This window comes from Silurus meridionalis, chromosome 3 (assembly GCF_014805685.1).
Source record: "Silurus meridionalis isolate SWU-2019-XX chromosome 3, ASM1480568v1, whole genome shotgun sequence".
Lineage (NCBI taxonomy): Eukaryota > Metazoa > Chordata > Actinopteri > Siluriformes > Siluridae > Silurus > Silurus meridionalis.
In genome coordinates, this window is record NC_060886.1 from 3,904,505 (window position 1) to 4,048,683 (window position 144,179).

At 38.1% G+C, this 144,179-nt stretch overlaps 2 protein-coding genes and 1 long non-coding RNA gene across 10 annotated transcripts in view; all 3 read left to right on the plus strand.

Annotated features, from left to right (window-relative positions):
• The first annotated feature begins 14,611 nt into the window (after positions 1 to 14,611).
• Positions 14,612 to 73,908, plus strand: ikzf2 (IKAROS family zinc finger 2). 8 transcript variants are annotated; one of them, XM_046845313.1, is made up of 8 exons: positions 14,612 to 14,722; positions 22,485 to 22,533; positions 35,814 to 35,918; positions 49,383 to 49,574; positions 56,209 to 56,376; positions 68,154 to 68,291; positions 70,432 to 70,563; positions 72,700 to 73,908. In XM_046845313.1, the coding sequence occupies exons 2-8, from the start codon at positions 22,506 to 22,508 to the stop codon at positions 73,419 to 73,421; spliced, it is 1,485 nt and encodes a 494-aa protein (XP_046701269.1). In that variant the 5' UTR covers positions 14,612 to 14,722; positions 22,485 to 22,505; the 3' UTR covers positions 73,422 to 73,908. The 8 variants fall into 8 exon arrangements, with proteins under 8 accessions (XP_046701269.1, XP_046701270.1, XP_046701268.1 ...); XM_046845314.1 differs by lacking the exon at positions 14,612 to 14,722 and adding an exon at positions 16,151 to 16,243; XM_046845312.1 differs by lacking the exon at positions 14,612 to 14,722 and adding an exon at positions 16,616 to 16,829.
• A 41,045-nt stretch (positions 73,909 to 114,953) lies between these two features.
• On the plus strand, positions 114,954 to 116,452 carry LOC124383313. The gene is made up of 3 exons (XR_006925259.1): positions 114,954 to 115,063; positions 115,757 to 115,874; positions 116,069 to 116,452. It is a non-coding gene; the product is annotated as an uncharacterized LOC124383313 (long non-coding RNA).
• Positions 116,453 to 123,936: 7,484 nt separating this feature from the next.
• Positions 123,937 to 144,179, plus strand: part of LOC124383122 (receptor tyrosine-protein kinase erbB-4-like) — a 415,468-nt gene continuing 395,225 nt past the window's right edge. The window contains exon 1 of the mRNA XM_046845511.1: positions 123,937 to 124,423. Within this exon, the coding sequence (XP_046701467.1) occupies positions 124,345 to 124,423 (79 nt within the window). The 5' untranslated portion in view covers positions 123,937 to 124,344. The remainder of the gene's footprint in view (positions 124,424 to 144,179) is intronic.

Below are 144,179 nucleotides of genomic sequence, written 5' to 3' on the forward strand. Positions count from 1 at the left end.
CCACTCATAATGTTATAATGTCAAAATATTATGGTCGGTGTGTATATATTTGGAAAATTGTGAAATCTCTGAACTGGCCAACAAGACAAGTTCTATATTATATTATAAAACCAGCCCCATTAATATTATTATTTTTGTCATCACTAGTGTATGAAAATCCTGCCAAAATCATAGTTTTCTGAGAAAGACGTAGTATCACTTTCTCTATCCACTTCAGTGGTTAACAACTTATATTTTACTAAAGCCGGTTTCATTAACAGTCATCAGATTTTAAAAAAAGGCCATGTCCATCATGTTTATTCTCAGTCTGAGTCATTGCGATAAAAAAGGCATTGAGCCGCTCACTGAGTTTGCTGCAGAGAACTGATTGCAGATTAGGTGGAGATGACTGGGGGCTGTATCTTGCATCTGAGGTACAGATAAAACGGACTGAGTTTCGTCGAGTGCAGACAGTGGGCTGGTAGTTCATATGATCAAGGAGAAACCATTAGAGTGGGGGTGTACACAACTAAAGAGCATAGTATGATTATAAAGAAAAATAAATAGAGATCTAAGAAGATTGGAAGGTGTAGAGGTGGTGTGGTGAAAAGATCAAGCAAGATGGAGCTGAAAGTCACAGGAGATTTTGATCTGGAGGCAAAATGGACAGTACAGACCTTCTGAACAGGAATTGTATACTAATTTACTAATGTGTATCATACTCAACAATGGAGGACATAATTCCTTTTTTATATTTTTAGTAAGAAATTAAATACAGCTTGAAAAAAGCTATACTAGGAAAAAAAATATGGCATTGGTCTGGTTTGATGAAGGTTTTACAGTTACATTGACCAGCTCAAAGTTGATTATAATCCTGTAAGAGATATTTCCTATAATGACAATCTGTATAATTTGTATTATTCAAATTATACTTTTATTCTTCTAAGTATATTCTATATACACTACATGTGATTCTTCCCTAAACTGTTGTAAAAGAGAAGGAGTAGCTCAGTTGCTAAGATGTTGGACTTCTGTTATGTTGGATTTCAAGGCCCTCAGCTGCTGAGATGATTGTAAGTCGTTTTGGATTAGAGCATCTCCCAAATACCATAATTTAAATGCACACAATTGTATAGGATACATTTGAATCAGTAAACTCAGATCTCATCCAGCATAACAGTGTCATGGTGCACAAAACCAGCTCCATGAAGATATGGTTTACATGGACTGGAGTGAAAGATCTTGATTAGCCTGCTATAGAGCTCTGACCTCAACCCTATGGAGAAGATGTGCCTCCTCACCTCACCTACATCAATACCTGACTTTACTAACACTCTTGTAGCTAAATTAGCATAAATCTCCACAAAATCTAGTGGAACATCTTCCCAGAAGAGTGGAAGTTTTATAACAGTAAATGGGGACTACATTTGGAATGGGATGTTCAGAAAATTGCATATCAATCTGTTTTACTGTTTATTCTCACATATATCTTTATATATTTAATATTTTAATTAATAGTTTATACTCTTTATTTATCTGTCGTACTCTGTATGTATGTGTATGTGACAAATAAAATTTGATTTGATTGATTTGATTTGATTTTGATTTGTTGGTCAGGTGCCCACAGACTTTTGTCCATACTTTTTACTTCTTTATTACACATCATATATTTTTCCTGCTCTTAATTGTGTCAGCTATAAACAGTTATTCTTTCACCAACCTGTATTTTTTCTCTTTCTATCAAACTGTTAAAATCTGATGATTTGTTATGAAGAAAAAGAAAAGCAGCTCGTAATTGTGAAAGAAAAAAATTCTTTCAGACAGATTACTGAGAAAAATGACATCTACAGCAGTTACAGCTGACACTGGAGACTCCTTCCATTAATCTTATATAAAATATATAATAAATAAAAAAAAATATATATATAAATATAAGTGATTAACACATCTTTGTAGAGTGTATGCCTTATAGACGTCCCTGTGTTAGTTGTCTGATTTATATCTCTGATCTTTAGAAAAGACAAAAGTCTGAGGGGCATAGAAAAGGGCACATCATCATCTTTTAGTGCAGGCGTCTAATAACAAGGCAAGAGATTTCTGATTTAGAAAAAGAAATCTTCCTACTAACAATAAGATGTCTGTTTTTTCTGACCACAAATCAAATGCACAAATGTTTGTTCATAAATGACTAGGTGAAGGTTTGCTCTTTACACCTGCATCAAACTGCAACCACTGTTTTATACAGTATGCCATGTTTCAATCAGTGAAAAGATTGAATATTACTTCATGACAAATCCATACAGTGGTGCACTAAGGAGGTGAAATTGTTCACATTTATCTAGTAAAGTTTGTTGTGTCCAATACCAATGTCCTTTATAATTGGATTTAATAAATAGCCACTAAACTATAATATAGCCACTATTATACACTCGTGTATTGCTTTTTAAAACAAATATATATATATATATATATATATATATATATATATATATATATATATATATATATATATATATATATATATAATATGCATTCCACATTTAGACCCTATTTTCTCTCTCCACTCTTCTGGGAAGACGTTCCAGTAGATTTTGGTGTGCGCTTGTGGAGATTTGAGCGTGTCTAGTTAACCTAAGCCACAAAAAGCAGTGTTACACAGATAAAGTGGTAATAAAGAATTTATGTGTATAATAAAATATACAAATATAAAAACCTTTACTGATTTACTTTAAATTAAATAAGAATATGATTTATTTTAATTGTCATTGTGCAGGGTACAAGTACAGAGCCAGTGAAATGCAGTTAGCATCTATTCAAAAGAACAGTTTGCCCTTATATATATATATATATATATATATATATATATATATATATATATATATATATATATATATATATATATATAGGCAAAAACTCAATTCTCAAAAACTAAGCTCAATTTTATTTTTATTTTATTTATATTTTTAATTCTTTTTTACAATGGACATTGTCTCAAAGTATCTTTACGTAGATAAAAGGTTAAAACATTTATATAAAAGAATGTAAATGATAAAAGTTACACAAGAATATTGCCTATAACTGAATTCCTTATAATTGTAAGTTTGTCCCTAATTATCAAACCAGTGGTGACTGTGGCAATGGAAAACTCTGAGAGGGCATGAGGAAGAAATGGAGTGGAATCAGAATTAAAAGTGAACCCGTCCTCATCTGGGTGGCACCGAATGTCCATTTATTACAGTTTATCGTTGTTGAGGTGTGCAGTTATAGGTGATTAAATGCAACTTGTGGTAGTGAGCCATTGTAGCAGATGGCTATATCTATTTTTCAATAATATTCAGCGTTCTACTTTGTGGTTTAGGACTCTACACTTTTATGATGTAGTTCATCCCTAATGAACTCCGATCATATTACATTCCATGTTACATGAACACAATCAACAAGGATTACTACATTGCAACTATGATCCTTGGACTTATTCAGAAAAAATGATTATTGCTCACTTTACATCCCCTGCACAAACTGTATAGTTAATGTCTTTATCGTTATTTTTAATTTTATTATTATTATTTTTTTTTTTTCAAATGTTTAATGTACTGTCACACCATCACAAATTCCTCACATGCAACCCACGAGATGATTCTAATCTGATTCTATTAAACAGGACATTTTGCAAATACAGTGTAGAGCCACAGTTCTCAAACGGAGGTCTTTGATGTTATTTTTTGTTGCATTGTTGATGCAAATGCCACCCCACCTTTAGTATATACACTTCATTATTCTGTAGAGCAGTGGTCCCCAACCCCAGTGGTTAACCCCTCAGTAGTTAAGGTTCTGTGTTACTGGTCAGCAGGTCAGGGGTTCAAGCCCCAGCATCCCCAAATTGCCACATTTGGGGCCCTTGAGCAAGGCCCTTAACCCTCTGGGCTCCAAGGCTGCTGTATCATGGCTGTATCATGCGCTCCAACCCCAGCTTCCTAACATTGTTGGGATATGCAAAGAAAGTATTTCATGATGCTGTGAAGTACATGGTACAAGTATAAAGCACCTTTTTTTTCTTTATAATACAAGTGTGCGAGTGATGAATAAATAAAATAAGTGTAATAATAAGTAATAGGATACTAAAACAAGTGTCGCCCTTACTAAAGCATAACATGTACTATATATATATATATCACATGCCAGATCCGAGTGATCACACCCAGAGTGCAGAAACCTTGTAAAGTTTCACGTGAGAACCCAGAGATCCTAGCTAGCACTACAGTGGAATAGAGACAGTAAAGAGAGAAGCTCAGAAAGAGGAGAGGTGATGGTTGTGGTGGTGGTGGTGGAGGGGGTGTGTAACGGTTTCCCTTCGACTTCAAACGCATCTCTTGACACTGTGGAAATGTAACCAACGTTTAGAGCGCGTAGAGGCAAAAAGTTATCTAAAGGGACGCCTCTGCAAACCAGGGGGCTGATGGAGAAAGTAAACAAGTATACACACACACACACAAACACACACAAACACACACACACAAACATTGCACGCACATGCATTGGGTCAAATGTAAATATTTCTTGTTTTTGTTGATGAAAGAAAACACCGTGTAGTGTATGTTGTACAATAGAATGAAGACTAAATCTGAAAATGTATTTAATCCTCGAGCAGCTTTTGGAGCGACGTATAAAAAATTGTAAAGTGTGGTTTTCAGTCAAAGTGACTCAAAATGTTGGAACTTTTCACACTCAAATTACTCAAAACAGAAGTGTACAAATTTTTTAAACGAATCTGTATTTATCTCATGCCAGAGTCACTTACAGTAACAGTGCAAATCTTCACGCTCACATGACTAATATTTGCTGCTCCAGATGTTCAGCGCTTGAGCGAACATCCTCGCCGAAAAAGGTCAGAGCTCTCACATGCTACTATGCAGTGGGTTCAGATGATGAGGAAGTTACAGGGATTGCACATGATCAAAAAAACATGTCTGTGGGGACTCTATGGGGGTTATTGTGTGTTTATGTGCACTAAGTATATTAATTACATCTGTGTAGGCATGAGCATGAGGAGGGTATGGAATGTATGTATGTATCGTTATGATGCAAATATATATATATTTGACTATATTACTAGAGCTAGTGATGGTACATATTTATTTTTATTTATTGCAATTTTTTATTATTTTATTTAGTGCCCTAATATTCATTTCACTTACACAACAGCACTTGAATGGCAGAGACTGCATAACTACCTGCACATTGGTTGTTATTCATGGATAATCTGTTTACTGTTGTATATGCAATGTACATACATTTTTGTGCATATTTTATTGACTAATACGTACATCAATAGTATTACTTATATACTTACTAACATTTTTCTATTATAGCATGCTGTAATTTACTATTAATAATTGTATCTACTTAATAGCTACTGCCCATATATAAATTATATGGACAAAGGCATATCTACACTTTTCCCTAAACACAATGCCGGAAGCACACAATTGTTTAGGGTGTCTTTGGATGCAGTAGCATGACATTTTCTCTTCACTTGATCTACGAGACCCAAACCTTTTCCAGCATGACCAGCCAGCTCTATGAAGATATGCTTTATATGAGTTGGAGTGGAAGATCTCCTCAGCTCCAAACCTATTGGACATTTTTTTGGGATGAATTGAAATGCTGAGTGCACCACAGGCTTCTTCACCTCACCTACATCAATTTATTCAAGATTTATAATGCTTCATTGCATTATAAATCTGCTTATATGCTTATTTATAATGCTTTATTTATATGTACACCAGTGGTGGGCGGTCAGGGCCTGCAAAGCCTTCTCTGCTGGACTAAACACTATCAGAAACACTGACCTACATTTACAACCTAAATTATAATATTTGTTCCATGAAATTGTATTCATTTATTCCCAACAGTTTATTCTCTTCATTTCGTAGAGTTTCTTGTGGCTGCACTGCATTTTTTTGGCTAATCAGATTTCAGCCTTTATGTGCTGCCATATTAATCTAATCTTCCCAGGGCCTTCAAAGTCAGTACTGCTGGCCTTTTTACCTCAGTCTCTATTAGCAATGTCTCTGTTTATTAAACCAATCAGATTTTATATTCTCTTCACAAGGCAGCTAGCTGGCCCAGAATAGCAGCAGCATTTTTTTGTCCTCTGATTGGTTGGTCAGAGGGAAACTGTTACAGCCAGGTTCAATTGTTAAAACACGTGTGAAGCTCTGCACACATTAAAACATCTGAGGTAGACTCATTTATGCCTACGGAAGAAGATAAATTAATTTGGTCGCAGACATACTTTAAAATCCATTTTCCAGAAAAGCTAAACATCGTGTGGAGGTTGGCCAACCCGAAACTAGCTAGCGTGTCTCAGCCCGGGAAAGGGTTTGTTCTCCACTTCCAGACCGGTGAATACAAGCAGTACCACTGGATTACAGCCTCGGAGGAGCGATGCACATTATAAGTCTTAATTTCTGGTGAATAGGTTTTATTTTATTTATAATTTTAGGTTTTTGTCACTTTATTAGACAAATATTGATTCTGAACTGCTCCAGATGATGTAGGTGCACAGTTGTGGTTGTAGTGTAGAGGTTTGGAGTCTTAACTGGGGTTCTTGCTTTAGTAAAATGGTTTTCACCTCCATATGTGAAATGTCTCTCTCTCTGTAATGCCACACATTGTTATATTGCGTTTTTGTATTGTAATACAATATAATTGCGACGTGATAGTGGTGGTATTAAGAGGTGTTTTAAATCAGGTAAGTCCTCACTGAAGGCCCAAATACCAAATGCACAGCCCGCCACTGATATGCATACATATTACATATATAATACATATTAACAGACGACAGAGAAAAAAGGCTGATATAAAATTGTATTGTGATTCATACCCAGAAACTTGTTTTACCCAGAATGTGTTATTTTATTATATGTCTTTTTAGAGAGATAGAAATTACCAATGATAAAAAAAAAAAATTTACCTGATGCCTTTGCTTTCAGCAAGTCTACTTGTTATTAATATGTGTGCCTCAAATACAAGTAAAACCAATTTTATGCAGAAAGAAAGCTTTATAAAACAAGTCAATCTTGCCGCTGCATCAACTAGGATGCACTTGTCAACACCAAATCTAATCTAATCTAATCTAATCTTCATGTTTCTCATTTCTGTGCCAGATCTACCGTTTAAATATATTTAAGTAAGGACATTTTTTTCAGGCATTTGACCTGCAGTAGCAAATGACCGAGCCCATTCAGATTCATTACAAAATCTTAAATAAATCTTACTTACATTTATTTACTTGTTCACATACTGTAACAACAAAATCCTTGGACAGTAGGGCAAATACCAATGATACATAGCGAGGAAAATGGGTCATAAATGTGTAAGTAGCATATGTGTATGATAAAATTTAAAAAAAGCTACTCAACCTTGATTTAGATTGAATCCATTCCAAAAATGTGATCAGTTCATCTTATGATTCATATGATTATTTCCTTTAAATACTACACACATTCAAACATTTAGAATCCTAGACAGTCACAAACAAAATAAATAAAAAACTAAATAAATAAATTAAATTAATTAAATAAATAAATTGTATATATACTGTATATATATATATATATATATATATATATATATATATATATATATATATATATATATATATATATATATTTATATGTTTTTTTGTTTATTTTTTTTATATGATTTTATAAATAGTAATCCCACCCCTTTACCGCTGTTCGATTCTCACGCCCCGGTTTATCGCGGAATTGAATTTGCCACATAACTAATTAGTTTGGCAGATTTTCCCGTTCTCTCGCAGATAGTACGATAGACCAAAAAACTTTTTTTTTTTTTTTTGTTTTTATGGAGTTTTATGTTAAAATAATGGAATATAATAATACAAATATAATTATTTATTATAAAATGAAGTCAAATGTTAACAGTACAGTATACATAAAATACCATTTTTGGGGTGGTCTATTTATTTTTTATATATATATAAAATATGTGTGTGTGTGTGTGTGTGTGTGTGTGTGTGTGTGTGTCAGTAATCTCATACTTGTTCCAAAGAGAAGAGACAGATAAAAAACTAATCGTGATCCTACAAATCCTGATAAAAGAATCTTCTGAAGCTGGCCCAGGTGCTTCCAGAGGCAAATTCCTGGTGATCTAATCGACCACACAACCTGTTGTGGTCTCACTACTTGTAAGATAAAGGACAGATCACATGTGTAATGTCGGTCAGGTGGTAAGGAAGGTTGCTCATTGTTTACCTCTAACCAGGGCATCATCTATTTTGTGTTTTGTGTATTTGTCTTGCCTGTATTTTCTTACACTTCTTGTGTTGTCTTGCACTGACTTGTGTTGTCTTGCACTGTCTTGTGTTGTCTTGCACTGTCTTGTGTTGTCTTGCACTGTCTTGTGTTGTCTTGCACTGTTTGCACCAGGTTGCACACGATGCACTTTATGTGGTGAGGACACTTACTAGTCCTTCGCCCTGTGTTTTCTGTGATTGTTGTAGGTAGCACCAGGGTTCAGGAGGAACGTTGTTTCATTTCACTGTGTAATGCGTCAGATATATTTGGTTGAAATGACCAATAAAAGCTTCTTGACTTGACTTGGCTTCAGTCATCGATTTTGTGATTGTGTAAACAACAAATGGAGGAACTTGGAAATGTTGGAAATTCAGGTAAAGAAAGCAAATATTTTTTCATTTATTATCGTTATCAAAACCTGATGTGTTGCGTTAATCAGTTTAAATAAGACAAAAATTAGTACACCAAATACTTTCCATTTGATTGGTAGCATCGGGAAGAATCCTAGATGAGAGACGGATTGCAAGGATTTTCCCAGGTAAGTTTGTTGAGTCTAGAATTGTGTCTATAAAGACAATGTTCAACCAAAGACAGATACCGGAAATTGTGGCCAGAAGGATGTCAGTGCCTGTTATAGTAAGAACCACAGGAGATGTTTGTAGACACCAGTTCTGTGGAATGGAGGTCAAGTTGATGGCGATAGTTCCAAATAAACAATGTGAAGATCCATAAAAGCAACTCAAGGACTTTGAAATTGGACTGGAATTAATATCAACAGTTCACTACAATGGCTCACAACCACAGGTTGCATTTAATCGCCTTTTACTGCACAAGGATGGAACTGAATGAATGGACATTCGGAGCCACCCAGGTGAGTACAGGTTCCCTTTTGAGTCTGGTTCCTCTCAAGTTTCTTCCTCATGCCATCACAGAGAATGTTTCCTCACACAGTCAAGACTGGCTCAAGAGGCTCGCTTATTAGGGGTCAACTGAAAATTATAAGGAAAATTATAAATTATAATTCCCTGGTGGTCTAGTGGTTAGGATGCGGCGCTCTCAACGCTGCGGCCCAGGTTCGAACCCCGGTCAGGGAACCAACTTCAGCCATTAGGGTTGCACAAGCCTTAGTGCTGGTCCCAATGGGGAGGGTTGCGTTAGGAAGGGCATCCAGCCTAAAAACATGTGCCAAATCAAGCATGCGGGTGGTCCGCTGTGGCGACCCCTAATGGGAGAAGCTGAAAGAAAAAAAAAAGAATAAATTATAAGGAAAAAACGTATACATTCTTTTTGAGCAATTTATCTCTGTAAAATGCTGCTTTGAGACCATGTAAAGGTGCAAAACAAATTAAAAATGAATTGAATTGAAGTTGAAGAAAGAGGCTTTCCAAGTAATTCTTAACTAACTTTGTTCAGCAAATCAAGAAGGTGAGATTTGCAGGAAAGAGACCACACACGGTGTCTGGTAAGTACCTGAGGTGTGTTGACTTCTATCTGAAGTATTGTTGGAACTTCTTAGCCCAGTAAGCATACCCCTCGTTCAGATGGTAGTACTATTTATTTCTGGTGATTTAAGAGCCCAGTGATTAATATAGTGGTTTGAGACCTCTAATAGCACCAAGGCTGCAAGTGTGGATGAGATTCATACAGGAAAGTTAAAGGACATGGTTGTGGTCATATAGTTATGAATTGAGAGCTGTCTAATAAGGTGTACTATTGGAAACATTATTGGCAAAAACTATAATGGAAGCTCTAATGATCAAACAAGCCATGATGAGGTGGTAGCTCTGTGGTTAAGGCATTCAATTCTTGACTGGAAGGTTGTAAGTTCAAATCCAAATTACACCAATTTCCCACCCTTGGAAAGCTGCCAAATGTAAATGATGGTTTTGATCTCTTCATAACCAAATAATGTATTTTCTTGCCTTTGTGTGTTTTAATGTGAGGTAGGCCCATAAGAAACATTTGGCTGACTTACAAACTGTTACACTGACGCTAGAATGTCTATTGTTTCAGCACCTCTAAGCATTAGATACCCAGCATAGGACCAAACCATATCTGGGTGACAATATAATTGAAATTGCCTTCTATAGCTGTAATGAATATTTAGTCCAAAAGCAGAACAGGAGCTTCTGTTTTAGCTGGTAATTGCCGAAGCCAGGCTGAGAATGAAGATCCCACAGTCAGCAGAAATTAGGGTCTTATTCAGGTTGCTGTGCTACATAACCTCTCCAAATCCATACCAAGATGAGTCTAAGAGGCATTTGGGCTTCTAGCACATTCCACTGGACTAATACTGTGTGGCAGAGCCAGGACCTGTTGGAGAAGTTCTATCTACCTGAATATTTGAGGAATCTGTGCTTGGAGATATTCTGGGTTTTCTGATTCTGATCACTTTATAAGATTAGCCAGTAAAATAATTTGTGATTTATGTTGTCTTTCGACTGCTAATGTCTGAAAACATGATTTAACCAAGCAAAGACTGTTTTATACCATAACGAGACCTACATAAATGATCTGCTCAGACACCTTTAGGCATGCTTATCACAAAAAAAGAGCTGGCAAGGATTCAGATGCTGTAACTGTACTGCTGTAAAGTTTTTGCTTAAACGTTGCACTTAGCTCTATGTAAATGATCCGTTCAGCTGACCTCTTTACATAGGAAATGAGACACACCACATTTCGCATATGTAGTATTGTATGGAAAAATCTCGGAGACCAATTTAACGGTGCTTTCTCCTATCAATAACAGCTGTCACTGCATATCTTTAGCAAACGATCAATATTTATGCATATAGAATGGCGTGCTCCTCGGTGCTGATTACGACACTTTTCTACTCTATTGTATGCGAGTGAAATTGTAATGAACTGTATTTTGAATTTGTGTGACAATGAAATGCAAATAGGATTGCTTGTATATTGTGCTCTTTGTGGAAAAAATAAAGAAAGAAAAAAGAAAAAATAAAGGTTTTGATTAAACTATGTGACACAATAAGAAAATTTCTTTTCATTGTATCTGATATTTATTTTGTAATATATTTTCTATAAAAAAAAAACATATTGTATTGACAATTTGCTTTTATTAATTGTTTTAATGGTTTAATTACACACAATACTGTTTGACTACCGGTTAATGGAGTGCCGTGGAATTTAGGCATCTTTTCATGTCTAACAAATGAGAACGATGCAACAGGGTTTTACTATATTCAGCTCTATCATCTGTACAGTCTGCTCCAACTCGAACATTTTGCATTTAAATAACAATCACTTAACAAATAATGCTTTCAGTTCAATACAATTAACTTTTGGTAATTTTTTTTTATTTAATTAAACTATAAAAGACTGTAAAACGATAATTAGGTTTTAATGTCAACCAGATGTGGATGGGTTGCTATTCTCATTCCATCCAGGTGGTAACAGGGTCTTATCCTTTCCATGGAGGGTTGCTTTCATGATGTCCTTTTGGTGACACTGCTTTGTTAGAACGTCCAAACAATTTGAATTGAATTGGATTCAATGTTATTTCTATTGCGTTTTAAACAATTGGAATTGTTTCAAAGCAGCATAACAGAAAGAAATAGCTTGCAATTTTAAATTTTACCATCACAAATGAGTTGTAATTTGTTGTACTAATTTTTTTTTTTTTTTTTTTAGGATAAAGCCAGTGGTGAAACTGGCAAGGAAAAACTTCATGGGATGATATGAGGAAGAAACCTTAGGAGGAGTCAGATTCAAAAGCGAAAGTGTCCTTATCAAAATCAAGGTCAAAGTCAAGTCAAATTAAATCAAATCAAATCAAGTCAAGTCAAGTCAAGTCAAGTCAAGTCAAGTCAAGTCAAATTAAATTAAATTAAATTAAATTAAATTAAATTAAATTAAATTAAATTAAATTAAATAAAGTCAAGTAGTCAAGTCAAGTAAAATGAAGTAAAGTCAAATCAAATCAAGTCAAATCAAGTAGTCAAATCAAATCAAATCAAGTCAAGTCAAGTCAAGTCAAGTCGAGTCAAATCAAGTCAAGTCAAGTCAAGTCAAGTCACGTCAAGTCAAGTCGTCAAGTCAAGTCATCAAGTAAAATCAAGTAAAGTCAAATCAAATCAAATCAAGTCAAGTCAAGTCAAGGTGGCTTTAAAGTTTCCCCAAGACCAAGGTGCTCCATCAAACAACAAAAGGATTAACAAAAGGAACACAGAACTACACAGAACTCTAAACTAACAACACACAAAACTTAGTACAAGAAAACAAAAGACAACAAACAAGAGACAACATGAGGCAAAGAAAAAAAGTAGCACCAACCAGTACAGTACAGAAGCTTTACAAAAGAATTGTCTGTATAAAATAAATACTGTATATGTAAACGTTTGTTTGTATGTAAACATTTAGTTAAACTAAAAGTGTGCAAACAGCAGTTTTGTTCAAACTGAGTTTTGTTTTTTTTACACAGATTTGTAAAACATTTGTGACGTGTCTGAAATTCCTACGTAGTTCCTATTATATATAGTGCATTCTATCAAGGGTCAGAAATTGAAGTTTAACTTGATTTGCTCACTTGTTTGTACCCACAATGCACTTTAATTTCAGTGTTCATCCAATGTAATATCAGTGTACATCCAATGTACAGATTAGTTAACAAAATCTTTTCTCATACCGCAACACAACAAAGGAAAAGAAGTTTCACTAAAACTTTGCTAATTAACAAGAAGTTTACATCTGCAGTCAGGTCAAGGACACTAAGAGGAAACCCCAGTGTAATGTTTTGTACATAATATATGTTTATTTACTTGTTTATAATGGTTGATTTTTATTTTATGTTATTAAATAAATAAAATGAATGTGAGGGACAGTAGTGTGTGTGCTTTTTTTCCATATTTATATTCAATTAATTTTTTATATAATAACCCTAATTGTGAACAAACATCATAGACACAATCTGATACACCACAGATGTTAACAGAGCGGCAGGGGTAACATTTATGACCAAATCCAATATTTAACTCAGTGTCCAAATTCACTTATTAATTGTATTCCCTTTTTCCCATAAATTTGTTTTTATGGGAACTGCCATGCACTATATAGGGATTAGTAAATAAATGAAACGAGTCAGCAATTCCAGATGCGAATTTAAGGTTATCAACTGTTTACTGGACACCCGAATGCAAAACTGTTCAAACTTCCCTGAAATGGAAATTCAATTCACTTATATTATCCTATTATGCTTTATATCATTATTATATTATGTGTGTAATATAATAAAACCCTACATATAAACACTAATTCCTTTCAAAGATAATAAAAACATACTGTAACATACAGACCAATTATCATTAAACACATCTGTATATTAATATACACTATTAACATATCATATCATATCAACAATTTACGATCCTAAAAAAAAAGAAGTGTATTGATCATCTAGTTCAAGCAAATAGAAAATCAACCCATTTACCAATACGAATAGCTAGTTATCATATTAACAGCTATTGTTATCCAGCTTGGCTTCTGTTCTATTTATATACTAAAATATAGATATTTTTATGGTAAAAAGTGTAACTGCGTTACTTTCCGCACCTTGAAACATGTTCTGAAATGTTTTAATTCTCATATATTCCAGGGATTTTTCAACAATTATAGCTGTCAGCTTTTAACATAAATGACATCAATGTATTTTTTTTATCCATTTATAATTACACTTGATATTGTGGGACATCAAGGGATGCAAGGAATCTCTCCTCATGTCTAATAATGCAGCGATAAATAGTCACCAGCTTGTTAATAATTCCATTTTATAATGCTGTTTTATTAGCATAATTATTAGGTATTTTAGATTTCTTTTTTTTATATAAAACAGTTTAATTATTAGTATTTTTATGGCTCATTATTAAAAAAATCCTTGGACAAAAACAAACAAACAAAAAAAAAAGACCACTCCATATTCATGTATTCTGAATGGTTCCATGTAAAATGTACAAAACGCTTATAAAATGTATCTTGCATAATAGTTTACAGAATTAAAGATTTTAATTTGTTTTGAATTAATAAATATAGATAGATTTATACTTTTGAGAGTCACCAACAGCTGGAACCAAATTCATTTGTGTGGGCAATAAACCTGATTCTGATTTAACTTTATTCTTTAAACAATTTTCTGATATAAATCCTAATGTTAGTGTATGAAAAAAAAAAGGAAAAAAAAGATCCCAATCAAAATATATATATTTTTTCATTCTAGAAAAGGAGTGATGAAGTTTAAAAAGTGACAATCTGGCAACCCTGTATCGGTGTAACTCTGCCTTGTTGGATGTGTTTCTCTGGGTTTTGATCGGCTCCCTCTCCACTCTGATTCATATCTCTTCACTTCTCATGACCTGCTGCTGCTTTCTCGGTGGAGGAGGTGGCACTAATCCTTCCTCTACACCGCTCAGGTATCTACTCCGCTCCAGCCGCAGGGATTTTCCTTTCAGATGCGTTTTATTCGGCTTTATTACAGACATCAGGGTCTCTATAACGCGTTTCTGCTCTGCGCAGCAGGGTTGCCAGGTGTTTACCAACTCCTGTTTGTTTTATATCAATGAATTAATGATACACAACAAGATTTGGTTTCTCTCGAAAAAAAAATACAAGTTTAGAAATATAATCTCTCCCGTGTTTAGGATTCGGCGAAGTTTAATTTATGAAAACATCCCTGCAATCTGGCAACCGTGCAGGATCTAGTGATACCGACCTGGCAACCCGGACAGTGCGGTTATCGGATCACCTGTTGCAATAGGAGCGCAGAATAGAGGGATTTTTACACACTTAATATTTCAGCAATGTCTCTTTTATTGTGTTGAACGGTGGTGCAGGGGGATGCAGGGAAGATCAAACATCCTGTAGACTCACGTGATATAAATAAAAATATTCATTTAGATTTTTTTAATAGATCATTTTTTAATGTTAAACTTCCGGGTTATAATAAAGCTTATAATAAAACTTAGAACTTTCTTCTTCTTATTATAATAATTATTTAGTAATGAAACATAGAGGGAAGAGAGAAAAAGACTGACAACAGAAAGAGAGAGAGAGAGAGAGAGAGAGAGAGAGAGAAAACCCCTGATAAATTCCAAAATGCGCCTAATCATCTAATATTAATGTATTTAAAAGCTCATTGAAATCTCATGCGTGAAATCTCGCGATATTATGATATTATTCACCACGTTTTATTTCATGTCATTTATATCTTATTATATGAATTATACACATATATATATATATATATATATATATATATATATATATATATATATATATATATATATATTCACATTTCACCTTGAACGTTTGCCACGCAAAGCTCATCAATTTTACAAATTCAGCATATATACTTAATATTATATATACATAAAAGATATTACTATTTTAATTTGTATTATTTCATTATTTATTTAAACACAGCAGGAGCCGAAAGTTGTTGCCATAGTGACCAAAACCTATCAAAGAGGGGGGGAATAAAAGAAGAAGAAAAAAAAAAAAAGAAAAAAACGGAGGTCATCAACCCACGCTGTCTTTATTTTTTTTACATTTTTATTTATTTATTAAAATCAATATTAATAATAGTAATAATAATAATAATAATAATAATAATAAAAGTATAATAATAATAATAATAATTGCAAAACCTTCTTATTTATAACCAATTCCATAGAAAACTGGTGTATCCAGTTCTCTCTCTCTCTCTCTCTCTCTCTCTCTCTCTCTCTCTCTCTCTCTCTCATTCATTCTGTATATTAAGCCCAATTCTTATGTATTGATCAATTTCGAATATAAAAGAAAACCCTAAAGAACTCCTTATTAAAATAATTAACAATAAAAATTAATAATAATAATAATTACCAAAAAAAAAAACAGTGGGACGACGGAAAGGAGACGCGCATGCGCACAGACGGGAAAGTGGAAAAGTTTGACAGGTATTGTTTTTTTTTTTTCTTTTCTTTTAACGAGGAAGTCGGGGGTTGCCAGATCGGGTGCAAACGCCCCATTTGGTTAAATAATATAAACAAACTGTTTTTAAAAATGTCGCTGCTTTAAAAATATTAATCATACACCGGTTTCACGTGTGGACTTCCCTCACAGGGATCATGGGGTCATGTTTAATACTTATTCACCATTGGGAAATATTCTGGATCTGGCAACCGGCACAATAGCGCTCAATGTCTGCGTGTTGGGTAACTTTTTTTTTTTTTTGCGCGCGCGTGCTTGCGTGTGTGCGCGCGCGCGTGTGTGTGTGTGTGTGTGTGTGTGTGTGTAAAGTTTTTTTTTTTTTTTTTTTTTCCCCACTTGTGACCAATGCCGATCTCCTGATGAATGCGTCCCGATCACAGGCTTATCGGATCACCAGAGTCATTTAGGGAGCTGTCTGTCCTCGGAAATTGTCTCTGAGACAGTGTCTTGCTTAATTCGCTCTGCTTTTGGGATTCTTTCCTTTTTATTTTAAGCCGATAAGCTTTCATTTTTTTTGTAAATCATTTTCACAAGGGGGAGAGACCAGACAAGGTAACAACATTTCTACCACTGACACTTTGACACACATGCATTTCTGAACCCTTTCTGAAAAAACCTCACTTGCATCCTGCTACACTTTCAACTAGTTTATTATGATACAATATTGTATCATTTCACCATATACAATATACATGCATGCTTTATTTATATATTATATATAAATAAACAGAGAGCATGTATAATAATAAAAACCCTGAGAGTGTAATAATGGAGGTATCTCACAGTCTTGGTGGTCCTGGGCAGGGCGACAGGTGGAAGGAATCATTTCCCCAACTGTGACTTAGTCCAAATTTGTAGATTTGCCACAGGATTCGATCATAGATCATTAGAATAAAGTAGGTTTAGGCAAATCCTAGGCTTCAGGCAAACATGGTCCCAGTTGGAAGAAGTTCAGCAGAAGGAGAAAGTTTCAGCACTTAAAAGAGTTGGACGTGTTTGTTAATCCGAGTTCAAAATGTAGGAAACAAAAAAGGAAAAAAAAAAAAAAATCATGATCTGGTGCTCTGGCTGGATGTTGGATCGGATTTGTGGTTTTTAAGGAGTGAAATCCACACTGTCAGATCTTTTCGGGGGTCTTCGATGATCATTCGCGTGCTGAAAATGTCTGTTCAGGGCTTTGAAAGTGAATCCAAGCGTATTAGATGTTCATTTAGGGCTCGGGGAGTGCTGAACAGTGTGAGATGGTCGTTCAGGGTGTTAGTGGTTACTTCAACACTGTTAGATGATAATTCAGGGTGTTAGGTGTTTAGATCATATCTATTAGATGTTAATTCTGGGTTTTAGATGATAATTGAACCATATGAGATGTTCGTTCAGGACTTTGGTAATTAATTCAGCACTTCTCGGTGTTGAGTCGAGGCGTTCGGTGTTGATTAAACCCTATTAGATGGTAATACCTTGTTTTCTGGTGGTAATTCAACACTGTTCGATGATAATTCTGGGTTTTTAGAGGAGCTTTACGATGTTTATTTCAGGTTTTGGATGTTAATTCATGATGTTAGGTCTGTTAGGTGATCATTCTGGGTATTTGGATTTGAATTCAACACTGCTCTGTATTACCCAATGGGTTTGTTGGTTAATTCAACACCGTTCGATGTTAACTCTGGGTTTAAGATGATAATTTAACCATATTAGATGTTAATTCAGGGATCTGGGAGTGAAGTATTAACAGTATTAGATCTTTGTTTGGGGTATTCGTTAGTTACTTCAACACTGTTGTATTTTTATTCAGGGTGTTAGACCTATTAGATGATCATTCTGAGTTTTGGGATTTGAATTCAACACTGCTGGAGGTTCACCCAGGTCTGTTAGATATAAAGTCAGGGTGTTTGGTGTTAGTTCAGTGTTTTAGGGTGTTAATTCCAGGGGTTTGGTGTTAGTTCAGTGTTTTACAATGTTAATTCCAGGGGTTTGGTGTTAGTTCAGTGTTTTACGATGTTAATTCCAGGGGTTTGGTGTTAGTGCAGTGTTTTACGATGTTAATTCCAGGGGTTTGGTGTTAGTTCAGTGTTTTAGGGTGTTAATTCCAGGTGTTTGGTGTTAGTTCAGAGTTTTACAATGTTAATTCCAGGGGTTTGGTGTTAGTTCAGTGTTTTAGGGTGTTAATTCCAGGGGTTTGGTGTTAGTTCAGCGTTTTAGGGTGTTCATTCCAGGTGTTGGTGTTAGTTCAGAGTTTTACAATGTTAATTCCGGTGGTTTGGTGTTAGTTCAGCGTTTTACGGTGTTAATTCCAGGGGTTTGGTGTTAGTTCGATGCCATCAGATGTTAATCCGGGACTTTGGCGTCCACTTCACCATCAAAGAAAAAGTTTTAACCCGTCAAATCGGAGTTTATCGAGTTTACGGAAAGCTCGCCGAGCGAGTTATCCAGGTGTTTAATCCTGCGATGCATGAGTTCATTTAACTCTCTGATTATAGAAGCGTTAAACACTGGCAGCATGAGAAATAATCCGGTGCTGCACTGAAACGTTTGGCGCGGTAGTTCAGACGTTAAAGCACCGCTGTGAGAGTAAACCAAACGATGTCGATTATAATCCAAGGCTGAGAGGCCGAGAGTGTCAATCCAGCGATCGAAGAGTGACATCAGATGTTTAGATTATAATCCATTTATGCTTTTATGTGTTGTGAGTGTGAATTTATCCCCCTGTTTTATAATCCAACTCTAATTCTGCTCATTGTAGATTGCAAATCAGAAGAGTTAGGTGTTAACTGTACACATTAAACCTTAAAATCGTGTGTTTCAGGTGTTAATTCTACTCATTATAGACTATAATCTGGTATTTTAGTTGTGAATTCTACACACTGTAGATTATAATCCAGTGTTTTATATGCAAAATATACACGTTATATTTCATAATCTAGTGTTTTATGTCCTAAATCTAAACACTATGTTTAATAATCCAGTGTTGTAGGTGTTAATTCTACACACTGTAGATTATAATCCAGTGTTTTATAGGCTAAAACTACACACTGTATTTTATAATCCAGAGTTTTATGTGCAAAAAGTACACACTATGTTTTAGAGCAATGTGTTTTAGGTGCTACATTTTTACACTATAGATTATAATCCAGTGTTTGGTGTACTAATTCCTCACACTGTAATCTGGAATTGTAGTTGTTAATTCTACACACTATAGGTTATAATCTACTCGTTTAAGTGTTAATTCAATGCACTACAGATAATATGGATGTGTTTTAGTATTAATTCTACACACGACAGATTATAATCCAGTGTTTTAGGTGCTAATTCTACACAAAACAGATTATAATCCAGTGTTTTAGTATTAATTCAACACATGACGGATTATAATCCAGTGTTTTAGGTGCTAATTCTACACAAAACAGATTATAATCCAGTGTTTTAGTATTAATTCTACACACGACAGATTATAATCCAGTGTTTTAGGTGCTAATTCTACACAAAACAGATTATAATCCAGTGTTTTAGTATTAATTCTACACAAGACAGATTATAATCCAGTGTTTTAGGTGCTAATTCTACACAAAACAGATTATAATCCAGTTTTTTTAGTATTAATTCAACACATGACAGATTATAATCCAGTGTTTTAGATGTTTATGCATTATAGATAATATTCATGTGATTTTAGTATTAATTCTACTCCCTGTCAAATTTATTTTGGTGTTTTATGCATTAATTCTACACGCTATATTTTGTACTCCAGGGTTTTATGTGTTTAATTCTACTCGCTATAGATGGTAACCCAGTATTTTAAGTGTGAACTAGGTGTCAAATGATCTTGCATGCCATTAATCAGAAAAAAAAAAAAAAGAAAAGAAAAAAAATGTAAGCACTAGCGTAGACGTGAGGGTAGCACCAGCGAGTAACCTGCAGGGCCGCAACGCGATTGGACGATATTTTACCACATGATGTTTTGAACATCAGGATTTCATCCTTTTCTTATATTCAAAGCATATTTGACATTCTGAATCACAGAATGAGTCGAAGGACCGATGAAAGCGTGAGCTGTTTCTGCGTTTTGAAGCCAGGAGCTCGTCAGAGTTCAGTCCCCCCCCCCCAGCACGGCGAAGTGGATCGAGGGTCGCTGTGCTCCTCGCCCTCGCCTCATTAACGTCCCTCATGCTTTCTATTATATTACAAATGAACCTGCAATTTATTCCCTTCTGATTTCAGTCAGAGTTTTGAAACGCAACTCACAGCAGTGTCCTGCAGAGTTCCTGGATCAGTTGTTGTTGGTGGTGGTGGTGGTGTTTTTGGTTTAGATTAGACGAGGTGTAGCAGTGGGAACTGATCTAAAGAGTTTTTCTTTTTCAAGTTTATTCAGATTATTCATTATGCAGTTTCTTACCTGAAGATCTCGCTTTCTCTTTCTCTCTCTCTCTCTCTCTCTCACACACACACACACACACACACACACACACACACACACACACACACACAGGCCTTTTATAGCAAATTAGAAACCTCTGTTTGAGCACGTGTGTCAGACTAACGCAGTCGCAACCTCTTAGTTTTAATGCTATTGAAAGTGCAGTACGCTGCTCACGCGTCTCGTCCAGCTGCTGAGACGGTGTCCAACCGGTGTCCAAAAATTATTGTCATTTAATTAACGGATTGTCCGATCAGCTGTACAACCCCTGCTATCTTCAGCGATCATGTTCATTTTAATCATGATATAAATTCAAAATATATTTTAAAAACACATTTATTTGTTTGTTTGCTTACTGATAAATATTGAGCAGCAAATATATATATATATATATATATATATATATATATATATATATATATATATATATATATATATTATTATTATTATTATTTTATTTGAATTTTTTTTTTTTTTTTGCTGCTCAATATTTATTTGCTGTTTATCAGCTGTTCATGGGCAGACGAGGGCAGTCTAAATAAAAATCAATAAATAAACAAACAAACAAATAAATAAATAAATAAATAAACAGGGCTTTAAAATGGACTTCGGATGCTACGTATTATTTATTAATTTATTTATTTGTTTGTTTATTTAAAAACTCACTTACGTACCTGCCAACCAACTGACCAATTTATATATTTGTTTGTTTGTTTGTTTGTTTGTTTATTAATGGCAAGCTCTCCATAGATGAGCAGGAGCCGTCCTTCATGAGCTGATACTCATTTTTCCATATTCTTTTGAAAAAAAAATAAAAAGGACACATTTTCATGCAACTCATAACGTCGTTTAAGGTCCGATTTAATGGACGACATCAAGCAGCAATTTAAAATATTGGATTAATTTATTAATCTAAAAAAGCAAGAGAAGCGTACAGCTGGTAAGAACGCGAGGCATCGTTTGTTCTTTAACGGCAAAAAAAAAAGAAAAACAAACATCAAGGGCCGGTTGTTGAGAAAACACGAAAATTTCATATCTCTTGTGCATGATGGGAAGACAAAAAAATCAACAAAAAGAACATCGATTTCGTGCGAAAAGCTGCGTGCACGTCCATTTGAGTTCAAATGAATGGGAATGCACGCCAGCTTTGTGTAGCTCATGATAAAAATAAATAAAGAACGAAAGAGAGAAACTCTAAAGAGTGTGAAGAGAGTGAGATATGACAGTTTGGTCTTCACCTTCCCTAACCTGCACCTCCTCCATTTTCTATTTGTAAGCTGTGAAAACCTTAAAAAAAAAAAAAAAGTGAAAGGTACGCTGGTCTGCTGCTCAATGATCTTCTTTTTTTTTCCTTTCCTCTATGAGTGAAAGACGTGTATACTATATATAGTTCAAGACATGTTTTAGTGTTAATTTGGTAGCAGGAGATATGAGTCATCTGGTTATAGTGAAGTGCTTCATGATGATTCGGTGCATAATATGGATAGTTTTTGTGAATTTTGAGTCCTGGGGTCTACTCATGTCCCTGATAGTGGGATTATATTATAGAATATCATATTAGATTATATTGTAGAAAACAATCCGATCAGTTCGTCATTACGCACGTGACATTAAAGCTCAGCATTGTGTCGGTTAGACAATTTATGTCCTTCTTATGTCCTGTGGTCATTATTGCATCTTCTACGCAGAAACCCAGTGCGTGTGGTCACATTTACACAAAGACGAGCATTTGGTGGCGCGTCCCAGATTCACAGCTCACATCACTTTGACGGTTTCTGTGTTTCTCCTCTCCACAGCTCGGCCCCCGCATCACGGTCATGGAGGCAACCGATGGCTATCTAGCGAGTAAGTTTTTTTTTTTTTTTTTTTTTTGCTTACTGTCCCCCTTTTCTTGTGTCTCACCAATATCTCAAGACCTTTTTTGTAACCTGTAACATTGTGACGTACAACAGCTTTGGATCCTGTTGATGTTTATTTCGATTTGTATTATTTTTTTGGGAGGGGGTGTTTGACGACGGCCGTGACGTATGCATGTTATAACACGCTTGTGCAATCTCAAGAGTTTGTCTTCCGTTGTTATTGGAACAAAAAAATTTAAAAGGGCATCATTGCTGACATTTTTTTTCCAATCATCATTCTTTCCAGTGCATCCTGAAGTTTTAATCGATAATACATCATAGCAGAACATATTTTACAGGCTGTGTGTGTGTGTGTGTGTGTGTGTGTGTGTGTGTGTGTGTGTGTGTGTGTGTGTGAGTGTGTATGTCAGTGTGGTGACACTATCTGCTCCTGTATCTACATGCTTAATATTTAAAAGATCTACATTCTGACATAAATTTTAAGTGGGCGTGGCTTAAACATATAAATATATAGTATATAGTATATAATAGTACATAATTCCAGCTTGAAAATATGTCAATTTGCTTGTGACAATTTCTCACAAATATTTTTTCTGTTTCTATAGAAACTGGATATTTTATATATATATATATTAGGTCTGTCAGTCGATTCAAATAGTTAACTCGTGATTAATTGCAACTAAATCGCAGATTTTCATCTGTTCTAAATGTATCTTAATTTAATATTTTTCAACTTTTTAAAACTTTAATCAACATAGGCATGAACAATAATGGATGTTTTATGCAAATGCATGTTTATTATTATTGAAACCAAATTCAACATAGAGCATTGTAAATGTTTTTAAGTAATTCTGGCGTTTTAAATGACGCAAATCGTCAGGACACCGAAACGAACTTTTGCCATGTTTCCACACGGACGGTTTTATTTGCCGGATTTTGGTGCTTGATTTGAGATTTGTCTGGGGTTGCATCAGTAAAACAAACATTTAATGATTAAAAATGTATTTCTAATTGAGTTGCATCGAAAGTTTTAATTTAACCTTTATATATAAATATAAATATATATATATATATATATATATATATATATATATATATATATATATATATATATATATATATATATATATACAGTATATGCATTCTTAGTGTTTTTTCATTAAAACCTGACATTTGTGCTCGCAGTGTTGTCACCTCCTTTTTTTTATTTATTTTTTTAATGAATTTATTTATACATTTTTTTGTTGCGTTATACCGTAGAGGAATTGCACAAGAGTCTGAAATACCCTATCCGGAGACCCCGCCCTGGTCAGATCACGTTCTGATGTTCGATCTGAAGTCTACTTGAAACACCTGCATGATTCGCGTGCACCGATGTAGGCGTTTCTATCAAAGCGGCCGCCGCAGAGCTTAACTGAATCGGCGCCAAAAAAAGGGGGTAGAATTTTCAGCCTGTTATAACGCATTAAATCCCCTTTCGTTTCTTTTACTCTCGGTCTGAAGTCTCTCCCTCGAGACGTCGACGTCGTCGAATTCTGAAAAGTCGATAAGCTGTGGAAAATATCCCTCTGAACGCCCTCTCTCTATCTCTGTATCTCTTTCTTTCTCTCTCGCTTTCGCTCATGCACTCATTCTGTTCCGTTCTGTTCTTGGCTCCTGGTGCGTTTTATTATCAGCACAAGGTCTTTGGTACCAGGTGCGCAGTGGTACCTTCCCACCTCCCCCTTACAGATTTCCTCAGATGGAATGGTCTGATAAAGTGTCCCTCATCAGAGAATCGGTGCAGGTGTCCTGGAAAACCCAGTCGAGCTCTTACACTCGCAAAAGCAGATCCATTACAACAGGAACGGAATCAATTGCATAAAATCTTTGGCGCCTTTTTGCTTTTTTCTTCTTCACTCGTAGGCGAGTTCGCCATTGTGTCGATCAACGACATGGTGGAATGTGAAAAATGCCCGACCCGAAAGAAGCTCCTTATCCCAGAAACGGTGGAACAATGCGTTTCGAAATCACGCCGTTCTCTCGACTACACCTCGGCGTCTTCAAGGTTCTCGATCGCGCTGCTCCTTCGGGACCTCCCTACTATCACCTGTCCGCATTTTTCTTCTGTTTCTATTTCCAGATCCTAACACACCCGACGCTCAGCATTCTGCAGCTCTTGATTACCTCAAAGCAGGTGTGCAGGCGTGTGGGGAAGTGGAAAAGAGCAAAAATGTGGACGGGCTAGAGGGTTAGGACGACGTTTAAAAAAAAAAAAAAAGAAAAAAAGTCAAACGCATGTTTTTTCAGACAAAAGTTTTGTCTTGAAAGATATTACAACCAAATTTAAACAAGGGATTGGAGTGTCTTCTGGACCGTCTGTGGTGCCTTCGGTGTCTTCAGGCAGAAATTGAGAGACGAACACTTTTGATGAAACAAAACATCCACGTTGGACACGTTTTTTCATCTTACCGAGCGATCTTTATCACTTTTTGCTCTTCATTTCTAGATTCTTGATTAAGCAGCTCGGCTTTAGATCTAAAATTTTAACAACCAAGGACAAGAGTTGTAACAGAAGGAACAATGTACCGAACTACACTATATGGTGTAAAACGTTTGTAGGCACCTCACCGTAAGATTGCTATGTTCTTCTATTTGAACATCCCGTATACCACATTGGTGTGAGGTCAGGTCTACAACGATCCATCTGAGATGAGGAGGCCTGAGGTGCAGTCAGAATTCCAGTTCATATCAGAAGTGCTCAATAGGGTTGAGATCTTCCAGTTCAACCCTTGGAAAGTAGTAAGAAAGAATGTAAGAAAGAAGAAGGAGGCTTGTGACATGTGTATTACAACACAGTGAATTTTATTTGGGTTTAATCGAGTGACACCTTGGCAGTGCTTGGACTTAAACCCTCAACCTTCCAATTAGAAAACCAGAACCTTACTATTGAGGTACATAAAGTATATCTTCATGGAGCATGTTTGGGTCTCCTAGTTTAGGTGAAGGGAAGGTTTCTTGCTCATCCAAAGACGTCCTGTACAATCATGTGAGTTAACAGATTGAGGAGGAACCAAAAATGGGTGGAAAATTCCGGTTTCCCAATAAATCCGTCTGTCAGTGCAGTTTGCATCGTCATGCTAGCTAACATTTTCATTGGGTGACTAAAATCTGTGCGATTCACCATCTTTGCATGCTTTATACTTCTTTTTCTTCTGCTATTTCTCGATCTGTCACACGAGGATTTGCACTTGCGCCGAACACTTCAGCTACATTTATCACATCTGTTCAGATCAAACGTTTTTGTTTTCTTCCTCAAGCTCATTTACCGGTTTGCGCTCAGCCCTGAAAGTGAAATGAATGCAAAATGAGCTGCTACCTTTTTTTTTTTTTTTTTTTTTTTTTTTTTTGCGATATGAACGACGCGAGCGACATGTTTTGTGGTTGTCGAAAAGAAAGCTGAAACATTTTCCAATATTTCTCCCTGAAGGCCAGAGTTCAGCAACTGATCCGCATGTAGGAGCACGCTGGAATTAAAATTTGCGATCGTTTGTGCTTATTTGTAGTCACAGATTAAATTAATTTCATTCAGATTTGAACAAAGGTCCGATAATATGCCTGCTGTCACTCAGTTACTTCATTAGCGTTACTGATCTTGTATTAAGACTGAAATCTTACATTTATATGTGTATGATATTCGATTTCTGCCATTTGGCAGTCGCCCAGCAGCAAGAACTTGGTGGTGTTGGGATTTGAGATTTTTAGAACTCCTAGCCTTGTGCTAAACCCAGTGAATATCCTATTCACACAATTCACAACCTTATATTTTGAAATACCAACGATGAGAATGGCGCTTTATTTCTTATACACTGATGCCAAATCAGCAATTTTTTACTCATTAATAGATATAAAAGACTGGAGCACTAATGCTACTTATAGGGTCTGTAGCTCATTTGCTTGCTTTCTCACACGGTTGCTCATGCTCTCATGCTGTTACCGTTTTAACGCCAGAAGCCCAGCTGCTAGAAGGCTGTTAGCGAACCATGCATTGTCAGCATATCAAATATCAAAATGGTTGTTCGGTGGTTAAGAAGGTTGTGAGTTCAAACCCCAGCCCCATTTCACCTTTGGGTCCTTGAGCAGGACCCTTTCACCTTTCACTTGTACAAAACCTACAGAGTGTAAATATCACATCAGACAGACAGACAGACAGACAGACAGACAGATAGATAGATAGATAGATAGATAGATAGATAGATAGATAGATAGATATGTATGTGTTTGTGTTTATATATGTAGTATATAATACATCAATCTATCTATCTGTCTGTCTGTCTGTCTGTCTGTCTGTCTGTCTGTCTGTCGTTTTTGTTTAGTTGTGCAGCTTGTACAGATTTACTGTCCTCTAAAAATAAATCAACATACAGCAATCATTGTTTAAATAACTGACATCAAATGTAAATACACCCTTAGTGAACATATCAAAACTGTGTCAATATTTAGTGTGAGCACCATCATTATCCTACTTTAATCCTCCTGGGTATAGAATTCACCAGAGCTGCACAGGTTGTTGCTGGGATCCTCTTCCACTCATCCATAATGACATCACAGAGCTGCTGGATGTTAGACACATGGCGCTCCACCTTCCGCTTGATGATGACCCACAGGTGCTCGATAGGGTTCAGGTCTGGAGACAAACTTGGCCACTCTATTACCTTCAGTTTCTTTCTTCCACCATGTTCTGCTTTAGAAAGTCACAGAACATGTTGAAATCCATGTTTCCCTCAATGAACTGCAGCTCCACAGTACCAGCAGCACTCATGCAGCCCCAGACCATGATGCTACCACCACCAAGACACAATTTTCTTGGTACTCATCACCAGAAATTCTGGACATCATCTGAGCCAAACAAGTTTATCTTAATCTCATCAGACCACAGGACATGGTTCCAGAAATCCATGCTCTTGGACAGGTTGTTCTTCAGCAAACGGTTTGCGTGGCCGTCATCCCACTTGTTGCAGCGGTCTGATCACTGAGTCTCTGAAGCAGTGCTGCAGCACTCATGAGGCGCAGTTTCTGTTTAGTTCCTTTGTGAAGCCTGTTTTGTGTTGAACCCACCTTAGAAAACCTCTGTATGACCCTGACCACTGTACTGTAACTCAGTTTCAGGGTGTTCCTGATCTTCTTACAGCTTCGGCATCTTTGTGCTTTGAGAGCAACAATTCAAATCCTCAAATCCTCAGACAAGTTCTAAAATATATCCAAGCTTCATTTCTAAATTCCTTTAGCAACTTTTCCACGACCCAGTGATTTTGCTTGTATCGTGGAGCGATGCGGAAAACCATAAACATTCGGTTAGCATTGGTTTTGTTTAAATTGGACAGAGGAGAACAGGCAAAACTCGTGAAGCTCGAGACTCGAGTGAATTTATTGTGCATGGAGGTGTTTCAGAGTGCCTAAAGTGAGAGATTATATCATTAAATCCTCCTTTTTTTTTTTCTTCATCATTAATAAAAGATTAAGATGGGTTTCTTTTAACCATGTGTCATCTGAGGGAGTTTGTTCTTGTTGGCATTAGCTGTGGCTTTCTAATTAGGATACATTATTAAAAAGAAAAGTATAATAATGTCGACTTTTTGAACAATGTCCATTGTTTAAAGCACCAGACAATTAAAAAACGACTGATTTAAAGTACTTAGGTTTGGTTTCAACTCGTTTCGAACTAACGCCAATAAAAAAGAGAGAATGTCAGGTTCTTCTAGCTTTTTTTTTCCTTCGCAGCCATTTCAAAAGTATCCGAAAGCTTCTCGGCATATCTGCGAGCAGTAAACGACGCTTGTGTACGTTGCCTAACGAAGAGCTGTAAAGCAACAACAAAAAAAAGTGGGAGTGCGGTTCGCTTGTGGCACTTTGATCCAAAAAGACGCAGAGCCCGACAGGAAAAACCAGATCCTGACTCAAAAACCTGCACGGCTACAACATGCCACAACCGAGGCCGGGAGAGGGGATCTTGTGTCTTTCTTTCCTGATCTGAGATTGCAGCCGCTGTTGCTTCGCCCAACCCGAACGGGTTCAATGGCATGATAAACATTCGAACGCCGTCTTTCTAGAGCCGAGGAAGAAAGAAGCGATCCCGATAAAGTCCTGCGCGCTAGTCTTATTGTCATCTTCATCGCGCCAGGCGGCGATTAGCCTCGCGGCTCAACCCTTAACGAAAAAGCAGGCTGGAAGCCAGAAAATATATCTAAAAAAAAAAAACACATCTTGTGTCCCCTTTTATAACATTTCGTTTGAGTTCTTATCAAGTTCTCCATGCAACTGTTTTTAAAAAGCGCACGGAACAATGGCATCGCTCGATTTATATATATATAAAATATATATATATATATATATATATATATATATATATATATATATATATATATATATATATATTTCTTTTTTTCAACTTCTGCATTATGCACTAAGTCAGTGAACGATCTGATTATGACTCAGCATCCCCCACTCACTCCTGTAGTCTCCATCGGGCTTTCCTACAAGCTCTCGACTTGCATCAGCACGGGGGCAGCCGCTCGCCTTTTTTATATAAACGATGCACACTCGGCCCATTGGAGTGAACAAGTCTGGGTGTGAGGGTGGGACTTGGTGTCTGTGCATGTGTGTGTGTGTGTGAGTGTGTGTGTGGAGCGAATGCTCATTTGTAGAGTACAACGAGAAATCGACACAAAGTGGAACAGTAGTAAAACCGTGAAAACCGCATGCTTTCAGAGGACCGAGTGTGTCATCTCTCCTCGGAGCGATAATAGACACAGTGTGCTTGATGGATATCAGATCAGTTTTGCTCCGTGGTTTGCACGCTTTATCTCTGGCCTGGAGTCATCTGGTGTTCAGCTCTCTTTTTTCTCATTCTCTCTCTCTCTTCTTTCTCTGTCTTATGCTCTCTTTCTCTCGCGTTCCTTTTTTATTTTTTTTTGTCCTGGGTTGATGAGTCGCTCGTCTTTGCCAAGCCCGATCTAATTCCCTGAGGAGGCAGACCGGAGTGGGAGGCCACGGCTACCTTGCGCTGCTGTTATGGAAAATCCTCCCCTTCTCCGTCACTCAAATCGGAGCTCTCGCTTGTTTCCCGTTGCCAGGGGACCGACGGTCACCTGAGATTTCCCTCAACCCCGGCGTGGAAACCCGACACGGACTCTGCGATTGGGTCATTGTCTGTCATTGGCATTGACTCTCTCATTCTCTCTCTTTCTCTCTCTCTGTCTCTCTCTCTTTCTCATTCTCCTTCCATTCTCTCTTTGCAGTCTTATAACCTCTAATAACAACCTTCTCAGTATATTATAAATCATTTTGCGTTCTAACCTTTTCCCTCCCTCAAGTGCGTGACTGTAGTCATATTACAGTGCACTGTGTTGTGAACCGATTATATAGGTTATAGCGGCACAAACATCGTTTAAGAGTTATAATGCATCAGAGATGCATTGGAGCAACTTTATGAATAAATTTGAGGGTGCAGTCACAGTCGGTTGTAACGTAGTAAAATAAAAACCATAATGCCATGTACTGTAGATGGATAGTAATACTAGAGGCGTGTCATTTGTGAATAAACTGTAATAGCGCTGTTATAACCTCGCTGGTTGTTTTCTTTTTTATTCGTCCATTAGTCATATGTCAGTTTATAACTATGCTCACTAACGCTATGCCCTAACTGTTTCCTGTCCGCTTTAAATAGCCGTTTCGTAGGAAAAGGCACTGTTACCGCAGATTGGTTATAAGAGAGAGTTGGTAAGTTGTGATGCGCCGTAGATGGAGTTATAATCGACCTTGGGTTTTAGACTGAGTTAGACGTATAAAAAAGTTTACACGCCGCATCATATAACGGTAGTACATAAGGTTAAATAAAGGTATCCTGTAAAGGTTATAACAGGTCATAAAAACTGTACAGGAGTGCAATTGGTTATAACCTGTCTGTTCTATGCTATGAGTGTAACTGTGGTTATATGCTGTATAAATGATTCAGGTACACTCAAAAGTCTATAATGCTGTGTTATAACTATCTGTGCCGTCTCTGTGCTCTAACTGTGGACGATTTGCTAGAAATAAGGTTCCATCAACAGTCAGTTATGAGCACGGGTTATAACAATGTATAGGATTGTAGACAGGTATAACCATCTGTGTTTTATTGAAGCTCACCACCAAAAGTCCTTAGTATGTCTGTGTGTCATATAGTGCAACGATCTGCCCTGACCCTGTGCCCTGTTATAGCTGTCTACAAGTCGTTATGGTGTAATAACTGTTTGATATGAGTTATACCACAACAGTGCAGGTGTCTCTTCTCTGACGTCATCTACCTCAATCTGTTTTATCTGTGTTCTCATTGCTTTATCGATGCTCGTGGTAGTTGCTTTACTGTAATTTTAGTCATCATTATATGTATCTGGCTATTATTGCACAATTTAACTTAAGCTTTATAACTTCTTAAAACAATGACATGCTTATAACAGAGCATGTCATTGCTCTGTTATAACTCTGCATTTGCTTTGTTGATGTTTAGTCTTTGCTCTTCCTTATAACTATTCTTATGCTCGCTATAACTCTTCCTGTTTTCTGTTATAACTCTTCCTATGCTCTCTTATAACACTTCTTATGCTCAGTTATAATTCTTTTTTGCTCTGCCATAACGCTTCCTGTTTTCTGTTATAACTCTTCCTATGCTTTGTTATAACATTTGTTTGCTCTGCCGTAACTCTTCCTGTGCTCTTTTATTACTTTTTATACTCTGCTATAGCTCTTTTATGTTATAACTCTTCAGATGCTCTGTTATAACTATTATTTGCTGTAATGTCTCTTTATGCTCTGCTTTATTACTCTTCCTGTGCTCTGTTATAACTCTACTTTGCTCTGTTATAACGCTTCTAGTGCTATATTCTAACTTTTTATCATTTGCTATAACTCTTCTATGCTCTGTTATAACTCTTCCTGTTCTCTGTTATAACTTTTTATACTCTGCAATAACTCTTTTTATGTGCTGGTATAACTCTCCCTATTCTTGATTGCAATACTTTGTTATAACTCTTTCTGTGCTCTGTTTTAACTTTTCTTATTCTCTGTTATAACTCCTCCTATTCTTGATTGTAATACTTTATGCTCTTTTATAACTCTTCTTATTCCCAGTTGTAATACTTTATGTTCTGTTATAACTCTTTCTGTGCTCCGCTATAACTTGCTCTTTGCTTTTGTATGAGGACGAATCCACAGATACTAATTTATACATCTATCGGTGTCCTGCTACATTCACACCTGCTGCTCTTCTGACATTTCTATGTTATAACCATATCTGCTGTCCCATTTCAAGCTTAATTATTTATTTAATTTTCACATCTATGATCTGTTATAAATCAAGAATAACTTCTGGAGTTCTTTTTTAACGTCCTATTCTACAATCTGTTACAATCTGTTAGGAGTTTTTCTTCTCCAAAACCCTGCTCTGACTGTTATAACTGAAACTGGAGATCATTTTTGACTAAGATCTGCTAATATTATTGCAGATGCTCCATGTATATATACTCTAGAATTGCTACATGTGCTGTTTTACACTAGCTATACTCTAATATATATATATATATATATATATATATATATATATATATATATATATATATATATATATATATATATATATATATATATATATATATACACACTTGTAAATACAACTTAATCTACTTATGTCTATATACAATATAATACTCGGTTTTTTTTTGTATCTATTCTCTGAGATAACTCTATCTATACGCTGTTATACATGTAGAGGTCCCTGTTATAAATTGATCTATTCCTGTTATACATTTTTGTCAGATTATACCTCTGTCTCTACTCTGTCTTTATTTCTTTTTTATTATTTACTATTTAAAATCTATGCTTTGTTATGAATTGATCACTACCGTCTTATTAAAACTGTTATAAAGCTAAACTCTTAAGTTAAACTTTTTTTTTTTTTTTTTTAAATCAAAGCATTTTGAAAGCCGTATGAAAAGAGAACTGATCGTTGTCTTGCCGTACTCTGATCCAGCCGCTCCGACCTGTTTGAAGGAGGGTCCGACTAGACACGCAGGGCTCCATTACAATAGAGACTTTAACACTGATAGAGCAGGTGCTTTCCACTCATTATCAAACATGAGCTAAGCTCCAAGGCTCTCTGCTGTGCAGCAGTGTGTCCTTGTGGAGGATTCTGTGTGTGTGTGTGTGTGTGTGTGTGTGTGTGTGTGTGTGTGTGAGTTGAATGATGCAGCCAGTCGTACAGCGAAACAGTAAGTGGACCTTGAGTGCTTGTAATTCAGTTTTCTTTCATGTGTTTAAACTGTAATGTATAGAGGGAAAAAAGAAACAGTAACTAAAGGAGGGTAGGGATGTATTGTATGGTGGTAAGATATAAACTGGGGAAGCAATTTGTGTGTGTGTGTGTGTGTGTGTGTGTGTGTGTGTGTGTGTGTTTGTATTGTGAGGTTTTCTCTGAAGGGGTCGGGAGGAAAACAGATCAGTCATGAAACAGTCGCTCCCCCTGGGCGAACGCGGGGCTGCGGCGCATAGTCATTTCAAGCCTCGAGTGCAGAGAGACGATGAAATCCAATCTAGATGTCAAGCATGTGGCTGAAAGGTTAACAAGCTCTCCCTGCAGGAGAGGAGAGGACGTCCTGCTGGCACACACACTCCTCTAAACAAAGCGCACGAGCGAGCCCGGGCAACCGGAGAAGGCCTGTAGCGTACACCGCGGCGAGTGTAAGATGTAGTGTACACTGCCGTAGGAGGTCGGAGGATTGGAACACCGCTTTAGATTGGAACGACGTGTCTCGCCATTTGACAAGCGGAACAAAAGCCTCCGCATTATTTTATCCGCATACACTCGCTGATCAAATGTTCCTGATCTAATGTTACGCACTGGGTTTAGTCAGAGGGGCCGCCTACACAATAATCCCATTTTACGTGCATGTGTGTTTATAAGTGTGTAGGCGCTCAAAAGCGAATTACTTCAAGGTGCACTGGGTTAGATTAGTCAAAGCGTTTTTATGATCAGGTCACAAACAAATACGTGGGTGGGTTTGACATTTGAATGATATTTGATATTTGAATGATATTTAATTTTATATACAGTATATATAAATCTGAATATATAAAGCAGAACTTCCTGAACATAGGTAGAAATAGCAACAAAAAAAGTGTATGTTTGTGTCTGTGTGTGTGTGTGTGTGTGTGTGTGTGTGTGTGTGTGTGTGTTTGTTTATGTACGTAAATATATATATAATATATATATAATGTGTGTATATACACATACACATGTAATAGGGCTGTCACTAAACATTTGTTGCACATAAGGTATAGATAGATAGATAGATAGATAGATAGATAGATAGATAGATAGATAGATAGATAGATAGATAGATAGATAGATAGATAGATAGATGGATGGATGGATGGATGGATGGATGGATGGATGGATGGATACATACATACATACATACATACATACATACATACATATACACATATCTATATAAATGAAAGGCATATGTGTCATGATGCATTGCTTGAAATATATTTGCATCGTTAATAAAATATTTATTTATTTATATATAGTTATTACCATAAATGTGCTAAACTTTTTATTATTTAGAAAGTGACCAATAATTTGTGACTAATATTTAATACTTAGACTGATGTTTCTCAAACGCGTTCTCTCAGCACCACCGCTGCTACCTGAATATGACGTATTACAGCACTATAGAGACCGAGGCGTAAAACTCATTAAGTATAGGTCCGAAATGATTCCTAGAGTAATTCAGATAAAAAAAAAATTATCGAGGTAAATTATTTAATTTAATGCATAGTTTAGTCCATTCAACTACACACGGAGCATTACGTTTCCTCACGGATCATTATTACTGACGCACCACCCGCTAAACTCTGGAGCACTCCGGACAAGTAACAAAGAAGATGCTGCAGAATGAAAAAATGGAGAAAAGGGGATAAAAACAGCGAGGTGTGAGGAGAAGATTCAGACCAAAGATCATGAGAGAAAGTTTGGGATAACATAAAGAAAACCCTGTACAGCGCATTTACCTTTTTTTAAAGTAATTTAATTTAGATTTTTATTCATTATTTTTATTGAAATATTTGAATTTGCATTTTGATGTAATATGGCAATTGAATACAGTAAAGGGGTCTTGTTTTCACAGATATTCTTGTTTGCAATTTCGGCAATAAAAATGTAAATTTTTCTAAAGATGGAACAAATTACTTGTTTATTTTAAGAGACTTGAGTTATTTTCTCTTGGATATTTAGTATTGCCGTGTGTGTGTGTGTGTGTGTGTGTGTGTGTGTGTGTGTGTGTGTGTGTGTGTTTGTACATATATATGTGTGTTTGCTGGTATTTGTTGTGTGATGTTGGAGTGTCATTAAGCCACAAGGGTGTTAGTAAAGGCAGGTACTGATGTAGGTGAGGTGAGGAGGTCTGAGGTGCAGTCAGCATTCACATTCATCTCAAAGTTGTTTACTCCATGGCAGGAGATCCTCCACTCCAACCTATGTGAAGCGTATCTTCATAGAGGCCATGTCATGCGGGAAAAGGCTTGGGTCTTCTAGATCAAGTGAAGGGAAAATTTCATTCTACAGCATCCAAAGACAGTGTTTGTTCCACCTGGCTAGAAAAGATGTCGTTTATTATTTACGATACCGTAATATTGCCGAATTCTAGATCTGATTAGTCCGAATTAGAATTCGAGTGCAGCTGCTGGTCACGGGTTTATATTATATGCATTACCGTTTCCATAGTAACAACCTACACAGCTTTTTTTTCCTGTATTCAGATGTTTAACATCTGAGTCTCCAGTTTCAGCACTTCTGTGGCGTATTTCCATCTTAATATATTCGAGAGAGCGAAAAACAAAACCCAATAAAATTTTAAAAATGTTTATAGACATTAAATATAGATAGAACATTAACTGTAACTGAAAATGGATAAAAAAAACGACCATGTCATTCATGATAATGATGATGATGATTATGATGAGGTTTTAAATTAAATAAACAGTGTAAATGTATGTCTGGGTCTACATTGTGTATTTGTGTGTGTGTGTGTGTGTGTGTGTGTGTGTGTGTGTGTGTGCGCACGCAAGCAAGTTGTACGCACACATATGTGCGACCGTCTACAAAGCCATGTCATTCGGTTTTGCCGAGCAAGACAAGGTCCTCACTATACTTATCTTTCTGTGTGTGTGTGTGTGTGTGTCTCTAAGGTAACGGCGAGTGCTCTCCCAGGAAGGAGGGCAGCAGAATGCAGGTGGACCTGTCTCTCCACACACACAACGGGCAACATTCCCAAAGTCCCACATCTCCTGTCGGTGAGTCTCCACCCACTGACACTCCCAGTACACTGTTCCACGGAACACACACACATTCATTCGGCATGCACACACACGTTTTTTTTTTTCTTTCTTCCCTTATTAATTACTTATCACACCGCTCTTCATGTCCACTCTGCTCTGCTCTGCTCTAATTGGCCTAAAGACAATAAAAAGGCCACACACAGTTTTGCACAAATTTCTCTCATGGTAATTAATGCAAGAGGAACCTCATTATTCCCCAAATCGCAATTATAAAACGTTTTAGTGCTTTTGTAATGTACATGCATAGCATATGTATGTGTATACAGTATCTCACAAAAGTGAGTACACCCCTCACATTTTATGTATCTCTTTTCAAGGGACAATACTATAGAAATAAATCTTGGATATATTTTAGAGTATCAATGTGACCAACCCCAGCCATTAGGGTTGCACAAGCCCTCGTGCTGGTCCCAAGCCCGGGTAAATGGGGAGGGTTGCGTTAGGAAGGGCATCCGGCGTGAAAACGTGCCAAATCAAACATGCGGATGGTCCGCTGTGGCGACTCCTAATGGGAGAAGCCGAAAGAAAGAATGTGCACTTTGTCGAGCAGTACAGATTTACTGTCCTCTAAAAATAACTCAACATACAGCCATTATTGTTCAAATAACTGCCAACAAAAGTAAGTACACCCTAAGGGATCACAGCTGTACGTCATGTAACCTCCCTATTAATCATGTTTAAAATGTGGTGCTTTGAGTCCAAATCTCTCATACTGACCACTGGATGTTCAACATGGATCCTCATGGTTAAGACTCTCTGAGGATTTGAGGATTTAAATTGTTGCTCTCCACAAAGATGCTGAGGCTGTAAGAAGATCAGTAACTCCCTGAAACTGAGTTACAGTACAGTGTCAGGGTCATACAGAGGTTTTCTAAGACAGGTTCCCCTCGGAAACAGGCCTCGCAAGGGTCCTTGTCAGGTGCAGAAGCTGCTTCACAGACTGTACGCCGCACACTGCAACAAGTCAGTTTGCAGGCCGTCATCCCAGAAGGAGCCTCTTCTGAAGCTGCTCACAAGAAAGCTTCCAAACAGTTTGCTGAAGAACAACCTGGATCACTGGAGCCATGTCCTGTGGTCTGATGAGACTAAGATTAACTTGTTTGGTTTAGATAATGTCCAGCATGTGTGGCGACTCCCTGGTGAGGAGAACCAAAAATTTTAGTCATTCCTATAGTCAAGCATGGTGGTGGTAGCATCATGGTCTGGGGCTGCATGAGTGCTACAGGTACTGGGGAGCAGCACTCATGCAGCCCCAGACCATGATGCTACCACCACCAAGCAACATAATAACGACCCCAAACAAGCTGAAAGTGAAGGTGAATGAGTGGCCAAGTTTGTCTCCAGACCTGAACCCTATTGAGAACCTGTGGCGCATCCTTAAGCAAACGGTGGAGAAGTGCCATGTGTCTGCATCCAGCAGCTCTGTGATGTCATTATGGAGGAGTGGAAGAGGATCCCAGAAACAACCTGTGCAGCTCTGGTGAATTCCATGCCCAGGAGAATTTAGGCAGTGCTGAATAACAATGTGCTCACACAAAATATTGACACTTTAGACAGGGTTTTCACATGTTCACTAAGGGTGTACTAACTTTTGTTGGCAGTTATTTAGACAATAATGGCTGTATGTTGTTATTTTTAGAGTACAGTAAATCTGTACTATCGATCTATATAAAATGTTAATATATAAAACAAAAATATCATAATAAGAAATAATCTGCCTGATATAATATATATTTTTATGCTACTTTTACGCTTATTGTGTCAGGGTTTACTAAGATTTCATAAATAAATAAATAAAGATAGATAGATAGATAGATAGATAGATAGATAGATAGATAGATAGATAGATAGATAGATAGATAGATAGATAGATAGATAGATAGATAGATAGATAGATAGATACTCATTGACATCATGCTAAAATCAGGTGGGAAGTAATGTGTCGATTGTTGCTGTTATTCCCTCCAACGGTAATAAGGCTACATTTTTTTCCCGTTCTTTTATTATTTCCCAAGAGAGAAATGCCTGTCTTCTTAGTGAGTGTGAATTCAATTCAGATCGTTTCATTTTTATTTGTAACAATGGACATTGTCTCAAAACAGCTTTACAGAGATGCAGTGTGTATATATGTTTCATAAAAGAATGCATAAGTTGAGTGTCTTTAAGTTTGGTACTTAGAATTGTAAGTTTATCAGTAATGATTGAGCCAGTAGTAACCAGGAAAAACTCTCTCAGACTTCATTAGGAAGAAAACTTGAGAGGACCCAGACTCAAAAGGAGCCCAAATGTCCATTCATTACTGTTTCATTGTACAGTGAATGAGTTGTTGATGATGCCCCAGATGCTTTGGGGTCAGATGTTGGATTAAGTTGGTATTACTCGAATGCAGTATCTACGGACTTGATTCTTAACGGCGAAACTGGACATGAATTCGATCAGGTTATATATGTAACTTTCAACATTAACTTGTACGGTGTTTGGTAGACGCTCTTGGCAGAACGTCTTAATCAATAAAGATATTCTGATTGTGTTTAGTATGGAGAGTAGGTACTGCTGGAACAGCTAGATTTTTTAGATATGATTCATAGATTGCTAGAGTCCATCCTACCACCACCACCACCACCACCACCTTGGTGCTGGAGCAGTCTTGAAGAGTCTTGAAGCAGGTCTTCTTAGCACCCTGAGAGACGGTGGGATCGGTCAAGCTGTGGTAGGGAATTGTTTTTGGCTTTGTAGCTGAGCTTTAGTATTTTCAGCAGGAAGCCTGCTGAAGGAACGTAGCAATTGATTGGAGTGAGAGAGCATAGGAAGGTTGTGCAGCTGTACACTGGTTCACTTGTGAAACCAGACGTTGTAGCGCATGCGCAAGTGCGTATTCCAGGTTCAATCTAAATCTTTTGGGTGTCTGATTCATTCAAAAATCATACATGCATGCTCCATACATAAATCTTCCTCCAGGACCTGACTGTTAAACTGCATTGCCAAAGTGGCACAAAAAAAGGAGAACTGAGCAAACACCAGTGTGCAATGGACAGAGGAAGAAACTTTATCTTACCAAGGTTTAAATATATAAAAAAGAAAAAACAACCACTCAGAATAGTGCACATCTTATCTTTCATCTGATGGACCCGGCTTCTGTGTTCCTCAAAACCCTGAGCGTGTGAGAGCCGAGCCGTGTTTTTTGGGGCTCGTCATCGTGAGCTGGTGTACCGAGAAAAGGGAAGCTGTCAGATCGGAGTAATTGACATCGACACCCATACACATAAACATACACATACACAAAACACACCGAGACCACAATCCTGTGTCGAAGCTGTTCTCAGATACACAACTGGTGTTGCACAGGGAGGGGTTGAGAAATTTCTCATTTATATTGAGCAAAGAGAAGTTGCTTCAGCGTCTTGGATCTCTTGCAGCTACACCGACTTCTCATGTGGCGTGCATTGGACTAATGCGACACAATAGAACGGAGTCTCGACTGCAGATTTTTTATCATACGTTTCTAGCAGGAGTCTCCAATATGAATACATTGTCAACCATGAGAAAGTCTTTTTTAATTATATAAGCAACAGATAATGGAAATAGTTTTTCACTGTTAGGACAAGGATTAACATGATTATACACTTTATGGAGTATTGGGACACCTGATACACATATCTTCCAGCCATATGTGGTTCTTCCACCCAATTTTAACCCCAAAGTTGCCACACGATTGTATGCAATGTCTGGGGATGTGGACGCCTAAAATCTTGCCTTCATTTGAACTAGTTCCAGCATGACAATGTCCAATGCATCAAGCCAGCTCCATGAAGATATAAACATGAGTTGAAAGTGTGTGAAAGATCCCCTGCTATAAAGCTCCAACCCTATCGAACACCTTTGGGATGAATGTGAACGCTGACTGAATTAAACATTTGCAAATGAATGGGCAGAATGTTTATTTTGTTTATAACATTATAATAAATGTGTCCCTTCATTTCTTCCCCATGAATATACAGTAGCTGTAATTAATAAACCACGACCCGTGCAGAACTACGTGATGGAGCATTTGATTAACGATAGGATTTTGAGCCCAGTGGAGAAACAGGAAATGCAGCTTAATAATCACACCATGCCCTTCAGCTCCAAATGTCCCTTAACCCTGACCCTTGAACCATGCGATTATAGCCTGTGTCATTTCGTCATTAAACACTGGAATGTTAAGTCATAATGGTGCACTGGACCACTTTTACCCCACCCTGCATTTAACCTTTTAAAACCTTTATAAAGGGTTCATTCCTTTGGTTGAGTAGGAAAAACTATATATATGTAGCATGTTTTATGCAACAAACTCATTATGTAATAGTATAAAGATTGACTTTGACCAAACAAATATATAAAACTCCAGATGTTCCACTGTATTTTCAGTGAGAAATCCTTTCTTAGCATCAATAACAGCTTCACACACTCTCGTCATCCGGACAGTTTTTTCTTCAAACGTTCACTTTGCCATAGAGAACATGTGTGTTCTTCACTTTCCTCACGATCCAGTTCATCCCAGAGAACTTCAAAAACAACCCCAAACCATTAGGCTTCCATATATATATATATATATATATATATATATATATATATATATATATATATATATATATATATATTACTCCAAAGTTATAATTTATATCTGTTTTCTAGGTTTTTCCTTGAAATCCTGAATAAATTGTATTATTATATTAAATGTATAAATGTTTTATATTTATAATGCAGTACTGTACAAATTGTGTCTCTAACTAAGTACTGGTGCTGTAATAATGTGTTACAAACTGTCTATCATAAGTTTTTTACAGATATTGAAGGTTAAATATAAAAAAAAATGCTTTCTAATAAATTATAATTAAAAATCATGAAATAATATTAATTATTTAATGTTTTACTAATATTTTAATATTTATTCATTTAAAACAATTGTTATTTTAGATACATATTGTGTAAACATTATCACTTAAAAAAAAAATACCTTGCATTGTATCTCATATCTTAAATGATTTATTATTTTTAATTTTTTCATGAATACATTTTGAACAAACGAGCACCATAATGCAGGACTGTACACAAAGTGTCGCTCAGTTTCCTGCTGCTATAACGCTCATAATGCATAATAATGACTCGGTTCGAAGCGCAATGCATCGTCCGTTCATGTGGGTTATAGATCTGGCCTCCTTGTGAAGCGTTATAACACTTTGCGTGAGATGAGGATTGAGAGTTACCACCTCGCTCCTTTGAAACCCCTGAGATAAACACACAGATGCTCGAACACAAAGTGCTGTGCTAGATCGCGTGTGTGTGTGTGTGTGTGTGTGTGTGTGTGTGTGTGTGTGTGTGTGTGTGTGTGTGTGAGTGTGTGTGAGGCAGAGACGGCTGAGTGTGGGCGAACTGTCTGTCTCTCTCACTCCATTTGGCCTCTTTGATCGCTAGAGGACGAGGAGGCTGAAGGATTCGGTACGTCGTTGTCCAGGCAACCGTTTCAAGTTCACCCAGCTGCAGCCGCCCCGTGTTTCTGCGTCTCGCTTTTATTTACGCTTCACTACAGACAGAAGTCAGAGTGATGTCTCCATCATCACGACCACGTCTGAAAACTCTCCCAAACGCAACATTTTATCGATATATATTTCTATCGATTTAAATCTGATGCTCTGAGACCATTTAGTTTCGAATCCAGTGGCCATGCAGTGGTTATAATTCATTATTACACATCATTATAACACTCGGTGGTGCAATTCCATTCAAATGATGACACTATGCGCTCAAAAGTTTGTGGACACCTGATCATTAATTTGAAAATAAAGGTTAAACAAAACAAACAAACTCTTGTGATAATCTCCACTCTTCTGGGAAGATGTTTCACTAGATTTTGTGGCGCCTCATTCAGAGATAAGAGACAAGGCAGGTTTGGTCTGGGATGCAGTCACTGTTCACATTCGTCCCAAAGGTGATCAGTATAGCAGGAGATCTTCCTCTCTTTCCCCCATGTAAAGCACATCTTCATGGAGCTGGATTTGTGGAACAGGTTTGGGTCTCCTAGTTGTTCAATTGTGCAATTGTGTGCCTCCAACTTTGTGGTAACAGTTTGGCGAAGTGTCTGGAAGTCGGGTGTCCCAATACTTTTGGTGATGTAGTGTGTTTTATGGAGTTGAAGGTAATGTCTTTATTATTGAATCAGATTTAGTTTAGTTTTAAGGTTTTAGGCTTTGGATCAGAAACGTTCATGCTGTAAGGGGCGTTTGGGACACGAGCGCTGCTGGGGTCGAATGTACGTACGCTTTATCCAGGAAGATTCTTTTTTTTTATTAGTGATGGAAAATTAGCATCTGAAAGATACAAACAAATGAATGAATTGAATCAAATGGAAACCAACTAAATAAAAACCCTGTCTACAGGTCAGATATATATAATATATGCGTTAAAATGATAATATTCTGATTTATGCGTATTTATTTATTAATTTTTAGATTTAGGTGTGTGAATTATGACATCACAACTCTCTTTTAAATATACCGTCACGGTAATACTATAATTTTAGTTTTCTTTCCTTTTTTTTTTACTTTTTTCTTTCTTCTCCTCTTTTCTCTTTTCTTCTTTTTTCTTTCCTTTCTTCTCTTTTCTTCTTTTCTTAGCTTTTTCTGTATTTTCTCTTATCTTCTTTTCTCTTTAGTTTATTTAATTTATCTTCTCTTCTTTTCTCTTCAGTTTATTTCTCTTCTCTTCTCTTCAATTTATTTCTCTTCTCTTCAGTTTATTACTCTTCTCTGCTCTTCTCTTCTCTTCTCTTCTCTTCAGTTTATTTCTCTTCTCTTCTCTCTTCTCTTCTCTTCTCTTCTCTCTTCTCTTCTCTTCTCTTCTCTAAACTAAATATCTACCATATCAATATTGAAGACAATAAAACTATTATAGATGATAATTACTTTAGAGCACAGGGTCTTTGACACACACACAAACACACACACACACACACACACACACACACACACACACACTCTCTGACACTCTTACACTGATAAGCAGCTGCACTTGTGAATTTTGTGTGTGTGTGTGTGTGTGTGTGTGTGTGTGTGTGTGTTTGTGTAGTACGTAATGCTCTACTGGTTTTATGTTATGTTTCAGCCAAACAGAAATACCGAATGATTAAGCCATGTTCTATTTCGTATCATTTTGTGCTCTGAATAAAACGCGTTTCATTTTTCTTAAAAAAACAAACAACATTTTTGGATTCAAAAGAGTCGATAATCCGCCATGTTCGGACTTCTTGCGAACAGCTGATGACTTGTTATAGAGGTGTGAAAAATATTTAAAAAAAGGAAATAGAAATGAGATTTTCAGGGCGTGTCACACTGATCACCTGACTCGACTGTCCCTGAAGATAAATCGGCTTCGCTTCTCAGGTCTGTCTGTATTACGTCCACTGATTATTACATTTTTTATTTATTCGCATTGTGGATCATAATGTGAATTAGGACGCCTTTATTCCTTTATTGATTTGGTTGTTGAAAGTAGAAAAAGAACGCGTCTATGTTTTTTACACACAAAAACAATTTGAATGAAATTTATTTTCTCTATGCATTTAATCAAAATCTCACAATACTAAATATCATTTTCCAATCTAACATCCGTTCCAAATTAGGAAGTCAATTCTTGAGAAGAATGTCCACTCCGGCATATATAATTCTGCACACTCTGAAGTGTGGCAAGATGGTAAGGTGAGGGTGGGGCTGTTCTGCATCGAGTGTATGAAGATTTTGTTGGATAAAGCCATTTTCATTTTAATTTCATCACTTGGTGATTAAAACCACTCAATGCACCATTAGCACCCAACTACCTGCCACTAAGCATCTTCAACACAGTAAATATCTGCTTAGAGCACACATCATCATCAGGAACTCTACATCTCTGTCACAACTGTTCTAAATCCTTCCTCCTGAAGAACATACAGGAACATTGACACAAGAACTAGCAGTTTCATGGCCTTTTTTTTTTTATTTTAACTTTCCACAACAGAGTTAGGATACTCTGATGTTTCAGTAATGATTTACTGAACGCAATCATCACAGTTCTGCTCCACTCTGTCCAGGCTGTAGAACGTCTGTATAATCATAACTTTATACCAGTATAAATTCATAGTGTATTCCGTCGGTATACAGATATATACACGTTGCCATGAAGAATGGTAGAAAATCCCCCAATTAAGGTGTGAAAAGCTTATTTCAACATACCAGAACAGGCTCAAAGGTTGTAATTGCTGCAGAGGATGCATGAACTATATACTAAAATAATTCTTGTGTCCATGATATTTCAGGGTTTTTTTCTCATTTTTAATTGTTAAAAATTGGAAGACATTTCTAGAATTCTAATTCAACTTTATCATTATGGGGTGCCTATAGACTTCATATACAGATGGCCCCCAAGTTACAAATAAAAAAGAAAAAAATATACAAAATATAAAAATAAATTTTTTCCAGTGGTGAACAGAAATGAAGTAAATGTAATCCGTTACTGTAATTAAGTAGCTTTTTCGCATATCTGTACTTTACTGAAGTATTTCTGTTTGGGAAAACTTTAACTTCACTACATTTTAAAATCAAATGGCGCTTTTCAGAGACGGAGTTTGCACCCACCGCCTGGAGACGTTCATCCAAATTAAAATTATGGATGCCAAAAAAGGTCAAAACCCTCAGGAGCTCAATTTAGAAAAAAATGAGGAAAGAAGTAGGAGGAAGCGTGCAAAAGATGCAGGTATATATGCAGCTCTATCACTCGTTATGAGGATATTGTAGGCAAATTGATTTAATGAAATTGGCTCGAAACTGATATCACAGGTTATGCAGTGTTGCCTGCTATGCTTTTACACGTAGAGCAACAATATTTCTTTTAGCTGCATAACATTATAATTTACAGTATCTCGTTCATCATAAGGTGTGTAGCAACAAAACAATTGCAGACAAACTAGTGTAGTTGGATTGTAGTTAAACAGCACTTATAGATTTGGTTCCCTTTAATTAAGGTGATGTCATAAAGGTTTTCTGTGATCGTACTGAAAAGGTCCTGAAGGTAAGGAGTTCAGTAAGGAGAATCTCCAGTGCAGCTTAAAAGACTCATTTAAAAGACATATATTATAAAGATAAAGATGTTGTATGTATCTTATGGCTATAATTAGACAAGGGGTGTTTAATTGTGTGATGAATGCATTTAGAGTGAAAATTATTCTAATGCTCTCAGACATGAATCCAAATTTGTGAACTGCTCTGAGAATATGTTTTACTCATCCAGTGACTGAAGCTGAAGCTTTTTAAAGCTGAAACTAATCAATGGGGGAGATGTTGGGTCATGGTGTGGTTCACTCAGGGCGTCATTCAAGCTAAAACCACCACTGACGGTTGGCTATTTATCACAAACATACAGTTCAGCATCAGTTCAACAGCAAGCAGAACATTTACAGAGGAATAAATGATGAAGAAACTAAAGACTCGAACTCACAACACACGTGAACTTTTTGTTGTGAAATTTTTGTGAAGTCGGGGAAAAGAAGGTTTTGGGTTCATGATTATTGTAATAGAAATCAATCAGTGTTTGAGTCATTAATATCATTCTAATAATAGATCAGTGTGCTGAGAGTCACATTCCAGTCTTTTCACATAAACTGAGGTGATTAAGTGAAGAGTCTTGTGATAAAATGATAATAGCAACATTATAGTTATAATAAATCAGTACTTTGGATACATTTGAAGGCAAAAACGTTTGTACTTGTACTCAAGTGAAAGTTTAAAGAGTCACATTTTACTGAATTAATCTCAACTTTTTACTTAACTACATGCTTTGTGTACTTTGTCCACCACTGGATACGACAAAATAGAACAATTATTTTAATTTTCATCCAGCAGACAAACGTAGCAGCGTAGGCTCCGCCCCCTCTGCCCCTCGCAAACTGGCTGCCACAAACATACTGTATATATTGTAAAGTTTATACAGTATGGTATTGTAAATTGCTCTGTTTTGCTAAATGATGTATTGTAATTCGTTAAATGATTAACGTATTGCAGTATACTACTCTATACAGATCACCATTATTTAAGACTCCTGGGTAGGCTAGTGGTGTCATTGTAAAGCATCTCTACTGTATATCAGGAACTACCTGTGTGTGTGTATATATACATCTAAATGTATTTTAAATTGATACTTTTTAAGGTTTTAATACTCTAATCAACATGCGCTGAAACTGAACTTTTGCCATGTTTCCACACGGACGGTTTTAATTGCTGGATGTGCGCATCATGGCGGATTTTGGTGCTGATTTAAGACTTGACACAAATGTTGTATTTCTCCTATACTATATAATGACTAACATCTATCTATCTATCTATCTATCTATCTATCTATCTATCTATCTATCTATCTATCTATCTATCTATCTATCTATCTATCTAATTTTATATGCTGATGGTGAACTGAATTTAAACACTTGCAATATGCAATGAAAATAAAGTTGTATCTATTTATTTTTGCATTTTCATAACCAAAACAAAACAAAAACAAATGACTGCAACGTTTGTTCTTTTCTGTGTAGCGTTTTTGGGTATTTTCCCCCCACGAAAGCCCGTATTAGGGAAAGGGCGCTCCTAAACCTTCTACAGAAGTGCTTTTTTTTTTTTTTGTTTTCATTGTTGCATGCGGTCGAGTTGCGAGAGCCTTCTCCGAATTGCTAGTCGTGTTCAAGGGAATCGGATTTTTGGTTTGAGGAAGATTTGATTGAACAACCTGTTGATGCAAGGTGCAGCAGCGTGGCATGTGAAACGCTCCTGCACGCATCGTTCCTGGGTGTTTCTTTGAAAGCGAACGAGCTCAGGCGTTGCGCAACATCCACTGTCACCGTCCTTACACTTCTTTGGAAATGCCAGCAGGCAAAATCTAATATTTCATGAGGCTGCGCTGAAGGGCGTGCTGCGATCAGGCACTCCTGCTTAAGACAAAGGTGTGTTCTGCTGTAATATTTAGGATTTTCCCTTTTTTTTGTGAATTTGAGGTGTGTGTCTGATTTCAGACTTGCCTCGATCTACCCAAAGGACTGAATCAGGACATAAAAACCTCTCCTAACCCCTATTACTAGCTAAACGTCTGTGTTCTTTTATTATCATTTAAAAAAATGTCTTTCGCTCCTTATCCTGCAGAACGAGATTATGGGTAGGAGGGAAGCGCCTGATCGAGACTTCCTCTGATCTTTCACTCCGGTGACTCAAAGCCGCTCCTGTATAGAGATTAACACAGAAAGAGCTGATATTACAGAACAGGTCAGGCCGGATGGCGTGCTGAAACAGCGAGCCGGGACGTTTTTCCACCTGATGCGTTGTGGAGGAACGCCGAGAGGTGTTGCTTTTTCTTCCTGTGTGGTCGAGACGGAAAATTTGCAGGCCGGGTGCTTGCTCATTTGCGTCTGTTTTTTTTCTCTTATATGTCTCATTTGTGTCTTAGACTGTCTATTTTTGGCCTTGTGTGTGTGTGTGTGTGTGTGTGTGTGAGAGAGAGAGAGAGAGAGAGAGAGTGAGACATGTTTATGGTTCCCCAAATGAGTATGGAGTTTCTCAAATCAGACAGCAGGGCGGCGCGGGAGACACCCCTCCTGTACAACCTTCAGTTTGAAAGTTGCATGTTTAAATCTCATCCATTACATTAGTATCGGGTATTATAAGAGTGTGTGTGTGTGTGTGTGTGTGTGTGTGTGTGTGTGTGTGTGTGTTAATGAGTGCGTACTGGGTGCGACATGATTGCCCGGATCAGAAAACAAAAACAAGCCTACTTTCATATTATTACTTTTTAATTAAGAAAAAAAGCAATTTGTTAACAATTACAACTACAAATGTACTGATGAATGACGTAACACTTTTTATCTATTTTGCGGATAAAAAAAAAAGCTAATGTTCTGGAGCTGAGGTCTAAATACGATTTAATAGATAGATAGATAGATAGATAGATAGATAGATAGATAGATAGATAGATAGATAGATAGACAGACAGACAGACAGACAGACAGACAGACAGACCTACAAAAACGTATTTAAATAAGTAACAAGGAAACTAAATCAAGAAACATACAATTAAATTAACAAATAAATAAATTAGTTAGAATGTGGGAGAGTAAGTAATCAAATAGATAAATATTTTTGTAAGAAATAAAAATAATCAAAAACTTTATACTTTTTTATACATTAAAATGTATACATTTTGTTTAAAAAACAAATAAAATTCATCCATCATGCCTCAAGAGATTAAATAATTACAAACAAATTAATAAATAAATCCATGAAATATTATTGTAGTTTATTTAGTTTATGAAAATAATTTTTTTTATTTATATAATTGTTTTTAAATATATATATTTTAAATTTTATATTGTAAATATGTTCTATTTGTTGATGTGTTATATAAATATAATGGTTTTGTTGAAAATGTATGTTTGGGATAAAACTTTTGATTTAAAAAAATAGATAGATAGATAGATAGATAGATAGATAGATAGATAGATAGATAGATAGATAGATAGATAGATAGATAGATAGATAGATAGATAAGATTTTTTAAATAAATAAATACATAAAAAAAATTTATATATATATATAATGTTTGCATTCGTATTTGTTTGTTTGTTTGTTTATTTATTTGTTTATTTGTTTATTTTTTTATTTAATTAAGAACTTTTTGCTGTCTAAGTTACACAATAGCTTTATTAACTGGAGCCCGAACAGGAACTTTAGTGAAGTTCCAGTTGGACTCTGAGTAGGAGGCGTAGGTGTAGGATGAAATGATTGGTTAAATGGAATGTTGCTCCAAAAACAACAACAGGATGTTGATCCAGGAGCGTCTCTCGTTATCCACGTTCGTTGTAAATTTCGAATTAATGTCTTGCATATTTTGGTTGTTGAGCGATAAAGTTATATTGTTAGTGTAAGATGATGGTCACGGTACACGCACCTCGCGTTTGCGATTTTAACCACATGAAATCGGGCGAAATCCGAGCTCTGCTGATGAGATCGGGTTCCTGTTACTGTTTATCAGGGTTAATCAGGACGTCTGTGTTGCTTTGAAGGTTTTCTGGCTTGGCTGTCATAGTAACTGATCAGTTCACAGTGGATTGCTGTGGACCGTGTGTGTGTGTGTGTGTGTGTGTGTGTGTGTGTGTGTGTGTGTGTGTGTGAATAGCATACATTGAAACAAATCCCACGCTGCCATCACAAGTCATGAATAAAAACCTGCTTGGATAGACTTGAACTTTAAAATCAGCACCACAGATGTGAAGATGTGTACGTGTGTGTGTGTGTGTGTGTGTGTGTGGTGTGTGTGCGTTGTAGAATATCAGAAGCAAAAATTTTAATGATCCCTCGTGTGTTTCGATTCAAGCACATAAGATCAAACTGGAGGAAGGAACTGAAGAGGACACAGAGAGAAAAGCCATAAGCCAAGATGAGACGGCCCACAGCGGAGAAGACGGCTCGGTATTAGAGGATCACATGATTGACAGCCCGAGCAACCTACAGGACGGTGGGGGAGGAGTCGAGGCCCCGTCTGACTCTGCAATACGACTGCCTAATGGTGAGTGTGTGTTAGGGAAAGATGCTGTATGGCAGCCCAAAGTGTTTTATTGCACTTTATACAGCAGCAACAAGGTCCTACTTTTTATCCATTTATAGTTACATCTAATGTACAACGTCCAGGAAATGTATAGCAGCTGTAAACGGTTGTTCCCAAGAAACTCTTCTTCAGGGAAACGCTCAACCTCAAATTCTTCTCAGACACTGGAGATTCCTTTCATCAAGAGCAAAACTTATCTTCCTTTTATATCATTTATATTTGATGGTGTAGAACGTTCATTAAACAAGTTCTTATCCTCGTTATAATAAGCGCTCTACGTACTTTACATTGGCATTTATGGCATTTCTCAGACGCCCTTTTCCAGAGCGGCGTACAAAAAGCTTTTTGATGCAGTGAATAAATTAACACTGGTGCACTACGCTACAGACCTTGGATACCAAATCATGAATTAGATTTTTGACACTGGAGACTCCTTCCATGAGTGATATATATTAATATCTGATTCGTTATGAAACTTGGGGAGGTGGTCGCTCAGTGGCTAAAGCTTTTGACTTTTTGATGTTGGATCCAAAGGTCGTGAGTTCAAATTCCAGCCACGCAAAAAACTGCCACTCCGGGACCCTTGAGCAAGGCCCTTAACCCCTATATTTGCTCAGTAGTATGAATAAGAAAAATGTAAATCGCTTATATAGTGTTTGAGCACTTCATATCAGCGAGCACTGAGCGCTGAGACGCTCGCACTTTCTGGTCCTTTTCCCTCAGGGTTTCCATTTCATTTCATTAAGCAGCATTCGCGTTAAATGTTCTTTGGTTGCTCAATATGTCTCCTTTCCACGTTCATTTCAATATCAAGAAAACTTTGTACTTATAGTACATTACATGGACAAAGCTTTGTGAACACCTGACCATAATATTTGTATGGGCTCGTTTCCGTATTCAGTTCCCATTTGCTGTTATAATTTTTGGGACGATGTTCCACTGGATTTTGTGGAGATTTGTGCTCATTCAGAGACAAGGGTGTTAGTGAAGTCAGGTGCTGATATAGGTGAGTCTGGGATGCAGTCAGCATTCACATTCATACCAAAGATGTTCAATAGAGTTGGAGCTCTATAAATCTTCCACACACTTCCAACTCATCTAAAGCAGATCTGGCTTTGTGCACAGGAACAGATTTGGGTCATGTAAAGGGAAGATTTCATGCTACCACACCCAAAGGCACTGTATAAAATTGTGTGCCTCTATCTTTAGGGTAACAGTTTGGTGAAGAACCTCATGTGGCTGGAAACGTCAGGTATCCCAGGACTTCTGTCCACATAGTGTAGATGATTTACGTAAATAGGTGACGTCTTTCTGATGCACATTTCCAGTTTATGTTTGCGTGTTCCCTGTTTCACCACAACGCAAAAACAACAAAAAGAAGAAAAAAAGAAAAGAAGGCAAACCGATGCTGTTGTGAAACTTGAAACCACAGCACAAGAATCACTTCGACGTTAGAACACGCCCGTGGAACATTCTGCGTCAATAATCCTGCAGATATCTTAATAAATAGGTCTGGGCATCTTAAAAGGTGCTCATTGTGCTCGCTTTCAACCCGTACTTCCTTCACAGCTTCACTAATGGTTGTCCCATAGGCCGAGATTGTTCCTTCGGGGTTTCCAGCAGCGACATTTACACATTTATTGGTGATTTGAGTACGTTTATGGAAATCGGCCACTCTCCAAACAAAGAGTGTGTTGATCAGCCAAGGTAAGATGTGCGATTTTTAAAAACTATAACACGCTGCTAAACGGTTGTTCCCAAGAAACTCTTCTTCAGGGAAACGCTCAACCTCAAATTCTTCTCAGACACTGGAGATTCCTTTCATCAAGAGCAAAACTTATCTTCCTTTTATATCATTTATATTTGATGGTGTAGAACGTTCATTAAACAAGTTCTTATCCTCGTTATAATAAGCGCTCTACGTACTTTACATTGGCATTTATGGCATTTCTCAGACGCCCTTTTCCAGAGCGGCGTACAAAAAGCTTTTTGATGCAGTGAATAAATTAACACTGGTGCACTACGCTACAGACCTTGGATACCAAATCATGAATTAGATTTTTGACACTGGAGACTCCTTCCATGAGTGATATATATTAATATCTGATTCGTTATGAAACTTGGGGAGGTGGTCGCTCAGTGGCTAAAGCTTTTGACTTTTTGATGTTGGATCCAAAGGTCGTGAGTTCAAATTCCAGCCACGCAAAAAACTGCCACTCCGGGACCCTTGAGCAAGGCCCTTAACCCCTATATTTGCTCAGTAGTATGAATAAGAAAAATGTAAATCGCTTATATAGTGTTTGAGCACTTCATATCAGCGAGCACTGAGCGCTGAGACGCTGCACTTTCTGGTCCTTTTCCTCAGGGTTTCCATTTCATTTCATTAAGCAGCATTCGCGTTAAACGTTCTTTGGTTGCTCAATATGTCTCCTTTCCACGTTCATTTCAATATCAAGAAAACTTTGTACTTATAGTACATTACATGGACAAAGCTTTGTGAACACCTGACCATAATATTTGTATGGGCTCGTTTCCGTATTCAGTTCCCATTTGCTGTTATAATTTTTGGGACGATGTTCCACTGGATTTTGTGGAGATTTGTGCTCATTCAGAGACAAGGGTGTTAGTGAAGTCAGGTGCTGATATAGGTGAGTCTGGGATGCAGTCAGCATTCACATTCATACCAAAGATGTTCAATAGAGTTGGAGCTCTATAAATCTTCCACACACTTCCAACTCATCTAAAGCAGATCTGGCTTTGTGCACAGGAACAGATTTGGGTCATGTAAAGGGAAGATTTCATGCTACCACACCCAAAGGCACTGTATAAAATTGTGTGCCTCTATCTTTAGGGTAACAGTTTGGTGAAGAACCTCATGTGGCTGGAAACGTCAGGTATCCCAGGACTTCTGTCCACATAGTGTAGATGATTTACGTAAATAGGTGACGTCTTTCTGATGCACATTTCCAGTTTATGTTTGCGTGTTCCCTGTTTCACCACAACGCAAAAACAACAAAAAGAAGAAAAAAAGAAAAGAAGGCAAACCGATGCTGTTGTGAAACTTGAAACCACAGCACAAGAATCACTTCGACGTTAGAACACGCCCGTGGAACATTCTGCGTCAATAATCCTGCAGATATCTTAATAAATAGGTCTGGGCATCTTAAAAGGTGCTCATTGTGCTCGCTTTCAACCCGTACTTCCTTCACAGCTTCACTAATGGTTGTCCCATAGGCCGAGATTGTTCCTTCGGGGTTTCCAGCAGCGACATTTACACATTTATTGGTGATTTGAGTACGTTTATGGAAATCGGCCACTCTCCAAACAAAGAGTGTGTTGATCAGCCAAGGTAAGATGTGTGCGATTTTTAAAAACTATAACACGCGTTCAATGGTTTCCAATGTTTTCTTAGGGACACTGTCCCTGGAATCCTCCACAACCTGTTCTGGATGGTTCAGCTGGCACTGATTTGCGTTTATCAGAAATCCTGGCTCAGATTTCAGCTTTCTCAATACAAATTAACCAAAAAAAAACCCTTACAGTAGCATCTCTAGACATGTTTAGATCTTATCTAGATCTGTTTTTTTTCCAACATGACTTACATGGGAAAGCCGAAATCAGGCCGTAAACATAATGAACGGTAACAGTGCGATTAAAGAAACGAGAAAAAAATGTCGCTTCACTTGCTGAGAGAAGGAGTCAGTAGAAGATCTTGAGAGGAGCTTTCAAACCCTGGTGTGCGTTGCTGCGTTCTGCAGCCAGCGACCTTTAAGGTTGCTCTGGAAAGCCTGTGTGGTAAGCCAGGCTGTGCAAAAAAAAGGACAGAGAAGGGGCTACGCTGTTGTGATCTAACACTTTCTCATCCCACTACTCTATTTATAAAAGCCCAACGATGCATTCTGAGAATGTGTTTCGATAGCGGTTTAGCACTCAGAGTCAAAACCAACATCTCATGTTCTTACAGCTAGGGGTGGAACCATTAAAAGAACACACACACACACACACACACACACACACACACACACACACACGGTACAGTAACTACAGTGTAACACACTCGTTTTGTACATCTGTGCTTCAAATGTTTTACATTAAATCCCTTACTGTGCCATAGCAAGCGACATTCGGATAGACGAACATATCTACATCCGGAGAAACTCGGTCCAGTCCACAGCCTGGCCACAAAAATAAAAAGTATCCAAAGCTGTTGATTTTTTTAATATTAATTTTTTTAGCTCTTCTTTCATTCAACACCAATGGAATATAGGCTCTGAAAGAACAATATGATGTTTCAAGTGAAAATAACCATCCAATTGATTTATTTTCCAAAAATCTGATGGTAAAAAAATAAATGTAAGTAACATGGTTTATGCTAGGAGTTTGGGCTGCTGAAGTGTTCATCTGTCCATCCATCCATCCATCCATCCATCCATCCATCTAACTAGCCATCCATCTATCCATCCATCTATTCATCTATATACATAATATGGACGAAACTATTAGCAGGTGACAGCTTAATGGTTAAGGCATTTGACTTTGGGTCTGAAGGTTTTGAGTTCAGATCCCAGCCACACCAAGCTGCCACTCCATGTTTGGATGACATAACCTTCATGAAGATTTAAATGGGTTGGAGTGGAAGATCTCCTGCTATTGAGATCCAACTCTATTGAACACCTTTGAGGTGAATGTGAACTCTGACTGCACCCTAGGTCTTCGATCTTATTATAACAGCAGAAAAGAAAGTCAATGTAGAGACGTTTGAGCACCAGGTCGTGTTTGACCTTAACGTTTTATAATACAATTTTTGGTTAAACATCCAGCAACATTTTCATTTCATAAACCCTAAAGCGGATCTTTTTTTTTTTTGCTGCAATCAAGACTTCCTTTAACTGGGTTTCTCAAAAATATGCTTGCATTACCACATCGTATAAAAAAATGCTGTCCTGTTGATCATAACCCGGTAAAGCATTTCCACACCTATTGGTCTTTTTTTTTCTCGACAGAATCGGATTCAAATTCACGTTTCAAAACCCACAAATACCTCAGAAACATGCAGTTCTACAGCTCTGTGCTTTGGCTCAGTTTGTGTTTCACAGGAGTTCACATCCCGAACGACTATTATTGTTTGATTCACTTTTTGGATCAAATTTGAGAAACTAAACCGGTTATTATGGTCCAAAGTGATCACTGATCAGACTTCATATTTAAAAGCACCATGAAAGAGAACTTGTGAAGCTTATGATATGCCAGTGGAAATTGTACTAAATATATAAATTCATTAAAACTATATTGTGTTTAATAACAATAAAACTCCCATTACGTTTGTCCTTATAGTTCAAATTTGCTTTTGTAGACTTTGGTGATGTTGGTATTGGAATATTGTGCTAATTATGGATGAACAAAATAGTTAAAAACAATTTCCTAAAATACAGTGTGAGGGAAAAAATTGGGAATATTGTATTATTCCTGTTATGTATGTTTAAAATAAGTTTTCTCAGATGTAGCGATTAATGTTGTTCATGTCATTCCACTCTTTTTTATTTTCTTCTTTCAATATGAATCTACACCCTTCAAATTGTATTATTTATTATGTTCTGGAAATTTTCCCTTTATCCATCTATACCACTTCATTTTGGTTTTTATCCATCTCTCCATTATTCTTTTCCATTTCCCATAAAGGTCCCTTATAACTCTCTTTACTTGTAGATGAACCGATAATTACAATATTAACGATGGGAAAGCAACCAACAATGATAAGAATAAAACGAAATAAAGTAAAACTAAAATAAAACAACAAGGAAAAAGTCTACTAAGAAGTTGCAAATCGATTTTTGCATCATGCAACTGAAATTCAACTTTATTTGAAATGGTCTTAATAATACAAGAAGGACGCATCAATCGAAATCATTCAAATAAAATGATTCAATTGAAATGATTCATTTACAGAATTTGGCAAACGCCTTCATTTATATAATTAAGAAGTTGCAGGTTAAAGGCCTTCCTCAATGGTCCAGCAGTGACATTTTCGTAGTTTAGGGATTTAAACTTACAACCTTTAGTTAGAAGTCCAACATCACAATACTGAACTCTACACTACACCATTAGATCACTGTAAAAACACTGTATTTAACTTCTGTACAATGTACATACAATGTACATATTACATTTTGTAAGTTTTATATACCTCATTCTCTACAGATGTTGTGCTTTACAAACATCTGCACTAATATTTAATTTGTGTATCTATGTAAATATACCTTACATACTGTACATCCTGCCTAATATTTCACATTTATGTGTACATATATATTTAGTGTACTTGTTTATTCAGATTTTTCAAATTTTTCACTGCATTAGCTTTATAACCTTCTACTTGTTGTACCGTTACAACAGTGTCTGTACATTTTTTGCTGCCATAGACTTATAAATGTCTATCTGTCTATCTGTCTGTCTGGCTGGCTGGCTGGAAGGTTAAAATTTACACTACTAGCCTACCAAACATGTTGTGTATACCCTTAACACTATGTTGACACAGTGGATTCTCAGGTCCAGTCTCGAGTCCCCACAAATCAAAATCTATTTTTCTTGCATGCAGGTGATCGTCCGTTCCAGTGCAACCAGTGCGGTGTGTCCTTCACCCAAAAAGGAAACCTGCTGCGACACATCAAGCTTCATACAGGCGAGAAACCCTTTAAGTGCCCGTTCTGCAGCTACGCCTGCCGCCGCCGCGACGCCCTCACAGGGCACTTGCGCACACACTCCGGTACGTTTCCTCCCAGGTCAACCGCGTTTTACTTAAATTATGGTTTTGAAGGATTTTCCAGCCTGCAATTGGCCTTTGAGGTTTAGCTTAGTTCTGAGCCAGTGTGAAGAAGGTCCTGTTGTACCGTTGGAGTTTGAAGTGTCTTTAGCCAGTTTCTTAGCTTTAAATTGCTTCACAGAAGATGTTAGCTAGAAGATAACATATCCATATGAAGGATATAAGTGATAGGTTGTCATCTGAGGGACATCATCTATTTTCTACTTTGCATCAAGGAATTTAAATCTGTGGTTGCTGGCTAATGAGTTTAGGATGCAGAATGTAATCTGAAATATTTATCTAGTCTTAATCTCTACCGTTTAACTGAGAAAAGGTTCCAACCCTCCAATGTCCATTATGTCTTGCATTCATCAGTCGCAAGTCTCATGAAGGTTCTTAACCTTCAACTACTAACTTTGGCACTGCACTGTATTAGTGTATCTTTTCAGATTAAGGAATAAGTGAAGGGCACGTAGGTTGCAGTGGAAGTTGAAGACGAGTTGTGCAGCTACATTTCAGTTGCAAGGCTTGAAAAGAGCTTGGAGTCAAACTTGGCAGACGTGAGTTCCACCAGCCCCAGAACTAAACAACTACCTGATCAACCTCTACACAGTCAAGTTCTCCTGATGTTGTAAATAAGATACCTGCATGACCGAGTCAGCTAAGCAATGTGGGCCGAGAAGGATAGGTTTTCTCGAATTACCTCATGGTTGCGTAGATGGTAAGATCATAGGGTTTTCCACAGATTGCAGGATATCAGGGAGGGGCGGTAGCTTAGTGGTTAAGGGTCTAGAAGGTCACAAGGTCAAATCTCAACCCAATTAGGCTACCACCTACATAACTGAGGCTGATACAATTCGCATCTCGATGCATAGCCAACGATACAATACATTAAAGCTACATATGAAGCAGCTACCCATGAGATACAATTCACCCCATTACAATGCATGATGGTCTGCAATTCATTATGGTGCAGAAAGTTCGCTTTTATTTTCAGACAGACAGCAAATCATACATTTACTTAAGTACCTTCTGACTTCTAACGCATGGCCTTCTCACAAACACGCCTTTGTAGTGCGCAAAAAAAAAAAAATTATTACATAAAAGCAGACTTTTTTCTGCTCTGTCTGCAGGAAGTCACAGCTCTACCTCTGCCATGTTAATCTAAATAAAGTGCGTGACACAAATGCCTTGTGTGCGATGTACGCTTTGTAAAATCATCGTTAACTTTGCGAAACGGTGAATCTTACCATCCCTAATACAGTTATCAATCCGTTTTGAGACATTTCTGTATCTGTAAACTCTGAAAATGAAGCGGAAATTATTTAAAAACAAGCAAAATACTTTTTCATTTTTTTTCGTTTGAAAGCCATAAAATTTTTACAAAACATTTACTTGTCAAAACAAATTCTACTAATAATAATTTTTCTAATTCAGAATAGATTGTGACATATTATATCATGATATTGTTACCATCAATGTATCGCCCAGCATTAATCTTAAGACCTTCGATGCATTAAATGTGTTAAATGTGTTTGTGCATGTGTGCGTGTGTGTGTGTGTGCATGTGAGCATGTATGTGCGTGTGTGTGTCTGTGTGTGTGTGTTGCAGAGCTGTGAGTGATGCATCCTATAGTGTGAGTGATTTCAGTGTGAATGATGGTGTATGTTTCAAAGTGACCACGCCATTTTCTTTCTGCAGAAGTGTGTGTGTGTGTGTGTGTGTGTATGTGTGTGTGTGTGTGTGTGTGTGTGTGTGTGTGTGTGTGCGTGTGTGTCCACTTTAAGGGACTTTTACAAACTCTGTGGTTAGGCCACTCAGGACTGTGAGCCAAAGAACCGCGAGAGGAAACGTTCCACCACTCGCACTAGTTTTCTCACTGCTTCCCTTCCTCTCTCACACTCTCTTGCTCTTCTTTTCTTTCCTTTTCTCTCTTTCTCTCTCTCTCTCTCTCTCTCTCTCTCTCTCTCTCTCTCTCTCTCTGTCTTTCGTTTTCTCTCCATCTCTCTCACATACCCTTTTTTTCGTTTTTTATTTCCTCGTGCCATCTCATGCCTTCTCTTTACTCTTCCTCAACCTCTCCTTTCCCCAGCTCCTCTCTTTCTCTTTCTCTCTTCCTCATACCCTTTTTTTGTCTTCATATCTATCTTCGACACTTTCCCTCTTTTATTTCCGTTCTTTTCTACCCTTATACTGACATTGCATCTACTTTATTGCTCACTCACATAATTTCTTATCTCTTTCTTCATTTCTTCCTCCTTTTCTTTGTTTTTTTTCTTGCTTTCTTGCTTCCTCACTTCCTTTCTGGTTACTGTCAATCATATCCCTTCTTCTCAACTCTATCCTTCACTCTTTTATTTCTCCTCATTTTGCAGTCACTTCATTTCTTATCCTTTTCTTATTTTTCTCTTCCTTCCTTCTTTCCATCCTTCTTTTCTTTCTTTCTTTCTTTCTTTCTTTCTTTCTTTCTTTCTTTCTTTCTTTCTTTCTTTCTGTTTACTGTCAATCTTATCCTTCTTCTTCTTCTTCTTCAATCTGTTATCCCTCTGCCATAATTGCCTTTGCACTCTATCCTTCACTCCTTTATTTGTTCCTCTCTTTTGTTTTTTAACCCTTTCCAGCTCTCCTACATCTTCTTTTTTTATTCTATTTGTCCTTAATTTCTCTTTTATTTACTCTTCCTTTCATCCTCTTTTGCTCTCACCATTAATCCCTTTCTTTGCTCTATATCTCTCTCTTTGCCTTGGTCGCTTTGGATAGATTTTTTGTTTCTTTCAATCTGTCATTCTGTCACACTGGCATAGTGTGTGTGTGTGTGTGTGTGTGTGTGTGTGTGTGTGTGTGTGTGTGTGTGTGTGTGTGGTCACTGAGCCGAGTACACTGTCACCTCAGGACACTCTTGTTGCGACTCACGTTGAGAGCAGGAGTGTTCTATCTCTCTCATCGTGTTTTGCTGCTTTACTTTGTTTTGTTTTTTTTTATTTCCTGTTTTTCAGCACTAATCGCTCTGAGCAACTGGGATACGTCTTTCTAGGCCAGACTGTTAATATGTCACATTTCTGCACACTTCTTCTTCAGGTGCTAAATTATGAATTGTGTTTTTTCCTCTATACTCCCATATGATCTTGTTCTCTGTCTGATTTTTTTGTTCTAAAAAAGAAAGATAAATGGAGGAAATGGATTTGGTTGGGACAGTTGACATGAACCCGATCCCCGAGGGTGTGTACTGCACTCAGAACTCTTTAGGCTTTACTTCATCTCTACTCTCGTGTCGTGACGCTGCCGCCGGCATAGTCTGATTAGAGTCTCAGACAGGGAGAGAGAGAGAGAGAGACTGAGAGTAAAGGACACCTTTGTCCTGATCCTCCCTCATCAGTCTTGTGCCACCTGCACCTCACAGGAATGTCAGGAACTCAGGCTGGTCCAACCACCTGTTGTGCAATAAGGACTTTCCACCTCGGAAAAAAAGGGGAGAGAGAGAGAGAGAGAGAGAGAGAGAGAGAGACTAAGATTCAAAACAGAGAAAGAAGAGAAAAGGTGGAAGAAAGACAGACGGAGAAAAAGAGCTGAAAAAGAGACAGACAGAGACATAGATAGAGAAAAAGACAACGAGGCCCAGATGAGGACAAGTAGTTATAAACAGAAAGAGAGATAGAGTAATAGAGAATGTACCTGAGATTCAGAAACAGAGAAAGGATGGAAATGGTGGAAGAAAGAGCCAGAGAGGTGGAGAAAAAGACAGACAGACTGAGGGCTACATAGAGAACGATTGAACAGAGACAGAGAGGTGAAGAAAAAGAGCTGGAAGAGAGACAGACATACATAAAGAGTGAATGAATGGATAGAAAAGAGATAGTCACAGAGACAGACAGGCAAAAGAGACAGACTGAGAAAATGAGAAACAGAAAGACTGACAGAGAGAGAAAATTAGACAGACAGACAGATAGAGAGGCAGACAGATGAGTACAGACAGCCATATTTTGAGTATAAATCACTTGTCATAGAGAGACAGGCTGAGAACATGAACTGAGAGAGAGAGAGAGAGAGAGAGAGAGAGAGAGAGAGAGAGAGAGAGAGAAAGAAAGAAAGAAGAGAATAGATGGAGAGAGAAACAGACATTTTGTACAATGTAAAGCAATGATGTATCATTGTCGGAGACAGACAGGCTGAGAAAATGGCCTGAGAAAAAAAAAGACAGACAGACAGACAGAGAGCTAGATTAAGAGCGAGTGACCAGACAGACAGACACTGAGAGAAAGAGAGAAATAGCCACGAGACACACACACACACACACACACACACATATATGAATGAGAAAAAGATCTGCGACAGATAGACAGACAACTAGATTGAGAGTGAGTGAAACAGAGATAGACTGAGCAAGAGAGAACCTGAAGGTCAGACAGAGAGAGAAAGAAAGAGCCAGACAGACAGAGAGACAGATGCAGTAGAGACACACAGGTATATAAAGCACTGTTGTGTCTTCACAGTGAAACAGCTGAGTTTGAATGAATTTTAAAGCTGAGAAATGAACACTGTGTTAGTGTGTGTTAGTGTGTGTGTGTGTGTGTGTGTGTGTGCGTGTGCGTGCGCGTATGTCAGAATGTGGGTGTGTAGTTCTGCATGTCTAGGAACAATAACGATGAATTATTTTGTACTTTGTGCATGAATGTGTGCGTGTGCGTGTGTGTGTGTGCGGGTGTGTGCGTGTGTGTGTTAAATGTTGGTCTTTTATAGACCACAATTGTCCCAAGGCTCATAGAAGTACATTGTGCAAAAAGCCTAGAAATAGAAAAAGGCCTCTCTCTTGGTGTTCTCCATCACCGAGGAGGAAACCCTCTGAAGATTGGTTGTAGTAAAGGGTGTGGATTTTGCAGAAGGTTGTGAGGAAGTGAGGAACCTAAAGCCAAGAACCTGTAAGGAACCTGTTGGTTTTTTTTTTTGTTTGTTTGTAAGAATGTACGATGGATGAAGGTAACTATTAAAATGTGTGTGTGTGTGTGTGTGTGTGTGTGTGTGTGTGTGTGTGTGTGTGTGTGTGTGTGTAGCTGGGCACATCGCTTGTGCTGATGAGCAGCAGTTTATAGGCATTTACGTGAACTGAAATGTCATCTTCATCTCACGATTTCCTGTTTTCAACCCGAATGGATGCGGTTAAGTGGGCCTTAATGCAACACTAAAGGCATTTGCATATCAAGAATAGACGCTGATGCAGGGATTTTTCTCGTGCATCCAACATCTGCGAAACGCTCGCGCCATCTTTTTCGGACGCCGAGTCGCAACCGGAAAAGTTTGCCGTTACATTTTTATCTGTTGTTTTCTGAAAATCACGTACAGATTTATATACATCCTATATAGAGACACTCATGTGTCTGCCTGAGCTTCATCTTTACACACACACACACACACACACACACACACACACAGGTGCTGTCCCAGTTCAGTGGACCAAACCGCTGTCTTCCATCTTGTGGTGCAGCACATGTCTGTGTGTGTCTCTGTGTGTGTGTGTGTGTGTGTGTGTGTGTGTGTGTGAGGATGGAATCTCCTCCGAGACGGACAGCAGCAGCAGCCACCTTTTACTTACTGTAACGAACGAATTGTGTGAAAAAAACTCTCTTCTTTTACCAAGACTGAAAGTGTGACAGAACCAGACGCGTCTCGTCATCGTCGTGGTCCACTCATATCACTCCGTTTCCCAAACACTGAGCTGCTGCCACGTAACCCTCAGAAGTACCTGCACAAGCAACTGCCTGGGGTTTGAGTCTTGTTTTTGGTTTCATGTAAATAGAAGAGACGATGCGTTTTTTTATGAAATAGAAATGTCTGTCTGTCTGAGTGTCTCTCTAGCTGTCTTCTTGTTTGTTTCTTTGACAGTCTGTCTGATTGACTGTCTGTCTGTCTCTGCCTGTTTGTCTCTTTGACTGGCTGTCTCTCTGTCTCTGCCTGTTTGTCTCTTAGACTGTCTCTCTGACTGTCTGTCTGTCTGCCTATTTATCTCTTTGACTGTCCGTCTAACTTTCTGTGTGCATCTGATTGCCCCCATCTCTGACTCTTTGTCTGACTTTCTGTCTGTGTCTACCTGACTGTCCGATTGTCTCTGTTTTTCTGCCTCTTTGTCTCTCTGCCTGTCTGTCTGCCATTTTTTCTCTTTGACTGACTGTCTCTCTCTGTCTGTCTGTCTGTCTGTCTAACTGTCTGTCTTTCTGACTGTCTGTACGATTGTCTGTGTCTATGCCTGACTGTCTCTATGTCTCTCTCTCTCTCTCTCTCTCTCTCTCTCTGCCTGTATGTCTGTCTCTGTCTTTCTGCCTGTCTGATTCTTTGAATGTTTGTCTTTCTAAATGTCTGTGGGTCTTAATGTATGTCGCCCCCATCTCTCTATCTGTTTCTCTCTTTCAGCACTCGTTGTCTCTGTAACTTTTGTCTTTTTCATTGTCTGCATATCTTCTGTCTCTTTTTTTTGCTCTGTATCTAGTTCTCTGTCTGTCTCAACTCATTTTTTCAGTCAGTGCCGATCTATCTATCTATCTATCTATCTATCTATCTATCTATCTATCTATCTATCTATCTATCTATCTATCTATCTATCTGTCTATCTATCTATTTCACTTTTTCATAAACATGTCTTTTGGAAAATCCTTCCTGCCCTTCGCTCCTCGTGTCGGCCGTGTGAGCGTTACTTTTTATATAACACTATATCATGTTTGTCACCAAATCAGCGGTTTTGTTTAAACCCCTGGTATTTTCCTGGCAATCACTTGGTCATTGTGCTTCTTTATTTATTTCGGGGGCGAAATATTCCCATTAATCACAGGGAGAATATTCTCATTAATCTCAGCGGAAATAATCTTGTTAATCTCAAGGGAGAAACTCTCACTAATAGGGAAATAAATACTCCTATTAATCCTAGAGGAAATATTCTTTTTAATTTCAGGAAAGAAATACACTCATTAATCTCACAGTAAATACTCTCATTATTCTCAGGGGGAAATACTAATTAATCTCATGGAAAAATCGTCTTATTATTTTCAAATGAAAAAAACTTTTTCAATAGTCTCAGAGAAAATAATATTATTAATATCAGTGAAAAATTATCATCATTAATCTCAGAGAGAAAAAATTTTCTCATTAATCATTAATCTTATTAAGGCCTAAAAATAATTAATCTCAGGGTAAAAATACAGTCATTAATCTCATGGAATATTAATCATATTAATCTCAGTCGAAATATTCTCATCAATCTCAGGGACAAAATACTCTCATTAATCCCGAGGGGAAAAAATACTCTTATTAATCTTACGTAAAAATACTCATTGTTTTTAAAGTAAAAATTCTTTCATTAATCTCATAGGAAATAATCCTGTTCATCTCATGGAGGAAAATACTCTCATTAATCCCAGTCAAAGAATTACTCTTACTGATTTATTTATTTCAGGAAAATATATTTTTTAGGGAAAAAAGAATATTCTCATTTTCAATATTTCAATTTCTTTTATGCTCAAAAATATTAAAAAAATTATTTCATTCATCCGAAAGGAAAACACTCCTCTATTTCTACATATCTCACGAAAAATATTCCAATTTTTCTCAGGAAGAAATACTTCATACTTTTGTTTTTCACATTCTTTTATTATACACTTAAAAGGCATTTTAAAAATCAAAATTAATTGAAATTTCTTTTTTTTTTCTTTTTAAACAATGATCACACAGATGTGTGTTTTGGAGTGAACACCCAAATCCATTCTCCTCTGACAGAGCTGGTGTTATTTTTTTACATTTTTTCTTTTCTTTACGTATTTTACTCACGATCACGCCTTTGTGGAAGACGAATACACTTAAGTTTCTCTCATTGAGCTTCTGATTCACACACACGTCCTGATCCATCTTTTCTCACGGTGTTAGATGACAAAGCCAGTGCAGATTTTCATCTGTGAAAAAATCTCCTCGGCCTCGTCTCATCCTTCTGCCATCTCACTTTCACTATCAGCTTCACTGCGCCCTTCCTGAAATGCGTCAGTGGTATTTTCATAATCCACACTCTTTACAGGTAACAGCACGAGTCTGATCGTAACAGGTGGAGTTTTTTCTTTTTTCTTTCCTTTTTTCATATATACTTCAGAATATGTTCTCACGTGCAGGTCTGCGAGCGGCTTTTGATGAACAATACTGAAAGTGCCTGACACCACAGAGGCTGAAGCGGCCCGTCGATTTGGAAACACTTTTGGCTGACTCATCTCGTCGGCGTTAGTGAGCCAGCAAAGCTTCCACATCTCAATGAATGAAAGACAGAAAGACAGAAAGAGAGAAAGAAAGAAAGAAAGAAAGAAAGAAAGAAAGAAAGAAAGAAAGAAAGAAAGAAAGAAAGAAAGAAAGAAAGTGCATAGGTTAACGAATGACTCGGCACGTACAGTGAATGAAACTCGCGCTCAGACGTGGAACATGACGTGTTCCTGGAGGAACTGGATCCTCCTCTTCATCTTCATCTTCCTCCTCCTCCTTCCCTTCATCCTGCTGTGCTGGCCCACACTGGAATGATGGGCTGTTAGGGTTGGTGTGTCATCCTAGTGTGTGTGTGTGTGCGTGTGTGTGTGTGTGTGTGTGTGTGTGTGTGTGTGTGTGTGTGTGTGTGGAGGCTCAGTGTCAGTGGAACTGAGACAATGATTCACCTCACACCTGCTCTGGCTAAGCAGAAAAAAACTCCCTCTGTTCCTTTCTGCTGTTTTGAACGATTTTCCAGCTACTACATGAGTGTAGGTGGTGTGTGTGTGTGTGTGTGTGTGTGTGTGTGTGTGTGTGTGTGTGTCAGATGTGATTGCCCGAGCCGCAGAAACCCAGGCTGCAATTAATTTCAATGTCGAATCCTACTCTTACTATAAAACTGAATTATTGATTTCAACCGTAATAATAATTATTATAATAAAAGGTCTGCATGATATGAGCACTAAAAGAGTTACACATAAAAAAATAAAAACTTTTGCACATTTTGGCTGGAAATGTACTCGAGAGTTTTTGAATGGGAATTTGGGATTAACATTATAAATAATTAATATAAAAAAAATAATTAATTGAATCATCCGTAAAACGTTCACAATATTGTTGGTTTGGTATTTTTTTATTAAAAATCTCATCCAGAGACACTGTTTATCTCAAGGATTTCTAAGTATCTTTATTGATTTATTTGTGTTTCTTTAATTGATTGTATATCTATTGCTTTATAGTGGATGAGTGTTTGATCATTATATCCTTCCCAAAAAAAATGAATTTTTAATCGAATCAGTCAAAAAGTGACTTCATTAAGTCGTGAGCAGTCGTTGTTGGTGCGAAACAATAAAATACACAATATGGACAAGTTTTAGGAAACCTGACTTTTTTTCAGCCATATGTGGTTCTCATCCCAAACTTTTACCACAAAATTTGAGGCCCACAATTATATGGGATGTCTTTGGATGCAGTAGCATTAAATTAAAAGCTTAAACTATACTGAACATCTTTGGGATGAATGTGAACTCTGACCGCACCACAGGCCTCCATGAATTAACTAACACCCTGAACGATTCTCACACTTCTTCTTCTTCTTCTTCCGGGTGCTCCCCTTAGGGTTCGCCACAGTGGATCATCCGTCTCCATACCACCCTGTCCTCTACCTCTTTCAACCCAACTACCTGCATGTCTTTCTTCACCACATCCATAAACCTCCTCCTTGGTCTTCCTCTTTTCCTCCTTCCTGGTGGCTCCATCCTCAATATTCTCTTACTGATATACCCCATGTTCCTCCTCTGCACATGTCCAAACCATCTCAATCACACCTCCCTCACCTTGTCTCCAAAACGTCCTACATGCGCTGTCCCTCTAATAAACTCATTTCTAATCCTGTCTATCCTCCTCACTCCCAATGAAAACCTCAACATCTTCAGCTCTGCTACCTCCAGCTCCACCTCCTGTCTTTTACTCAGTGCCACTGTCTCTAAACCATACAACATCTCAGGTCTCACCACAGTCCTATAAACTTTCCCTTTCACTCTCACAGATACTCTTCTATCACAAATCACTCCTGCTATCACTCTTCTCCACCCACTCCACCCTGCCTGCACTCTTTTCTTCACTTCTCTAACACACTCTCCATTACTTTGCACTGTTGACCCCAGGTACCTGAACTCCTCCACCTTCTCCACCTCTTCTACCTGCAACAGCACCACTCCACTACCTCCATCTCATTCACACACATGTACTCTGTCTTACTCCTACTGACTTTCATTCCCCTTCTCTCCAGCGCATACCTCCCCCCCTCCAGGCTCTTTTCAACCTGCTCCCTACTCTCACCACAAATCACAAAATCTACACAAATCTCCAAAAAATAAAAGAAAGAATGGAGGTTATTATTAGAGCAAATCGAGACTTATTGTGAAATATGTTGTTCTAATATAACATTTACCAATCTAATGATCAGGTGTCCACAAACCTTTGTCCAGATAATGCATATATATATATATATATATATATATATATATATATATATATATATATATATATATTATTATAATTTTTTTATTTTATTGGATGCTGCATTCGCAACAAACGTGTGTGATTGATTATACAGTAATGCTCGAATCCAATGCAACACCTGCACATCTACTTTAAAATATAACACTTTGAATCCGTTTCATGACACCTGAACCGTGACAATGGTAATAGAGCCATTGTGCATCTTTGCTCCACGTCCCTGTTAATTACCAACCGTGGTGCTAAACATTTGCAGCGTCATGCACTGATGCGGCGCAGCAGTACAACAATGACGTAATCTAAAGATAAAAGTATTATTAACTTGCCTCAACAGGCTTGTGCAGGTTTGATGTGAGGTTTTATAAGCAGCCAGTTCAGTTGCTTTGGACGAACACAAAACAGTGCATAATAAAGCTGCTGCTTTTCTTGCGTTTGAAGCCACAGCGCGGCCTTAAATATCACCAGGGGTTTGTTTTATGAGAATCTGAAGGCATTCGGCGTCTGTCTTGTCCGTCTCCATCTTTCTTTCATGTGACGGTGTTTGCTCTTCATTCATTAACCAATCAGTGCAGTAGTTTCAGTAGGGTTTTTTACTAAAATTACAGGTTTTTTTAAACTACTTTAAAAAGTAGACGTACACCAACAAACTTACTCAATTACAGTAACGTGAGAGCATGTAATTCGTTACTTTCCACGTCAGATTACAGTTTAGATAGGATTATTAGACGTATGCAGTCAGGGGTTTCCGCTCGGCTCCTATGTTGAACGTTTTTGGATTCTGCGTCTGCGTTTTTGCCGAGAACTCTACAGCGCAGGAAATAAAAAGCGAACGTTTCTGATTTAAAATGATGACAGGGTCTTATTGTCGTTTGTTGTGATGTCATTTGTTCCATGGCACCGACTTTATGACTGGGTGTGTGTGTGACGGCACGTAAGTCTTCCGCCGACCTCATGGAGAGTCGGGTGTTTTGCGTTGTGACTGTGTGTGTGTGTGTAGTGTAGTGTTTTTATTTCTGTGTGGGATTATTCTTCCACTCCGAGTTTTACTCTGTTGTTCTTTTTTCTGCTGACCCATCTCAAGACATATTGAGTTGCATCATCACGAGAACTTGCCCACTCTCTCGGTTGCTACCTCAGAGAGCGAAACTGCAGTCGTGCGTACAGTCTGAATGACTTGCTTCGTAGTATTACTAATAGACGTATTTCTTTCCTTTGATGTCCTCTCTCTCTTTTTTAGTGGGTAAACCACACAAGTGTAACTACTGTGGGCGGAGCTACAAGCAGCGAACCTCATTGGAGGAGCACAAAGAGAGGTGCCATAATTACCTGCAGAGCGGTGGCATGGACTCCGTCCCCAATCCGGGTCCGTATGCGGGTAAGTGCATCTAGATTTCCATCTGTCAATGTTCTGAGCAAGTTTAGTTTATATGGGGAGGTGGTAGTTTAGTGCTTAAGGCTCTGGGTCACTGTTTGGAAGATGGGAGGGTTCAAGCCCCGGGATCGCCAAGCTGCCATGCTCGGGGCCCTTGAGCAAGGCCCTTAACCCTCTGTGCTCCAGTGGGCGCTGTATCATGGCTGACCCTGCTCTCTGACTCTAGCTTCCTAACATGACTAGGATATGTATAAAAATTATTTCACCATGCTGGAAAGTACCTGCCAAGTTCGATTGAAAGTGAGACCAGGTCAACATGCGGCAAGTCGGCTTTATTCGCACATTGTGTCTGTGTTTTTGTCAAACAAGTCTGGACAGAAGGTTTATTTGAAATAAATCAACACTAAGAAGTTATTTCGCAAAAGACGGAGATGCGACAAGAACTAATTCAAATTCTACAGCCCTAAACAAAATTACATTTAAAGCACTTTAGTGAAATAAACCCCGCCCACAACCTCTCATTTACATTTACAGCATTTGGCAAACGGCCTTATCCAGAGTGACTTACATTTATCTCATTCACACAACTGAGCATCTACATGGATAAGAGCCTTGCTCAGGGGCCCCGAGTGGAAGATTGGTGTGGCTGGGATTTGGAACCAAAGGCAATGCTTATCCACTGAGCTACCATACAAACTTTATCCTAAGCTTTACTTTACTTTATCCTTTTTATACATAATGAGTCAGTAGAGTTAAAAATGGCGACCATTCTTTAGATTTTAAGTGTTCTTAAAAAAATGTAAAAAATATATCTTATCTTTTATCATTTATATTATAAAAACAATGTAACATAAAATACCAAAAATCGGGCCAAAATCTTTATTACTATCCATCAATCTACACCTCCATTCTTCTATCCATCCATACACTGTTGTAAAGTCCATAAGGATAAAACTATTATATAGTGTATCATACTTTATATTAACTCTTCTTCTCTTTGACAATATCTATCTATCTAGATAGATAGATAGATAGATCGATAGATCGATAGATCCAACCATTCATCTGTCTTTCTCTCTTTATAACATAATATTTTCTGGTGGGACATGGCTTCCATACAACCAGTCAAACACCCATTTTTCAATTGATTCATCCCTCCATCAATCCATCCTTCTGTCTGTCTGTCCTCATGTCTGTCCGCATGTCTGTCCTTCCATCCATTTTTCTGTCAGTCTGTCTGACCGCATGTCTGTCCATCCATCCATCCTTTTGTCTGCCAGTCCGCATGTCTGTCCGTCCATCCATCCATCCATCCATCCATCCATTCTTCTATCTGTCTGTCCGCATGTCTGTCCATCCATCCATCCACTCATCCATCTGTATGTCCATCCATTTATCTGTCCATCTCTCTTTATACCATACTATTGTCTGCTGGGTCATGGCTTCCATACCAACAATTAAACAGCCATTTTTCTATCAATTCATCCATCCATCAATTCATCCATAAATCTGTCAACCCATCTTTTGATATTATTATGAATTAAAGCAATGGCAATTTTTAAATTAAATTTTTAAATAAAATTCAGTAATTTGAATATGAATTATTTCAAAAGACGATCGATGGCGTTGACATTTCAGATGGTTTTTTATGCATTTGTTTTTACAGTAAAATGATTTTTTTTAACGTTGCTGTGTCTGCGTTACAAGCTCCGCCCTGTTTCACATATTATATCTGGGACACCTCAACGTCTGACCTCAATCCCTCTTTTGATAAGAGGTCACAAGGCTTTTTTTTTTTTTTCGACAGCAGCATACATCTCCCATCCTGGTTTGAGTCACGTCATTTGGCATTAAGCTAATTGTTTAGGACGAACTAAATCGACTCTGCTGATGCTCGACTGTTGTTTTGTGACGGGAATGTCCTACTCGACACATGTATTGATTCTTTGTAAGTTCATTGGCAGCATCATGGCAGCAACAGGTTAATCTGTAGCGCCAGTTTTGTCTTGATGCTTTTTTCTGATGAAAACACCTCAAAACTAGTTCAAAACGCCAACTTTTCACAACGGATGATAATCTGAACCCCTGCAACATATTCCCTGAGTTGCACACAAGCTTACTCTGATTTCTGATTCCTTTACAGCAGAGGTTCCTAAAGATCCGAGACCTCTAGGAGAGGTTCCCAGCATAGTGCCCTTCGATCGGCCGCCTGTCATCGAGAGACTGCAGGCCAACGTGGCCAAAAGGAAGAGCACCACACCACAGAAATTTGTCGGTGAGTATCACGTTCATAATATGACAAAAGGTTCATGAGCAGTCACCTCACCGATGGAAATACTGTAGCCTTACTCAAAATGAGAACCGATTGCTAAATATAACCACAAATATTTCCTTTCGAGGCAGAGATCTTAATGTCAAGTAAAAATCGGCTGAGAGCCAAAACATACTCTACTTGAAAACAGGTACTTTTTTTTTTTTTTGGGGGGGGGGCAAAATGCCAAATAATGGTCTATAAAACCAATTTATTAATAATATCTCATCTTTAATCCTTTCTGCAATATTTCAGTGTCGCCGTTTTCAAAGTGTACATTATGCAAATCCTGATGTTAAATGTTCGGTGCAGTGCGGTTTCAGGGTGAAAGTGTTTGCTAAATCCAAACACTGCAGGAAAGCGAAAGAGAGAGTGTGCCTAATTTGCTACAGCCTGGAGATGTTTTTTCCCCTTGTGGTTTTTTCACACCTGTAACTTTAATCGAGCAATGTGCAACACCTCACCACATCCACGTTAGGCAGGGGTTAAAATTCGCTCACCCGGCTCTTTGCGTGGGGCTTTCCAACTTTATTCAGAGCAAAAAAACATCTAAACAAGAACGATCTCGGCGTAAAATAGATCAGCTCGAATGCTGCCTTTCGTGCCGGTAAAACAGGGCTGAAGTACGTTATATACAGTTCATACGTATGTTAACGTCACGTCCAGGCGTTTGAAAAATTGAGGAAACATAACCGGCTGAAACAGAATTTCAGAATTAACAGTTGGAAAAAATGTATAGTATTTAATATATTAGCATGCTGCTGAAAAAAAAAATATATATATAGTAATAAAAAAATTTAATATATATATATATATATATATATATATATATATATATATATATATATATATATATATATATATATAATTAAAGCTCTTAAAATAATGATTTAATTAAAAAAGAAAAAATATTCCAATAAAAGGGGATTTTGGAAATTAGGATAAATGTAAAAAAAAAAAAAAATCAGTGATGTCATATATATATATATATATATATATATATATATATATATATATATATATATATATATATATATATATATATATACACAAGATTGGCATTTTGAACATCCAATTCCACATTTAATTCCACAACAGCTCCATTTGCTCTTATAATAACCCTTCTGGGAAGATGTTCCACTAGATTTTGGAGATTTGTGCTCATTCAGACACAAGGGTGTCAGGTACTGATGTAGGTAAGAAGGTGAGGAGGCCTGGGGTGCAGTCAGTTCACATTCTTCCCAAAGGTGTTCAGTAGTTCTATAGCATAAGATCTTCCACATCAACCCATGTAAACTATATCTACATGGAGCTGGCTTTGTGCACAGGGGTATCGTCTTGCTGGAACAGGTTTGGGTCTCCTAATTCAAGGGAAGGGACATTTTCCATAGTCATCCTATATAATTGTGTGCCTTCAACTTTCTGGAAACGTTTTGGTTGAGAACCACAAAAGTCAGGTGTCCCAATACTTTGGTGCGGGTTGGTTTGTGCTTTTTGAACATCCCATTCCATATTCAGTCCCCATTTGCTGTATGTGTGTATATAGAGAGGAAATAGAGGCAACTAAACGAAAGGATGTATATGATCTTGTTTTTGTTGTTTCGTTGTACTTTATTTCACGTTTTAAAATGGGGTAATTCAGACCAGAACAGGATTCACGAACCAGTTTCACTTCTGAAATCTGATCTGTGATCAAAGTCGTCTTAAAGCAGACACTCGATAAACAAACCCGACCGCATCACAGCGATCGAACTGTGTATGATACGGAAGCAGAAATATACGTAGCTCACTGCAAAAGTTTATCAAATAAAATGTACTATTTATACACTGAATTTGATTATTTTGGGGCAGTTAAGAATTAGCAAAAGTGGTTCAAACAGTATTCATTCATATGCAAAACAGCCCAGTTGTTGCTTAGCAACTAAATTTTACTGTTGATGGAGCGTGTTGCATTGCGGAAGAATTGTTTCCTGAAAATATTAATGCTGGTAATGGTTTTTCCTTGAACCTTGGGGTCATTAATCCACAAAAACAAAAAAAGTGTGTCATTGCTGTAAAAATGTTCTGGTTTAAAATCCGCACGTTTGGTGACTGTTGCAGGAGAAAAGATGCGCTACACCTACCCCGACCTGAACTTTGACGTTGGGCTGAAGTACGAGAAGGAAGCAGAGATCATGCAGGCCCACATGATGGACCAGGCCCTCAGTAACTCCATCGCTTATATGAACCCCGACACTCTGCGTCCCATAATGTCTCACCCGCCGCTCAGCATGCCCGAGGTGGTGCCCATGGTGAACCCACTCTTCCACTCGGTGTACTCACTCGGCCCCCGCCTGGAGCGCCCAAACAGCCGTGAGTCTCTTCATCTTCCCCACCATCCGACTCACCAGCCGGAGTTTTCCACCCGGGCCAATGGTGCCATCGCCTTGGCACGGCCCAAAACCTCGCAGGCGCTGCGTGGGGAGGTGCACGACGCCCGCGACCGCTCCCCCAGCAACAGCGGCCACGATTCGGCCGACTCGGCTCGCAGCAGCCCGCGAGACAAAGTCGCAAATCAGCAGAACGCCCGGGCGGCGATGGCACGACTGGACGAGAGCGCCCATCAGCCCGGGATCCGCGTGTTCGGGCCCGAAGGAAACGAGGTGCGGGTGTTCCAGTGCGATCACTGCCGAGTCCTTTTTCTGGATCACGTCATGTACACCATCCACATGGGCTGCCACGGCTACAGAGACCCCCTCGAGTGTAACATCTGCGGCCACTGCTGCAAAGATCGCTACGAGTTCTCCTCGCACATCGTCCGTGGAGTCCACACCTTTCGTTGAAGGGATCCGCCATCTCTCCAACACGGATCCCAGATACACAACGAATACATATATGAAGGTTTAGGTCCTGCAGGTTTTTTTGTTTGTTGTTTTTTTTTTTTTTTTGAAGGCGAAATATATATGGGAAAGGGTTTTTTTATTACTTCTAACACCTACATGATCTGATGTATTGAATTTCCTCTGCATACACAGACACTCACTGACTCTTTCTTTCTTTCCTTCTTTTATTTTATTTTTTTTTACTGCACCATCCAAAAAAAAAAAAAAACATTACCGAGCAGCTATTTTACCTTGGACATCATGAAGGGTTTTGTTTTGTGTTTCGTCTGATCTTTGAGCCTCTTTTTGCTCTCGTTCCAGTCGCAAAAGGACTATTTGAGATTTTTCTATTCGCCATATGAGAGTATCAGGAACAAAGTGCACTTGCGCACAAGGGACCTTCAATAGAATGGGGGAAAAAAAAAAGACTAATAAATGTAAATCTTTCTTTTCTTTTTTTTTTTTATCGTGCTGCTGTGTTTTCTCAGTGCCTTGCCGATGTTTTGACTGTTATGATTTAGTGCTCGCCTTCTCCGTCGTCGTTTCAGGCCATGACATATTATAACCTTAGCATTAGAGGGTTTTTTTTATTATTTGATTACATTTAACTATGAGTACGTGCAGGATCACACACTCTGTTCCTCATGCTTGTGCACCATCGTGACGTAGCTTTCTAGCCACATTAAATCCATCATCAAGCAGCAATTTATGAAAAAAAAGTGCTTTCTTTTTTATGCAGCATTCTGCATTGCTTGATGAGCCTCTTCATTGCACTGGTACTGTAGCACGACGTCTTATCTGTCTGTCAATGTAGCTTTTTTTTTTCCTTCACTAACCCACTCGCTCACTCGACAGGTAACAATCACAGCTCGCACTTTATTACGCTGCGGAATTTATTACGCTGAATATTATTACACAGCTCTGTATCTAGAGCGCCGGGTATTCGCTTGCTGTCTTACACCTCAGGTTGGAATTGACTTTTTACTTTTTCAAAAAATTTTAGGTTCTCTATTAGATTAGGTGTTGAACTTATACCAGATCCACGGACCTGAAATGGTACAGCAGAAAAACCTGTATTGTAAAATAAAAGAAATATATTTATATGTATTAAAATGTATATATATATATATATATATATATATATATATATATATATATATATATATATATATGAAATATTTATATAAAATTTAAATATATAATTATATATATTTATATTAAATCAAATTATATGTATATATATATATATATATATATATATATATATATATATATATATATATATATATATATATTATAATGCAACTGTTTACATTCCTGTACACCAACAGTCAATTTAAAAATCAATAGTTCATAGGTGATGTAAAATTACAGTCCGTCCACCTCTAATGCAGCACTATAACATTCCATACCACAGTGCTGTTCAATACTCGAACCTGATTGGACAAAATCGGCATTTTATTTGTCACATGACCATTACAGCAGACTGAAATTTGCATATTTCTTCGCAAATCCCATCCACGTCAGAAAGCTAGGGTCAGAACACAGGGTCAGCCGTGATACAGCGTCCTTGGAGCGCAGAAGGTTAAGGGCCTTGCTCAGGGGCCCGGAGCGATACTGCGGGTTGTGACCATCGACTTTCTGAACAGTAAGCCAGAGCATTAACTACTGAGCCACCATGTCCCAAGTTAAATAGATTTTCGGTAAATCCGGTTGTGAGTTTAAATTCTTAATATTCATATTGCTATTGTTTTTTATTTAATTCACAATGAACACATTTTGTATTTGTTTGCATTTTTACGCAGGTGAAAACTCACAGCAGGAGCTTCTTAATATTAGTATGGTGGAGTTTCTTTTACATTTATGGAAGGAGTCTCCATTGTTACGTTTAGTTTATTTTTTTTTCAATTGATTTTTTAAAGAAATTGAAGAAAGAAAGTCTTGAAAAGCAACGTCTGTTTGTAGCTGCTATACCTCATTAACATTAAAGGTAACTATAAAAGGATAAAAAAAATGAAGATTCTTCAATTATCAGATTTAAATAATTAAAGATATTAAACGTAATTATAAAGTAATAAAAAATTACGTCGTTATTTTTTAACACCCCCCCCAAAAAAAAAAAAAAAGATACTTATTATTAGCAGCCTGCTGTGGTATGAGAGGAATAAAGGGGAATAAATCACTTCACGACATCCTGTTATCACGATGTAAGGTGTGCTTAGAGTTACACCACTTCGTCAGACCGTCTTGTCTTTCCATGTGTCATTCTCAGAGGTGTTTTATTCCTGAACACATTATAATTCTTTAAACGCTGAGAATATCGGTGTAACTGTCAGTGTTTCTGTTGAAACTCGTGTAGGACAGTTTCGATGGACAGCCACTTGTAGCTTTATTGCTTCCTGTTTCCTCAGAGCTTTGAACACTGTTTCTCACTTTTTTTTTTCTTTCTTTTTTTATCTTTTCCGTCCGCATGGCGATCAGTGTTAGCGTTGTGCACTGTCTGAGCTTTTTACTAACTGGATTATGGGTAAAAACTGTGAATGATCTCCAGGTCGTAAGTCGTAGCACTGATCAAACAAACGCAAACACACACACACAAAAACACACACATTCCTTTTTACATAAATCATCATTATGTATTATGTAATGCGCAGATTTTTTTTTTTATTGTATGAGTACGTGTGCGTGCCTTCGGGTTTTTTTCTGCGAACAAACACAAGTATTGAAAGTCAGTAATGAATCGACCGGCTGTATGTATTTTATTTAGATTCATTTTCATCTTTTCCTTTTTTTTTTTTTTTTTTTGTGCACTGTAGCTTTAAGTGGAAAATTACATTGTCGTTACATATCATGACTTTCACTCATGGCTTATGTTGAAAAAATTAAAAATAAATGGAAAAAGGACCAAAAAAAAAGGACTCAAAGAAGGAGGTGAAGGATGCATCGACGTAAAGACTATGTTTACAGCCACAAGAGCATGAGTGTTTGTTTATTGAATCTACACTGTGGGATGAGTGGAGCGTACTTGAAGTAAAGTCAGTGGCACTCCGAGTCTAGCTTATTACATTCACGTGTACGAGGGTTGAGATTTTAACATTACTGTAAATATATATATTTTTGTGAAAGAAGTGTTTTTTTTGTTTTTTTTTATGAATGTGGGCCTCACGATCAGCAAAAATGAGGCCTCGCAGTATATCTTTTATATATATATATATATATATATATATATATATATATATATATATATATATATATATAGTGACTATATGTATGAATGAAATGCAGTATATTTTGGTACAGAAGTTAAACTGGGTTTATCTTGTTTTTTTTTTCTGTGTGTTTAAACTTTTGGGCCTTCTCAGGTATTGTGTTGCCAAGATGCCTATGAAAAAAGTGGCATCTTCATGAACTGTTACAGTAGAAAGTTATTTTTAAATAGAAAAAAAAAAAGAGTTTTTGTTTTGTTTGATTTTTTTTTAACAGAAATGAGATGTTAATATGTTCGACCTTTGACCTTCTGAAGGAAAGCTGTAAGGTGTTGGATTTTTAAAGAATGGACTTTTTTTCTGCATTAAATACCTTTAAACTCTTATTTGTGAGTGTGTGTGTGTGTGTGTGTGTGTGTGTGTGTGTGTGTGTGTGTGTGTGTGTGTCTTCTCCGCTCTAATTCTTCTCGTATGTACTGAGGACATGTTATAACTTGACAATCAGATGCTATCGTGTGCGGAGGTGTTTGTGAGTGGGTGTATGGGTGTGGGTGTGAATGCGGTCCCATCTTTCTATTTATCTATTTGTTTATCTATTTGTCTGTTGTTTTATGTAGCACCAGGGTCCTGGAGAAACGTTGTCTCATTTCACTGTGTGCTGTGTCTATTTCTTTCTCAGAGATATATATATTTCTATCTATCTATCTATCTATCTATCTATCTATCTATCTATCTATCTATCTCTTTCTTTTATTTACATTTACATTTGCGGCATTTAGCAGACGCCCTTATCCAGAGCGACGTACAAAAGTGCTTTAAATCTCTAATAATCAATAAATATACACTGGTACGCCAGATTACAAACTTAATATAAATATAACCCTAGAATTCTACAAACGTGGAAAGTGCTAATTTAAGTGTTTTATATTTTGCTTCATCAATTGTTTACTTCATAAAAGTTTTTTGTTTTATATATATATATATATATATATATATATATATATATATATATATATATATATATATAATTAGTAAAATAAATAAATGATTACGAACTGATTACTAACCCTAACCATATATATATATATATATATATATATATATATATATATATATATAATTATTATATTAAAGGGTGTAAAAACTTTTACACTCGACTGTGCTACTTAAAAACGAGAGCTGTGCCCTAAATAATTAAATATATAGCTGTATAAACAATAGAAACCAGTTGATTGATTGGACTGTTTTCATTGATTCACTGATTTAGTCACATTTCTTGGGCATAATTATGCATTTTACTGGAATAAATAAATAAATGTCACACCAAACAATATAAAGAAGTCTGACAACAATATATCTTCAAATCTTTTGGACAGTTGAGTAGAAAGTGCACTGGCAAATCAGAAACAATGAGAGCGGATCAGGAAGGGTGTGTGTGTGTGTGTGTGTTACTGTGTGTGGTTCTTCCCCAAACTGTTCACACAAAGTTGGAAGCACACAATTGTATATGATGTACTTGGATGTAGAATTACATTTTCCCTTCACTTGAACTAGGAGACCCAAACCAGTTCCAGCCTGAAAATGCTCCTGTGCACAAACACCAGCTCCATGAAGATTTACTTCACATGGTTTGGAGTGAACATCTGCAAACACTATTAAGATGAATGTGAACACTAAGTGCACCTCAGGCCTCCTCACCTCACCTACATCAGTACCTGACTTTACTCACACCTTCTTCTCTGAATGAGCACAAAATCTCCACAGAATCTGGTGGAACATCTTCCCAGAAGAGTGGAGCTCATAATATAAGCAAATGAACACTAAATGTTGAATGGGATGTTCAAAAAGGAAGCACATGCCAATCTTTGATTAGGTCTCCATGAACGTGTCTGTATAGTGCACTGTATATATGCTCTGTACTGAATCTTCTCTAAAATGAGCAAAAAAACTTTATTTTACAGATATTGCATGTGTCAGAAATCTTTTTCTGATCTAATAGTGTGGATGTTTGTTTTGTTATTGTTTTTTTTTTTAATTGACCGAATCATTTCTGTTCCCTCGATTCTCACTCGTTCCCGTGAATACTCATCATTCTCACCTGGAGCTCATTAAAGCGTTGTCTATTGAAATGCTCATTGGAGTGTGCAAAAGTGTGAATCACTTTCAGCTGGTTCAGCCTGGGGAATCTGACTCTTGGCATGACTCACTAATCCAGCTCTGCTAGGTTTAGATTTCAGAGATACACAGACACCCTGGGACATTTTTTAGTTATAATCTAGCAGCCCTATTTTCAGGGCAGCATTTTACTTTGTAGCCAACTGGAGGCCGCCGTTAACCTCCTGAGTGCTTCCTATTCTAAATAAACATCTAAGCTACAGGTGTGGGAGGTGGTAGGTTAGTGGTTAAGACGTTGGACTTTGCATCCAAAGGTTGTGAGTTCAGATCCTAGCTACAACCAGCTAACATTCTTAGGCCCCTAAACAAGACTGCTCTTCATAATGGCTTATGCCGTAAATAAGTAAATGTGTATCACCCTGTTCTGTGCATTTGCAGGAACACAAAGCTGCAGTTTCATTGCTAGTATCAAGCAGCCAAACAAAATTCACTTTGGGATTTTGTCAGTTTTGTGCAAATCCGCCACAATTAGTAAAAATTTTCTTTCGGCTTCTCCCATTAGGGGTCGCCACAGCGGATCCTCCACATGTTTGATTTGGCACATGTTTTTACGCTGGATGCCCTTCCTAACGCAACCCTCCTTATTTATCCGGGCTTGGGACCGGCACTAAGAATGGCTGGGATTGGTTCCCTGACCGGGGATCAAACCCAGGCCGCAGCGGTGAGAGCGCCACATCCTAACCACTAGACCACCAGGGACCCTAAATCCACCACAATTAGTAATAGGACAAATTTCTAACCTTAAAAAAGTACATGTATATTGTTATCAACCTACCCAGGTTTTCCCATGGCACTCCACTGTTACAATCCCTCCACTGGCTTCCGATTAAACCACCCCTAAACATCCCAGGACCCCTCTGCCTTTCAGTGATCACACCCTGCACTGCATTATGCTTCCTTCAATCCTCAACCACCACTTGACTGGTCCCACCAACTCTAAGTGTACAAGGAACCTTCAAGATTTTTCTTTGTCCTGGCACATGGAACTTCCACCCGAGTCTCTAAAAGTTTTCAAACCATGGCTTCAGCCCAACCTCTTCCAGCTATACTGAACTTGGTACTTGTGTTAAAAAGACTTGATTTTTTTGCCTAGTTTTAAGCTGATCTTATCATTATGTATTTCATGTTTTGGATAAGAGTATCTGCCAAATACAAGATCCAAATCTTGCATCTGTACTCATCAGTCCTTGTTATATTGATTACGATTTACTGTGATTTTCTGTTTACTGATGACTATGCTGTTTATTCTGAAACCCATGTTTGATTTACATGAAATAAAGAACAGTGAGAACAGTGAGAAGAACTTGTGTCCTTTTTCATCTGTACGTACATACTAACTGTGATGGTTAATGTCATGTGGGAGGTTGTAGCTCATAGTTAAGTATCAGGGTTTCAATTAAGAAGGTTGGGGGTTTAAGCCCTGGTATCGCTAAGCTGCTATACTTGGGGCCCTCGAGTAACATGGCTGACCCTGCACTCTGACCCCAGCTTACTAACATCGCTAGGATATGAAAAGAAAGAATTACTGTGCTGTAAATAGCTTCTTTCTTTCTTTCTTTCTTTCTTTCTGTCTTTATTTAGAGTCCAGTCTGGCTGTAATGCTGAGTTGTGACGATGTGTATTGTTTCTGTACGCTGTAGACATCAATTTTAATTACCTTGAGCGTTAAAGATCCGTCGAGGAACCATCTAGACAACTTGTTCCAAGTAAAAGCCCTATTAAAAAATGTAATACATATCAATTCCCCAGAGGTTCTAAAGGTTATCGCAGCCCTCTAGATCTGACAACTGTTGCATCTTTTGTGCCATAACAACAACATCACGGTGGCTTCCTTCGCTGACCTTTTCATGCGCTTGTGGTCCCTACACCACACACAAATGCCAGATGATGGGTATCTCCTCGATCTGTTTCTTGTTTGTAAAGCTGGCATCCCCCTAACCCCCCCCTCCCCTTCTATCTTCATCAGATGCTACGATCTTCTCTGAAGATGCCTGTGCTCTTTCTGAAGCCCCTCAAAGAAACCTGCACGCACGCATTATGTGAAATGCTCATTGTTTACGCATTAAAAGGGGTTGCGATGGATGCGATAACATGTCACTTGTGCAATTGTATCTCCTGCTCTACTCTCTTTTTTTGTTTTTTGAGCTTGCTTCGAGACGTCCTTCTTTTGTTTTCTAGATTAACAGCTTGTAGCTGAGCTGATCGAGCGTGCACATGACTCACATCCTGGCTGGTAAAGTTTATCTCTTTAACTGCCTTATTTTTGCTTCGCTTTGATTTTTTTAGGAGGTCGACCCGAATGCTGGCTCTGCTTCGGTCTTGCAAAGCTTTCTAGCACGGCATTGCAGAGGTTAAAGACATTTCAGATTTGACATGACTTTGTACACTTGGATTTATCCCATGCTCTGCTGATGGGTTTAGGACCAACATAAAAGCATGCATGAATTATACAAAAATAAAACTGAATTCAAATGTAGTTAGCTAGACACTTGATATGGGGTGGGGGGGTGGATGGATGAAGTTAAAATGATCTGTACCCAAAACTTGAAAGGCACTTCTGGCTTCACGGGTCTCCTTCTGTGGTCAATGTGTCATGGGCCTCAACAGATGTGAAGAAGACTGTTTTTTTTTTATAACTTCCTTATTTTAACCACTATCTTTGAAAATTATTTTATATTAGTTTTATTGCATTTATGGCATTTGGCAGACGCCCTTCTCCAGAGTGATTTAGAATTGAGCAGGGGAGGGTTAAGGGCCTTGCTCAAGGGCCCATCAGTGGCAGCTTGGTAGTGGTGGGATTTGAACTTGTGACCTTCCTATCCAAAGTCCAATGCCAAAGATGTACCAAAAGCATGTTCTTTATGTATATGTTTTACTTAATAGCCATTGAAACCTCAATGAATAAAATCTAGCAAAAATTGCCTCAGCTTAGTGAAAAACCTGGTTGCCAGTTAAAAGATTCCTCAAATGTTCAAAATGAAAAAAGGATTGAAACGGATGAATAAATAAATAAGCTTTAGGTTTAGATATGTGTTTCTTAAATGTCTTTGCATGTTTCCGAAGCATCGTATAACCCTGAATCTTCAAAGCGTACATTGAATCTGTGCTTACATTGAAAGTAGTCTGCATTTCGTAACAACGCTAACAAGAGGTGATCTGCAATGCAAAGTTTTAGTGTCGTTTTTTTTTTCCAGAGATACAGCAAATTCAGGTCACAGGGTCCTTGATCATTAGACAAAGAGTTCTGTCAGTTACATTAAAGTGACATACAGGGATATGAGTTTATGCCTGTACTCAAAAGGGGGCGAGTTTCCTGCACAGGGGTTATGCTCGTTTTTTTTGTGTGTGTGTGTTGTTGTTTTACTTGGCTGCTTCTTTGTTGGTTGTTTTTTTGACACTAGAGATTTCTCCAGGACTATTGTGCAACTGCAAATAAGTCTTATTCCAGTTTTTCCTGTCTGGTAGCATGGGGGTTTGTCTTCTGGCCTTTTGAACCAGTGGAAAGGACACACCCTGAAAATGAAGCATGCTACCTCTTCATACTGCTTTGCTGTAACCTGAAAAGCCTACTTAGTGAGAGAACTGGTGCACAATGAGGTCAAACCGAGGGATATCCAGCGGTGGGACTTTCAAGCCTATCCAGCATTACTAGTCCTAAAAACAGACGCCTCCTCGAAAAACAAGACTACTCAATCAAGTTTTGACTAATGACCTAATCCTGTGCAGAGATTCAAGAGATTTGGACGGGAGTCACGCTGACAACCGAGGCTGTGGAAAAACAAGATACAAAGTGTAGTGATGTGAAAAAGTGATAGATGAATTCCGAGATTAGTGCATTCTCATGAGGAGGAAGGTGTACTCTCTTCCTAGCATGGCTTCGTAGCTTTAATGCTGAGGTAAAAAAAAATCATAAACCTCTACATACGTACGAATATTCTTCAATTTCAACTGCTACCACTTGGTTTATTTTAGTTTTGTTGGTGACCCTGAAAAGTACAGCCATAAATAACAACACTATACGTTTAGCTTATTGACAAGACTATAGAAGGCAATACAGACTATACAAGACGCTAATAAAAGCTAATAAAGATGAATTAAGGCCACAATATACAGAGTATATGACATGTCATAATGTGCATGGTAGTTATGAGTGTATGTCTTACCATGCAGTACTTATAGATATCAAGCAGGGCATATCATTCATAATGAAGTTATGTTAACAAGGGTGATTTTTACTTCATGTTAAAAGTTGTACATTGCAGAATAGTGACTTTCCCTACAAAAAACTCAGCTCCACCAGTGTGGATTTTCCTCATCGGACCACAGAAATGCCTGGACCAGGAGAACTAGACAGTCCTGCAGCACTGAGAGAAATCAACAGCAACCCTACTGTATACTTTCTACATTGTGCTAGAGATCTAGGCTAAAATAACCCAGAGAAAGATGTGTGCAGAGATTATTCCATTCTCAGAACTAAGACTAAATATAACCTGATAGACACTTGATAGACATTTCTGGTCTCAAGGCCCTTCTTTTGTACTTTCACCATGATATAAATCCTGATTTGACTTCCTCATTTTTAAAGTCAGTTTGTTGCAACCCATATAGTCAAACTGGAGCACTAAATGGCAGACAACAGGGTCAAATAGAGGTATATGTGGTCTTGGTGGCACTTCCAGGCCCTTTAGGCTCCACTTGTTTGGGCAGGTTTTCTTCACTCTGCCATGCCAATTCCCAGGAGAACAAGGTCACTCTGGGCCATAGTGGTATTTACAGAAAGTCTTCTTTCAGAACGAATGTGACCTTTAACCTAGACACTTCTGACTTCGAGGTATGTAGTAAAGGAATCTATGAGTAATGAATCTTGACTGGCTCGGGGGGGAAAAAAAGCACCCTTTTGACAACTTCCTTCTTTTTAAACCGCTACTCCGCCATGCTGATTTGCTGTGACCTAAAAAGCCAAATTGGTGAGCAAATTGGTACACGGAGAGCTAATATTTTCAGATGTCTATAGGTTGAATTTTTGAACCCTATCCTGCTCCAGTACTTTTGGACAATTTCAGAAAGACCAATGGTGGATTGAGCCCATAGTGGAATTCTACACATCTGGACCGAGTGGTGGTTGGGGTGGATTTGAACACGCATTACCAGAAGCCAATGGTGGATGTACAGCTGTGTTTTGAACACATGGAAGCAAAAGAAACATTTGTTATTTATTCATAAAAGTTTCACAATCACAATTGTCTGATTCGAATGTGCAACAAAGGGATGCTATCAAGCCCCCCCACACACACACACACTTTTGGCGACATCCTGTAGCTGAGCATGAAAGAGGGAGAGAGAGAAAGAAACAGAAAAGACTGCTGCAAAGACCTCTGGGTACTGACTATCTGTTTTGTGGTTAGGCAGTTCAGAGAGCTAGGTCGCAATCTAAAGCGAGAGGAGGAAGGAGAAGCAAAGGGGGGCTTCCACTTCTCTTCCTTCGGCTCACCAGACTCAGAGCCATGGCCAATGGGGAAACTACCATCCACCTTTAAACATCATGCATACTTTAAAGACACTGAGCCACTCTTTTAACATGGAAGAGAAGGTCAAGGAGGTGAAACATATTAAAATAAAAGAGAGAGAGAATTGTTTTACAAGAGTTAAATAAAATGAAAAAGTTCTGGAGTATGAGTTTGCACCTGGGGACTAACCGAGTGAAAGGAGATGTGTGGAAAAGGAGGCATCTGCAATGTGGTGTGGAGAAGAAAGAGAGAGAGATATAGATAGAGGACTGTCGCTGGAGAGACAGAGAGGTGTGGGAGGAAGGAATGAGAACCAGAGGAAAACAGTGAAACAGTGGTTTTTTAAAAATGGGTATGCAGCTGTCAATAACTGAAGTGAAAACAGGAAACGAGCGAAGATGACATCTCCCAACGCATCTGACACCCGTATGACGAGGACGCAGAGGTATTTTAGGCCTCCGGGATGCAGAGGGATTTCAGAGCAGGTTCACCAGTGCATGCGAGTGTGAACTCCAACCCACCGCGACTTTGGAGATGCAAATAAACGAGCACGCGATGTACGAGGCATTAAGTGTTACTTGCACATCGTCTTCATTCGTGCACCACACAGCCGGCCTCAGCATGAAGGCGTGAACTTCTCGCTCACTCTCTTCACAATCTCACATCCTGAAGAGGCGCCTGAGTGTTTTTCGGACCGAAAAGGTCAGCAGAATGAAACCACGCCATAGAGGAGAGAGATCAGCATAAGAGACTGCCGAAGAGACAGAGACAGACGTCGCTGGCTGCGTTTCGTATCCCGATGCTAAAGCGGGATAAAGTGATTTCGGAAAATTCGTACACATTCATCACGCATTTCCATCGGTAGGTTTTTTACACGTCAAGACCAAAGCAACAATTCCAGCCACAGTTGCAAAGTTTTCTCCCCTTGTACCCATACGATGAATGAAACCCAGCCTGTAAACCACCACCACTGGTCTGATGTACTTCCAGCCATGCCCACAATGCTCCATCTCAGACAGCTATAAATAAAAATGACAACTGTACAGTAAAATAGCGCCTCCTTAACGTTGCATGCAATAAACCTTCCAGTAATGCGGCTCGTTCTTTGTGGCGTGTCAATTACCACCATTGCACAATGACCCATTTTCTTTTTACGGGGGTGCCGTGACTTTTGTTCTCACTATAAAACTATTCTTGCATGAATTAGTTTTAGATCAATTTGGGGTCTTAATTATTCAATTAATTAGCTATTTGTTTACAAAGAAATGTTATAAATGACAGTGAAATGAGTGTGTTAGTGTGAGTAGAGTAAAGAATCTGAAAAAACATTACTTCAGTCGCACCGAACTGAACACTCGGGAACCAGAACATTTCATTCAATTCATTTTCATTTTCTAGAACGCTTTTAACAATGGATATTGTCGCAAAGCTGCTTTACAGAGATAAAGTGGTTACAAAAGAATAGATAAGTTTGTTCCTTATAATTTTAAGTTTGTCCCTAATGAGCAAGTCAAGAAAACTCCCTGAAACTCCACGGCTAACCAAAGGAATCGAATAAAACAGACATAAGCATGGTACTCCTCATCATGACGGTTCTATAAATACAGTTCTGTACCTTAATGTCGAATATTTCCTCATGTCCATTAACAATATTTGACCATTTCTAACTTTGTTATTCACTAAAATATACAATACTATGTTTGCTGAAAATATTGTTCATAATTACAATAATAATAATAAATAGTCAGTGAATGTGGGGGGTTTGGGTGTAATTAATTACAATGAAATAAAATGCATGACGTTTATTTATTCTGCTATTGTCTTGGAGTTAACAACAATAATGAATTCTACACTTTTACGATTTATTTTTCTTAAATGGATCATTCAATATTAATAAGTAAATATGCTAAATTATGAAAAGTTTTATTATGAACCATAAATGATAGATTCAGTTTTCTAGTTTTTGTGTCAATGACACGTTTATCCAGCAGAGGACAGTGTTTGACGGACACTCATTATAATAATAATAATAATAATAATAATAATAATAATTATTATTATTATAATTATTATTATTATTATAAAAATAATTCAGCTTTGAAGAAGAATCTTTACGAGGAGAAGTTTAGAGTTTTTGTCATGTACATCTGGCTAATCGTAGGTTTGATAATAACTTTATAATGGTTGTTTTTATATATTTAAGTCATTATAATAAAGATTTTAAATGTATCCTGTAATGCCTTCAGTTTTCTAGTATGTCCCTAATGGGAAAGGTTTTTTTTTTCTTTCAGATTAATGTTCATAAGACACTCAAGACCTTCCAGGAAGGATGCAAATCAGTATACAAAACATATTCTGCTAAATATAGTTCAGAAACCTACTGTACTTTCCTGAACTGGAAAAAAAATATCTATATTATACTCTTTTTTTGCATTTCTTTGCAACAAGAATAACACAATTGCTTTTCTTCTAAAAAGGACAGAAAGAAATTTGTGTTTTAAAATGTAAATAAAATATAATAAAATGGACACTCACAACAATAAAAAAAAAAATGATACAATACAATTCCAAACACAGAAGTGATAAAAAAAATAAACATCGAATTCAAGTCCAGATTTAAGATCAGAATCAGAATCGTCTTTATTCCCGAGTGTCAGTTGCATGTACGAGGAATTTGTCATGATGTGCTGCTGCTATAAAAATATCAAAAATAAATAATAAAGTCATAAATAAAGATTACAACTTATACAATTTGTGCAGGGTATGTAAAGTGAGACAGTGCAAGTGATAATATTTCCTAAATAAGTCTGTTAGTAAGATTTAAAAGTATAATATTTTATGTTCAAGAAACACAATACTGTAAAATCGAACATTCTTATATTCTTACAGAATTTTCATCCCAAGTTATAAATTATAGGTCTGTAAAATAAAAATGTGGCACATGGCATTAATTAGAAATATATGATCAAAATGGCAAAAACTTTGTGTGTGTGTGTGTGTGTGTGTGTGTGTGTGTATGTGTGTGTATAAAGTGTACAGTGTGCAATTAAAACATGGAAGACCTGCATGTGCAAGGTGCAGTGGCCCATGTTGTTATACACATTGATACAGGGGTGTGTGTGTGTGTGTGTGTGTGTGTGTGTGTGTGTGTGTGTGCAAAGTATGCAGTCTCTGTCGTTATTGCATTGTGTGTATGAAGGATGGGGGGTTGAAGAAACCTCTCAGGGTCAGAGGGTAGTCTATCTGTGCAATAATGGGGGGAGAGGCAATGAAGGGGTGTCGTTCACAATCTCCGGCTTCGGCACTCCTTTGGCACAACCGCTCAACGATAGATGTATTTTTTCATCATTTCAGCAGTTTTGGGCATCACTGGTATCCTACCTGAATCGATCCACCTCTTAACACCATTATGATGCCACAGCTATAGAAATCATCAATATCATATAAAAACGCAGTATAAATGAATGTAATCACTAAAGCAAGAAACGCAATGAACACAAATCAACACGTCTCCTTTCACTGTAGCCGCAGCTGCACCTCCCGCATGCATGTTCTCTAGTGTAGCATTTCAGCCACGTACAGAGAAATGAAACAACGTTCCGTAAGGACAATAGAAATGAACACAAGGCAAAGACACAACATAAAACACAACACAATGACACAATAAACACAGTGACAGAACAGTACAGTAAATGATGTTATTTGTGCAAAAGGTTTCAATGAAGGTGTTTGAGCTTGTGGGTGTCAGTTCAGTTCCTTTAGCAGTCCAATGAGTAGTTGGACCCCCAATCCGCCCACCCACCCACACACACACACACACACACACACACACACACACACACACACACACACACACACACACACACACAAAGTTTAACAGGTTTGTTCTGTGAAAGAGTTTCTTCCTCACTTTTTCGGCAAGCTCAAACAAAAAGTTAATACATAATATATAAATTATAAGGTTTTAAGGTTTTAGGTTTTAAGTATTAGTATATAAGTATATATATTAAGTATATACGTATTAGTTTATAAGTATATAAATTAAGTATATAAGTATTAGTATGCCCCTGAACTGGGTTTCCCATCAGCCACAGCATCGTCACATGACTTGGTGCCGTGCCACTGAGTGTCTCCTGTCGTTTCGATTAGGACTCTTTGTCTGATTCTAGGGTTGCTGTTGCTGTTATGGTTCACAGTCTTTGACTTTATGAGCAGGTTATGGATACTTTTGATTGTATTTCTGCAATCTTTTGATAAGTATTATTCCTGTTACGAATGACCAGGCGAAGCGGATGCAAGTGCAGGTAAAACAGACTTATAAAAATCAGGGAACAGCTCACAAATCCCAGAGGTTTATCAGAATGAGGTCTGAGGACGGACAAAAACCTCTGTGAAACTGAGCAAAATTGCAATGCTCTAAATGAAGTGTATTTGTGTGTGGTTAAGGAACACTTGTGCTCATACCTGCTTGTAAGTGCTGTAGACTGTGGAAGCTGTAAGCCAGAAAGAAAGTAAAAGAACGATGCTTTTTATATAACAAATTGAATTCTTCCTCCACATATTCCAGTGAGGTTAGAAAACTGACCTTCCGAGCAGTGACCCAGAGCCCTGAGATACCACCTCCACTAATCAATCTGTAGTCTGTAGATTATTTATTTACTTATTTACTAAGATATTTAGCACATTATAAGCATGAAGGATGCGGCTTCAGATCAACAGAGAGTTTTAAAATGCATTTTCTTAAAAAACAAAAACATTTTCATGAACATTTGATGATGAATAATGAAATAGATTTTTTTTAAAAAGCAAAAAATGTGTACAGGTTTTAAAATATATTGATGCCGGCACAAAAAAAAGGCTTTTAAGGGCCATGAAAGTGGAAATAACAAACAACCTTCATAATCTCTAAAAATGTTCATTTACATTTACATAGAAATTCGTTCTGATTTACAGATCAAATTTATTATTGAATTTCCCAGAAAGAGTTTCGATGCTCATCAATTTCAATTCAATTCAATTCATTTTATTTGTATAGCACTTTTAACAATGAACATTGTCTCAAAGCAGCTTCACACAGATAATGTGGTGATTAAAAGTGAAGATGTTCTTTATAAGTAAGTTTGTCCCTGATGAGCGAGCCGGTGGCGACTGTGGCATTTCACATGGTTTACATTCAACCATGAATATAAAACTCTATAAAAGGTGAAGCTCACAGAAAGCAGAAAAGAAGTAAACGGCGCTGATGAAACGGCACGAACTTCCTGAACGTGCTAAATCTCATAGTAATACAGATCAGCTGCTGCGTGTACAGCTGACCATTAGCACATATTAACTCTTCCTCCTGTTACAAGGTGCCATTACATTTGTGTCTATTGAATAGCTAAAAATATTTGTCTGAAATTGCTCAAATAATTAAAAAGCAAACTGTTGGAGTTTCTATACATTTATGATTGTTATATTGTGTTTTTATTAAAGAAAATTTTATACACTTTATTACATTCGAGATATTTGTGTATCAAATCAAATCAAAATCAAATCAAATTTTATTTGTCACATACACATACATACTAGGTACGACATGCAGTGAAATGCTTTTAACGACAGTCCGGCATGAGGGAATAAAATAGGGTAAAAAGGGGAATAAAAATATAAATATAATAACAAAATTTAAAGAAAAATATAGTAAGAAAAAGAAGGCAGATAAATAAAGATATAAGGATATCTAAATATATATGTATATATACATACATATACATATATACATATATATACACATACACAGAAAATGTGTATGTGTATAATTGTGAATATATATATATATATATATATATATATATATATATATGAGAGAGAGAGAGAGAGAGAGAGAGAGAGAGAGAGAGAAAGTGTGTGTAATGCATGAACAGTCTTTGGCTGTTTTTTCTTAGCAATTTCTTACCACCTTGTGGCTTCTGCACTGCTAAAAGTAGTAGGCATGATAGTGTCGCACTTCTCCGTGAGTAAAGTCACACTGCTCACATTTTCACACGGCAAAATCTCAAACCCTACCAACCTTTTGTTTTTTTTCCGTGAACATTAATCGCATTATCTCATCTAATATTTTGTGAGAAACCTTTCTTCCCTCAGTTTGGTGAGGAGAAAAAACCTCAATAAGCTAAAGTGCTAAACTGCAAGCTATTTTTATTCAGGTGGGTAGAACTAAAACGTCTGTATATAATATATAATGGTGGATTTTCTTTTTTGCTTGATTTGAGATTTGGCGCATCAATGAAACAACATGTTTTGTGATCAAAATTTTTTCGGTGTAGGTTTTTTTCTTTTCTCTTATATATAAATAAATAAATAATTTAAATAGGGCTGTCAAAATTAACACGCGAATGAATTTTAATGGCATTGATTACCGTATAAACACGTGATTAATGCAGCGTGCATTTCTGTTTGACCATCTTTATTAAAAATATAACTAAATGAATAAATAAACAAATATAAAAGGCAAAATTAAAACCTTCAACGCAATGCACATTTATTCATATCCTTTTTTTATTCAGATATAAAAGAAAAGAAAAAACCTCAGGCGAAAATTTTTTCATTGATGCGCCAAATCTCAAATCAAGCAAAAAAGAAAATCCACCATGATGCGCACAATGAACACACTTAGGTTGATAAACACGAGAGCAATACAACATTTAAATCTGTAAAGGATCCACTTTTATTTGTATCCACTTTCTTGTAATACCAACAAAACGCTGTGCTTTTGTAAAATAAAGAAAACTGGCTCTTTGCCTCTGTCATCTCTCTTCACAGACACATAAATAAAACAACCTTAATCTCAGTGAATATTTACCTCACAGAAATAGTATATATATATATGTATAAAAAGCTTGAAATGTCTACTTTAAAATTAATTCACACTGCAAATCAAATCACAAATACTCTCTGATTATGTGATTATGAATGTTAAAACAGGTACAGTTTCTCTAGGGTTAGGGTTAAGGTTAGTATCACCTCATTAACCGTCCGTGTGGAAACAGCAAAAGTTCTGTTTGGTGTCCTGATGATTTACATAATTTAAAAACACCATAATAAGAATATTTGGTCTTCATGCTCTATGTGGAGTTTGGTTTCACTAATAAGTTGATCAATTATAACAGATAAAATTGTGCGATTAGACGTTTTGGAAACAATGTGAGAGAGGGGCGATTGAAATGGTTTGGACATGTGTAGAGGAGGGACATGGGGTATATCAGTAGGAGAATGCTGAGGATGGAGCCACCAGGTAGGAGGAAAAGAGAAAGACCAAGGAGGAGGTATATGGATGTGGTGAGGGAAGACATGCAGGTAGTTGGTGTGAAAGAGGCAGATGTAGAGGACAGGGGGTATGGAGACGGATGATCCGCTGTGGCGCCCCCTAATGGGAGAAGCTGAAAGAAGAAGAAGAAGAAGAAGAAGAAGAAAATTGTGCTATTAGGTTGAGATTGATTATAATTATCAATGACACTTCTCACCCCAGCCATAGATGTTATACCATCTGGGAGATGGTATAGGTACCTTCTGTCGCACCAGCAGACGCAGGAACAGTTTATTTTCCTCAGCTTTCAGCCTACTGAACTCTATAAATAAACCACGATCTCTACATCCACCTCAGTCAACGTAGCACTACTCATAAAGACTACACTGTACATTAACATGTATCCGTTCTGTTTTGCCTCTGTTGCACAAATTACAACATTCTACCTCGTGTTGTTTTTTTGCACTGTTATGTTCATTGCATTGTTATGGTCACCTTCAAAAAACACTCAGGTTAATAAAAGGAAAGAAGATATATTACTCACATGACTCCAAAAATAAGTAATTGTGCATTACATCAGGCTTTATATCTATTTAGACAGTAAAATGCTACACAGCCCATCGTAAGCAGATGAATGGTAAGAGAATTTGACAAAGTGAGGAAAAAGTTAGACATTTTACATCAAGAGTTGGAACTTTTTGTTTAAGATTGTGTGTAATACATGTTGCCTGAGCTACAGTATGGCATCACACCCACCCTATTATCTGAGAAAGTGTGTTTAGTACAGTCATTATATAAAACCACACAGTCTATCATGTGTTGTTCCTTACATACCATAACACAGAAGAAGTCTCATATCAGAACATGGTGCACAGGCGAACATTAAAGCACATTTACTGATACTAATACGTCATCATTCCTGTAACAACTGATTCACACATTGTTACATCTTCGAAATTGGATTAAGTATGAGGGTATGAGGGTGAGGGAGATATAACCATATAACATATATATATATATAAACAATATATTAAAATAAGCTTGTAGATTGAGTCTTAAAAGCACTTCTGTTGAACTGACCAAAAGATGTGGTAAATGGCCAAAAGCATTGCAATATACACTATATTGCCAAAAGTATTAGGTCACCTGGTCATAAGTGCGGTATGTGATTTTTGAGCATTGCATTCCATTTTTCTCTTATAATTCCCTCCACTCTTCTGGGAAGATGTTGGATTTTGGAGTGTGCTTATGAATATTTGTGTTCATCAGCAACAAGGGTGTTATGAAAGGCAGGTACTGATGAAGGTGAGGAGACCTGGGGTGCAGTCAGCGCTCACATTCATCCCAAAGGTGTTCAGTAGGGATGAGATCAGAGCTCTATAAACCAGATCTTTAAGGAGCTCACTTTGTGCACAGGGGCATCACCATGCTGGAACAGGTTTGTGTTTCCAAATTCATGTGAATGAAAACTTTTATTATAGCGCATTTTAAGAAGTCTTGTACAATTGAGAGCCTCCAGATTTGTGGTAACAGTTTGGAAAAGAACCACATATAGCAGGGAAGGTCAGGAGACCCAATACTTTTAGAAATATAGTGTATTCACATCCAAGATATACAAATAAACTTTATGCATCGAAGATATACAAATGTATGTATCCTAGATATAAAATATACAAAAATAAAATAAATCTTGAAATGGAACCTGGACAGTAAAAGTAAAAGAGCTTTTGTATGTTCTAAAAACAAAATTCTAAATCTTGATTTGACCAATCAGAATACAAATAAAAGTCACCAATAATAATAATAATAATAATAATAATAATAATAATAATAATAATAATAATAATAATAATAATAATAATGAAAAATAAAAATAAAAAAATAATAATAATAGAAAAATAGAATTATTTTATATTATTATTTTTATTATTATTATTATTATTATTATTATTATTATTATAAAAAAACTGTTAAAACATTAACCATTTCTAGTTTAATGAACAAGCCAGAGGTGACTGGGGTTGAGGAAAAAACTCCCTAAAATGATAAACTTTCTTTCGGCTTCTCCCATTAGGGGTCACCACAGCGGACCACCCGCATGTTTGATTTGGCACATGTTTTTACGCTGGATGCCCTTCCTAACACAACCCTCCCCACTTATCCGGGCTTGGGACCGGCACTAAGGCTTGTGCAACCCTAATGGCTGGGGTTGGTTACCTGACCAGGGATCGAACCCGGGCCGCAGCGGTGAGAGCACTGCATCCTAACCACTAGACCACCAGGGAACCTTATGAACCGTAATCTTAATCTGGGTGACACCGAATGTCCATTTTTTATAGTTCCATCATTTCTGAGGTTATCAACTGTTCACTAATGGACACTTCATGGAAACTATATTCCTAATTTATTTTAGAAAGCTGTACATATTATATACTATGGATGAAAACAGTGCACTAGATTGCACTGTTTGAAATATAATTTACATATACTGTAATACTCACGATTTCACTTTTATAACTGTTGCACATACTGGATATAATTGCTTCCTTTTTTTTTGGTGCTCTTTCCATATAATTTTGTATATATGTCTATAACCTTTTTATAAACACTGTATAAATAACCTCCTTTATTGCACTATTGATGATTGTACTTATTGTATATAATCCCGTTTCCATAATCCTGTTTATTTATATTTGTATTATTCATATCATATTATTCATTTATCTTTTATTATTAATTCATATCTATCATATATCTTACCAACCTGTACATATGTATATATTTTACACTGATATCAATGCACTGTATGCAACTGTATTCCGTTGCCTTGTACCTTAACATGTGCAATGACAATAAAGTTGAATCGAATAGAATTTAATCAAATCGAATTGAATCTACTCCAATCTAATCTACTCATGCCTCCTACTCCACCTCCATGGGGCGGTGGCAGCTCAGTGGTTGAGGTTCTGGGTTGCTAATAGGAATCGTGGGGGTTCAAGCCCTGGTATTGCCAAGCTGCCACTTTATTGGGGCCCTTGAGCAAGGCCCTTACACTCTGTGATTCAGGTGTGCTGTATCATGACCGACCCTGACCCATAATGTCGGTTTTTGTATTTTGTTAAACATTTCTGTCGTCTATTGAATGTGCCTATGTGTAATGTGCCTATGTTTTTAAATGTCTGGATCATGCCTACGCTCTTGAAAGAGGTTTTCCTTCTCAGCAATGCCATAGAACGACCATTTAAGTTCTCCAAAATTACCTTTTAGTTCTTTTTAATCAGTGCCATAGAGAAACTTTTTCTGTTGCTGCAAAGAACTCTTTCCAAAGGCGCCAAAGAAGACAATTTCTCGTAATGATTATATCGCTGAGAATATCATACTAACATATGAATCATAATATTTTTCTTAAAAAAAATATTTCCATATTATTAAGAGTAGTATGTGTAACAATGTGATTGTTATCTGACTCATGTTGCAGCACAGATTCATTTGCTGAGTGTTCATTAAATACAAGATTGTAGATATTGGTATATGCTTATGGAACGTCCAATTCCATATTTTGTTCCCATTTGCTGTTATAAAATACTCCCTTCTTCTGGGAATATGATATGCTAGATTTTGTGGAGATTTGTGCTCATTTAAGTACAAGGGTGTTAGTAAAGTCAGGTATTGGTGTAGGTGAGGTGAGGAGTTTTGGGGTGCAGTCAGAGTTCACATTCCTCACAAAAATCTGCTTAATATTGTTTGAGCTCTTAAAGCAGGAGATCTTTTGCTCCAACCCATGTAAATCACATGTTCATGGAGCTGGATTTGTGCACATGTTGAAACAGGTTTCTTCTTTTTCTTCTTTCGGCTTCTCCTATTAGGGGGCGCCACAGCAAATCATCCGTCTCCATACCCCCCTGTCCTCCAAACCAACTACCTGCATGTCTTCCCTCACCACATCCATAAACCTCCTCCTTGGTCTTCCTCTTTTCCTCCTTCCTGGTGGCTCCATCCTCAGCCTTCTCTCACTGATATACCCCATGTCCCTCCTCTGCACATGTCCAAACCATCTCAATCACACCTCCCTCACCTTGTCTCCAAAACGTCCTACATGTGCCATCCCTCTGATAAACTCATTTCTAATCCTGTCCATCGTCGTCACTCCCAACGAAAACCTCAACATCTTCAGCTCTGCTACCTCCAGCTCCACCTCCTGTCTCGTGTTGAAACAGGTTTGGATCTCTTAATTCTAATAAAGGGAAAATGTAATGTTTCCCCATACAAAGATTATGATATAGAATGGTGCACCTCCAGCTTTGTGGTAACTGTATGAGAAGAACCACATATGTACCTTCGTACATTGGCAGGCCATCAGAACCTGCATGACCTTCTCAGCCGGACTAAACACTATCCGAATCACTGAATTTCGATTTTTTGCTGATTATTTATCAAATTATTCTCAGTAGACTATTCAAAACCAGTTTTTAAACATTTTCATGAACCTTTTATACTTTTGCATTTTTTTCCTGTTATAATTAAATGAAATGCACAGCCCACCACTGCCTCCTTACAATATAGTGATCCAAGCTGCCATGTTGGTATTATGTCTTGAATAAGTGAATGAATGAATGAATGAATGAATGAATGAATGAATGAATGAGCGATTTTGGAGGCGGCTTTGTTTCATTTTTTGTTGTCCATGTTTGTTTCCTTGTTTATGACCCAAGGTTTCAGGTCTGTCTTACTGTGTGGCTTTTAAATGTAAGTTATGCTGTCATAGCTATTCTTGCCAGAGTGATGTTAACAGTACTTAATTATCCCCCACCCCCCCATGTCGGCTGAGATAATAAAAAAAAGAATTAACATAAAACAGTTTGCTACAATGGCTCAGTACTACATCTGTCATGCAGTTTTGCATTCAAGTGTCCATTAGTAAACAGTTGATAACCAATAATAATGAAACGATAATAAATGGACATTCGGTGTCATCCAGATGTGTATGGGGTTTTCTTTTAGAATCTGGTTCCTCTCAAGGTGTCTTCCTTATACCAGCTCAGTGAGTTTTTCCTCAGTGCTCTCATTCCTTTGGCTCTTTCATTAAGGATAATGTATAGGGACCAATTTTTGATACTGAAATGTATATTTGTATTGCATTTCATTCTCTAAAACTGCTTTAATCAGAATGTCTATTGTCAAATTGCATCGCATTACATTTACCCACGCCTGCATTCACTTTCCTTCTTATCACATGAGGGCATCGATCTCACATCCACCTGCCTTAGAATAAGTGACACTCTCTACACTCATTTTATTTTCTGAGGTTTTTTTTTTTCCAGTAACCTCTTCATGCTTACTCATCATTTCCAATTTCCTACATGTGTATGGGGAGTTGTTTCTAAATCGAATACGAGCAATGTTACCCACAATTTGAACAATCCCACAGCTGTCGTTTGCCAACACACACATACACACTTATTAAAATATTATTCATTTATGCCAGAGTTTGACAAGAGGCATAGGAGTGGATTGGCACATCGAGAAGTTTCTCAGAGCTTGTCAGCTTGATAATTAGTGCAAGAAAAGTTCAGAGTAATAACAGTTTTTTTTGTGTTCAACCACAGTCTTTGTAAGCCGCTATGGGGTTTGGGAAAATGCAGCCCCCAGTGTGTGTTGATGTCAGTTGAATTTCAAGATGGTTTCCTCTTACGCAGGAGGAGAGGGGGTGCGCAGGAGACTTCAGTCAGATTACACAGAGATAGCTGGAAAGTGTGGGCAGGAACCTGCCAGACATTTATACCAGTCTCTGATGGAGTACTACAGTGTGGTAAAGTGTGTACACACACACACACTTACACGCACGTACACTTACACACGCACGTACGACACATACACACAGGTAGATGGTTTAATTATTGTTATCTACAGTGTTGTATCTCATGTTCAGTGTAATATTTATAGAAAGTTTCCACATCACGGCTCCACCATTATGAACTGTGTGTACAGCAATGGATGTAATTGATAGAAAAAGAAAAGGTCAAATTTCATTCCAGGCTACATGTGATCACAATTTTTCACTTTAACGTGACACAAACAAAATGACATTTCAGCATGTGATACACAAAAATAGCGCATGCATTTAAGTTATTCTCATATAACTGTGTGTGTGAGACACACCAGGTTCTTAAATGCTTCTCTTTCTAGATTCGAGGTTCTTAGAAATCTTAACATTCATGGAACCTTTCCTTCTGTAATGAATCAAAGGTTCCTCACACTTAATAATCTCAAATGCTGATTGTGTATAATATCATTTAAAGCGGTTTAATGCCCCTATGCACAATTCAAGCTCAATGAACTTTACATGGATTTGGGAGGAAGATCTCCTGCTATAGAGCGCTGACCTCAACACTACTGAACACCTCTGAGATAAATGTGAATGCTGACTGCACCTCAGGCCTCCTCACCTTACCTACGTCAGTACCAGACTTTACTAACAGGCTTAATGATTTTCACACGTATCTTCACAAACACACTCCAAAATCTAGTGGAACACCTTCCCAAAAGAGTGCAGGTTATTACAAGAGCAAATAGGGACTGAATGTAGAAAGGGATGATCCAAAAGCACATACTTATCGTTAGGTCAGGTGTCCACAAACTTTTGTTCATGCACTACATGATCTCTGTATATCAGCTGAGGGTCACTGGAAATTTTTACATCAATTTCGGTACATTTGGGGAACGAAATGGTGATGGAGTGTGCTTTTACCAGTTTTGAAGGGGGATGTGCAGACCTGCAGGACCTACAGGGGAATAAAGTTGATCTGTCACACCAAGAAGTTATGGGAAAGAGTAGTGGAAGCCAGGCTGAGAGAAGAGGTGACCATCTGTGAGCAACAGTATGGTTTTATGCTGAGGAAGAGAACCACAGATGCATAATTTACTTTGAGAATGTTGATGAAGTCAGAAGGAGTTGCATTGTGTGTTTGTGGATTTGAAAATCGTACATTTTCCTCAATGAACCACAGCTCCCCAGCACCAGCAGCAATCATGCAGCCCCAGACCATGATGCTACCACCACCATGCCTGACTGTAGAAAAGACACAATTTTCTTGGTTCTCCTGACCAGGGTCTCACCACACATGCTGGACACCATCTGAGCCAAACAAGTTTATCTTAATCTCATTAGAACACAGAACATGGTTCCAGTAATTATGCTCTTAGACAGGTTGTTCTTCAGCAAGCTGTTTGTGGGCTTTCTTGTGAGCTATCTTCAGAATAGGCTTCTTCTGGGATAATGGCCTGCAAACCGACTTGTTGCAGTGTGTGGTGTACGGTCTGGCCACCTACAAGCGAACCTTCTGCTTTTGCAGCCTCTAAAGCAATTCTGCAGCACTCATGTGTCTGTTCCTCAGAGATTCTTTACCATGAGGTGCATGTTGAACATGCAGTGGTCAGTATGAGAGAATTGGACTCAAAGCACCATATTTGAACTGCTTAAATACAAAATACACACATTTGTTTGGTCCTGTCAAGCAGACAAAAACATGAACATGATGAATAGGACGTGTGGCTTTGCATAGTTACACAACATGCAGCTGTTATAACTTACTTTTGTTGCCAGTTACTTAGATAATAATGGTTTTATGTTGAGTAATTTTCAGAGGACAGTAAATCTGTACTGCTATAAAAGCTGCACATTGACTACTCTAAAATATATCCAAGTTTCATTTCTACAGTATTGTCCCTTGAGAAGATATAATAAAATAGTTGCTGAAATGTTAAGGGTGCACTTACTTTTGTGAGATACTGTTTATATAATGCATATCTAATACATTGGGGATTATATGATTACATCAAAACTAAAACCATATGCTCAAACCTGTGAAAACTGAACATGTGAAAATATATGATTCATGTTTCTGTTAGTAATAAAAGGCTGATCTGGTTTAAAGATACTCCACACATGCAGATAAACATCAAATGTCTAGTGATTCATCTTCCCTGAATTTCAAACAACGTGGTGGGAAAATATGCAAAATGAAAACACGCTGCGCGCGCGAGAGAATAACGCATGGGAAAATTAATCGAAAAATAAGCAAGCCATTGGATAAAACTGATGTAACCATGAATATATACCATGAGAGATATGAAGGTGTGAGAATAATTCAGTCAAGTGTATGCTATATATGTGACAAAATGTTCATATATAAAATTGTTAATTGTGGGTGAAAATGATTAAAAAAGAAAGAACAAAAAGTGAAAATATGGAATGTTTATATTGGTATTCTTTAATATATATATATATATATATATATATATATATATATATATATATATATATATATATATACATACACAGTGCCTTGCAAAAGTATTGACCCCCTTGGCTTTTTTCCTATTTTGTTGTCTTACAACCTGGAATTAAAATGGATTTTTTGGGGGGTTTGTATCATTTGATTTACACAACATGCCTACCACTTTGAAGATGCAAAATATTTTTATTGTGAAACAAACAAGAAATAAGACAAAAAACAGAAAACATCAGCGTGCATAACTATTCACCCCCAAAGTCAATACTTTGTAGAGCCACCTTTGCAGCAATTACAGCTGCAAGTCTCTTGGGGTATGTATCTATAAGCTTGGCACATCTAGCCACTGGGATTTTGCCCATTCTTCAAGGCAAAACTGCTCCAGCTCCTTCAAGTTGGATGGGTTCCGCTGGTGTACAGCAATCTTTGTCATACCACAGATTCTCAATTGGATTGAGGTCTGGGCTTTGACTAGGCCATTCCAAGACATTTAAATGTTTCCTTAAACCACTCGAGTGTTGCTTTAGCAGTATGCTTAGGGTCATTGTCCTGCTGGAAGGTGAACCTCCGTCCCAGTCTCAAATCTCTGGAAGACTGAAACAGGTTTCCCTCAAGAATTTCCCTGTATTTAGTGCCATCCATCATTCCTTCAATTCTGACCAGTTTCCCAGTCCCTGCTGATGAAAAACATCCCCACAGCATGATGCTGCCACCACCATGCTTTACTGTGAGGATGGTGTTCTCGGGGTGATGAGAGGTGTTGGGTTTGCGCCAGACATAGCGTTTTCCTTGATGGGCAAAAAGCTCAATTTTAGTCTCATCTGACCAGAGTACCTTCTTCCATATGTTTGGGGGGTCTCCCACATGCCTTTTGACGAACACCAAACGTGTTTGCTTATTTTTTTCTTTAAGCAATGGCTTTTTTCTGGCCACTCTTCCGTAAAGCCCAGCTCTGTGGAGTGTACGGCTTAATATGGTCCTATGGACAGATCTCTGCTGTGGAGCTTTGCAGCTCCTTCAGGGTTATCTTTGGTCTCTTTGTTGCCTCTCTGATTAATGCCCTCCTTGCCTGGTCCTTGAGTTGTGGTGCCCCTTGCTTAGTGGTGTTGCAGACTCTGGGGCCTTTCAGAACAGGTATATATATATATATATATATATATATATATATATATATATATATATATATATATATATATATACTGAGATCATGTGACACTTAGAATGCACACAGGTGGACTTTATTTAAGTAATTACGTGACTTCTGAAGGTAATTGGTTGCACCAGATCTTATTTAAAGGCTTAAAAGCAAAGAGGGTGAATACATATGCATGCACCACTTTTCCGTTATTTATTTTTAAATTTTTGAAACAAGTAATTTTTTTCATTTCACTTCACCAATTTGGACTATTTTGTGTATGTCCATTACATGAAATCCAAATAAAAATCAATTTTAATTCAGAGTTGTAAGGCAACAAAATAGGAAAAACACCAAGGGGGGGTCAATACTTTTGCAAGGCACTGTATATATATATATATATATGCTTTGCCTAAAATGCATTATTTAAGGATTTTGACTGCATAATAAAGATGTACAGCTGTAAAGGTTACATAGGTTGCATAGGTTGTTATAGTAATGACTGTTATAACATGGGGGTGTGTTGTTGGAAAAGTAATCTCTCTCTCTCTCTCTCTCTCTCTCTCTCTCTCTCTCTCTCTCTCTCTGTCAAGCTACAGACGCTTCACAGGTCCAGAGCACTTCTGGATTGAGTTCTCTATAATCGTAAACCACATGAAATATGACCAGTCTAAAGATTCACGATGTTAGTCAAGTCAAGTCAAGTCAAGTCAAGTCAAGTCAAGTCAAGTCAAGTAGTCTTTTATTGTCATTCCAACCATATATTGACATAAAGCAACATTCCCCAGGACCAATACATACCCACAGTACATTCAGAAAGGTATTTGGAGCTGCTTCACTTTTTTCAATGATGATATCTCGCAGCCTGATACTACATTCATTCAAATTATATATTTTTTTCCCATTAATCGCCACTCAGTAACCCATAAAGACAAAGTTAAAACAAATTTGTTGTTTTCAAATGAAAAAACCTGAAATTTCACATTGGTATAAGTAAAGTAATTAGACTCTTTACTTACTACTTATTTGAAGCCCCTTTGGCAACATTTACACCCTACAGTCTTTTTAGGCAATTATGCAACAAGCTTTGCACACCTGGATTCTTCAGGGCAAATCCGGTAAAGCTCAGTTATTTTGAAAGAGGAGCATCACCAGACAGACACTTTCAGGTTTTTCTGGGCCACTCTAAAACATTCACAGATGTCCTTAAGCCACTCCTGTGACATCTTGGCTGTGTGCTTAGGGTCGTTATCATGTATGAAGTTGAATCTTCAGCCCTGAGGTTTTAAACACTGTGAAACAGGTTTTCATTGAAAACTCTGTATGTTGCATCATTCAGCTTTGCCTCTACTGACAATTACACTAGTCACACATGTGCAACATTTTGTGGACAAAAATGCACTGTAGCAACGACAAGTACGAAACAAAAGGTTTGTTTTTTTGCAGATGGATTTGTCCGCATTAAAATAAATACTCTAAATGTAAACTAGCTTTTTATCAGCAACAGTGAAAAACAGCAAGGTTACAGTGGAGGGCTAAACTTATCAACCGAAAAGATGGATTTGGACTGTAATTAATATAAAGTCTGCTATAATGGCTAAGCGTTACAGTCTCCATGAACAGTTTTGCATTCAAGCGTCTATCAGTGAACAGTTGGACTTCAACGATGATATAACTGTAATGAATGGACGTTCAGAGCCACCCAGATGACGAGGGGTTCACTTTTGAATCTGTCAAGGTTTCTTCCTCAAAACATGTCAGGGAGTTTTTTTATTTGCCACAGTCACCACTGGCTTACTCAAGGATGAACTCAAACATTTTTAAATATTAAAAAGTGATTTAAATATATTAAAGTAAGTGATGAAATAATGTAACGAGGCCCAATATGAGGAAGAGTTACGGTTAGTACTCGGAAGGTTCGATAACAGCACGCGTTTCATTCCGTTAATGCATGGCTCAAAGTCTTACTTTGGAAACTTTTCAAATCTGATAACTGAACATGTGACACAAATGCTCATTCTCAGATCGGAACCATGTAGCTGTTTTTAACGCTTATGCTCACATCACTCCTTTAGCCATCGTTTCACACTGCACCAAATGTAATCACGGTCTCATAAAATAGCCGCCTCACAGACTCTATCACATGACCATGTGATGTGCTTTATCGCTTTTTATGACATTCATCAGTTCATTGTTTCCCATCAATTAGTGTTTGTAGTTAATCCAGCAATCGATGCTACACAAAACTCAAAATTTTCCAAACTACAACATGAAGACGTGCAACGTAGAAGTCAATAGGCTCAGAATTCCCACATCTCTGGGATCTTTGGGAATTTGTTTTCAGAGTTCTCTGAGATAGACATGCACAATAAATACTACAACAAATTACAAAATTTTCTATTGGATTTGATTAGATGTTATTCGTAACTTTTGTGTTGTTCAACAGCTCCAAGTTTTAGCATCACTCTGTTGATTTTAGCCTGATTGTATGTCAAGTCAATTCAACTCAACGTTATTTCTATAGCGCTTTTCACAATGAACATTGTGAATGATCTAACATGAGCACTGGAATGTAATATTATGAGTGATGTCCTTTCTACAGTCTTATACAGTCAGTTGACGTTATGGAACCAGGAGCTACTGAGCAACTCATAAAATAGCTCATTTGGGATCATCAAAGATCCAACACCAGCTTCTTCATGCCAGAGCCTTTAAACACTCAAAGAGGCCAGTGTCCACATGAAGTAAAATCCAAATGGTGCTGGTACTTCTCTAGGGGTTTCGAGATGTTTGTGGAGGGTTGTGATGTTTGTGGAGTATGTGAGAAGTGCGCAATGACAGATTGATTTTAAAGACTAGCCACAGGACTACAATTAGGTTCTTAGTACAATAGATTGCAGTCATGATGTTTCATAACTGGGTCTCTGTTGTAAGGATTCTGCCTTTATTTCTTCTTGTTTTTTCTCATGATATGATTGTGATTCAAACCTTGTCTAATCTGCTGCTCCCTTTCTGACACATCCTCATCATCGTCTGGCGTCAGCGTTGCCGCAAAACAACAATATCTCAAAATGAAAGCGATGAATGCGTTTCACTGTTTCTGTACTGGTACGCTGATAGTAACAGTAACGCTGAGTCTGACCTGACCTAATTTACATGTAGTGCCATAAGGGGGAAACTGTAGTTTTATAAGTGACATGGGAAATCAATGCAAGCAAAACTGAAAGGAACTTACAGAAAGACACTAGTGTTCATAACAAAGCCTAAAGAAATCAGTGTGTACATACAGTTGCTAATTGAACTATTCAAATAGACAGATCCCAAATTAAAATGCTTGTAAAGTCTATGGTTTAGTTTGAGAGGGTTTTCTGTTTAGACAATGGCAAGGAACAATTGCCCTAAGATGAACCAGACTCAAAAGGGGACCTAATCTGAGTGATATCCAATTATCTATTCAATAAATTTCTATCATTGTTTATCTATCTATCTATCTATCTATCTATCTATCTATCTATCTATCTATCTATCTATCTATCTATCTATCTATCTATCTATCTGTCTGTCTGTCTGTCTGTCTGTCTGTCTGTCTGTTTGTCTGTCTGCCATCTATCTATCTATCATAGATATCTATCAACATATACACACCCAGCTTGGCCACCTGCCTAATTATGTGTTGGTTACCCTTTTGATGAAGAGAGAATCAGTATTAAGTAATAAATATCTTCTTCTCTCGGCTGCTCCCATTAGGGGTCGCCACAGCAGATCATCTGTCTCCATACCCCCTGTCCTCTACATCTGCCTCTTTCTAACCAACTCACTGCATGTCTTCCCTCACCACATCCATAAACCTCCTCTTTAGCCTTCCTCTTTTCTTCCTTCCTGGCGGCTCGATCCTCAGCATTCTTCTACTGATATACCCCATGTCCCTCCTCTGCACATGTCCAAACCATCTCAATCTTGCCTTCCTCACTTTGTCTCCAAAACATCCTACATGCGCTGTCCCTCAAATAAACTCATTTCTAATCCTGTCCATCCCCGTCACTCCCTCGCTCTTCCTCGGCATAAAACTGTACTGTTGCTCACAGATGGTCACTTCTTCTCTCAGCCTGGCTTCCACTACTCTTTCCCATAACTTCATGGTGTGACTGATCAACTTAATTCCCCTGTAGTTACTGCAGGTCTACACATCTCCCTTATTCTTAAAGGTCGGTACCAGCACACTTCTTCCCCATTCTCCAGGCATCCTGTGACCTTCCAAAATGTTGTTGAACAACCTGTTTAAAAACTCCACTGCATCTCTCCTAAACATCTTCACGCTTCTACCAGTATGTCATCTGGTCCTACCGACTTCCCACTCTTCATCCTCTTAATCGCTGCTCTAATTTTTTCCTTACTAATCCTATTCATTTCCTGCTTCACCATCTCCACACCATCCAACCTTCTCTCTCTCTCATTTTCCTCATTCATCAGCTGCTCGAAATACTCCATCTTCTCAACACACTCTCCTCACTAGTCAACACATTTCCATCTCCATCTTTTATTGTTGTAACTTGCAGTACATCCTTCCCAGCTCGGTCCCTCTGCCTGGCCAATTGCTACAAATCCTTTGCTCCTTTCTTAGTGTCCAACTTCTCATACAGCTCCTCATATGCCTTTTCCTTATTTTTTGCCACATCCCTCTTTACCTGCTGCCGCATCTCCTTGTACTCCTGCCTACTTTTCTCATCACTCTGTCAACCCCAATTCTGTTTCTCCAACCTCTTTCTCCTTATACTCTCCTGCACTTCCTTATTCCACCACCACATCTCTTTGTCTTCCTTTCTATTTCCAGATGTCACACCAAGTACCTTTCTAGCTGCCTCCCTCATCACTTCTGCAGTAGTTGCCCAATCATCCAGCACCTCTTCAGCACCACCGAGCCCCTGTCTGACCTCTTCCCTGAACCTCACACTACACTTTTCCTCCTTTAGTTTCCACCATCTAATTCTTCTTTCAGTCCTCACTCTCCTCCTCCTTCTTCTTCTTCTTCTCCAAAACGATCCTACAGACCACCATCCAATGCTGTCTAGCTACACTGTCCACCACCAACACCTTACAGTCTCCAATCTCCTTCAGGTTGCATCTCCTACATAGAACATAGTCCAGCTGTGTGCATCTTCCTCCACTCTTATACATCACACTATGATCCTCCTACTTCTTAAAATAAGTGTTTAGAACTGCCATTTCCATCCTTTTAGCAAAATCTACCACCATCTGCCCTTCCACATTCCTCTCCTTAAAACCATACCTACCCATCACCTCCTCATCACCTCTGTTCCCTTCACCTACATGCCCATTAAAGTCTGCCCCAATCACCAATCTTATATTCCTAGGTTTACCTTCTACCACTTCTTTTAACTCATTTCAGAATTTTTCCTTCTCCTCAATCTCACAACCCACTTGTGGAGCATGAGCACTGATGACATTTTTCATCACATAATTTTCAGAGGACAGTAAATCTGTACTGCTATAAAAGCTGCACATTGACTACTGTGGAATATATCCAAGTTTTATTTCTACAGTATTGTCCCTTTAAAAGCCATAATAAAATGATTGCTGAAATGTGAGGGGTGTACTCACTTTTGTGAGATTCTGTAGCATCTTTGCAAATAAAAATATGTAAATTGTGCAGTTAAATATGTAAATAAATGAACAACAAAAAAATTAATAAAAACACACACACACACATATATATATATATATATATATATATATATATATATATATATATATATATATATATATAATTTATTTATTTATTTATTTATTTATTTATTTTTTGATATGTCTGTTTTCAGTTTTCTGTTTTTCACTTTTCATTCTGGGGTACTGATTGTAAAATATTGAGAAAAACAACAGCATTTTTCACTGCTTTATTATAAGCTGTAAAATAAATCAAATAAATCTGATAAAAATAACTAAAATAAATCATTAACATGCCTAAACCTCATCTCACCAAATGACTAATCCCACTGATCATTCTATGATTGCTTCTTATAATGAAATGATGTCATGGTGTTTTTACAGGTGGGTTCTGGGGATTTTAAATCTACCTTTTAATTGTGTTGTATCCAGTATGGCTTACTGTATCCTACACTGAGTGTTTGATTACTGACTGGAACTGTAAGTGTGAATTAAAAAAAAAAAAAAAAAAGTTCAGCTTGAACTTTTACTGGCCAAAAAAAAAAAAAATCCCTGTGTGGTTTTCACTCATCTTTATTCGAAAGCGGTAAAAGAAGTGTTTCACTATATTACTTTCACTTTGTTCTGCCAGTTGTTTTGCATGCCGCGTTTTGGGGTGCAGGCAGTGTTCCAATTCATTCCAAAGGTGGTTGAGGTCAGAGCAAGCCACTCGAAATGAGGACACCTGACTTTCCCAGCCGTATGCGGTTCATCCCCGAAAGCACAGAGTTGGAGGCACACAATTGGATGTGTCTATGGATGTGGTCACATTACCCCGTAGAAGATATTTTTGAAGTCACCTACCATACATTGGCACCTCATTCTCCACACATATCTCCACAAAATCTCCTGGAACATCTTCCCAGAAGAGTTGAAGTTATTATAACAGCAATTAGGGATTTAATGTGGAATAGGTTGAATGTTCAAAAAAGTGTATACAAACTTTTTATCCGTATTGTTTATATTCAAGATGATTTCGACGTGAGGGAGTGCATACAACTGTCACCCTTTTTTTGTGGTTTTTCTTCTTTTTTTTTTTTTGATCAAGAAATGCATCTCATTTTAATAGATCAAAAAGATTTCCTGTTATCTTTAATGAAGACTGAAACAGACGAGTGTTTATCTTTTTTTGTCTCAGGCTTTTTTTTTCTTTTTCTATTTCACTCATCCTCACACTCATTCTTTCTCTCATGCCATTATCTCTCTCCTCTCTCCCTCTGAGAAATGAACTGAATAAAGGTCTGACAAAAGACGAGTGCAGAGGTGACACGGTTTGTGGGTTCTCTGTGCTTTGACTCATTTCTCTAACAACAGTACAGCACCCGTGAAGTGGCAGAAAGGTGAAGCTGAACTTACTGTCAGCTCTCTCACAGCTCTGACTGGCAATCAGCCAGTGCCCGTGTGTGTGTCTGTGTGTGTCTGTCTGTGTGTGTGTACATGTACGAGTGTGTTTGTTAGAAAGTGTGTTAGTGACAAAACCACAGCGTTCATAGTAAACTATCGGCCGCAATCAGCTGTGAACGGTAAAAGTGTGTGTGAGAGTAATGAGCAACCTGTCTGGCTTACCTAGAACAAATTGTGTTCTTCTCTAGGGTTCCTATTCAGTTCTGTTTAACTCTAAAGCTGAAGATTAGATTTTAAATAAGAAAGAACTCGTTACAGGGTGTGTTTTTCGAATGAAAGTAATCAATGGCGGAGTTATCGCGTTACCGCGGCACGTTCTGGCATGTTTTTATTTGTCTTAGAGCAAGAATTCAAAACCGATGAATGGAAAGTTTTCATTCAGTTTTTTTTTTTTTTTACAACATTTTTTTGTAAAAGCATTGTTTTGTTGCCATTCTATTTTTATTTACACATATGTCTCGTTAAATGATATTAAACATGACCATTTGTGTGATTATTAATTAATTAAACAATACAGGAGGGCATTAATATACTCTCCCTGCAAACTGTGGTCCTGGGCCATTAGAGTAGATCCATCCTCAAAGTTCATGAGTTGCTCAGGAACTTCATCAATCTTTAGGGTATTGAGATGGAGCCATGCTTAGCTGCACAGAGTGGTGTTCATTTGAAGAGAACTAAATTCAGAGGCAGGTAAGAGGGATGAATCAGGCCGATCCCAAAAAGAGAAGAAAGGGACAGGAACACTGGTCACTGGTACCTCAGTAGCATGTTTAATTTGACAGAGAGAGAGAGAGAGAGAGAGAGAGAGAGAGAGAAAGAGTCCCCTTGCACAGCAATACAGCACCCCCAGCGTTACACCTTTACACTTCTGGAATGTGTTTCCTGGAAGTCTTCTTATCAAAGTGTGTCAAGCAACTTTTGCTATTTGCTCTTGTTCGCCGCAATGGTGTCAAAACTTTGAGCTGGATCTTCATCTTCAGGAAGAGGGCAAAGTTCACAGGAGTCAAGTGGGGTGCCTTGTGCATTGGATTCTTCATCAGAAGAACTGCAAAAGGTGCTAACATGATTGTGATGGAAATCACTACATAGGTTGGGAAAAGCCTCCAGAATCCATTGCCTGTCAACAAAGTTCACTGTCTCCTCCACAAATGCAGGTTAATGCTTTATAATGTAATAAGAAGCCATATGTGAACATGATCTAGAGATTCTGTCACTCATTTAAAATGGACTGAGGCAAATTAAAAAACTGTTCTGTGGTTGGACAAATTTTTAATTGTGTTGTGAAACCATGAACACCTTGTCCTCCGGATTAAAGATGAGAGGGACTATCTGGCTTGTTATCAATGCTTAGTTCAAAAAGCCTGCATCTCTGATGATATGGGGATGCTTTAGTGCTCATGGAATAAGCAGCTTTCACATTTGGAAAGGCTCCATCAGTGTTGAAGGGTATATACAGGTTTTAGAGTAACAGATATTTTGATCCAGACTATGTCTTTTTAATTATAAGATAATGATAAACTGCATATTCTATCTATTACAACAGCTTGGCTTTTATTAGTAGATTTTAGGTGCTTATCTCTCCTACTTGCTAATTTAAATCATTTAAACAAATGAAAGGATTTGGTGTATCATAAGACAAAAATATGACATAAAAGACCCAGGAATGATAAACAGCTAGAAACTTGTATCAGACTCAAATGGAACAACATTTCTCTTACCAAACTCCAAAAACTGGTCTCCTCACTTCCCAAATGTCTACAGACTGTTGACTGGAGAAGGGATGCTACAAGTGGTGAACATGGCCCTTTACCAAAATTTTTTAGATGTTTTGCAGCCATTAAATTCAAAATTACCTAATTTCTTTCATCAGTTAAACATTTGACTTGTTTTCTATGTTGTACTGTGAATAAAATACGGTTTTATGGGATTTAATGAGAAATTGTTGCATTCTGTTTTTATTTACATGCTACACAACATCCCAACTTTTACAGATTTGGGGTTTTAGATTACAAATATGTATTTTAACACTATAAATGATCCCATGTTCACTGATGGACACTCGAGTATAAAACTGTCCATGGCAACTAAAGCCCTATTTGATTGTATATAGGAAACTCTGTACAAAGTCCCTAAATACTACAGCACACACTAACACTACAAACACATTGGAAAGAACAATCAGCCTAAAAAGCATGTCTTGGCCTGGGGGGAAGGAAACCTTTATACTGATAGAAAACCACCAATGCCAAGGGAGAACGTGCAAAGTTTACACTCGCAGGGCAGAGGTGGATTTCAAGGCCCCAGCACCTGAGGTGCGAAAGAAATGGGCCAACCACTAAGCTGTCACACTCGTCCATGTGTGAATAAAAAAAGTAAAAAGGTAAAAGTATTTTTTTTACCATATGACTTTATTAATTTGTTTGACTGGTTGGTTATATATGATTTTAGACACATTTAAAAATATTCTTCCATTATTTAATAGAAAACTGCACATTTTACGCAAATGTAATAATTGATCTATTCTGCTTACACAATGCTATCTATCTATCTATCTATCTATCTATCTATCTATCTATCTATCTATCTATCTATCTATCTATCTATCTATCTATCTTGACTCTTACTGATGCTCTGATTTCATGCTTAAATAAATTCCCTCATGCAGACTATGTGAACAACTAAATGCATAGTAATTCTATTATAATACCTAGTTCTAAACTTAAACTTAACTTTATTAAATGCTATAAATATGCAGAAAATAATGTCATTAACAGGTCTGTCCAGCAGATGGCATTTTAAATGCAGCAGATGGCATTACTTTAAGAGTGTTTCATGTATTTAATGTGCTGTATTTATTAACATTTTGGAAAATTCTTTATTTACATTTTTTTTTTTTTTTCCTAATTTTTGTTTTAGTCATGATTTGTCAAAATGTCTCACAAGACAGTCCTATGTACAGAACTAAAAAAAAGGGGGGGGGCAGAGTGATACTTGATCCTCTTCCTTCTCACCTTTTACCCCTAACACACACAACCTTGTACAATCCAAAACATTTAACACTGTCTTAACCTCTTGGTCATTTGCGTTGACTCCACTAAGATAGGAAGAGGGAGACCAGACTGTCTCCACCTGGCTTCGTGTACATGGGCATTGTCATTTAACAGGTTTGGGCCTCCTAGTTCAAGTGAAAGAAATATTTCATGCTACCACATCCAAAAACATCCGATACAATTGTGTGCCTCCAACTTTGAGGTAACAGTTTGGGGAAGAACCACATTCGACTGGAAAAGTCAATACTTTTGTCCATATAGTATTTGTAGGATCAGAAATGTTGTAATACATTGTTTGTCCACTAGATGTCAGCGCTCTATCAGAAATTCTTCCTTCTTGGGCTTCGTCTTCCCTCATGACTTAAGCCACTCCAGTTTTATTAAGGGTTTCTATAATGAGCTGGATCAGGTGTAAGTAGGAGAACATTTCAAGCTGTGCATGGCACGGGTTCCTTATGACCAGACCGGAGAATCTTTGGCGCAATATACTTGATTAATTACTCGAGCAATATTGCTCTTCACCTCATCCAAACTCGACTCGATGTTCAGGACCTTACTATCGACTGGGCACTAATTTGTGATACAGGCTGTCTAATTTTCATCACCTTCACAAGGACAGGAGATAGCTACCACTTCTCATGTTTCTCCACATGTTCATAATGCAAACTAATACTGCGACATGTGCCCAAATATATCACATTCCACCTGGAGTTTTCCCAGGGCCTGAAATACACCAATTTTCTGTTTTCACTTTAGTTATGGACACCTGTGCCAACATTTTTTTGCCAAACACTTTATGTTTTTGGTTTGTAACATGAACCTACAGGCACCAGAGGAATCAATTTCATGTAATTTCATGCAAACAATTTTTTTAAGTAGCTCATGACAAGCAGGTAAAGATCTTTTAAATATAGATTTATGAACTACTTTATTGCCACCAACGTTATCTGTACATTACACTTAACATAACATTAGGTCCCGGATCCTGCTGGCTAGTGGCGACAAACGTTTTGAGATAAATGTTCTTTTCCAGTCATATGTGGTTTTTCCCCAAACTGTTACCACAAAGTTGGAGACACACAAATGGATTGGACATGGTAGCTTTACATCTTTCGTTCACTTCAACCAAAAAACCGAACCAAAGCCGGCTCCATGAAGATGTACTTTACAAGGGCTGAAGCAGAAGATCATGATTGGAGGATGTAATAACAGCAAATGGGGACAAGATGTTGGAATAAGATATTAAAAAAATAAAAAATCTAATTTCATTTTTAAACTTTCATCTATATAGTGTATATATTTACAGTAGAAAAATAAAATAATATAGACCTTATTACAGACTAATCCCTGATTTTGAGATACAGTTTATGGATTCATCTATTCATCTGGATGGAGTCTCCAGTGTCACCACTTTAAACCAGTCAGAATTAAAGGTGAACACGGGATGGGAAATATAAATATATATATATATATATATATATATATATATATATATATATATATATATATATATATATATATATATATATATATATATATATTATCAACTAAATGAAAAGATCCACATATAAAGATAGAAAGATGTGCACAGTGGCCATTAATGTCTCCTGAGGTCCTTCACGTCACTCCTGGCATCGTGGCATTCTTCACAACGCAGCAGCGACCCTTCAGCAAATGGGAAACAATTACACACTCACTGATTCCTCGTGTAAGTGCGTAGAGCTGAGAAGGTGCTCGCGTAATCATCCGGATGTAATTGTGTAATTCTGCTCATTGCTCAGCGACTTTCTGCTTTCCGAGGCGGCTCCAGAGCTCGAGACTCGGCTGGTCCATTTACACACATGCGTGACTGAGCATGAGCCAGACGACGGAGGCCTTAAATATCACATCTGAGCACGGACCATCGAAGTGTGAGGAGGAAATGATTGGTGTGGATACGGAGCCTTTGTTTAAAAAAAGAAATGGGGTTTTAATTCATCGAGCTGCTCAGAGACTTCGATTTCTGAGCATTACATTCCACATTTAGTGCCCATTTGCTGTTATAATGACCTCCACTCTTCTGAGAAGGTGTTCCACTAGATTTTGGTGTGTGCTTGTGGAGATTTTTGCTGATTCAGACACAATGTTTCAGAGGTGCTCAGTAGGGTTGAGTTCAGAGCTTTATAGCTGGAGATCTTCCACTCCAAACCATGTAAAGCAGATCTTCATGGAGCTGGCTTTGTGCACAAGGCTGGTGTCATGCTGGAACAGGTTTGGGTCTCCTAGCTCAAGTGAAGAGAATTTAGTGCAGTACTGGCACAGATACACAGGAACCCATTTCGGATTAACAATAGCCAAAATGGTGGAGTGAATATTGAAGAAAAAAAGATGAATATGATCAGATCTGGAATATTTTTTTTTTTCTTGAACTACACATTTTTTTAAAACATTTGAAAAGCTTGATTTTTAGGCTTGTAATTTATTTGTATTCGATTTCAACACTTTATTTATTTATTTATTTTTTATTTGTTATTAACATGACCCTTTATTATACCTTGCATCATAGGTGAATTTTAATAGAAAAAGGCATTTTTAGAGGTTGTGTGTATGTTATGTTTTTAACTATGCTGAAGTGGTTTGGTAAAAAACAAACAAAAAAATACACACACACACACACACACACACACACACACACACACACACACACACACACACACACACATATATATATATATATATATATATATATATATATATATATATATATATATATATATATATATAATAATAATTTATATAAATCAAGGTTTATAATTACACAAAATAATTATATTAGATAATAACCCTCTCCTACAAATAGTTTTGCTAATTCCACTCACTCCTGTGATTTTTTTTTCCAATCAGTGACTTAATCTGCAGATGACCTGAAGTCTGACATCTTAAAGCTGCAAAAAAAAAATAATAATAATAATAAACTTTTATTTTATTTCTGATGCAATTCCTTAGACATATTTTTTTGTTCTTATTTTTGTAATGGTGGTTCAAAATAAAGACTGGGGTTGTTAAAAATGGCCTCCCTCTACATTTCTTTGTTAAGCAACATGATGATGTTTGTACATAAATCTAATATATATTTTTAATAAACAATACTTTTTTAGAGAAGTGAAGAAAAGATAATCCAGGTCCATGCAGTTTTATCCACTAGAAGCTACAGTTCCTAATCCTGACCACTAGATGTCACTAGTGCACACTGTGTTCAAATGCGTTGGGTAAAAAAATTGTTACTACATTCAGAAGGAAAGTTTCATTACTTCAGAAAGCAACATATTGCAATAACCACATAATGAAATAATTATTGATAATTCCTGCTTTATACTTTGTAGTGGGCGTGGCCCTTGCACGCTAAGAAAAAAAAAAAAAGATGCCCAAAATGGTCGCTTTGTAACATTTCATCTTACAGATTTATTTATTATTATTTGAATAAACAACTCAACACATTATTTTTCTCCAGTCCATGTTTGTAGGGAACATTGTAGGGTTGTGGAGCCTAAGCTGGTGAAAAAGAGACTCTAGTTGTCCAAAATGGCCGCCCTGTAACACTTTATCATTCACTACACGTGCGTTTTGCACACGTCTATAGATTTACAGTACACGTATGACACATTCTATGAAAATGTAATACTCTCACTTATATGTACTTGGGGAGTTAAAACTTTGTAGAGAGCATGGCCTAAGCAGGTGGAATGTATAAGACATTGTTGTTGTCCAAAATGGCTGCCTTGTAATTTCATTCAGCTACATGGTGAGTTTTCTCCTAAATTGCAGTGAACCCCTGAAGACATTCCAGGTATTTCATCAAAAAGAGAATTTAATAGTCATTTTGTATGTAAAAATGTTGGTATTTCTCCAAAAACCAGTTGTCAGCATGATAGAGGTTGTACATCTCTCAGATTCTTAACTCGTATTGCTGTATTATTGATTATTGTTTTGTCATATTTGTCAATCAGCTAGCAACACTTTACCCAAAATGCACTACTGTAAGTCTGTTGTGTCCTGAATGTAGCAAGTGTAATAAGAGATATTGAGGGAGAAGGACACGGGTAGAAATGCAGCTCTGTCTGGTTTGATAAAAGCCACTTCATTGCTGGTTTGTTGTGTGTGTGTGTGTGTGTGTGTGTGTGTGTGTGTGTGTGTGTGTGTGTAGGAAATCAGTATGCAAAGCAGATTCTTCTCAGGTTTATGTTTTATTAGTGGCCATTGCACTGTTCAACCTCATCTATTACACTATTCATGGCGTTATGTACTAGATTAAGTGCCTTCCCAGTGTCAAAGGGCTTTAGTTCACCGCTCATCGCCATAACGCCCGAGAACAAATCGATTCAACTGCAGGGGGAAACGTCACTTATAAAAGAAACATACTGATGAATTAACAACGAATGTTAAAGCAGGCCTTCAAATTGGTAATGTTTTATTTATTATTATTTCTTGTTGCTATGTTGTTCTGATTTATTTATTGATTGATTTATTTTATATCACACAGCAAGAAATAAAATTGGCAGAAGAACAATTGAGGGTTAAGGGCCTCGAAGGGTCTGACAGTGGGAGTGCTGGGATTTAAACCCATGACTTTCCACAAGTCTAAATTCGTATCCACTGAGGTACGACTCTCCTTTTATCTATTTCATTTAAAATAGTATCACATATGACTTCATTGTGGCCGTGCTTTCTTTTCTTTTTGTGGGGACGTACCAACATATATATATATATATATATATTTACATATTTACATATTTACAAAGCATTGTGAAACACAAAGCATTATTATAAATTTTTTTTTTTTTTTTTTTGATAGAACAATGAAGCACCCTGAGCCCCGAACAACACGCCCCAGGCATTTAATGCACTTACCCGTCATCCCACTTACTCAAGGCATGAGCAGAATGCATGTCGCAAACAACAAAAGAGATCCCAGAATACAACACATTAGTCATACTGTGACACAGAAGCGAGCAAAATAATCAAAACAATAAGAACCACCGGATTGAGTGGAAAAACATGGAGTGGGAAAAGAAAAAAAAACATTTAACTGATTAGTAATTCTTTCAGATATGGAAACTTTTTCACTGATTTTGTTTTATTAACACTTTCCGTTTTCTTAACCTGCAGTGCTTTTGAATCTCTTTTCTACTCTATATACTTCTTACCTCGACAATTCGGTGACTGTTGAATGACAGCAAACGATGAAACTGGAATTAATCAGATGTATAATGGAAGTAAATAAAATTGCATGTTGAATGTTTATAATGTAAATGAAGAATTAATGGGCGGGGCTTGGATTTATGTCAAAGATTTGTGATAGAAGAGTATCTGTGAGAGTGAAAGGGAAAGTTTATAGGACTGTGGTGAGACCTGAGATGTTGTATGGATTAGAGACAGTGGCATTGAGTAAAAGACAGGAGGTGGAGCTGGAGGTAGCAGAGCTGAAGATGTTGAGGTTTTCGTTGGGAGTGACGACGATGGACAGGATTAGAAATGAGTTTATTAGAGGGACAGCGCATGTAGGACGTTTTGGAGACAAGGTGAGGGAGGTGAGATTGAGATGGTTTGGACATGTGCAGAGGAGGGACATGGGGTATATCAGTAGGAGAATGCTGAGGATGGAGCCACCAGGAAGGAGGAAAAGAGGAAGACCAAGGAGGAGGTTCATGGATGTGGTGAGGGAAGACATGCAGGTAGTTGGTTTGAAAGAGGCAGATGTAGAGGACAGGGGGGTATGGAGACGAATGATCCGCTGTGGCGACCCCTAATGGGAGCAGCCGAAAGAAGAAGAATGTTTAATCTATAATTTAGATAGATAGATCTCAAATGGCTTTTTTTCACTTTTTCAACTCTTATATATGGTATGGTGAAAAAATTTTTTGGGCTTCTCTGCTCTATTAAGATCAGGTGTAATGTTATGACATCATGAGTTGTGAAGTCAATAACACTGATTATCTTTTCATCATGGCACTTGTTAATGTGTGGGATATTTTAGGCAGCAAGTGAACATTTTGTCCTCAAACTTGATTTGATAGAAGCAGGAAAAGTGGGCGAGCGTAAGGATTTGAGCGAGCTTGACAAGGGCCACATTATGATGTTAGACCACTGGGTCAGAGCATCTCCAAAACTGCAGCTCTTGTGAGATGTTCTGGTCTGCAGTGGTCAGTGTCAAAAGTGCTCCAAGGAAGGAACAGTGGTGAACCGGCGACAGGGTCGTGGGCAGACGAGGCTCATTAATACACATTAGGAGCGAAGGCTGGTCTGTGTGGTCCGAGCCAACAGACGAGCTCCTGTAGCTGAAACTGCTGAAGACTTTAATGTTAAATGCTCCACAGGTCAGAACTGTTTTGGCAGTTAAAAAACGGACCAAAACAATATTAGGCAGGTGGTGATAATGTCATTATGTTATGCCTAATCAGGGTATATAGTGTTTATAACAGTAGTGCAGAAATGTCTCCCTCTACTGGTCACACATTTGTTCTGCTGGGATATTACATTACACACACACACACACACACACACATGCACACACACCTGTCAGGCTGGATTCCTTTAGATTTTCCACAGGCGTTTTAAAAAGACGTTGCTGCAATCAAGGTTTATATTATACTAGTCAACATTTTATTTTTATCTGAGCTCCCGTTAGTCGTGGGCTTCAGCCTGAAACTATCAAGAAAGAAAAAAATTAAAGAAATAAAAATAATCAGTTGTATTAAGGCTCATTAATTTCTTATTAGCAGGAACTTGATTCTCAGTGACACTCTGGGTGTTAATGTATCTATATAACAGGTTTTCTCTCTTTAATGCAAAGTGACAGCTGATCACAAACTGCTCTTTTTGTGTGTGTGTGTGTGTGTGTGTGTGTGTGTGTGTGTGTGTGTGTGTGTGTGTGTGTGTGTGTGTGTTATAGAAACACACCAGATGTTTCAGCATATTGTAACTCCAGGAAGTTCTCCTTTCAGTGCTGGTGTGGAGGGGGAACGTCTGTGTCATTCAGAGGACTCTATTTTGTACTTGGTGCCTGTCTGCATATATACACACACACACACACACACACACACACACACACACACACACACACACACTCTCTGAAATGGTCACATAGTGTTCCTCAAAAACGCTGAGGACTTTTCAAAGGTGTTAGAGAGACAGAGACAGTGGACTAGTATTAGTTCAGAACTTATTTCATAATAAACCACCAAAAGTGCTATCTAAGATGAGTTTAGAAAGTGTGTGTGTGTGTGTGTAAAGCAGTGTGTAGATAAGATTGTTATCCCCTTTTTACACGCAAATCAGGTTTCTTCACATTTTACAGGTTTAGAAGCATTTTCTATGTGAAAGGCCAGAAACACACACACACACACACACACACACACACACACACACACACACACACACACACACAGAGAATAAAACTTTCATACACAGTATCTCACAAAAGTGAGTGCACCCCTCACATTTCAGGAACCAGTTTTGTATCTTCTCAAGAGACCAAATGATAGAAATGAAACTTGGAAATATTTTAGAGTATCAATGTGCAGCTTTTATATCAGTACAGATTTACTGCCATTATTGTCTAAATAACTGCAAACAAACTAAAATTGAGTACACCCTGTATGATAACAGCTGTATGTCCTGTAACTATGCAAAGCCACATGTCCTATTCATCATGTTCATGTTTTTGTCTGCTTGACAGAACCATACAAATTTGTGTATCTTGTATTAGAGCAGTTAAAATTTGGTGCTTTGAGTCCAATTCTCCCATACTGACCACTGGATGTTCAACATGCACCTCATAGTTAAGACTGTCTGAGGATTTGAGAATTTGAATGGTTGCTCTCCACAAAGATGCCGAGGCTGTAAGAAGATCAGTATCACCCTGAAACTGAGGTACAGTGGTCAAGGTCATACAGAGGTTTTCCAAGACGGGTTCCATTCAGAACAGACCTTACAAGGGTTCAGTAAAGAAGTTGAGTCCTTGTGCTGTGTGTCAGGTGCAGAAGCTGCTTTAACTGTGCCCAGACCGTACACCACACACTGCAACAAGTTGGTTTGCAGGCCGTCATCCCAGAAGGAAGCCTCTTCTAAAACTGGCTCACAGAAAGCTCGCTAACAGTTTGCTGAAGAACAACCTGTCCAAGAGCATGGATTACTGGAACCATGTCCGGTGTTCTGATGAGATTAAGATAAACTTGTTTGGTTTCGATGGTGTCCAGCATGTGTGGCGACACCCTGGTGAGAAGAATAAAGAAAATTGTTTCTTGCCTACAGTCAAGCATGGTGGTGGTAGCATCATGGTCTGGAGCTGCATGAGTGCTGCTGGTACTGGGGAGCTGCGGTTTATTGAGGGAAACATGAATAATTTGCATATGTACTGTGACATTTTGAAGCAAACTGGGCCAAACTCGGCAGTTTTTCAACATAATAACGGCCCTAAACACACCTCCAAGATGACAACTGCCTTACTGAAGGTGAAGGTGATCGAGTGGCCAAGTTTGTCTTCAGACCTGAACTCTATTGAGCACCTTTGGGGATCCTCAAGCAGAAGGTGGAAAAGCGCCATGTGTTTAACATCCAGCAGCTCCGTGATGTCACTATGGATGAGTGGAAGAGGATCCCAGCAACAACCTGTGCAGCTCTGGTGAATTCCATGCCCAGGAGAATTAAAGCAGTGCAGGATAATGATGGTGCTCACATTAAATATTGACACAGTTTTGATATGTTCACTGAGGGTGTATTTACATTTGTTGTCAGTTATTTAGACAATGATGGTTGTATGTTGAGTTATTTTTAGAGGACAGTAAATCTGTACTGTATACAAGCTGCACATTGATACTCTAAAATATATCCAAGTTTTATTACTATGGTATTGTCAGTTGTGAACCTATAATACCATTTAATTAATAATAATATCATTTAATTACCATTTAAATCAGTGCTCTGGAACCCATGTTTTACTGTGTGAGAATTTTAGCGCCCCTTCTGGTCTTAAGATTAAGTTGACTGGTGGTAGCTTGGTGGTTTAAGGCATTGGATTTTAGGTTCCAAAGGTTGTGAGTTTAAATCCCAGCCACACCATGTTCTCACTCCTTAACCCCATAGCAGCTCAGTTTTAGAAATGAGATACATGTAAGTCACTCTGGATAAGGGTGTCTACAAAATGCTGTAAATAAAAAAATAGCATTCTGGGATTAATCTTCATGCAGATTTTAAGTTCTAGAAGTTTCTAGGTTTCGCTAAAGCTGACTCACAGTAACTTTTTCCCTAAACGTCTTTAATAGAACACTTATTAAGGATCTCCTTACTGTCTCTACAGTCACACATGCAGCAGTTTTATCACTCTACGTCGTTAGTTTGCCGTTGCTGGTTTTATCAGTGGGTGGCGCAGTTGGCATTCTACAATCCACTGATGACAAATCGGAATCAAGTGCACTCTTCTCTTCCATCTTGCAGCCGAAGTGCCAAGTTGCTCCATATTTACAAAGAAGTTAAACTTTTCTGAACTTGGTTGCGCTATTGGACACACCCACATGGGCACATGTTAGCTGCACTTTTAATGACTTTGTCGCTGCAAATGGCTGTTTGTATGAAAACAAAAGTCACATCATACTTGTCACATGTACATTGCAGCTCACATATCACAGCAATGTTAGGAAACTGGGGTCAGAACACAGGGTCACGTATGATACAGCACCACTAGAGCACTGAGAGTTAAGGGTCTTGCTTACGGGCCCCGAGAGTGGCAGCTTGGTGGTGCTGGGAATTGAACTCATGACCTTCTGACAGAAGTCCAACATCTTGTCAGTTTGTCATCAGCAAATATGTTGCGGCACCCCTGGAGCTTTGAGGGTTAAGGACCTTGCTCAGGGACCCCAAGAGTGGCAGCTTGGTGATACCAGGGCTTGACCTTCCAATCAGTAACCCAGAGCCTTAACCACTATGCTATCATTTCCCCCATGAATGTAGCTTATTACACAATAAGAAAGATAGATTACATGTTTTATCCTGAAGGAAATTCATAGGTTTTCGCATTTCCCAGCTTGGCAGGAAGCTGGGGTCCCAGCGAAGGGTCAGCAATAATACAGTGTTTCTGGAGAAGATAGGGTTAAGTGCCCTGCTCAGGGGCTCGAACCTCTGACCTTATGATCAGTATCCCAGATCCTTAAACTGTGAGTAACCGAAACCCTTAACGCATCAGTGAAATGTGTCTTTGTCTGATGGTTTTGTGTCCATTCCTTAGTGTTTTGGATTCTGAAGGAATGTCCTGCTCTACAGCTGTAGCTTCTTTACATTTGTACCATTTGGAAGATGCCCTTTTCTTCCAGAGAGACTTACATTTATCTCATTAATAAAACTGTGCAGTTGAAAGGCACATCCTGGTGCTGCTGGGGTTCGAACTCACAACCTTCTAAACAGAAGTCCAACATTTTGTCAGTTCTTCATCAGTAAACATGGTGCGTCTGGGTGCTTTCTGATTCTGTCTCTTACATGTTTTTATCGTTTCGTTTTCATTCGTTCCCTTCATTTTGAAAAGACTGAAGTTTGTGCTGAAAGAAATGCTTGACATTTCCTGTCTCTCGCTTGTATTTGGTTGCTAAGCTACTGTCAGGTTTGTTAGATTGGGTGGGGTGGATTGGGAAGCCGTGTTGTATCTCAAACCCTCGTGGCTGTTGTGTCTGTCACTGAAGCACTTCACTAGAATGTCACATTGACTTCCTGTTTTAAAAGGAAATATGAAGAGAATTAAAGTTGAGATTAAGGTGTTGAGATTTACATTTTATTTTTAATTGTAATTAATTGAACATTGAAGTTGTATATAACAAGCTGAAAAAAAGAACTGAGTGGCGATTACAGTACTAGAACACGAAACACATATCATTCTTGCATTTACCCTTATTAATAGGGAATTACAACTCAGGGCCTTGCTCAAGGGCCCAGCAGTGGCTGGTTTGTGATGCTGGGATTTAAACTTGTGACCTTCTGATACAGATTCCAATCATCTTAAACCACCTCCCTTTATGTCAGACAAATTTCTTTGGTTTTTTTCTTTCTTTTTTTTTTTTTATTGAAAAGGAACATATTCGTAGTTTTGCTTATAATTGCATTCTTTTTAGCTTTAACACCAATACTTATTAAAAAAAAGGTTTATGTGAGTGAATTAGGTGTGTTAAACACAAGTCCTGCTAAGATGGTAAACAATAAAATAAAAAATACCATTAGAGTATTAGACAGATAGTTTAGCATCTACTAGAAGTGCAAATAGCTGTTGTGCAAAATTGTGCAAAAGAACAAGTGCAGTTAATTATGTAAACATATGCAAATAAATAAATAGGCAATGGCAGTGAAAATATGCAGATGCTGTTGAGAAATATATACATACATACTGTATATTTTAATGGATGGCTGGATGGATAGATGGATGGATGGATTGATTGATTGATTGATTGATTGATTGATTGATTGATTAAGGTTGATTGCAAACCTAAAGGCACACAGTTAAAATCTTCCCTTCACTTAATCCAGGAGACACAAAGCTGCTACAGAATGACAATGCCCCTGTGCACAATGCAAAGTCCATGAAGATACACTTTGCATGGGTTGGACTGGAAGATCTCCTGCTATAAAGGTCTGACTTCAACTCTACTGAACACCTTTGGGATGTATATATATGTGTGTGTGTGTGTGTGTGTGTGTGTGTGTGTGTGTGTGTGTGTGTGTGTGTGTGTAAAAGTAAATCAGTAGAAACCAATAATAAATATAATATAGAATTTACACCATAAAATATATACTGTAGCCTCACTGCATCATAGTTATTAGTACTTTCCACCGTCATGTCCCTCTGCTGTGTGTCCTGTGTAATGTTATTTGTTCTTTAATATATTGTGTTTGTGTTTTTTTTTTCATCCTTTTCACATCAATTGCAACTCTGTGGTTAAAAACAATATGCACTGTACGGACAAATGTTTGTGGACACCTGGCTATACCATTGATGTCTGCTTTTTGAACATCCTATAATGACCTCCACATCTCTGGGAAAATGTTTCTCTAGATTTTGTGGAGATTTGAGCTCCTTTAGCCACACAGGTGTTAGTAAAGGTAACTACTGATGTATGTGAGATGATGAGGTCTGGGGTGCAGCCATCGTTCACATTCAGGGTTGAGGTCAGAGCTCTATAGCAGGACAATTAGGATCATGTGAAGCTTATCTTCATGGACACGTAGGTGCATTGTCATGCTGGAACAGCTTTGGGTCTCCTATATCAAATGAAGGCATAATTTTATTTTATTTTTTTACTTTTTTTCACTTTCTTTGTGAAAATGTTTGGGGAAGACCCACGTATGGGTGAAAAAGTCTGGCATCCCAATATATTTGTTTATGTATTATAATAATAATAATAATAATAATAATAATACAAAATATATAACAGACAAATATCCTATCCATCCATCTATCCATCCCTCCATCCATCCTCTGTTTTGACACTTGCTCGGCAGTCCTACGCACTTGAATCATGTATACAGTGAAACAGGTGCACTCGGGGCCGGACCAATGAAAACGCTGCGGGGCGTGGCTTGCGCGTAATCACCCTCACTTTGGACCAATGCTGTGCGTAGCGGGTGGGTCTGCTCGAGCAGGTGGGCGTGTCCTGTCGGGTTGTGGCGTCGCTGCGTAGAGAGAAGTCTGACTTCATACACACACACACACACACACACTCATATGCACACACACACACACACACACACACACTCGAACAGAGTGAGACAGTAATGGCATGAAGCATTAACAGGAGCAGAAGCACCATCCTGACCAAAGCGCTTGACACACACTTACGCACACTTGCATACTGTCACACACACACACACACACACACACACTGAGTGAGGTCTGAACTTTGGTTTTGCGCGAGTGAGACGTGCCGGTGGTTCGGAGCGGAGCGCAGGATCCCGGAGCGCAGGTGAGAGGTGCTTTACGCGCGGACGCGCTCTGGCCGCCTGTCGGACATGGGAGCGGATTTATGAGGAGCTTTCTATCCGGAGCTTTGGATGGGAGTTGCTGTGTGTTTTTTTGCTCCTGTGCCGAAGTGAGCCATGTTTCCTCCTTCTGCTCTCTGCTGCCTGGTTCTCCTGATCGCCTCGGCGCCGCTGCGAGGGACCCACTCACAGCAAGGTGAGCGCAGGGGTTGCCAAATCCGGCGCTTCAGCTTTTACGCACTGGTTTTTTTTGTTTGTTTGTTTGTTTTTTGCTTTTTGCGCTTTTGTGTGTCACGGTGCGTCATGGGGTGTTATTTTGGATTTCTCCTAAACATGAGTGTGAACCAGGGAGATGGAAAAATCACCACCCTCACCTCTTTATCTGTGATAGATCTCCATTATCAGTTTATCAGCTCTTCTCTTTTTCCTGTATAAGGATTTAATCCAGTACCACAAACATAAGCGCGCGCATACACGCGCACACACACGCGCGCGCGCACACACCTCTTCAAAAAACACAAAACTGAACGTGAGCCCTGCCACATTAAAACGTCGCCATGTGAATGCGCAGACGTGATTGAAGTTTGATCAGGTTTTCGAGGTAATTTTAGGAGGAAAATATTCGATACAACCTGGCAACCTCTCCATGCGCGCAGCTTTCTCTATTTCCCTATATTTCTTTCTTTCTTTCTTTCTTTCTTACTATCTATCTATCTATCTATCTATCTATCTATCTATCTATCTATCTATTTACATACATACATACATACATAGTATTATTTCTCATCAGCATTAGAAGTGATAGATAGATAGATAGATAGATAGATAGATAGATAGATAGATAGATAGATAGATAGATAGATAGATATTGTGTGTGTGTGTGTGTGTGTGTGTGTGTGCATACATAAACCAAAAATATACCCTCCAGGGTAGAACCGTTTTCCTCCAGAACGTCCCATAAATAAGTTTTAAAGGTACACTACATTCCCCATGTTCTCCAAATTCATATGGACGGATGTTCGTACAATGAAACCTGTTTTGTTTAGTGTGTGTGTGTGTGTGTGTGTGTGTGTGTGTGTGTGTGTGTGGGGGTGAAAGTAATAGGGTTCTGTTACGGTATCCGGTGCTCTTCATTTAGGGCTCTGGGTGTGTGGGTTAGACTGCTGATCCATATACAGCAGGCATGTGTCATTAAAAAAGGCTGGTCCATTTTATTTCAAGTTGCTGATATGCTTGAGAACATCTCTCTGTGTGGTTGTCGTCCTGTTTGTCTTGTGTGTGTGTGTGTGTGTGTGTGTGTGTGTGTGTGTGTGTGTGTGTTGCCAGCTGAAATCTGGAGCTCTCTAGAGAAGTTCTCGTGCAGTGTGCTGGAGTGGACAGTGAAGGGCAGTGTTACAGCCTTGTTAAAGTCTTCTTAGCGTTCATATTTTGCCCTGCATTCTGATACACAATTAATTTTCTTTATTTTTCTTTATTTTTTACCTAAGACACCGTTCTATTTTTTTGTTATGGGGAAATATTACATATTTATGAAAATCCAAATGACTGCAGAAGATCTTGAAAAAATGACCTTTTAATTTAGTTGGTCTGTGTGTCGTGTTTTAATGCTTGATTTTTGTCCAGTAGGAGACAAATACATTTTATTTTAAAGCGTTCAGAATCATTACAATGGCCAGGATCTCCACATGGTGGTGGTAAGAACCGGAGATGCTCTCAGGATTTCTACACACACACACACACACACACACATACACACACAAACACACACACACACATGTACACACATGTACACAAGTACACACAGAGAATAGAGTGAAGAAAGTAAGTCTATATAGATCTATCTATCTATCTATCTATCTATCTATCTATCTATCTATCTGTCTGTCTGTCTGTCTGTCTGTCTGTCTGTCTGTCTGTCTGTCAATCAATCAATCAAGCCAGAGAGCTTCCTCAGGGAAATAGGGATATTCTTGCTTTATGCATGATTATTTCCTTGTGTGTGTGTGTGTGTGTTTTCTGGTTAATCGTTAAGCGTAATAAATGAAATAATAAAAATATATGAATCTCCCTGGTGTACATGCTAATCATATTTAAATCAATAATAATAATAATAACATTAAGTAATAATAATAATAATAATAATATTAATAATAATAATAAAAACAGGATTTGGTTCTTCTGGAGTGGAGCTTGTTTCCACTTCGCTTTAAAGATGTGCTTCTAATAATCGTAATCATTTTTGTGCTCATTCTGGAAGTAATATAATGGACACGATCATCAATAAGCATCAGATCATTTCCTTTACTAAATCTCCGTCCGTGACGTTTTAATTACAGCCGTTTATTAAAGTTTGTACAGCGGGTGAGCGGTGAACTGGCAGGAAGTGGATTGTGTTCGACTGGACGCGTTTAGAGGCGAGATTAAAGCGTCAGTAAATCCTATAGGTAGATAAAAGCAGCGAGGATGTGTGTTCATAAAACATGGCGATAAAATATAAATCACACACTCCACACCTTGGAGAGAAAAAGTATCCTTTAGACAGTGTGTGTGTGTGTGTGTGTGTGTGTGTGTGTGTGTGTGTGTGTGTGTGTGTGTGAAGGAAGGTGATGATATGCACATTTAAATACTTTTGTTTTCCTTAATGATGGAGACTTTTCTCATTTATCTCTCTCTCTCTCTCTCTCTCTCACACACACACACACACACACACACACACACACACACACACACACAGTGTTGAGTTCTTTTGAGTGTGAACTGCTAGTCTGTTCCACCTGCTCTGTGCTCTGGGTTTTACTCTTCTCGCTTGGAAAATGGTAGAACACACTTCCGATGCTCCCTCAGGTGCGAGCAGGATCCGAAAACAGGAGTAAATATACAATATAGGTCCCATATTTGTCTTCTTTCTTGGTTGTTTTCTGTAGGATTAAAGCCCTTGACTACAACATTTCTTAATATGGCATATATCCTTATCCAGAGCATCTTACAACAGAGAAGTTGAGGGTTAAGAGCCCAGCAGTGCAGCTTGGTGGGATTTGATCTTGTGAGATTCCAGAGTCCAATGCCTTAACCACTGAACCACTGATCGACCAGCACCCTTCAATTTCCATCATCCAATGCACTCTCATGTGACTTGACCACATATACGTCACATCTTTCACAGCATTTTTCGTCTCATGTTCTGTCATGCGACAACGTTTTTAGTCATGTGATGCTGCTTTCTGCCTTTCTGATGCTGATGCTGCCTTTCCTTAACATTGCCACAAAGTTTCAAAAAGTTAGAAAGTGAATACACGGCAGGCGGTAACGACGCAGGTCGAAGCTTCTTACGTTTTGCTCACACGCAGTACAGTGATGAAGGGTGAACGTTCCGGTGCAAATCCGGATTAGTGTAGACGTAGCCCCAGACATATGTGGTTCTTTCCCAAAAAGTTATTTTACCACAATGTTAAAGGCGCACAATTATATACAAAGTCTCTGGATGTGGTAACTTGAAATTCTCCCTGCACTTCATCTAGGAGACCCAAACCTGCATGACAGTGTCCCGGTGTACAAAGCCAGCTGCATGAAGATGTGTTGAAGTGGAAGATCTCCTGCTGTGGAGCTCCAACCCTATTGAACACCTTTGGGATAAATGTGAACGTTGACTGCAACTTATTCCACCTCACCGCATCTACATCAGTACCTGACTTTACTAACACCCTTGTGTCTGAGATGAGATGAGATCTCACAAATCTCCACCAAATCTCATGGAACATCTTTCCAGAAGAGTGGAGGTTATTAAAACAGCAAATGGACTTCTTGCATCCATCTTGTGGTCCACAAACGTTTCTCTATATAGTGCATTTCTCACCTTATGGCTCATCTAGTGAGCGTTTTTTTTCCCATAGATCCACACAGTGTTTTTTTCGATGATGACTGAGATGATGAAGGCTCCCAGGTCCCCGATCCTTCGCCTCTGTAGTTTCGGCTAATTGCCTGTGTGAAAGACCCAAGCCGTTTCGGCTGTAATTTGGATTTGTGATCTTAATCGGCTCTGAGCACAGAAGATGATATTATCTTCTCCGGTGTGAGAGAGAAGAGCCGTGAATTTAAATCGGCTGCTTCCCATGACATTTAGAATCTCTCCTCCGCCGGAGAAACGCCGAACACAAATATCAGCGTGTTAATCGGCCTAATCCTGGATTAAATCCCGTAGCTGAGAAGAGAGATCGGGTGAAAGTGAATCGTTTTGTAATTAAACTCACTTCTGAGTTTTTCAAAGTTTTTTTTTCTCCCCCCCTACAATAGACGGTGTGTGTGTGTGTGTGTGTGTGTGTGTGTGTGTGTGTGTGTGTGTGTGTTAGTGTGTATATGAATTCAGTGTGTACTACTAGTGCTGATGTCGAGGATTTCTCCTGACCTTGTGTATGAATTTAAGGATCTCTCTCTCTATCTCTCTCTCCATCTCTGTTTCTTACTCTCTTTTTCTTTATCTCCATCTCTTTTTCTTACTGTCTCTTTTCAATTTTAAGCATTCTTTAGGTAGACGAAGGTGCCAATATTTTCTTCACACACACACACACACACACACACACACACACACACACACACACAAATGGCCCGGACCTATTTAGCATCCTACATTTTTTCCCCCACAAAAGTTTATTTAGTTTTAATTGAGATGTTTATAGATATTTATTTATTTATTTATTTATTTATTTATTTATTTATTTATTTAGTATACGATTCTCTGTATTAATTGTCAAACTTTTTTTTTTTTGCACCCAGGGCAAGTTAACTTCAGAGTCGTTCTGAAAATAATCAAAATATTAAAATATCAATAATTATCTTGCACATTTATTAAGCCTTTAGTTCAAGTTCACATTAATAGAAGTTTAGAAGAATTCAGAGGCCTCTCCTGTCACATGCTGTTACACCCCCCAGTCTCCTGATGGGTGTGCAACTGGAACCTCTGGTCTATCAAATAATTTTTAATCACAGTTTGGATTAAAATAACAGTTTGGCAAAGATTTGTTGAAAATGTACTCATTTACACACTATTCACCATTTCACCAAAAGAGGCTGGTAGACCTATAAAGTCTCGTGCAATATTGTATTTAAAAAAAGAAAGAAATACCAGCAGTATCCATGCTGTAGCAGTGGATCACATTTTAGGTTCTATCAGAAGCTTCCCAGGTGATTCCCATCCATCTGGTTGTCTGGAGTTTTTTGGTTTCCTCACAGAAACGTTCTGGAAGATTAGTTGGCTTCTCTGTGGTATGAATGAGTGGGTGTGAATGGGCGGCTGTGAATATGGTGGTGAATTAAGGGTGTTGAGGGTGGGAATTTGGTGTCAATGGGGTGTTAATGAGGGTGGGAATGAGGGGTGTAAATGGGAATGGGAATGAGGGGATATATAGGGGTGTGAATATGGGTGGGTAGGAGTGTGTGGGGGTGTTACTGAGAGGGTGAATGAGAATGTAAATAAGGGTATAAATGAGGGTGTGAATGTAAATGATGTGTATGAATGAGTGTGTGAAAAAAGAATGTCTATTATCTTTCAGTTTCATTAGTTAGAATATGGCTTGACTATCAAAATGTGTCATGTCTGTCAGACACATTGCATGATTTTATTATGCAACATGATAACAATGGACACTATTGCACTTACAAAATCTCATTTTCTGCTTCCCTACTACACATTTACATTTTGCCTTCAGAATCAGATTAATTGGATTCATTACACTGCCAGGAGACAACCCCACCACTGCCCCCCAGCCAATCCTGAGCTTCATCTACTAAACCTTCTTCATTACAGAGGATTGCATGTATCCCATGTGTTTAATGATATGCTTACTCTGCTTTCATTACATTCTCTTTTCATTAACCCTTTAAAGCTCAAGGGTGTGTAAGTGTGTGTGAAAGTGTATTTACAGAGCCAATTAGAATACATTCTTGTTCTTCTTCTTTTGGTTGCTCCTGTTAGGGGTTGCCACAGTGGATCATCCGTCTCCATACTACTTTGTCCTTTACATCTGCCTCATTTAATCCAACTACCTAGATGTCTTCTCTTAACACATCCATAAACCTCCTCTTTGGCCTTCCTCTTTTCCTCCTTCTGGTAGCTCCACCTTCAGCATTCTTCTTCCTATTTACCCTATTACCCTCCTCTGCACATGTCCAAACCATCTCAATCGCACCTCCCTCAACTTGTCTGTCAACCTGTTCATCTCCACTGCAAACAGGAAAGGGCTCAGAGCCGATACTTGATGCAGTTCAACTTCCACCTTAAACTAGTCTGTTGTTCCTACTGCATACTTCACTGCTGTCACACTGTCCTCATACATGTCCTGCACCACCCTCACATATTTCTCTGACACACCAGACCTTCTCATACAATACCACAATACTATACATGTGCACATCTCCCTTATTCTTAAAAACTTGTACCAGCACACTCCTTCTCCATTCCTCAGGCATCCTCTCACCTTTCAGAATCTTGTTGAACAATCTTGTTCAAAACTCCACTGCCATCTCTCTTAAACATCTTCACGCTTCTACTGGTATGTCATCTGGTCCAACTGACTTTCCACACTTCATCCTCTTAATAGCTGCTCTCACTTCCTGTTTCACCATCTCCACCTCATCCAGCCTACTTTGTCTCATTTTCTTAATTTATCATCTCTATCCTTTATTGCTCTAACTTGCTGCACATCCTTCCCAGCTCGGTCCCTTAAGCACTGTTGAGGTAAAGGAATGTTTTGGGCCTGCATGGCTGCTTCTGGAACGTGCTCACTGATTGACATTGAGCAAACTCCTTGCAGTAGAAGCTGAATGAATTCAGCAGTGGATCCTTCCTCAAAATTGTTACCTCAAAATTGGAGATACAGAATTGTATCAGATGTCATTGGGTCATTGGATTTTCTCTTCACTTGAACTTGGAGACCCAAACCTGTTGCATGACAATTCCCCCCTGTGCCAAAGCCCAATCCATGAAGATATGATTTACATAAGTTGGAGTGAATGATCTCCTGCTATAGAGCTCAAAACCCTGAACGAGCACAAATCAACACAAAATCTATTGAAACATTTTCCCGGAAGAGTGGAGGTTATTATAACGGTAAACATGGGATTAAATGTGGAATGCGATGTTCAGAAAGCATGAGCAAATCTTATGCTGAGGTGACCGCAAACTTTCGTTCAACTACTGTATTTAAAATAACCCTGAAATATATGAAACCACAGAAGAGGAAAAGTGTTTTATTATTTATAAGTAAGAGATAAAAGAACAGTATGTTTGAGAAAACTGTAGTTGATGTAGTTGACCAGTTGCTTAGATTTAATTGCGAACAAACTGCAGCTGTCTGACTCGAAGCCCTGAGCTGCAGCAATGCTCTAAAAACAGCATGGAATTCCATCGTTCCGGTCGGACAGGGTTAACCTGTCTCTATTTAACCGATCTGATCTGTAACCCAGATCACTCGGCATCTAGAACACTGGATATTTATGCTCGCATAAGTTCGCATTGCATTCAAATGTTTACACGCCGCAGCTCGGCCAAACACAAGGCCATCTCTGCTTAGTCTTTTCCCCTTTTATTCCATTAAAGCGTGACGAGATGGCCTACACGGCAATAAACCGACGTCTCTCACAGAACTGGCTTATTGGTTTCTTCCCCCACGGCGCACTGAGAAAGGCGGGGTGACCTCCGTGCCCAGGCGCCTCAATGGAAAGAAACGCTCTCTTTGATTCCTCTGGCAAGATGCCAACCTCTGCCTTGAGCTCCGAAAAAGCCTGCTCCAGCTGGAGCTCTCCGTTCTCGTTTTCTCTCACGCGGTCCATCCCGGGAACATCTCACGCTCTCTTTAACGTTTTAATCGACTTCCTCTCGCTCTGTTTCTCATACCAGGCAGGTAAGACGGAGAGGAAGCACAAGGGGGCAGTGAACTAATAATCTTTCGCTTCATCTTCTAGCTCTTTCTAGCCGTGTTTGTTTGTGCAACGAAACCCCAGCTGCATGTTAAATCAAACTTTCCTCGTGACCCTCACACTTCAGCAGAGCGATACGGAGATGGGATTCAAACGCATGCGCCATCTTGGACGCATCTGTTCGCTTCTTTCTGCAACCAAAATAGCCGACGGATTACCGGAAACGAACGTCGGTAAACAATTAGATTAGAGAAGTACGGGATGAAGGACGCAGGGAATTGTTTATGTATTTATGTAGTCGCTTCCCAAATTTGCTTTTGCATCCATACCTGTGTATATAACCTTTTAAATAGGGGCGGAGTGGGGTGGTCCTGCAAACAAGGGGACGAAGATTGTGTGTGGCATAACAATAATAACAAAAGCACAGTGAAACAAGCTTCACTTTTCAGAGTGAAGCCAGAATGTTGAATAAAGCCACTGGCAGATTCTGTGATTTACCTTTATGGCATTTGGCAGATGCCTTTATACAGAAGAATTATCTCATTTATACTAATAATGCAGTTGAGTGTTAAGAGAATTGCCCAAGGGCCCATAAGTGGCAGTGGTGGTGCTGGGATTTGAACTCACAACCTTCCAATCATAATGTCCAAAACTTGTTCTGGAGTCCCACTAGCCCAAATAACTCAAAGTCACAAAATAAAATGGCAAGAAACTGAGGCGTATTTAAAATATTAAATATTTTAAGCAAAAAAAAAGCCCTTTCATCATTTATTTTTCATTTCCAAACTTGTATTAGCTATTTACGAATTGAAAGTTTAACCTTCAAATAGTAAAATGACAAACAAATGAAGAAATCTCTTTTCAGTCACAGATGAAAAGGTGTAATTCAGCTTTATTGCAGACAGTCAGCCTGTCCCAAAGAGCTCTCCAGGAAAAAGCCATTAAAACAAGAATTGCACAAGTTAGATCTTGCATGCAAGTGCGAAATCGAGTGGAAAAAAAAATCCACACTTTTTATTCTCTACACCCTGAGAAATTGAAATATTCTTTCCATCAACTCTTCCTTTACAATTTGCATTCTCCAATAATACATTATTTTTTGCCAAAAGTTTGTGGACACCTGGTCATAATTATGGTACTGTATGTGCTTTATAAACATCGCATTCCATCTTTAGTCCCAATTTGCTCTTATAATTCCTCCCACTCTTCTGGTAAGATGTTCAACTAGATTTCGAAGTGTGCATCAGTCACAAGGGTGTTAGTAAAGTCAGGTACTGATGTAGGTGAGGTGAGGAGGCCTGGGGTACCACTCAGTGTTTCAATTCATCCCAAAGGGTTGAGATCAGAGCTCTAAAGCAAAATGTTCCCCTGCAAAAGCATGTAAACCAGATCTTTATGAAGCTCACTTTGTGCACAGGGGAATCGCCATGCTGGAACAGGTTTGGTTTTCCGAGTTCAAGTGAACGCAACATTTTATTACACCCCATCCAAAGAGTGTACAATTTTGTGCCTCCAGATTTGTGGTAACAGTTTAAAGAAGAATCACATACAGCAGGAAAGGTCAGGTGTCCCAATACTTTTGTCCATATAATGTGTTAAGATGTCTTGCATACTCCTCCTATTTACATTATACGAACTCTCCTTCAGAGTTTCCGTACTTTTCTTCCAAAAGTGAAAGAGGACAAGACGTCACGTGTTTTGCATCATCAACCTTATACAGAATTTCTTTCTCCTCTTTGCATCATGTGTGTTGGTTTCATTACATGGATATTCATCAGGAGATGTTAAGTGTCCTAGTGTTACAATTATAGCTTGCATAGAGTGTGAAATATCTTAATGGGGAAATCTGAGCACTTTCCCCACCCACATGTGTGTGTGTGTGTGTGTATGAGTGAGATTTTTCCCTTTTCTCATATGCTGTTATGCGCACCTGCTGTGCTCAGTGCTGTGTGTGTGTGTGTGTGTGTGTGTGTGTGTGTGTGTGTGTGTGTATATAATCTGTTGCTCGCTCGCATCACTCACACTTGCGCTATATTCATATACATCATGTGACCACAGGCCAGTGGCAGTAAACGGCGCTTATCTGGTTATACTGCTCTTGACCTGGTTTTGCTCAGCCTAAGGGAATCAATAAAACCAGAACCTTTGTGTGCAGCACTTTAGATGGGAAGCCACAGTCATTTATAGCAATCGGAATGATCGGATTGGAAATATAAAAGAAAAAGGAAAGGGGAAAACAAACTTGTTTTTTTTTACCAATTCAACGTTAAACATTAAAAGTAACTTAGGCATTATGTATCAGTTCCTACATATGCACAAAGTTTTGCACATTTAGAGTTTATTGGCAATTTACCTTGTTCTCGAAGCTGTACGGATTTTATTATTAAGCTCATTATCACATCAGCCATAAGCAATAACAACAAGAAAGGCTAATCTGATCCAGCCTCCTGAGTGACTGCTAGCAAGCCGAGTTGATGCAATAACAGGCTGGAAATGGTTCCAAGGGTTCTGAGTAGACATATTGTCCTGATGTACTTCGTGCGGTCTCAAATGTGTTCTGGCAGCTTTGCTAACGTAACAAAGCGACAGATGACCAATTGCGGTATGCATAGCTACAGTTCTGACAGACAGCATAATGACAAGTGTCATAATGACGGAACCAGCAACATTTGGACCAACATGACTATTTGCAGCATGACGACCTACAACAAAGTGACCCAGCTCCTAACACCCTTGTGGTTGAATAAAAACAAACTCCCCCCGCAAAATGTGGTCCATCTAGGGGTGGGAGAAAAAATCGATTCACCAAACTGCGAGAAAGCAAAACTATTGCAAAGTCAGTGGAGCAAACCTCGTTGAGAATTGTTTAACGGATAAAGATCCTGCTTTAGTCACAGACATGGCGTCTAATATGGTTATCGCTGCCCAATTAACCGGCTTTCTCCATATTAAGTGCTACACGCACACTCATAATCTGGCCTCACAGCGCGCACTGAAGCTGCCCGCTGTCGCGAAGTTACTCGGATGAGTACGACGCATCACTGGATATTTCCATAGAAGTGCTGCAGGACTTCATGTTTTGCAGGAAAAACAAAAGTTACTGGAGCTCCCTGTGCACAAACTTATACCAGACGTTTCAACGAGATGCCATAATAGCTCTCACCTGAGGTGAGAAAGAGCGAGAAGTATATTAGCACCTTGACTGAGTTGGACATTGGAACAGTTTAAACAGCACTTTTATTTTATTTTAGAGAGTATTGATTTTAGTTATTTGTTGCAAATTTAAATTTTATATTCAAGTTTTTGGTACTTGAAAAGTTTTATGCTTCAAGGTTCTTTATGCACTATGTATGTGTGTGCTCATGGAATAAAAATACAGAAAGCTGTGCCTTATTTTTGTTAATATAACTCATATACAGTCTTTTTAAGGGTATGATCAAGTATTTGCCATTGTCTAATCTTTATTAAGCAAACGAAAATCACAATTTAAACAATGAATCGCAATAGCTGCAGAATCGCAATCCTGACAAGCTGGGATACAGTGCATTTAGAAAGTATGCAGATCCCTTATAATTTTGGGGAAGTGGTAGCTCAGTGGTTAAGGCTCTGGGTTACTATTAGGGGGTTCAAGCCCTGGTATAGCCAAGTTGCCACCATCAGGCCTTTGAGCAATGCACTTAACCGCCTCTGCTCCAGCGGCACTGTATTATGGCTGATCCTGCGCTCTGACCCCCTGCTTCTTGACAACTTGGGATACAGTGCATTCAGTAAGTATTTAGACCCCCTTTACTTTTAGGGAAGTGGTACCTGAGTGGTTAAGGCTCAGGGTTATTGATCGGGGGTTTGAGCAATGGTATGTCCAAGCTGACACTTTTGGGCACTTGGGGAAGGCCCTTAACCCTCTGTGTTCTAGAGGTGCTCTATCATCTCTGACCCCAGCTGCCTGACAAGCTGGGATACAATTGATGCAGAAAGTATCAGACCCCCTTCACTTTTTGGGGAAGTGGTAGCTCAGTGGTTAAGACTCTGGTTTACTGATCGTGGGTTCGAGCCCTGGTATCAACAAGCTGCCACTCTTTGGTCCATGAGCAAGGTCCTTAACCCTCTGTTCTCGAAGGGGTGCTGTATCATGGCTTACCTTGCGCTCTGGAATATGCAAGAAAGAATTTCACTGTGCTCACAATGTGACAAGTAAAAGATACCTTGAAAGCCAGGATAAGTGAAAATTGTGCACAAAACTTGGACCTGAGCACTGATGTATATGACATTCTTTTTTTTTTTGCACTTGCTAGCAAGATATTTTTGTAAAAAAAAACCACCCTCATCAATGTTTGCTTCTGTAACTAGAAATAAACAGACATGTTGGATAATAACACAGCCGGCAGTGTTGACTGGGAGGGGGGGTGAAGACTGACAGACACAAAGCCAACAAACAGCGCAACGCCAATCAATGCTAAACTCTCACCGCCTATTGTTCGAGGGCCGATCTAGCACTGCACCTCAGTCATTCTGAACACGCTGGCCTGTGACTCATCTTACCAAAGTGCTGCTAGAACATCCATGAAGATGAAGTCTGAGAGCGGCTTTTGTGCCTCGGCGGTAAATCCGAGACAGCTTTTGTCAGGCTACAATTAAAAAAAAAACTCAGACGTCGCAGCATTCGCGAAGCCACATGCTGAGGATTTGTCTAGCGTGAGTGAAGAGAGATTGTGACTGACAGCGTCACTCGTCCGACACGCTATTCGCCGGCTCTCCTTTCTGCTTCTTTCCTCCTCCTCCGTCTTCTTTCATCCCTCGCTTTGTGCTCGCTACAATAGAAAAGGAATTACGACAACAATGCCCATCGGCCTAATCCTCGCTAAGACACGCTCATTACCGCGACGTACAGAATTATAACTTCGTTAATTGTCTCTTTGTTTTTTTTCCCTCTTCGTCTTTTGCTCTCTGAAGTCGTTGACAACTTGTTTTACTTTGTTTTTGTTCCTACTTTTTTCCTCTTACTTCTTCTCGCCTCCTGAATACTAGCGTTAATACAGAAAAAGAGTAATAACAGGCTAGGATGAAAAAAGGAAATGCGGAATGTTGTTTCGGATTTTCGTCTTTGCTCTTTCTCTTGTGAGCGTTGCTAAAAGGATGATTTCTGCATTGCCTGGATGTTGTTCCTAAAAATCCTTTATTTTCTTTAAAGCTGTTATAGCCAATCTGCGTTCAAGCGTAATTTCAGAGCCACTTTAATCCTTACATATCGACAGCTCTCCGATTCGACTGCAGCGCCGCACCGCAACGGATTCAAATTTGCTGTGCGGATGAATAAATATGTGGAGTCCAGTCGAATGGCTGAGTGGACATTTGACAAGGAAGCATTGCTTTAATTAGCTGTGTTGTGTCTTCTGTTTGTGTGTGTGTGTTTTCTTTCCACCCAATGCTTACAGTCAAGCCCGGGAGAACTTTTCATTGTGCTATCTTGAGCTGAATTTTGTGCAAGTGGCCGATAATGAACGAGGCGCTTGTGCAAGAGGGAAGTTGAAAGGTGGCAGTGTGGGAATGACAAAGGTTAGGAGAGCGAAATGCGAAAAGAGCACAGGAACACTAAACCTGAATAAGCAAGAACAAGCAGTCACCTTGCAGCTTGACAGAAATACCACTGCTTGGGTTAAAAGAGAAAAAAAGACAGAGGGAGAAAAAGAAGAAGAACGTGTGTATGGTGGGGGAGTCCTTGAAAAGTGACGAAGCGTGATCCAGAACGCTTATACCTGGTTAAAGCCGAGGGAACGAGGTGCAGCAATGTATACGCAACATCAATCTTGCATGTTACACACCTCCGGGACCCATGTAGGGTTCTTGTTTTAACCTAGAAATAATGAATTATTAGCATTAATTATTAATCTCTTCCCCCGTGCAGTCAAGATGTGGGGTTACTTCAGGTCGCTTCAGAATTGGGACATTGCCTAATAGCTTTATTATGGCTCACAATGCATATGAAATGATCCAAAGGTTTCGGATTAGAGGTGAAGCGAGCACGGAGAAAATAGAACGAGAAAAATCAGACCCCGACGGACTCATTTGTATTCCAACATATCTCGCACATCTCGCTCTGACAGAAATGAAAAGGCTACAAAGTCTAAAGTTAGGTCAGGCATAATAAAATAGCGCCACTTCGCCCAGAGTCAAGACTGCACCATTTTTTGGCCTACGGTGGCCATTTACCCGAGACAGCAGTGCTTCATCTTCAGCCGCAGTCACACACTGCCTGTGAGTGACGGAGCCAGGAGGGGGACCAAGTGTCCAAGTCGCTGTGTATTTGTCTGTCTTGTTGTCTCTCTCGCTCTCACTCTCTCTTTCTCTCTCATGGCGATCATTAAACCCCTCCGGCAAGGTGAAGTGCATGCTGATGTAAGAGTATAGCGAGAAAGCGAAAGTCTCTAATTTTAGCTACAGGGTTTTTTTTTTCCACACCCCCTTTTTGATGAAAGCCGGGTGAGTTTCCCAGGAGCGCTACGTAAAGGAGCCGCCATCAGAGGACTCGGACAGCTCAATTAATCAGCACAGCCCTGGGGAAACTCGGGCCTTCGACACGGACACTTTATTCCAGCCTGGCGCAGGACACACAGTCCCTGACACCAACCAAACCGCCATCTCTCTCTCTCTCTCTCTCTCTCTCTCTCTCTCTCTCTCTCTCTCTCTCGCACATACATACAGACTTTCTCACGTTCTTATCCTTTGACCCTTTTTTCTGCTCCGTCACTCTTTCGTACGTGGCTTCTCAACTGTCACATGACTTTAATCCATCACTTGGTTTCTTTCTCCTCGTTCTGTCTGTTCACGTCTTGTTGCTGAATTAGATGTGGACACCGATGGGAAGCTGTCTCTCCACTTCGAACTAGTTATCTCACACACACACACACACACACACACACACACACACACACATTGAGACAAATTCATTCTTCTGCTCCACCTTGTCTGACATTTTCCAATTTTCTCCCTGTCTCTTGTTAACTCATTGCTCGGCTTATAGTTGAGTCTGATTTTTATTTGTGATTGTGTGTGGGGCGAATACGGCGCTCCGTAAATTTTCTGACCTTCCGCGTACATTTAACCACGTCAACTGTCGTTCCGCTGGTGATGGAGTGAAAGTAAGGGTTTTGTGGCTTGCTGTAGAACTACCAGGAAAATCAAATCACTCCTTCCTTTCTCCCTCCCTACCTAGTTTGCTAGGAGTTAAGACTAATACATCCACTACATACACACAACGTTGTGAACACGTTTCCTTTTATAATAACCTCCACTCTTCTAGAAAGTTGTTCCAATAGATTTTAGAGTGTGCTTGTGAAGATTTTGTAAAGATCGTGTTAGTAAAGTCAGGTAGGTGAGGTGAGGAGGCCTGGGGTGCAGTCGGCATAAACAATCATCCCAAGGATGTTAATAGGATTGGAGCTCTATAGCAGGAGATCTTCCACTCCGAAACATGTATAGCATATCTTCATGGGGCTGGATTTGCACACAGGAGCAGGCAATGCAGTTGTGGCTACAGTGAAAGGAGACATGTTAAATTGTGTTCATTGGGTTTTTTTCTTCAGTAATAGCATTCACTCTCACTGTATGAGATTCCTGTCTGTGATGCAGTTCTCTGTTACACTGCGTTTCTCTATAATATTGATGTTTCTATAGCTGTGGGATCATAATGTTGGTAATAAGAGGTCCACTGATTCAAGTAGGACACCACTGAAGGCCTGCGTGTTAAAAGCACAGCCAGCCTGTGAGTATTAGAATGCAAAAATAGATAAAAAATTATCTGATCTTATTTGATCTCAATGTGACATTTGATACAATTATTCACCAGATGTATAGCCATCGTGTCTTTATAAGTCTTCCAGGATTTGTTTGAGAATGGATTAAACATTAAGAAGCCATATTTAAAAGGATTTTTGTTGCTTAGGGAAATTATTAAGTGTCTAAATTATGGAGTGCCGCAAGGTTCCATATTAAGACCTGCACACTTTTCACTATATGCATTGCCTGTTATCTTTATGATATTGTTTTGATTGATATTATCTGCCATATTTGTTTGTTATATTGCATTTCTATTACTACATGGAGTAAGATGACTTTAAGTATAAAGAAAGTTCTATAAATAAATCCTATTATATTAGTATTATTATTACTATTATTATTAATATTATAATACCTATGCAAGCATTCTGTATTCAGTGAGCATAATTGATCCCTTACATGAATCAAAGATATTTCTCTTATGCTGTCACTCAAAAAAATAGAAAAAAGGTCAAGGTCTGGTGTATATGCATTATGCATGTCAATAAATTATTAAAGGAAGCTGACAGTTTATGTTAATCTGAAGACTCAATCGGCCTCATTATTACAGCAATGGGATGGTGTACAGAACCATTTACTGTAGCGTGGTACAAAAATAGCTAGTAGTAATAATATGAATATATGCTGTAGTTTATTTATAGAGAGTCGCAGAAATTTTTTAAAAAAAATGTCTCGAATGTATGAATGTGCGCTGTGTGTGTGTATTCGGGCAAATGTGAAACCTTCATGAATATGAATTCCCTGGAAGCAGAATTCTTCTCGCCAATCCTGTCCTGTCTTGCTGCACTGGTTCCCTTTAGGTGAACTTTCTTTTGTGTTGTGTTTTCTTTCTCCCCGTGTGGTTTGTCTTGCTGATTGTTATGTGTACCTTAACAAGCAAGTGGTAAAAAAAAAGGTTGCAGATTCAAATTTTAATGTTATTACCCATGACTAGCTGGCAGCCAACCTTGAACTCAGTACCTGCCTTCTTTACTTGACTGTCTCATTGTGTGGTCATTATTTGGAAGAAACAATTAGCGATTTTTGAGTATTGTTTCCTTTTTTTTACTGACTTTGTCGGAGTTCATTTTATGTTTATTAAGCCTGAGAGATGGAATAAGTTTCAATCTTTTGGGAAGATGTTCCACTAGATTTTGGAGTGTGCTTGTGGAGATTTGTGCTCGTTCAGCCACAAGGGTGTTGAAAAAGTCAGGTACTAATGTAGTTGGGGAGGCCTGGGGTTCCAATTCATCCCAAAGGTGTTCAATAGGGTTGGAGCTCTATAGCAGGAGATCTTTCACTCCAGCTCATTTAACCTATATTTTCATGAAGCTGTCTTTGTGCACCATCATTATGATGCCACGGCTATAGAAACATCAATATTATAGAGAAACGCAGTATAACAGAGCACTGCATCACAGACAGGAATCTCATACAGTGAGAATAAAAGTTACTAAAGCAAAAAAAAACAATGAACACAATATAACACGTCTCCTTTCACTGTAGCCACAGCTGCATTGTCTGAAAACCTCATTAACCTCATTACATGACTCCATATAGAGTCTATATACAGTTTAATAAAAACTGTAGATATCTCTATTAATATATTATTTTGTCATGGATCAACTTATCTGTACTTTTGACTACAATATTTGCAGAAAATACATTAATTTAAATCTATTATTGTTATGAAACTAGTGCAATTTTATTTAGTATTAGGCTTTTTTAAATAGTTATATATATATATATATATATATATATATATATATTTATAAATGACAAATCTTGTATAAAAACATAATAAAAGAGAATGTAAAGATATAATAAGGTTTTATTCAGTGTATTTTCTTTGGAGATGAGACGACTTGAGCTAACGGAAACGCCGGTGGGGTGTGTGTGAGTGTGCGGGGAGGGATGGGGGGGGTGGCGGGGGGTTGTGGAGGCGATAAGCGGAGGCGGAGGGAAAACTCGTTTTTTTACTATCACTCCTGTACACTACATATCCCTAAACTTTAACATTTTTACTTTTTCTTCTTTGCTTATCCTAATTTTCGTCACAATCTTCGTCATCTATCAGCGGCGTCTCGAGCTCGTATCTCAAGTTTTTGCTTGCGTATCAAAGCAAAAAATCGACCGAGTGACCGCTCGTATCTCAAAAAACTTGTATGTTAGGGCACTCGTATGTCAAGGTATATATATATATATATATATATATATATATATATATATATATATATATATATATATATATATATATATATATATATATATATATATATATATATATATATATATATATATATATATATATATACATTTTTTTTTTAATAATCTGATGCTAAAAGTGAAATTGTAATGACACAGATATATATATATATATATATATATAGTAAAATCCATTTAGCCCTGCTAGCAAAGTTATTCCCACCACATCTTTTAGCATTGCTTCTAGCATTATTAGCTAAGTCATCATGCTAGCTAGCTCTCATTGTGTATTTTATTTATCTGACAGAGTAAATAAACAAGGATGATTAGTTAGGCCTATGCAATGAAAAGAGTAAACGAAGAGCACATTCATTCATTTATTCATTACATCAGATGATGTCATGTATCTGGAAGAAGAAAAAAAAAAGGAATGGTGGATATGAATGCAAATCTATTTGGGGGCACTTACTTTTAGTGCGGTTACATCAAACGGAGTGATGGCTCCTGTAATGTTTGCTATAAGGAATAATGACATATTTAAGCTTTCCACTTGGACCTTGGCAAATCTCTTTAATTATTAATTGTTCTCTGCTGTTTAATGAAAAAAGTCATTAATGTTCCAAAGGATCTACATTTAGAAAAATAATATCAGTGCTGATGGACTGGACAAGCTATTTGTTGCTTCAGCTCCCAATTAGAGGATGTAGCATGATGCGTTGGCACGAAACCTTAAATATAAATCATTTACTTAACGTGTCTGCTATTTGGCAACCCCCATTAGAGAGCAACAGTGGCAGCTGTGGTGTTGAGATTTGAGCTCATAACCTTCTGATCAGAATATATGCTTAGCTATTACTCCTTCAACAGACAAGGCTTGCTTGAAGAGTTAAGTATTATTAGCTTCCTAAAAATTGTGAAAGTTGACCTGAGTTTGAACTAGTTATTTTGCTTGATGTGTAGTTTTGAAAGGTCTGGTCTGAAAGTGTCTGGAAGATCTTCTACACTGGAGCAGAAGACAATGTGAAAACCCCAGACCACCGTTGACACCATTCGACAATGGAAAGATGGTTGCGGGAATTGTTATGTGAGCTCAAATATCTGAACAACTCTGGAAAAAAACACCTTTTTTGTCTATATTAAGATCCTTACCATTACTAATTATGGTTCATTTAAACCAGGCGATTATGTGCTTTTTCCTGTTTGGTCTTTGTTGCCTCAGAAGGTTTTAGGGAGATTGGTTTTTAGCTTCCTTTTAATTTAATCTGATGTGATTTTACACACACACACACACACACACACACACACACACACACACACACACAGGCCTCAACCTGACCACAAGTCCCTGTTGTAATCATTCTGTCACCTTCTCAGCTGGTGGAGAAGGTGATGATAGAGGATGCGGATCCCCTCTGACAGAAGAAGATGCTAGTTTGCGATGCCCACGTGCGCCTCCCATTTCACCCTGGTGTGGGTTTATTCAGATTCCATTTGCGTTTTTTTTTTTTTTTTTTCTCGTCCGCTGACAGGCACGCACACGCTGGCGGCGGAGACAGGCGCATGAATAAAACAGTTGTATTAGATGCTGTCTTTTGTCAAACAGGCGAGTCCGCTTATTGGGGACAGGCAAACTTGTTACAGATAGTAGCCCTTCCCTTTTAGCAAATTGCCCCGAACTGCTTTCTTGTACAATAAAAAAGCTCTCTTTGTCCATAATGTGTGTTTTTAAACCATTTTCCTCTTGTTTGTTTACATTTGCTTTTATTTGCATTTACATTTGACATTTTTAAGGCCCAATTGCTCAATTGTTTAGAGATATCGTTATATATTTTTTACATGTATCCTGCAGAGTATTTAACAACAGAGTGTATCAGATCCAGAACGAGTTAGTAGTCCTCATTACACTCTGATCAGCATGTGTGTTGTGTTTTTAATTAGTGGGCTGGTGGAGGAAGCTGTGTCAGTGTGTGTGTGTGTGTATATATGTTTGTGTGTGTGTGTGTGTGTGTGTGTGTGTGGGGAGT

What these genes read in the sequence shown, in the direction of transcription:
- ikzf2 (XM_046845310.1), top strand. Translation starts at nt 17,638, where the DNA reads ATGAGATGTTCGTTCAGGACTTTG. An exon ending in AAGTCCCACATCTCCTGTCG is followed by an intron (nt 35,919 to 49,382) that starts GTGAGTCTCCAC and finishes TTTCGATTCAAG; the next exon opens with CACATAAGATCAAACTGGAG. An exon ending in GCACTTGCGCACACACTCCG is followed by an intron (nt 56,377 to 68,153) that starts GTACGTTTCCTC and finishes TCTCTTTTTTAG; the next exon opens with TGGGTAAACCACACAAGTGT.